The sequence below is a fragment of the Rutidosis leptorrhynchoides genome, chromosome 8 (assembly GCF_046630445.1).
Source record: "Rutidosis leptorrhynchoides isolate AG116_Rl617_1_P2 chromosome 8, CSIRO_AGI_Rlap_v1, whole genome shotgun sequence".
NCBI lineage: Eukaryota > Viridiplantae > Streptophyta > Magnoliopsida > Asterales > Asteraceae > Rutidosis > Rutidosis leptorrhynchoides.
Window position 1 is genome coordinate 95,360,838 of NC_092340.1, and position 144,179 is coordinate 95,505,016.

At 35.6% G+C, this 144,179-nt stretch overlaps 3 protein-coding genes across 3 annotated transcripts; 1 reads left to right on the top strand and 2 right to left on the bottom strand.

Annotated features, from left to right (window-relative positions):
- Positions 1-248: 248 nt before the first annotated feature.
- On the bottom strand, positions 249-43,892 carry LOC139863637 (uncharacterized). The gene is made up of 8 exons (XM_071852249.1): positions 43,803-43,892; positions 12,364-13,529; positions 11,871-12,186; positions 2,877-3,005; positions 1,254-1,286; positions 1,120-1,175; positions 935-1,028; positions 249-275 (listed from the first exon to the last, which is right to left on the bottom strand). The coding sequence occupies exons 1-8, from the start codon at positions 43,890-43,892 to the stop codon at positions 249-251; spliced, it is 1,911 nt and encodes a 636-aa protein (XP_071708350.1).
- Positions 43,893-49,054: 5,162 nt separating this feature from the next.
- On the bottom strand, positions 49,055-95,831 carry LOC139863638 (chaperone protein ClpB3, chloroplastic-like). The gene is made up of 7 exons (XM_071852250.1): positions 95,699-95,831; positions 83,773-83,968; positions 83,608-83,662; positions 83,375-83,525; positions 73,027-73,038; positions 56,285-56,596; positions 49,055-50,559 (listed from the first exon to the last, which is right to left on the bottom strand). Exons 1-7 carry the CDS (start codon positions 95,829-95,831, stop codon positions 49,055-49,057), a joined length of 2,364 nt encoding a protein of 787 aa, XP_071708351.1.
- A 15,811-nt stretch (positions 95,832-111,642) lies between these two features.
- Positions 111,643-112,365, top strand: LOC139863639 (uncharacterized). The gene has a single exon (XM_071852251.1). It carries the CDS (start codon positions 111,643-111,645, stop codon positions 112,363-112,365), a length of 723 nt encoding a protein of 240 aa, XP_071708352.1.
- Positions 112,366-144,179: the final 31,814 nt, after the last annotated feature.

Sequence of the window (144,179 nt, forward strand, 5' to 3'; positions counted from 1 at the left end):
TATTTGATAATTTTCTGATGCTAACAAACAAATAAATTACAATTACATGTAAAAATATGTCATATAACACATTCAATACATATCCTTAATGAAAAGTTTCCATGACACCAAATTACCAAAATTTCAAAAACAACACAAAATGGCTAAACAACTTACATATATGTTCGACTTGACCAAAGCTAGCAAGGCGACGACAAAAGCTCACTGTTATTAGAAACATCTCAAAAGCTCAATTCATCAATACTTAACTAAGAGCTCTCCAAATCTCCATGGAACTATAACAATATACAACATTTTAAGTTACCTGAATAAATTTCCTCAATAATGTGAAATTTGGTAGCCCAAATAAAATGACTAAAGTTACATGAATTAGAATTAGAATTAGAATTATAAAGAAAGACAATATATGCAATGAAAGTCACAAAACACATTGGTATCTTAATATTAGTATCACGAACCACCTAATATATGCAATGAAAATGAAAACAGTTGGACAATTTATTGTTTATGTTCCCAAATTTCACCTTACTCATAAATAAAAAACTGCATGATAGAAGACTTTATTGTGATGTTAATTGTCAAATACACTACATACAGGGTGAAGATAAAATAAAATAGATTTTAAGTTTCATTTCAAAGTGAGGAAATTTATTTAAACTCATTATGACCAAAACCTTTTCAATCAAACCTACTTATTCGATCCACATGGTAAAAAAAGAAATAACAAAAACATACTCATATTAATATGAAAAAACCCATATAAAGAAGTTTATTAATCCACGTGCCTACAATAAGACATCTTTTGATCCAGTTAACATGCTCATGTACCCATTTTGCCCAGTTTCAACGTAACCCGAACCAAAGATTCATATGAAAATAATTCAAAATTACCACCTTTAGACACTATAAAAAGCACATAAGCCGAAAGACATACCTTGAGACCCATAATGATTAGCTCCATTTGGCCCATTTTTAACATATTCATTTCAAGTTCCGCCACTCCGTGGCTTCTTAGGTATTGGCATATACTGATTATGTACAAAAATGTTAACCACATGAGAAGACATACCTTGAGACCCATACTGATCCAAATTAACGATGCCCATTTTAACCCATTACCAATCCGACACCCCTTCCAAGTTCCAGCTCCATGACCTATATATTCCAACACTACTCTAAAGCTAAAGCACAAAAAGTCATTAAACAAATAATTAAATAGCAGCTAATTGTGTATGAACATAACTAAGCTTTACTTGCCCATATTGCCTCTGAATCCATGAAGCTACCTGCATAAGTAAATGATGTAAATCAATTAATTGGAATATGAAAGAGTTAAGTTTGTTTCAAGACAGTATTATTCAAATTTTAAGTTGAATATGAATATAACGTACAATACCTATGTCAAGTCCATAGTTTTCAGAACACCATAAAGCTTTTTAACGACATGCGTTTAAATTAGAGTTTATAATCCTCACATAACCATCAAGGGAATTATAAGCAATAATAGATAAACAAAACCTCAAAACAGTATCTTCTTAAGTTGAGAACATGATCTATATTTACCATTATGCACGTAACTTTCTTTAAGAAATTAATAAAAAAAGGTACCTCACCGAGAACAAATTAAAGCCAAAACTCCATAACTCAGGTTCAATACCTCCACATAAACTAACAAAAAGCTACCTATATACCCACAAATGAAGAACAAAAAGCCACCTAAAAGAACACGTATTGTGTTACTCTGTACCTTTTTATATTTATAGCATCCATATAAAGATTCAACAAAGTAGTGTCATTAATTTACTCCATTTAAACTGAATAATACAGAAACTAATAATCTCCAACTTTATCATTATAAGAGTTGAAGCTCAATGATAGAAAAACTTCACAATTGCTTCATTTTTTCATTTAGATACACCGACAGAATAACTTCACAATTGCTTTATTTATTTATTTATTTATTTATTTATTTATTTATTATTATTATTATTATTATTATTATTATTATTATTATTATTATTATTATTATTATTATTATTATTATTATTATTATTACTATTATTATTATTATAGAAATACACATGTCCCTTTACCTTGTTGGAAAAAGATAAGACTTCTCTTCCTGCATCAAAGCTTATGTCGATTGGTTATCAAAAAAGCATGGGTGATACTAATACAATATAACCTTATAATTAGCCTAAAAAATAAATTCCTCTTTGAGCTTACTTATCTTGTATAGCATGTGAAATCAAAATTGGCACACTACATTTTTTAAAAGAAAATAGGATAAAAGAGATGTTATCGATGCCTATATAGTTAAAACTTTTGCCATACACATCAACATTAACACTAATGACCCATTTGAAGAAAAATGGGTCAAAATTGGCACCTTTAGCTAACACTACAAATATGCTAAAATAAATATTTAGATATTCATAGTAAACTCATAAGTCTATAAGCTTTTAGATATGATTACGATTGATTCATTGTATTAATGTATAACTAATTATCATGTAGCCTTCTTACAAAAATGCTAATTAGACAAAATTAGAACAAATCAATAATGTTCCTCACCTTAGTCACACAATCAGTGTTTCAAAAGTTTCCTTTTCTTTTGGTTCTTCCACCGATAATAAATGGTTGTCCATGCTAGTGCATATCAAACTCCTACCCATGGCATCATGATCGTTGGAAATGAAAAGTTGACAACCATAAGTTAGTAACAGGATGATAGCTTATTTAAATGTAATATGTTACAAATATTGAATGAGTGAAGCAATAATAGGTTAGACAATAAATAATGATACTGAGTAATATATTGTGAGTCTCACCTTGTGATCTATGCTTCCCTTTCAATTATCCTGAAGCCCAGAAACCACATATGGAAGAATTCTCTTCACAACATCAGTGTCAATAACATCAAAGGAGCCCAAAACCTCTATAACAGCAAATGTACAAAAACTTATCACAGGTCTTGAAGGTTGAAGCTTCTTGGTAAGTAAGGCCTACATAGATAATTGTTAGTTTATTACAATAAAAAAACGTGACAGGTACACATATGTTCATTCGTAACAGATACGTTAAAAAGACTTACATAGTTGCATAAAGCTTCTAAAACCCCCATATCATGCAAACATTGTTGCACGATTACCTCAATGTTAAAACTAACTTAACATACCTTTGATTGTTGATGTTAATATCAAATCTATAAAAAGTATCAACAATATTATCGTCAAATCTAAACAAAAGTTGAAACCGTTTAACCTTTTAGGACACTATATAATGAATAACTGTTATAATCCGTGTTTAATTGTGTTGATATGAGCATTACCTTAGACGAATATACTAATGCAGTCAATGAAAAATGATGTGCGTCAATCCGTAAATTAACAGATGAAATTGAGAAAGAAGAAATTGAAGAAAAAATGGAGAAAACAGAAAACACGTACCTGGTAGATGGTTATGGAGAGACAATCTTGATTCTTGATATCAATTTAGATGGTAGAAAATATCACTTAAAAAAGGCGGTGTAAAGCTTTGATAGGTTAAGCGTGAGAGCTGAGTACAAATAAAAAAGTTAAAGAAAGAGATTATATACCTTGAATTTGGAATGATGAAGATCAAAGAAGATAATCGTGATGAAGAAGATGAAAGAAGCTGCTGGCAGGTTAAATGGTTGCCAGGGGTTTTAGGTTTTAGGGTTAGAATGTGTTTTTTAAGTGGATTTTGTTCCGTAATTTATTGAAAGACATTTTTTATTCAGTATTTTTATATATCTAAATAAATTAATTAATAATTATAAAAATTTATTAGGATTTATGACATCATTTAGGTGTCTTAGATTTTTTTGTTTTTTTTTTTAAATTTTTTTAAGGCATGAAAAGACATATTAATGACATCATCATTTTAGAATTTTAATAGAATCTATAAATAGATAGATTAAGATAAGGTTTACAAAATGATTAACAAAATATGTTAGTCGACACTCCCCAACCCCAATTGGCCGATTGTAGTTTTTAGGGGATTCCAAATCTATTTTTGGTATTTATTTTCTAGGTATATATATTTGTATTTATCATTAAACCTAAAAAAAATTAATATTAATAATTATATTGAATGAGTGGTTTTCTTTTAGTTGTGTGGCTTCGGGGATGTCTACCGTAAAGGTGCATGAGTGGTGCTTTGGTTTGTTACGGGTGGTTGGCTCTTTGCTTGTGCAACAACTTCCACCCGGCATACCTTTCGTGTTCTGTTTACAAGGTCCCTTGGCTTTATTTATTGAGGCAACACCAAACGTCGATTAAGTGGCGTCTTGACTGCCGCTTAGAGCCTAAATTGATTTTCAGGCAGGCTTTTAAACCCATGAAAATTTGATTCTACCATTTTCATGGCGTCTCAATTTTTATGTATTTATTTATTTATTTATTTATTATTTTATTTTACTTTTTTTTTTAAAGGCCGGGGGTCCACTCGGAAGCAATCTCTTTATCCGCCGAATAAAGAGAGGGATGACTTTCTCTACTTTTCTGGGTGGAGAAATGACTTGTTTTTATTCTCAGATAAAGGAAAGATTGTCTACATCTCACCTCCCCCATACACCACTCAAGTGGTATTGGGTACTGTTGTTGTTGTTGTAATTATATTGAATGAGTCGGCAGACCCATGGGGTTAATTTCCAAATTTTTAGCAAATTTTTTATGTATTCCATTTAATTGTTACTATCCCTAAATCTTTTTCATTTATCACAAACCTAAAAAAAATACAAAATCTCTCTTGCTCTCCTGTTGTGATTTCCAGTCGACAAAAAAAAAATCCCAAACTCTCTAAAGCCATCAACTTCCATCATCTTCATCATTCCTTACCCTCTTTCAAAACAAATTGGATATCTGGAGTCCTCGCGACGCGTTCTACGTTTCTCCTATTCTCTTTTCTTGATTTGAGGTAGCTAATTAAGCCCTATCTTTTTCAATTCTTTTTAATTATATGATAATATGATTGTATGTTTAGTATTAGTGCCTTAAATAAATTGTGGAGCGGTTTGAATAATTAAAAGATGTTAAAAAGTGTATTTTTCATATTTTTATTAGCGGGACAGCTGCTATATCTGCGTTTTTGAGAACAGTGTAACATTTTCTTGATGAAAATTTGTAGCTCATCGTGTTCCTCTCGATGAGTAGTGCAATTTTCATTTAAGATTCGTGTTAAACGGATTAATAGAACGATATGATTAATTGAAATTTATATAAATTATGTATATATATTATATATAAAAATAATAACATCAGCTATAACCTCAAAAAACGTGAGTGATCTGGGCTGATTTAACAAGTTAATCGTGTCAGGATCGATGATGCACATCAAAAATTTATAAAGTTCGTTAAAAACGGATGAACGGTTAAGAAGTTATGGTTAAAACAAGTTTTGAAATAAAAATATTAATAAATACGAATTTGACCAGGTTAGACCTTGGGTTGCATGCCTGATCTGGGACAATTAAGTTAACCATGTTGTCGTGTTCGTCAAGTTAATTAAAAAAATATAAGGATCGTTGAAAATCGGCGTGCAGTTTGCACGTTAAGGGTTTTTAAAATACGTAAAAATTAAACTTATAAATAAAAAATTATTAATTGAAACTTTGGATAAATAAATTGTATTAGTATTCAATAATACTTTAGATAGAAATTTTTTATTATTATTTAATACTTAAAGTATTAATTATTTTTTTAATGATTTATATTAAGAGATAATAACTAATATAACTAAATTTATTATGTTTATTAATTTATTATTAAATTTATAAATACTAGATTATGAATTAATATTTAAATAATAAATACTTATAATAAAATTTTAATTATTAATTAATTAATTAAAATGTATGGTAAGAATTAAATCATTAATTTCTTATGACATAATTTAAGTATTAAAATACTTATGACATAGTGATTAAAATAAAAGAACTTATGTTATATGGAGTAATTAATATTTAATTATTAATTTAAAAATACTTATAGTAAAAAAAATATTTAATTATTAATTAAATACTTATGTTATACGTGATTATATCATTTAAATTGTTATAACTTAATTAAATTTATTTAATTTAATTAAACTTATAATATAACTGATATTATATCAAATAATGTTATAATAAGTAATATAATATTAGGAAAATGCTAATGACAACCCTAAGGGTTGTCATTAAAGAACTTTTACATGTATGTTTTGATTGTACAATATGCAAACTCTCTAGCCAACGGAAGCATATAATCAATCATCACCTGAGAATAAAACATGCGAGTAAGTGTCAACATAAGAATGTTGGTGAGTTACAGGTATAATATAACAAATTGAATATTGTTAGACCACAAGATTTAATATTGAGAAATGTTTTAAAATAATTATTCCATTTTTCGTGAGCACTTGGCAACCCAATTTAACTCATTTTATCTACCCTTATATGGACCATACACTGAACGGATGTATCTTCTACGAAGTACTAGACATTCCCTTGAAACTAGCGCAACTAGCAAGGAATGGGGTGGTTAAGCCCGATATATCTATCAATAAAATTCGCGCCTACCGGTGTAGATACCAGTAGTTACAAGTTAAGGTATATTTTCGTTCAACTTACAATGAATAATTTATAATTTTGATTACTTGTGTCTAACATGTAAAAATGAAAAACATGTACTCTCATCCCAAAAAGATTTAAAACATTAGAAAATGGTGAGATTATAACTCACCTTAGAATGCACTAATGAACAACAAGCACACGAATAATAAAGATCAAGAATGATCTAGACTCCAAGCTAAATGACAAAGTAGGTCAGAATATATCTGACTTAGGTCGGGGCATAACATTATAGTCTTAGTGTTTGAAGTGGATTTGAAATTGTGTGACAAAAGATTTGAATAAGTTAAAGTTGTACATATACCTTCTATTTATAGTAACATTCTATCTTAGGAAAGTTTTTATTTTTAGTAAGTTACCATTTATAATAAGTTTCTATTTTCAGAAAGTTTCTATTTTTAGAAAGTTTCTATTTATGAAAAGTTTCCATTTTAAGAAAATTTATATTTTTAGAAGGTTTCTTTATTTAGAAAGTTTTCTTATTTAAAAATCAAGTTAAGTCAAATGAAAGTTAAACAAGAAAGTCAACCTAAAGTCAACTAAAAGTCAACTATAGTCAACTTAAGTCAACTTTGGTATTTAATTTATACTTAATATTAAGGAAAATGCTAATGACAACCCTTAGGGTTGTCATTAAGAAATTTTTTAATGCAAAAATAGTTGTACATTTGCAAGTTAGTGTGTAGTTTTTTCCATGGAAAGAGTGGTTATTTGAATTGTACAATCAAAACATACATGTAAAAGTTCTTTAATGACAACCCTTAGGGTTGTCATTAGCATTTTCCTGCATTCAAATTTCATACATTTTAATATTATGGTTGTTGGTTGACATTTTGTGTCAACGTTTATTACATTTGGTTTGTCTTTAAAACTTACAAATGTTTGGATTTCCTTTTTGGGTAATCTCTTTTCAATAAATGAATGCAATGGTTATTTAAAAATATTCGTATAAAGATATTGATCAATGATGTGGGACCTAGTAAACGTTGGTCGTTAAGTGTAATTTGACGGGACGTTTCACGCAACATCATTCGACACACTACGTGATTTTCTCATGTCTAAGCTAGCAAATGAGTTTGCTATGAAAGACTTGGGCGCACTTAGTTTCTTCCTTGGTATATCTGTTGCTCAAAGCAAAAATGGTATTTTTCTAAATCAATTCGCATATGCTCGTGATATAATTAACCATGCAGGTATGGCGTCAAGCATTTCGGCTGCCAGGCCCGTTGACACTAACGGGAAGCAAAGTAGCTCGATGGGAGCCTCATATCACGATCTCACCTTTTACAGAAGTTTTGTCGAAGCTCTTCAATATCTAACATTTACACGACCCGATAACTCATATGCAGTACAATAGATTTGTCTACATATGCAAGCCCTACAAGAGTCTCACATGCTCGATTATTATAAGATACATACAAGACACTATATCTCCCAGATTATTTATTTCCAAGTCGGATTCCACTTCTCTCGTATTATACGGATGCTGAATGGCCCGGGTGTCCCGACACTCGTCGATCCACTTCAGGTACTGTGTTTATTTGGGTGATAATTTAACATCCTGGTCCTCTAAAAGACAACCGGCAGTTTCTAAATCAAGTGTCGAAGCCGAATACCGTGAGGTGTCAAACGTAGTTGCGGAATTATGTTCGTTACGAGACCTTCTTGTCGCTTTCTTGACTGATCACGAAAGCCATTCTTGTGTTTTGTGACAACGTCAGTGCTATATGTTTGTCCAGAAATCCAGTTCAATATCAACGGACAAAGCACTTTGAACTCGACATAAATTTTGTTCGCGAGAAAGTTTCAAAAGGGCAAGTACGTATACTTCACGTCCCAATAAGATACCAGATAGCAGACATATTCACAAAAGGATTGCCCCAAGTACTCTTTGATGAATTTCGTTACATACTACATTCGGCAACCGAAAGCTTCAACTACGGGGGAGTAATAGTTAACGATGTTATATGTTCCATGTTTAGATTATATCATTTCCTAGTTTAGTGTAAATCTCTTGTATATCACATCTATATTATAAGGAAGTTTGTTAGGTATATTAAAGTTAGCGTGTATATCTATACATTATTATAAAGCGTGTGACTCAAATCTTAAGTGTCATTTTCTTAATTAAACTGTATTAAATAATTCAATAAACCTAAAAAATTTACACGTGGGTTATTATGGAAATAATAGGTGCAATCAAAAAAGTTAAATATTTGTTTACATATAAATGATACGGAATAGTTATCATCGTTGCTATAGCAAAATAAAAGGTTGACCAAGAAATTAATCATATACTGTACAAATATATGTTCCGTGCGTACTTATTGAGATATTATCATCATTCATATTTTATAAATCATAATTTAATCATATAAGCATATATCATCCATTTGTATTGTTATGAGATTTCTTTACAGTCGTATCTCACAGTATTACCCTAGCCTTAATTGAATATCAATACAAAAATAACAAAATTATCATCTTTTCAAGGCAAGTTTTTTTGATATAAAACTCGGGCACACATGTCACTGCCATATTAAATTTGACACATGTCACAACTATATTAAATTCGTCATATGTCACTTTCTTCTATATTTATGACATACTTCACTATATTATTTTTCTTATGATATTTTTTCATATAAAGTATAACAATAAAATATAAAATAATACTCTCTCCGTCTCATATTTATAGTTCAAAGAAAAAAAAAACAATTTAAGGATATTTATAATTCAAAGAAAAAAACACACAGTTTAAGGAAATATCATAAAAGTACTGTACTTTTTGTTTACATTCCAGTTTTACGCCTACTTTTTCTTTCTCTGTAAATTCTATACATATACATTAAGGTCATAATAAAACTTTACCTTATTATTCTTATCTATTAATTTGAAACATCCGAAAATAGAATTCTTGACTATCAATATGAGACGGAGTGAGTAATTATAAATCGAAAAAGGATCAAATGGGCTCATAAAACTTGTGCATATATGCCACATCCTTCTATATTGATGCCACATGTTATTGATTATACAACAACAACAACAATACCCAATCCAACGAAAGTGGGGTATGGGGGAGGTGAGTGTAGACAATCATTCCTCGTACCCTATATTAGAAGGAAGTCACTACTCCACCCGCGGGTATAGAACCCGCGCCTAGATAAGGTCGTCCCTCCCTCTACTCTAGCGCAAAAGAGATTGCTTCCTAAAGGACCTCCGGCCCGAAGAGCTCATAAGAACGAAATAGAGAGGGCAAATGATACGTACCTGTACGAGTAATGAGCGCCTAGCAAGAAGCAACCATACACAGTAACCATAAAGGGGACACATATAGCAGTAATGCACAACAGTAGGGCAAAGAGCATAAATAAAATAGTGCACATAACCATTTAATTTCAGGTAGACATACAGACAAACAAAATATATACATATACATATACATATACATATACATATACATATATATATATATATATATATATATATATATATATATATATACCCACCCACACAGACACACACATCGATATATATATACCACACGAAAGCATGAAAAAAAAAAAAAACTCGTGCTTAAACATAAATACATATAGATACATTCGTAGATATATATACCTAGGTACAGATACAAGACAGACAAACATACATACACCAATACATGCACTTAGATACATAGATACATATATAGATACAAACATATACATCGGTACATATATATAGCCTAAAAACATATACATAGATACAAAGGCATATAAACCATGTAGAGGGGTATAAATAGTGTGGTTATTGAATATCTGGTTATAGTTATATATGTAGTTGTATAATAAAAGTAACTAACACAATGAAAAAAAAAAAAAAAAAAAAAAACCTACTCAATAATTCTAATTCTACTCCTCCACAGGCTCCTATCAGAAGTCATGTCCTCTGTCAGTAGGAGCTCTTTCATGTCAAGCTTCAATCTATCCTCCATCCTACGTCTAGGTCTACCCCTTCTCCTTACGCCGCCAACGGCGAGGGTCTCGACTCTCCTAACTGGGGCCAAAAGTGGGCGCCTCCTAACATGCCCAAACCATCTAAGTCGTCCTTCCCTAGGTTTGTTGATGATGTTCCCAACTTCCAATTTCTCCCTAAAAACTCCATTTGGTATCATATCTAGCATGGTCTTACCACACGTCCATCTAAGCATCCTCATTTCTACCACCTCCATCCTCCTCTCTTGGGCCTTCGTCATTGGCCAACACTCTGATCCGTACAACATGGCTGGTCTAATTGCCACCTTAAAGAATTTACCTTTCAGTTTAAGTGGGACCTTCTTGTCGCACAACACCCCTTTCGCAGCCCTCCACTTCAACCATCCTACTCGTATACGATGCGTCACATCCTCATCTATCCTTCCCGAAATGTGAAGCATCGAGCCCAAATATCTAAAGGACTCTTGCGGGGGTAGAATCTGATCCCCAATTCTGATATCCACTATATCGTCGTGTTCCTCTTCGCCCCCCTTGAAATCGCATCTAAGGTACTCCGATTTAAGTCTGCTAATCCGTAGGCCATTTGATTCTAAGGCGATCCTCCATTGCTTTAGCCTCCTGTTAAGCTCATCCTGAGAATCCGAAACTAATACAATATCGTCGGCGAAAATCAGGCACCATGGGATGTTGTCTTGTATCCTATGAGTCAACTCGTCTAGGATAAAAGTTAAAAGATAAGGGCTAAGGGCAGATCCCTGACGTAAACCAACCTCTATCGGGAAAAACTCTGTGTTTCCTACCGTCGTACGTACACGAGTCTTCGCCCCCTCGTACATATCTCTAATAGATCTTATATATCTACTTGGGACTCCCCTAGCATTAAGAGTCTTCCAAATCAGCTCACGCGGGACACAGTCATAAGCTTTTTCCAAGTCTAAGAACGCCATGTGTAGGTTCTTTTGCTTTTCCCTATACTTCTCCATAAGGCTTCTAACTATGTGAATCGCTTCCATCGACGAGCGTCCTGGCATGAAGCCGAATTGGTTCTCTGAAACCTTTGTCTCGCGTCTGAGCCTCGTCTCGATCACTCTTTCCCAAAGCTTCATAGTATGACTGAGTAACTTTATGCCTCTATAGTTACTACATAATTGCGCATCTCCCTTGTTCTTGTAAATGGGAATAACCTCACTGAGTCTCCATTCCATAGGCATATTTGCGCTTCTAAACGTCGTGTTGAAAAGGTTTGTCAACCATCTAACCCCGTCACCTCCTAGGCACTTCCACGCCTCAATCGGAATTTGGTCTGGTCCTACTGCTTTGTTTCTCCCCATCTTTCGTAGGGCCAATCTAACTTCCTCCTGATTAATCCTCGTGCAGAAACAGTTATTTTGAAACTCCTGAACCTCGTGGGGTTCACCGTTCTGCTCTGGTCTTCCCCTACCGAAAAGGGATGCAAAATATTCTTCCCATCTTTTCCTAATAAGGTCTTCTCTCACTATACTTTGCCCTGCTACATCCTTGATATATTTGATGTTACCTAAGTCCCTCCTTCCTCGTTCCCTAGCTTTGGCTATCCTATATATGTCATTAGCTCCCTCTTTAGAGTCTAGTTTTCTATATAAGTCTTCATATGCTTTGTCTTTTGCAATTGCTACGGCCTTCTTAGCTTCTCTTTTAGCTTCTTTATATCTTTCTTCTACCCTAGTTCTCTCTTCAGGTGTCCCTTCTCCAAGAGTAATGAGCTCCCTAAACCTCGTCTGCTTTAACGCGACTTTCGATTGGACATCGTCACTAAGCCACCACGACTCTCTTCTACTCTTATGGGCTCTCGATGTCCCTATAGCCACTCCTAAGGTCTCTTTTGCCACATCTCTGATAGTGGACACCATGCGATTCCATATCTGGTCTGCGTCCGTAGGGGCAACGTAATCCTCTTCTACACTCAATCTATTAACAACAATCGCTCTAAAAGTCTCCGCATTCGCTCCATAGAGGTTCTTCCAAAGGATTCTAGGTTGTACAGCCCTAGCCCTCCTGCCAACTCTTCCCCTAGTGACTAGGTCCATGACCAGCAATCTGTGCTGGGAGGAGCACGTCAAAGCTGGAAGGACCTTACAGTCCCTACATGTCCTAAGTTCCCCTTTACGAAGAAGCAAAAAGTCAATCTGGGTGCTGCGACCCCCGCTATGGAATGTGGCTAACTGAGCATCCCTCTTCTTGAAGAAAGAGTTTACTACCACCAACTCGTGGGCAATGGCAAACTCAAGAATTGAGCGCCCCTCTTCATTTCTAGGACCAAACCCAAAGCCACCATGGGCTCCCTCATAACCTTCTGCCTCCACTCCTATATGTCCATTCAGATCACCACCTATAATCAGTCGATGGTCAGCTGGGCACCCCCTCACCACCTCATCTAACGATTCCCAAAAACTCTTCTTTTCCGCATCACCTAAACCCGCATGAGGTGCGTATGCACTAATGACCGTGAAAGTCTCCTCCTTATTAATTAAACTAACCGACATAATCCTATCGCTAAACCTGCCCACGTCAACAACGTTATCTTTATGTAGTTTTCCTAAAAAGATACCTACCCCGTTCCGTGCTATCCTAGAACCCGAGTACCACAACTTATAGTCCTGAATCTCTATCGCCTCTTCACCCTTCCATCTAGTCTCTTGAACACACACTATGTCTACCTTACTCTTAAGAAAGGTATCAACGAGCTCAATCCTCTTACCAGTCAAGGTTCCTATATTCCAACTACCCACTCTAATCCTACCAACGGTGGCTACCCTACAACCTCCTCTAACCCCTCTAGGCCTACCCGCCCCTAAAACAGGAGAACATGACCTCAAGTGACCATAACTATGCGAAGGATCTATATTACTTTGTGCACTAAAAAGATGACCAAGTACAAGCTAAACAATATGAATAAGATAAATTCGTATAAATTGTAAATTATAATATTTAGAACTAAAAAAGGATATATAAATGTAAGTTATACTATAATATAAATTACAACTAGGCGGTATATCAATAAAAGAATAATATATAATCCAATATAGTCAAATAGGAGAGAAAGAAAGGAAAAAAAAAATATATATATATATATATATATGTATATATAAGAAGAATTTATACCCAATGGAAAATACTTAATAAATTTATAAAAAAATCTATTAGATGGAAACTTAATATACTATAGCTACAAAAATATTACTCGTAATACGGGGAAAGCACAGGTTGTAAAGGCGTAAAAAAAGGACAAACAGCATAAAAGTTTAAGTTAAATATAAATTGTACAGTAAGGTTGGCTACAGAAAAGTTAGGTTATGGAGAAGAGAAATTTAAGGGTCAGAGAAAACAAACACAGCCTTATGAGGATGAAGGAGTTCCGGCAGCAGCGGCTCCCGACGGCAAAGAGGTAGCAGCAAACAGCGACTTAGCTAGGTTTATGGATCGCGAGGACTTTTGTTACAGGCTCCGTTATATTACCTGCGAGAAAAAAAAAAGACCGGGAACTATTCCGGCGACCTGAGAGGCGGCGCGTGGTGGCGCGTTGCGAGAGGTTTGCCGGCGAAAGTTATACTCTCAGGTTCGGAAAATTGCTGCGATTTTGATGGTGCCGGTGACGGCTTCTAATTTGATCCAAGCTAAGAGCAATTTAAGTTTAAATGTAATAGGTGGTTATTTGCTTTTTGGGGTGGAGCAAGACAGAGAGAAAGAGATGTTATTGATTATGTTTCTTCTATTTTTTATAATATGGTATACTAATAAAAATAAAAAATAATATAAAAAATAAACTAAAAAAGCATTAGACGGGCTCATAAATCTTGCACATCTCTGCCACATCTTACCATAATACTGTTATAATTCAGTAGGCTTATAACTACCTTTAGTGGTTTGATTCTTGATGTTATAATTCAGTAGGCTTATAACTACCTTTAGTGGTTTGATTCTTGATGTTATAATTCAGTAGGCTTATAACTACCTTTAGTGATTTGATTCTTGATTTAGAATACTAATAATGAAGTGTAAGAACAAAGATGATAATGGAGAGAAAGAAAGAAACACTTTGTAAGTGTGAGAAATGGTGCAAGTTTAATGCTTGCATTCATGAGTATTTATAGCCTAAAATCTCAATATAAAAATACATACTTTGTGTACCAAAATTGACTATATGTATACACCAAAATTGACTATCCATATCTATATTATTATTATTATTATAACACTCCCCCTTGGATAGCAATTTTATTTTGTTGAAGATCAACTATAAATTACTGCCTCGTTAAAAACCTTGCTAAAGAAAACCCAGTGGGAAAAAACTTTAGCTAAGGGAAAAAGAGTGCAGCATGGAGTTGACTCCCCCTCAAGTAGACATCGCTTCAGCTGTTACATCTTTTGAACATGTCTCATGCCAATGTTATGAACGTGTGTTCTGAAAATAGCAGTTGGAAGTGCTTTCGTGAAAAGATCAGCAGAGTTTTTGCTAGATTGCACATATCTCATTTCAATCTGGTTGTCCTTAATGAGATTTTGAGTGTATGAGAAGAATCTAGGTGGTATGTGTTTTGTTCGGTCACTTTTGATATACCCTTCTTTCATCTGTGCTATGCAAGCTGCATTATCTTCATAGATAGTTGTTGGACTTTTATCGCGTTCTAGTCCACAAGAATCAGTAATGAGTTGTGTCATTGATCTCAACCAAAAACATTCTCGAGTAGCTTCATGTAATGCAATCACTTCGGCATGATTTGACGATGTAGCAACAAGTGTTTGTTTTTGAGAACGCCATGATATTGCAGTACCTCCATTTAGGAATACATATCCAGTTTGAGATTTAGCTTTATGTGGATCAGATAAATAACCTGCATCTGCATAACCAACCAAATCTTGTTTTGATTCGTTAGAATAAAATAATCCTAAATCAGTAGTTCCTCGAAGGTATCGAAATATGTGTTTGATCCCATTCCAGTGTCTTTTGGTAGGAGCAGAGCTGAACCTTGCCAACAAATTAACTGCAAAAGAAATGTCAGGTCTTGTACAATTTGTAAGATACATAAGAGCTCCAATTGCACTAAGATATGGTACTTCTGGTCCAAGAATGTCTTCTTGATCTTCACATGGACGAAATGGATCAGCTTCAACATTGAGTGATCTAACAACCATAGGAGTACTTAATGGTTTTGCCTTGTCCATATTGAAACGTTTCAAAATCTTTTCAGTATATGTTGTTTGATGTACAAGTAAACCATTAGGCATATGCTCAATTTGTAAACCAAGGCAATACTTGGTTTTTCCGAGATCTTTCATTTCAAATTCTTTCTTTAGAAGTTGAATGGCTTCATAGATCTCTTTATTTGTACCTATGATGTTAAGATCATCAACATAAACAGCTATGATCACATATCCGGATGTTGTTTTCTTAATGAAAACACAAGGGCAAGTAAGGTTATTTGTATACCCTTTGCTTATCAAGTAATCACTTAATCGGTTATACCACATACGTCCCGATTGTTTTAACCCATATAAAGATCTTTGTAATTTAATCGAATACATTTCTTTGGGTTTTGCATTTGATGCTTCTGGTACCTTAAATCCTTCAGGTAACTTCATATATATATCACTATCAAGTGATCCATATAGATAAGCAGTCACAACATCCATGAGATGCATTTCTAAATTTTTAGAAACTGCCAGACTGATTAAGTACCTAAAAGTAATTGCATCCATAACAGGAGAATAAGTTTCTTCATAATCAATTCCCGGTCTTTGAGAAAAACCTTGAGCTACAAGTCTAGCTTTATACCTTGTAACTTCATTTTTCTCATTTCTTTTTCGGACAAAAATCCATCTGTATCCTACAGGTTTCACATCTTTAGGAGTGAGAATGATGGATCCGAAAACTTTTCTTTTATTGAGTGATTCTAATTCAGCTCGTATTGCTTCTTTCCATTGAGCCCAATCATGTCTATTTTGACATTCAACCATAGATGTTGGTTCTGGATCATCATCATTATTCATGATGTCATATGCAACATTAAATGAAAATTTCTCATCAAGATTTTTCATTTCATTTCGGTTCCATAATATTTTTGAATATGCATAATTGATTGCAATTTCTGTATTGACATCATCAATCTCCTCTGCAGTAGGAGTACTGATTTGTGGTTCTTCTTGAACACTTTCTTTTACTTCATTATCAGCTGATTTTCTTTTTCGAGGATTTTTATCCTTTGAACCGATTAGTCTTCCACGTTTCTGACGTGGCAAAGATTCATGAGTGACGTTATTGCCAGCTTTTGGAATTTCAATTCGAGCTGGAGTATTTACTGCTGGTATATATGATTTTGTCACCGTTTTTGTATCTGTAAATGCATCAGGCAATTGATTTGCAAGTTCTTGTATATGCATTATCTTTTGAACTTCTGTCTCGCATTCTTTTGTGCGAGGATCAAGATACTTTAATTGAGGTTCACACCATGAAACATCATTTTCTTTATTTTTCATTTCTCCCCCTAATCTAGGGAACAATGTTTCATTAAAATGACAATCAGCAAAACGTGCTGTAAAAACGTCACCTGTCATAGGTTCAATATACCTTAATATTGAAGATGTTTCATATCCAACATATATTCCCAACCTCCTTTGAGGACCCATTTTTGTACGTTGTGGTGTCGCAATTGGAACATACACTGCACAACCAAATGTTCTAAGATGGGAAATATTTGGCTCTTGACCAAAAGCAAGTTGTAGGGGGGAATATTTATGACTTGCACTTGGTCTGATGCGAATCAATGCAGCAGCATGTAAAATTGCATGACCCCATATAGATACAGGGAGTTTTGTTCTCATTATCAATGGTCTAGCGATTAACTGTAAACGTTTAATCAATGACTCGGCTAAACCATTTTGTGTATGCACATGAGCAACAGAATGTTCAACAACAATTCCTATAGACATGCAATAGTCATTAAATGCTTGAGATGTAAATTCACCAGCATTATCAAGTCTCACCCTTTTAATGGTGTAATCAGGAAAATGAGCTCTCAATTTAATAATTTGGGCAAGAAATTTTGCAAATGCCACATTACGGCTTGATAACAGACAAACATGAGACCATCTGCTAGATGCGTCTATTAGAACCATGAAATATCTAAATGGTCCACATGGTGGATGAATTGGTCCACATATATCACCTTGAATTCTTTCAAGAAACATTGGTGATTCTTTCTCAACCTTAAGTGGTGAGGGTCTAGTTATCAATTTTCCAAGAGAGCAAGATGTACATGGAACCATTGTATCATGATGGATTTTTCTATCCTTTAGTGGATGTCCATGAGTACATTCAATAATCCTTTTCATCATTGTTGATCCTGGATGGCCTAATCTGTTATGCCATAAACTGAATACACCAGGATCAATATATTTTTCGTTAACTACCATATGTATTTCTGGTACATTTATATGTGTATAATGTAATCCAGAACTAAGTCTTGGCAGTTTTTCAACCACATGACTCTTGTCAGTGATACTTAAATATTTCTCATTTTCTGTTGTCACTGACTGATAATCATACCCGTTAAGGTATATGTCGGAGAAACTCAATAAATTTCTGCTTGACTTGGGAGAAAATAAGGCATCATTTATTAAAAATTTTGTACCATTTGGTAGTATGAAATTTGCCTTTCCTATCCCTTTTATCAAGTTAGCAGGTCCTGATATTGTATGTATAGTTCCTTCCGTTGGTTTTAGATCAATAAAATATTTCTCGGATTTAAGTATAGTGTGTGTAGTTCCACTGTCTGCTATACAGAGATCTCCACCACTTGATTGATGTTGTATTCCAGCAAAATTCATATTGAACTTCATATATAAGAAATAAATAGTGAGTACATTAATATTACACAATATTTTAAACGCAAATAGATAGTACTGAAACATTTAGCAAACATAATGACAAAGACAGACGATATTAAATCGTTTATTTTTCAAAAGACACACAACTTAAACATTCAAGAAATCTTCATATAAATCAGATGGTTTCTCAGTGACTGTTGGATCAATATTATCCACAAAATTTACTTCCTTTTCTTTACCTTTCAGCGAATCCTGATACATCTTAACAAGATGTTTAGATGTTCGGCAAGTATTAGTCCAGTGGCCCATTCTACCACATCTGTAGCAAGATTCTTAAGAATTTTTAGAAGAATTTTCTTCAACATCTTGTTTAATGGGCTTGTTTTGTGGTTGATATTTATATTTTCGTGGATTACTATTTCTTTGACCACCACGGCCACGACCACGACCACGTCCACGCCCATTACCATTACCATAAGGATGGTTTCTACCATAGTTATGGCTTTTGGCATGATGATGGTGATGGTTATTATAACCACGACCTTGCCCGCGTCCTTGTCCCTGTTTATAATTATTTGCAGTATTTGCTTCAGGGATTGCAAGTGTACCAGTAGGACGGGATTGCTGATTTTTCATTAATAGCTCATCATTTTGCTCTGCAACTAAGAGATATGAATTAAGTTCAGGATATGTTTTGAACTTTAGCATTCTCAAATTTCTTTGCACTGTGATGTTTGCAGCATTCATTGTGGAGAAAGTTTTCTCCATCATGTCTGCATCACTAATTTCATGTCCACAGAATTTAAGTTGTGAACATGTATTATACAGAGCTGAGCTGTATTCATTTACTTTCTTAAAGTCTTGGAACCTTAATGTTCTCCATTGTTCCATTGCAGCTGGAAGTAAAATTTCTCTTTGATTATTGAATCTGCTTTTGAGACCTTCCCATAAAACATGGGGATCTTCTACAGTCACATAATTATTTTGTAAGCATTCATCAATATGTTGATGAATAAAGCAACATGCCGTAGCTTGTTCTTTTTCAGAACAAGTGTTGTTTTCATTTATGGTTTCAAGAATGCCCATTGATTTAAGATGCATTTTTACTTTTATAACCCATGGCATGTAGTTGTTTCCAGTTGATTCTAAAGGAGTAAATTTAAGCTTTTCCAGATTCGACATTTTCTATTATCAAAAATTAAAACAAACATCATGATAAATTAGAGTCAATTTATATTCATAAGTATATAAACATTAAACATAAATTTAATATAACATAAATGATAAGTAGGTGACAGTGTCGACCATGTGTAAGCAATCATAAATAAATGTTATATAACAAAAATATAAATATTAGTAAACATAAATGAAAATTTGGCGACAGTGTCGACCATATATTTTTTCAGGTGGTATAACCGACCTATATCATTCTGGTGGTATAACCGACCATATATCATTCTGGTGGTATAACCGACCATATATCATTTTGGTGGTATAACCGACCATATATCATTTTGGTGGCAGAGCCAACCATATTTAGTATTAAGATTATCGTGCTGATAACGTGTTATAATTCAGTAGGCTTATAACTACCTTTAGTGGTTTGATTCTTGATGTTATAATTCAGTAGGCTTATAACTACCTTTAGTGGTTTGATTCTTGATGTTATAATTCAGTAGGCTTATAACTACCTTTAGTGATTTGATTCTTGATTTAGAATACTAATAATGAAGTGTAAGAACAAAGATGATAATGGAGAGAAAGAAAGAAACACTTTGTAAGTGTGAGAAATGGTGCAAGTTTAATGCTTGCATTCATGAGTATTTATAGCCTAAAATCTCAATATAAAAATACATACTTTGTGTACCAAAATTGACTATATGTATACACCAAAATTGACTATCCATATCTATATTATTATTATTATTATAACAAATACTATATTAAATTTTCACACATCAACTATTTTTAATATTTTATTCTACCGCCGTACAACCTTATAAAAATAGTTGATGTATAAATCATTCCCGTGAGATATTCGATACAACACAGAGAATTCATTATCTGTTAAACCATTTACTTGGGTAATTTTATGAACACAAAATAAAAACAAAAACTTAACTTTAATTATATATTCAAGGGTTAAAGTCATAAATTGGCTATATACTTATTCAAATGTCCCGATGACGTCTATATATCCATTTACGTCCACCTGTCGTCTACAAATTTTCAAAAAATATACTAATATAAACAATTTATCTTTTTTAACCTTCAACCCAAATGGTTGATGACATGTCATCTTACTGGTCATGCCACATTGATTCTTCATCTTCATCATTCGGATATCAAATTCTAATTGCTACAGTTCGTGAGGTATTGTTCATCATCAACAAAATTCAAGTTCTTATTCAATGATTTACAACACTTTCTGTGAATGAAAACATGATTAATACCATCATCCTAAACATCGAAGATCATCAGAAATCATCTACAACCACAAATTAATTGAAATTCAATCTGAGTTCATTTTTATCCAAAAACATCAAAATTTGAGGAGTTTGAAGCAACTTTCTCAATCACATATGGAATTGAGATATGTTTCTGAATTATTATCAGTCCATTTGACTTCGTGATACATCAAATCCTGTTAAAAATCATCTTAACTTCTGGATCGTCAAGTCAAACGCTTGGAGCTTTTTGGTCAACGAATCGATTGAGAGAAATCAATGAGTTTCAGTTGTTAAAAATGTTCATCGAGCATTCCTTGAAGGATTTGCAACAACTTTTATTTAGATTTTGTGAACTGAAAACATCATAATCAAATCATTCGATTTGGCGTTCATATAAACATTCACGCATTTGTTCATCGTTAAATCTTCAATTTATGAAAAAATTAAGCCGTTTGTACCTGTGGTTTGTTTACATTATCTTGACAACACCTAAACTTTTTATTTTGCATAGTTGATACCTATGCTTTGATTAACTTTCGTGATTGATACCTGAACCTAACTTCCGTTAAGTTTTGATGGTTAACCCCTCACATGTGCCACATGTGCCACACATGTGAGGGCATATTCGTCCATTTAATTGAAAAAAAAAGTTTAGGTACATTGTTAATCCATTGCTATTCTTTCAAGTAAATAGAAATATCAATATCAATATTTAAACATCAGACTAAAATCAACATTTATATTCTTTAGAAAGAACATAATCTATCCATTAACTCCACCTCTTGAGTATATTACCCTTTCGTCCAATTATTCCTAAGCATCAGATTGACCAAACACGAAATTATCCGCTCTAAAACTCATGTTTCTAAGCCCCTTCAATACAATGGATCTGGAACCAAATTGACCATACGATCCAGATCTAATACTATCCATTCTACCCGGTTTAAGATCCAAGATCCATTAAAACAGATGCGGGAACGTAACGTTCACAAGATGCTTCATCATAATAAATATTGATTCTTTCAAGTTTTAAATCAGATTCCGGTGATGTAACCAGATGAATCGATTAGTGTTCGTCGCAGATTACTTCCCATAATTTGGATCCGATTTGGTTTTCTCATTGGCCTCCTTGAATGTGTAAATCTCTCATTTTTTATTAAGGGGAAAAATGAGAGATTTCGACATAAAATATGACGACAAATAAGAGAGATTAAGTGAAATGCGAAATACATTGAACGAGGATAAGCAGTAAAGATGAGCAATTGAGAGAGAATCACAGATTTTTTTTATTTTTTTTTTATGTCAAAAGAATTGTGTTGTAGATTTCAAGTAGCTTCCATGCGTCAGTTTTCATGAGAATTAATTAAAGCAATACTAAATTAATGAAATGGACGAATTTGCCCTCACATGTATGGCACATGTGAGGGGTTAACCATCAAAACTTAACGGAAGTTAGGTTGAGGTATCAATCACGAAAGTCAATCAAAGCATAGGTATCAACTATGCAAAATAAAAAGTTTAGGTGCTGTCAAGATAATGTAAACAAACCATAGGTACCAACGGCGTAACTTTTTCTCAATTTATTGATGTTTTGATGGATGTTGCTTCACAAATGTTGTTAATCGGAAGTATTGAAACACATAGCAATAATTTTTGAATATTAATTTCATCATTTATGATTTTTTGCTGAAATCGGACATCATGTTCATACGCTCAGGAAGAACAAATAAATAAAATAAATAAGAAAAATGCCCACATATTTGATTCAACCGGTAGTACCGGTTACTTGTCACCTTTTGTTAACATTGGTACACTTTTTAAAAGTTTGTAGACGACATTCGGACGCAAATGGATATATATATATATAGGCGACATCGGAACGTTCGAGTAAATATATAGTCAATTTATAGCTTTAACAGTATATTCAATTTATGATTTCAATAACGACACCCATTAGTGTTGTCATTAACGTAAATAAAATGTTGTATATAACAGTTATGTATTGACTTTAATGTGACAATTTTTAAATTATAAAATAATTTTATACACGTTAATAACAACTCTAAATCTGCGGTTGGAAAAATGATACTCCATCCGTCCCACCACAAGTATCTACATTTTCATTTTGGGATGTCATATTTCAAGTGTCCACTTTTAATGATACCGCAACCCGCAGGCGCACCGCAAATGTATGCGGACAATCACTATTGTGCGTATGCGTGTTCTTGTGTGCGGTATGGGGCGTGCGAATGCCTTTGTTCCCGGTATGGCGGTTGCTTAGCTGTCAAGTAAATATCTTTTCCATAATTACATTCGTGATTTGGGGGAGTCAGTTATGGATAAGATTAACGTGATCTGGGACGGTTCTAGAATTAGAGTTTGCCTATAAATACAAACCCCAATCATCATTTACCGGACACAGCACATTACGTAACCATCACATACGATACACATTACGTAAAACAGCATCATTCAGCATCTTTTCAAGGTTAACAGGTTAGTCTTTTGTAAGCTAGTACCTACGACCTTATTTGGGGCCTCTTGATCGACGACCGTTATCGGAGGTGGACTTAATCACTTGGCCACCCCGCCGACATCATCATGTCGGCCAGGGTTATTCACGGTAGCCGGACCGGAGAGCCACGTTCTAAGATCCTTAAACCCCTCTTTACGTATTGAGCAGGCATATTAAACCCCACGGTTAAAATATGCATGATCAAGTGGTGCTTTCATTGAGAGTCGAACTAATTCAAGACTGTTTAATTGCTTTTTCTTTTAAGGTTTTGAATTGTATGACTCGTTATTTACAAAAATTTTGAATTTTTTCTTTAACAGTATCATGACTTCCGAGGAATCATCGGAACATACCCAAACAGATGTTCAGAACGCACCGTCTGGTAGTCAACAGACACCGGTTATGACTACGGGGGCCGCTATTCAGGCGGGGTACACGATGTACCCTCCACCTATATCCGGCGAACCCTTTCAGAGGTACAAGCCGATATATTCAGACGGGGTTACACCGCCAAGAGCAATGTCACCAGTCACAACCACGCGGCTGGACTTTTCGTCAGTGGATCCAAGGGTCATCTTTGCAGGCACTAGCGGTGGAACAACGGGGCCGCATGTGGTTTGCTGCGGCCAGGTACCTATTTACAGTACCACTGTTTCAATACCTCTGCATACGCAGAGCATTCAGCAGAATTCGTCATTTACACCGTTGCAACCTTGGCAACCACCACGCCCAGTTTCACAATTTTTAACTCCTGCGGATGCGCAGGCGTTACTTAATAGTTGGGGATTTGGTGTCATCCCAGATGCAAACTCTCATTGGGCGCCGATAACAGCGCAACAGCAAAGCACAGCGCATACAATTGGGCTTTTAAGTGTGTATCCTCAAGTTTCGCAGATATCTGCGCCACAGGTTTCGCTTCCTTTACAGCCACCTGTGTACTCTGCGTCTTCAAGTTATCCCTCTTTTCCAACGCAGCAGCCTTGGTTATATCCGCAGAGGCAGGGTCAACCTTGGCAAAATGTTCAAGGGCAGGCAAATCTTGCAAGTCAATTCATGCAGGCCGCACCTCCTGATATGGTTCACTTATTTTCACAACCTGAATTTGTTCAGGACATGATGAAGCGTTTCTTTGCAAACTTGAAAGGGGATCCTGTTAAACCACCCTTCGAGCTACCGACTACCTTTGACAAGTTTCCTCCGCATATATCCGCATACCCGTTTCCATCAGCACCAAAGATACCTAGCACGTTGGGTACTTACAATGGCCTGACCGATCCAGATGATTTTTACAGCGTTTCGAAGGCGCAATGCGCACTCAAGGCTAGGTGGATCCGGTTGCGTGCCAGATATTTCCTATGACACTACAGGGTATTGCTCGTGAGTGGTTTAATAAGTTGCCGGCGGGTAGTATTGCCGGGTTTATGGATCTGCGGACAAAGTTTTTGCTACAATATCAGAATCAGAGACCACGCAAGCGCACTCACATTGAATGCCATGACATCGTGCAGAAGTCCAAGGAATCTTTGGGCGAATTTCTCACAAGGTATACTAATGAGTGCCTGCGTATACCAGATCTCAAACCAGAGCAACAGATTTCCGGACTCATACATGGTATAAACTCAGAACGTCATCCAACACTGGTAAGGCGTCTGCGCCATACAGTCCCAACAACTTATGCTGAGGCGCTTAATGAATGCCACGACTATATGCGGAGTGGCGAAGATAATGACATCCCAACAGCTAGCTCACGTAACGAGAGGAAGGACGTTGATGATCGTTCGCGCGATCAAAATCGTGGTAACAACTCTCGCGGAAGGTATCCTAGCGGTGGTCCTATCAGGAATGATAAAGGGAAATCAAGTGGCAATTATCGAAACAATAATCAGCGCGTCATCAATAATCAGAACTATGCGCTGCTCAAAAGTTTGTCTAAAACGCCCAAGGAAATTTTGGCAACGGAGCCAGTATGCGCGACCTTCGCGGTTCTAACTCCTCTTACAGAATTTGGCAAGCGGGACAAAACAAAGTATTGTGAATTTCATGACGATTATGATCACGACACCAATCGGTGTAAAAACTTGATGGAACGGGTTCTGGAAGCGCTTCGCGCGGGCAAATTGGATCATCTAAAACCACCTAAAAAGGACAAGGGAAAGGCCGCAGAAGAGGCTTCGAAGTCTAAGACTTTCGCGTGGCAGAAAGTTGACAAAGCGAAAAATGCCGACTTAACCATTAACATGGTTGACGCAGAGAAAATCAGCCAGCGGAGAAAGTACAACGATCACCAGGATTGGGAGCTTCTCTCGATCACTTTCCCTCCTGTAATGTCAATTGATTCTATTAATGAGCCCATTATCATCAAGTGTGGCATCCCCGATTGTGGAATCCAGGTTAAGCGCATGCATGTTGACACTGGCAGCGGTGTCGATATTATGTATGAGCATTGTTATCGTTTCCTTCCGGCAGAAGTCAAAGCGCAGTTACGCCAGCCTGATATTATGCTATCAGGGTTTTCCGGAGAAAACTCGTGGCCGCTAGGCCGAATAGAATTAATGATAGAGCTTGCGGATGACGGGAACCCGCAGATGATCAGGCGTGAATTGGTCGATTTTTATGTGGTTCGTTCAACTTCACGATATAACGCACTGCTAGGGAGAAACTTCATACGGCGTTTCAACATCATCCCATCGGTAGTGCATGGTTTGATTAAGTTTCCCACAGTAGGAGGCGTTGCCACAGTTGCGTCACATCAAGCAACCGAGCTGTGTGGCTCTGTCGCGTCTGTAAGCGCTCCTAGCGTAGGAGAGCAACTTGCAAACTGTGCAGTAATAGCAAACCGCTTGCATCCGGATAAGCGAATTAAAATCGGCGCAGGCTTGTCAGCCGAAACGAAGGGCAATTTGCATGGAATACTGTCAGCTAACGCAGATATTTTCGCATGGCCCGAGTCAGACATGACAGGGGTTCCGTGGGATATTGCGGAACATAAGTTAAACGTTAATCCATCATTGACACCCGTTAGGCAAAAGAAGCAGCATATGGCCCTAGACCGCAGTGATTGGTTGTGCGCAGAGGTGGACAACCTTGTCAAAGCAAACATTCTGCGGGAAGTGCGTTATCAGACGTGGGTTGCAAATCCTGTGTTGGTAAAAAAGGCTGACGGTAACTGGCGAATGTGCGTTGATTTCAAGGACATTAATAAGGCATGTCCTAAGGACAACTACCCTCTCCCGGAGATAGACTGGAAGGTAGAATCACTATCGGGATTTAGGTACAAGTGTTTTCTGGACGCATACAAGGGTTATCACCAAATCTTAATGGCTGCGAAAGATGAGGACAAGTTTTTAAAATGTCCCGTTCTTATTGATTAAAAACGTTCCATATTAATTGATTTCGTTGCGAGGTTTTGACCTCTATATGAGACGTTTTTCAAAGACTGCATTCATTTTAAAACAAACCATAACCTTTATTTCATCAATAAAGGTTTAAAAAGCTTTACGTAGATTATCAAATAATGATAATCTAAAATATCCTGTTTACACACGACCATTACATAATGGTTTACAATACAAATATGTTACAACAAAATAAGTTTCTTGAATGCAGTTTTTACACAATATCATACAAGCATGGACTCCAAATCTCGTCCTTATTTAAGTATGCGATAGCGGAAGCTCTTAATAATCACCTGAAAATAAACATGCTTAAAACGTCAACAAAAATGTTGGTGAGTTATAGGTTTAACCTATATATATCAAATCATAATAATAGACCACAAGATTTCATATTTCAATACACACCCCATACATAGAGATAAAAATCATTCATATGGTGAACACCTGGTAACCGACATTAACAAGATGCATATATAAGAATATCCCCATCATTCCGGGACACCCTTCGGATATGATATAAATTTCGAAGTACTAAAGCATCCGGTACTTTGGATGGGGTTTGTTAGGCCCAATAGATCTATCTTTAGGATTCGCGTCAATTAGGGTGTCTGTTCCCTAATTCTTAGATTACCAGACTTAATAAAAAGGGGCATATTCGATTTCGATAATTCAACCATAGAATGTAGTTTCACGTACTTGTGTCTATTTTGTAAATCATTTATAAAACCTGCATGTATTCTCATCCCAAAAATATTAGATTTTAAAAGTGGGACTAAAACTCACTTTCACAGATTTTTACTTCGTCGGGAAGTAAGACTTGGCCACTGGTTGATTCACGAACCTATAACAATATATACATATATATCAAAGTATGTTCAAAATATATTTACAACACTTTTAATATATTTTGATGTTTTAAGTTTATTAAGTCAGCTGTCCTCGTTAGTAACCTACAACTAGTTGTCCACAGTTAGATGTACAGAAATAAATCGATAAATATTATCTTGAATCAATCCACGACCCAGTGTATACGTATCTCAGTATTGATCACAACTCAAACTATATATATTTTGGAATCAACCTCAACCCTGTATAGCTAACTCCAACATTCACATATAGAGTGTCTATGGTTGTTCCGAAATATATATAGATGTGTCGACATGATAGGTCGAAACATTGTATACGTGTCTATGGTATCTCAAGATTACATAATATACAATACAAGTTGATTAAGTTATGGTTGGAATAGATTTGTTACAAATTTTCACGTAGCTAAAATGAGAAAAATTATCCAATCTTGTTTTACCCATAACTTCTTCATTTTAAATCCGTTTTGAGTGAATCAAATTGCTATGATTTCATATTGAACTCTATTTTATGAATCTAAACAGAAAAAGTATAGGTTTATAGTCGGAAAAATAAGTTACAAGTCGTTTTTGTAAAGGTAGTCATTTCAGTCGAAAGAACGACGTCTAGATGACCATTTTAGAAAACATACTTCCACTTTGAGTTTAACCACAATTTTTGGATATAGTTTCATGTTCATAATAAAAATCATTTTCTCAGAATAACAACTTTTAAATCAAAGTTTATCATAGTTTTTAATTAACTAACCCAAAACAGCCCGCGGTGTTACTACGACGGCGTAAATCCGGTTTTACGGTGTTTTTCGTGTCTCCAGGTTTTAAATCATTAAGTTAGCGTATCATATAGATATAGAACATGTGTTTAGTTGATTTTAAAAGTCAAGTTAGAAGGATTAACTTTTGTTTGTGAACAAGTTTAAAATTAACTAAACTATGTTCTAGTGATTACAAGTTTAAACCTTCGAATAAGATAGCTTTATATATATGAATTGAATGATGTTATGAACATCATTACTACCTTAAGTTCCTTGGATAAACCTACTGGAAAAGTGAAAAATGGATCTAGCTTCAACGGATCCTTGGATGGCTCGAAGTTCTTGAAGCAGAATCATGACACGAAAACAAGTTCAAGTAAGATCATCACTTGAAATAAGATTGTTATAGTTATAGAAATTGAACCAAAGTTTGAATATGATTATTACCTTGTATTAGAATGATAACCTACTGTAAGAAACAAAGATTTCTTGAGGTTGGATGATCACCTTACAAGATTGGAAGTGAGCTAGCAAACTTGAAAGTATTCTTGATTTTATGTAACTAGAACTTGTAGAATATATGAAGAACACTTAGAACTTGAAGATAGAACTTGAGAGAGATCAATTAGATGAAGAAAATTGAAGAATGAAAGTGTTTGTAGGTGTTTTTGGTCGTTGGTGTATGGATTAGATATAAAGGATATGTAATTTTATTTTCATGTAAATAAGTCATGAATGATTACTCATATTTTTGTAATTTTATGAGATATTTCATGCTAGTTGCCAAATGATGGTTCTCACATGTGTTAGGTGACTCACATGGGCTGCTAAGAGCTGATCATTGGAGTGTATATACCAATAGTACATACATCTAAAAGCTGTGTATTGTACGAGTACGAATACGGGTGCATACGAGTAGAATTGTTGATGAAACTGAACGAGGATGTAATTGTAAGCATTTTTGTTAAGTAGAAGTATTTTGATAAGTGTATTGAAGTCTTTCAAAAGTGTATAAATACATATTAAAACACTACATGTATATACATTTTAACTGAGTCGTTAAGTCATCGTTAGTTGTTACATGTAAGTGTTGTTTTGAAACCTTTAGGTTAACGATCTTGTTAAATGTTGTTAACCCAATGTTTATAATATCAAATGAGATTTTAAATTATTATATTATCATGATATTATCATGTATGAATATCTCTTAATATGATATATATACATTAAATGTCTTTACAACGATAATCGTTACATATATGTCTCGTTTAAAAATCATTAAGTTAGTAGTCTTGTTTTTACATATGTAGTTCATTGTTAATATACTTAATGATATGTTTACTTATCATAGTATCATGTTAACTATATATATATATCCATATATATGTCATCATATAGTTTTTACAAGTTTTAACGTTCGTGAATCACCGGTCAACTTGGGTGGTCAATTGTCTATATGAAACATATTTCAATTAATCAAGTCTTAACAAGTTTGATTTCTTAACATGTTGGAAACATTTAATCATGTAAATATCAATCTCAATTAATATAAATAAACATGGAAAAGTTCGGGTCACTACAGTACCTACCCGTTAAATAAATTTCGTCCCGAAATTTTAAGCTGTTGAAGGTGTTGACGAATCTTCTGGAAATAGATGCGGGTATTTCTTCTTCATCTGATCTTCACGCTCCCAGGTGAACTCGGGTCCTCTACGAGCATTCCATCGAACCTTAACAATTGGTATCTTCTTTTGCTTAAGTCTTTTAACCTCACGATCCATTATTTCGACGGGTTCTTCGATGAATTGGAGTTTTTCGTTGATTTGGATTTCATCTAACGGAATAGTGAGATCTTCTTTAGCAAAACATTTCTTCAAATTCGAGACGTGGAAAGTGTTATGTACAGCCGCGAGTTGTTGAGGTAACTCAAGTCGGTTAGCTACTGGTCTGACACGATCAATAATCTTGAATGGTCCAATATACCTTGGATTTAATTTCCCTCGTTTACCAAATCGAACAACGCCTTTCCAAGGTGCAACTTTAAGCATGACCATCTCTCCAATTTCAAATTCTATATCTTTTCTTTTAATGTCAGCGTAGCTCTTTTGTCGACTTTGGGCGGTTTTCAACCGTTGTTGAATTTGGATGATCTTCTCGGTAGTTTCTTGTATAATCTCCGGACCCGTAATCTGTCTATCCCCCACTTCACTCCAACAAATCGGAGACCTGCACTTTCTACCATAAAGTGCTTCAAATGGCGCCATCTCAATGCTTGAATGGTTGCTGTTGTTGTAGGAAAATTCTGCTAACGTTAGATGTCGATCCCAACTGTTTCCGAAATCAGTAACACATGCTCGTAGCATGTCTTCAAGCGTTTGTATCGTCCTTTCGCTCTGCCCATCAGTTTGTGGATGATAGGCAGTACTCATGTCTAGACGAGTTCCTAATGCTTGCTGTAATGTCTGCCAGAATCTTGAAATAAATCTGCCATCCCTATCAGAGATAATAGAGATTGGTATTCCATGTCTGGAGACGACTTCCTTCAAATACAGTCGTGCTAACTTCTCCATCTTGTCATCTTCTCTTATTGGCAGGAAATGTGCTGATTTGGTGAGACGATCAACTATTACCCAAATAGTATCAAAACCACTTGCAGTCCTTGGCAATTTAGTGATGAAATCCATGGTAATGTTTTCCCATTTCCATTCTGGGATTTCAGGTTGTTGAAGTAGACCTGATGGTTTCTGATGCTCAGCTTTGACCTTAGAACACGTCAAACATTCTCCTACGTATTTAGCAACATCGGCTTTCATACCCGGCCACCAAAAATATTTCTTGAGATCCTTGTACATCTTCCCCGTTCCAGGATGTATTGAGTATCTGGTTTTATGAGCTTCTCTAAGTACCATTTCTCTCACATCTCCAAATTTTGGTACCCAAATCCTTTCAGCCCTATACCGGATTCCGTCTTCCCGAATATTAAGATGCTGCTCCGATCCTTTGGGTATTTCATCCTTTAAATTTCTTTCTTTTAAAACTCCTTGTTGCGCCTCCTTTATTTTAGTAGTAAGGTTATTATGAATCATTATATTCATAGATTTTACTCGAATGGGTTCTCTGTCCTTCCTGCTCAAGGCATCGGCTACCACATTTGCCTTCCCCGGGTGGTAACGAATCTCAAAGTTGTAATCATTCAACAATTCAATCCACCTACGCTGCCTCATATTCAGTTGTTTCTGATTAAATATGTGTTGAAGACTTTTGTGGTCGGTATATATAATACTTTTGACCCCATATAAGTAGTGCCTCCAAGTCTTTAATGCAAAAACAATCGCGCCTAATTCCAAATCATGCGTCGTATAATTTTGTTCGTGAATCTTCAATTGTCTAGACGCATAAGCAATCACCTTCGTTCGTTGCATTAATACACAACCGAGACCTTGCTTTGATGCGTCACAATAAATCACAAAATCATCATTCCCTTCAGGCAATGACAATATAGGTGCCGTAGTTAGCTTTTTCTTCAATAACTGAAACGCTTTCTCTTGTTCATCATTCCATTCAAATTTCTTCCCTTTATGCGTTAATGCAGTCAAGGGTTTTGCTATTCTGGAAAAGTCTTGGATGAACCTTCTGTAGTAACCAGCTAGTCCTAAAAACTGGCGTATGTGTTTCGGAGTTTTCGGGGTTTCCCACTTTTCAACAGTTTCTATCTTTGCCGGATCCACCTTAATACCTTCTTTGTTCACTATGTGACCGAGGAATTGAACTTCTTCCAACCAAAATGCACACTTTGAAAACTTAGCGTACAATTCTTCCTTCCTTAATACTTCTAACACCTTTCTCAAATGTTCACCGTGTTCTTGGTCATTCTTTGAGTAAATAAGTATGTCATCAATGAAAACAATGACAAACTTGTCAAGGTATGGTCCACACACTTGGTTCATAAGGTCCATGAACACAGCTGGTGCATTAGTTAAACCAAACGGCATGACCATAAACTCGTAATGACCGTAACGTGTTCTGAAAGCAGTCTTTGGAATATCATCTTCTTTCACCCGCATTTGATGATACCCGGAACGTAAGTCAATCTTTGAATAAACAGACGAGCCTTGTAGTTGATCAAATAAGTCGTCGATTCTCGGTAGTGGGTAGCGGTTCTTGATGGTAAGTTTGTTTAACTCTCGGTAGTCGATACACAACCTGAATGTACCATCTTTCTTCTTGACAAACAAAACAGGAGCTCCCCACGGTGATGTGCTTGGTCGAATGAAACCACGCTCTAAAAGTTCTTGTAATTGGCTTTGCAGTTCTTTCATCTCGCTGGGTGCGAGTCTGTAAGGAGCACGAGCTATTGGTGCAGCTCCTGGTACAAGATCTATTTGAAATTCAACAGATCGATGTGGGGGTAATCCCGGTAATTCTTTCGGAAATACATCGGGAAATTCTTTTGCGACGGGAACATCATTGATGCTCTTTTCTTCAGTTTGTACTTTCTCAACGTGTGCTAGAATAGCATAGCAACCTTTTCTTATTATTTTTTGTGCCTTCAAATTACTAATAAGATGTAGCTTCGTGTTGCCCTTTTCTCCGTACACCATTAAGGGTTTTCCTTTTTCTCGTACAATGCGAATTGCATTTTTGTAACAAACGATCTCTGCTTTCACTTCTTTCAACCAGTCCATACCGATTATCACATCAAAACTCCCTAACTCTACTGGTATCAAGTCAATCTTAAATGTTTCGCTAACCAGTTTAATTTCTCGATTCTGACATATATTATCTGCTGAAATTAATTTACCATTTGCTAATTCGAGTAAAAATTTACTATCCAAAGGCGTCAATGGACAACTTAATTTAGCACAAAAATCTCTACTCATATAGCTTCTATCCGCACCCGAATCAAATAAAACGTAAGCAGATTTATTGTCAATAAGAAACGTACCCGTTACAAGCTCCGGGTCTTCCTGTGCCTCTGCCGCATTAATATTGAAAACTCTTCCGCGGCCTTGTCCATTAATGTTCTCCTAGTTCGGGCAATTTCTAATAATGTGGCCCGGTTTTCCACATTTATAACAAACTACATTGGCATAACTTGCTCTGACACTACTTGCTCCACCATTACTCGTTCTGACACCATTTGTTCCTTTCGCTCTATTAACCCCTGGTCCGTAGACCTCACACTTCGCCGCGCTATGACCATTTCTTTTACACTTATTGCAAAATTTGGTGCAGAACCCCGAGTGATACTTTTCACACCTTTGGCATAGCTGCTTCTGATTGTTGTTGTTGTTGTTGCGGTTATTATTGTTGTTGGGATGATTGTTGTAGTTGCTGCTGTTGTTGTTGTTGTTGGGCCGTTTGTTGTAGTTGCGATTGATGTTGCGATTGTTGGGATAATTGTTGCGATTATTGTTGTAATTGCTGTTGTTGTTATATTGGTGATTCTTATCACCGTTTTCCTCCCACTTTCTTTTGACTTGCTTCACATTGGCCTCTTCAGCAGTCTGTTCTTTAATTCTTTCTTCAATCTGGTTCACTAGTTTGTGAGCCATTCTACATGCCTGTTGTATGGAGGCGGGCTCGTGTGAACTTATATCTTCTTGGATTCTTTCCGGTAATCCTTTCACAAACGCGTCGATCTTCTCTTCCTCATCTTCGAACGCTCCCGGACACAATAGGCACAATTCTGTGAATCGTCTTTCATACGTGGTAATATCAAATCCTTGGGTTTGTAACCTTCTAAGTTCTGTCTTGAGCTTATTGACCTCGGTTCTGGGACGGTACTTCTCGTTCATCAAGTGCTTGAATGCTGACCACGGTATTGCGTACGCATCGTCTTGTCCCACTTGCTCTAGATAGGTATTCCACCATGTTAACGCAGAACCTGTGAAGGTATGCATAGCGTACTTCACTTTGTCCTCTTCAGTACACTTACTTATGGCAAACACCGATTCGACCTTCTCGGTCCACCGTTTCAATCCGATCGGTCCTTCGGTTCCATCAAATTCCAAAAGTTTGCAGGCAGTGAATTCTTTGTAGGTGCATCCTACACGATTTCCTGTACTGCTAGATCCAAGGTTATTATTGGTATGTAGCGCAGCCTGTACTGCGGCTATGTTTGAAGCTAGAAAAGTACGGAATTCCTCTTCATTCATATTCACGGTGTGTCGAGTAGTCGGTGCCATTTCCTTCAAAATAGTTAAATGGAACAAGTTAATCATACAGAATATTAAGAGTAGTTAATAGTATTTCGTAGCATAATATGAACTCATTTATAAAAGCTTTTTCTTCATATTAGCGTTTTATAAGTTTAAATTCGGGTAGTACCTACCCGTTAAGTTCATACTTAGTAGCTAATATACAATTCAACTACTACAATTCTATATGAAAAACTGATTATAATAATATTTCGCGTTCAAATTTTACACAATATTTTACAAACTTACAATACCGCTTATTTTACATATAGCATGAAATATAGCACACAATAAATTTGATTCAAGATGGTTGTGAAGATAATTCTAGCTAGTACACAAGTCGTTCAGCAAAGGCAATAAAGACACGTAATTCATACGTCCAGAAACAAGTCATGCATTCTGGTTTTACTAGGATTACTTCCCATCCTTGGTCTTGTGGAACATAACCGTTATGGCCGTTGATAAGACAACGTGTTGTAACGTCGTCAAAGGGACGAGGGTTACGTAATGTCCAACAGTCCCGTAACAATCTAAAAACCTCATTTCTTACCCCAATTACCAACTCCGTCACTTGTGGGAATGTTTTGTTTAATAGTTGTAGCCCGATGTTCTTGTTCTCACTTTGGTGAGAAGCGAACATTACTAATCCGTAAGCATAACATGCTTCTTTATGTTGCATGTTAGCCGCTTTTTCTAAATCACGAAGTCCAATATTCGGATATATTGAGTCAAAATAATTTCTTAACCCATTGCGTAAAATAGCATTTGGGTTCCCCGCAATATATGCGTCAAAGTAAACACATCGTAACTTATGGATTTCCCAATGTGATATCCCCCATATTTTGAACGAAAGCCTTTTATAAACCAATGCATTCTTGGAACGTTCTTCGAATGTCTTACAAACTGATCTCGCCTTAAATAGTTGTGCCGAAGAATTCTGACCGACTCTAGACAAGATTTCATCAATCATGTCTCCGGGTAGGTCTCTTAAAATATTGGGTTGTCTATCCATTTTGTATTTTTATACTGTAAAATAGACAAGAGTTAGATTCATAAAAAAGAATACTTATTAATACAAGCAATTTTTACATATATCATAAAGCATAAGCACACTATATTACATATATTACACCACACGAATACAACTATCTTATTCCGACTCACTTGTTTCTTCTTCTTCGGTTTTGGTTCGTTTTACCAAGTTTCTAGGGATATATGATGTTCCCCTAATACGAGCCGTCGTTTTCCACATTGGTTTAGAAAAACCTGGTGGTTTAGAGGTTCCCGGGTCATTGTTACAACTTAAGGACTTCGGGGGTTGACGATACATATAAAGTTCATCGAGGTTGGAATTAGATTTCTCTATTTTTATGCCCTTTCCCTTATTATTTTCTTTTGCCTTTTTAAATTCAGTTGGGGTAATTTCTATAACATCATCGGAATTCTCGTCGGAATCCGATTCATCGGAGAATTGGTAATCCTCCCAATATTTTGCTTCCTTGGCGGAAACACCATTGACCATAATTAACCTTGGTCGGTTGGTTGAGGATTTTCTTTTACTTAACCGTTTTATTATTTCCCCCACCGGTTCTATTTCTTCATCCGGTTCCGATTCTTCTTCCGGTTCCGACTCTTCTTCCGGTTCCTCTTCGGGAACTTGTGAATCAGTCCACGAATCATTCCAATTTACATTTGACTCTTCATTAGTATTAGGTGAGTCAATGGGACTTGTTCTAGAGGTAGACATCTATCACATAATATCAAACGCGTTAAGAGATTAATATATCACATAATATTCACATGTTAAAAATATATAGTTTCCAACAAAATTTGTTAAGCAATCATTTTTCAAGTAAACACGGCCGAAGTCCAGACTCACTAATGCATCCTAACAAACTCGATAAGACACACTAATGCAAAATTCTGGTTCTCTAAGACCAACGCTCGGATACCAACTGAAATGTCCCGTTCTTATTGATTAAAAACGTTCCATATTAATTGATTTCGTTGCGAGGTTTTGACCTCTATATGAGACGTTTTTCAAAGACTGCATTCATTTTAAAATAAACCATAACCTTTATTTCATCAATAAAGGTTTAAAAAGCTTTACGTAGATTATCAAATAATGATAATCTAAAATATCCTGTTTACACACGACCATTACATAATGGTTTACAATACAAATATGTTACAACAAAATAAGTTTCTTGAATGCAGTTTTTACACAATATCATACAAGCATGGACTCCAAATCTCGTCCTTATTTAAGTATGCGATAGCGGAAGCTCTTAATAATCACCTGAGAATAAACATGCTTAAAACGTCAACAAAAATGTTGGTGAGTTATAGGTTTAACCTATATATATCAAATCATAATAATAGACCACAAGATTTCATATTTCAATACACACCCCATACATAGAGATAAAAATCATTCATATGGTGAACACCTGGTAACCGACATTAACAAGATGCATATATAAGAATATCCCCATCATTCCGGGACACCCTTCGGATATGATATAAATTTCGAAGTACTAAAGCATCCGGTACTTTGGATGGGGTTTGTTAGGCCCAATAGATCTATCTTTAGGATTCGCGTCAATTAGGGTGTCTGTTCCCTAATTCTTAGATTACCAGACTTAATAAAAAGGGGCATATTCGATTTCGATAATTCAACCATAGAATGTAGTTTCACGTACTTGTGTCTATTTTGTAAATCATTTATAAAACCTGCATGTATTCTCATCCCAAAAATATTAGATTTTAAAAGTGGGACTAAAACTCACTTTCACAGATTTTTACTTCGTTGGGAAGTAAGACTTGGCCACTGGTTGATTCACGAACCTATAACAATATATACATATATATCAAAGTATGTTCAAAATATATTTACAACACTTTTAATATATTTTGATGTTTTAAGTTTATTAAGTCAGCTGTCCTCGTTAGTAACCTACAACTAGTTGTCCACAGTTAGATGTACAGAAATAAATCGATAAATATTATCTTGAATCAATCCACGACCCAGTGTATACGTATCTCAGTATTGATCACAACTCAAACTATATATATTTTGGAATCAACCTCAACCCTGTATAGCTAACTCCAACATTCACATATAGAGTGTCTATGGTTGTTCCGAAATATATATAGATGTGTCGACATGATAGGTCGAAACATTGTATACGTGTCTATGGTATCTCAAGATTACATAATATACAATACAAGTTGATTAAGTTATGGTTGGAATAGATTTGTTACAAATTTTCACGTAGCTAAAATGAGAAAAATTATCCAATCTTGTTTTACCCATAACTTCTTCATTTTAAATCCGTTTTGAGTGAATCAAATTGCTATGATTTCATATTGAACTCTATTTTATGAATCTAAACAGAAAAAGTATAGGTTTATAGTCGGAAAAATAAGTTACAAGTCGTTTTTGTAAAGGTAGTCATTTCAGTCGAAAGAACGACGTCTAGATGACCATTTTAGAAAACATACTTCCACTTTGAGTTTAACCATAATTTTTGGATATAGTTTCATTTTCATAATAAAAATCATTTTCTCATAATAACAACTTTTAAATCAAAGTTTATCATAGTTTTTAATTAACTAACCCAAAACAGCCCGCGGTGTTACTACGACGGCGTAAATCCGGTTTTACGGTGTTTTTCGTGTCTCCATGTTTTAAATCATTAAGTTAGCATATCATATAGATATAGAACATGTGTTTAGTTGATTTTAAAAGTTAAGTTAGAAGGATTAACTTTTGTTTGCGAACAAGTTTAGAATTAACTAAACTATGTTCTAGTGATTACAAGTTTAAACCTTCGAATAAGATAGCTTTATATGTATGAATTGAATGATGTTATGAACATCATTACTACCTTAAGTTCCTTGGATAAACCTACTAGAAAAGTGAAAAATGGATCTAGCTTCAACGGATCCTTGGATGGCTCGAAGTTCTTGAAGCAGAATCATGACACGAAAACAAGTTCAAGTAAGATCATCACTTGAAATAAGATTGTTATAGTTATAGAAATTGAACCAAAGTTTGAATATGATTATTACCTTGTATTAGAATGATAACCTACTGTAAGAAACAAAGATTTCTTGAGGTTGGATGATCACCTTACAAGATTGGAAGTGAGCTAGCAAACTTGAAAGTATTCTTGATTTTATGTAACTAGAACTTGTAGAATATATGAAGAACACTTAGAACTTGAAGATAGAACTTGAGAGAGATCAATTAGATGAAGAAAATTGAAGAATGAAAGTGTTTGTAGGTGTTTTTGGTCGTTGGTGTATGGATTAGATATAAAGGATATGTAATTTTATTTTCATGTAAATAAGTCATGAATGATTACTCATATTTTTGTAATTTTATGAGATATTTCATGCTAGTTGCCAAATGATGGTTCCCACATGTGTTAGGTGACTCACATGGGCTGCTAAGAGCTGATCATTGGAGTGTATATACCAATAGTACATACATCTAAAAGCTGTGTATTGTACGAGTACGAATACGGGTGCATACGAGTAGAATTGTTGATGAAACTGAACGAGGATGTAATTGTAAGCATTTTTGTTAAGTAGAAGTATTTTGATAAGTGTATTGAAGTCTTTCAAAAGTGTATAAATACATATTAAAACACTACATGTATATACATTTTAACTGAGTCGTTAAGTCATCGTTAGTCGTTACATGTAAGTGTTGTTTTGAAACCTTTAGGTTAACGATCTTGTTAAATGTTGTTAACCCAATGTTTATAATATCAAATGAGATTTTAAATTATTATATTATCATGATATTATCATGTATGAATATCTCTTAATATGATATATATACATTAAATGTCTTTACAACGATAATCGTTACATATATGTCTCGTTTAAAAATCATTAAGTTAGTAGTCTTGTTTTTACATATGTAGTTCATTGTTAATATACTTAATGATATGTTTACTTATCATAGTATCATGTTAACTATATATATATATCCATATATATATCATCATATATTTTTTACAAGTTTTAACGTTCGTGAATCACCGGTCAACTTGGGTGGTCAATTGTCTATATGAAACATATTTCAATTAATCAAGTCTTAACAAGTTTGATTGCTTAACATGTTGGAAACATTTAATCATGTAAATATCAATCTCAATTAATATATATAAACATGGAAAAGTTCGGGTCACTACACTTTTCATACGCCGCAGGGGATTTATTGTTACACGAAGATGCCTTTCGGTTTAAAGAATGCTGGCGCGACCTATCAGCGTGTAATTGACGCAGCATTCAAGCACCAAATCGGTAGAAATCTTGAAGCGTACGTCGACGACTTGGTAATTAAAAGTAACACCGAGGAAGACATGCTCGCGGACATCCTGGAAACGTTTGCATCTCTGCGCAGGATCAACATGAAGCTTAACCCGCTAAAATGTAGTTTTGGGGAAGAGGAAGGCAAGTTTTTAGGTCATGTAGTGACAGCGCGGGGTATCAAGGCCAATCCCAAAAAGATTGAAGCCATTGATAATTTGCCATCTCCGAAGACAAAGAAAGATGTGCAGAGTCTAACGGGGAAGCTTGCGGCTATCACACGGTTTCTGTCGAAAGCCGCAGAACGAAAGTTGCCATTCTTCAATACTTTGAAAAATTGTTTGAAGAAAAAAGACTTCGTATGGACTCAGGAAGCGGAATCAGCCTTTCAGGAGATGAAAAAGGTGCTTGCAGAATTACCAACACTTACTGCGCCAGTATCAGGAGAAACGCTAACGCTGTACCTCGCGGCATCGAAGGAAGCTGTCAGCTCAGTCATCATCGCGGATCGCGAAAAGGTAATCCATTAATTAACATGCTTTATTTATATCGCAGAAATTTAACGACTGAGGTTTTTCTCAGACGCAAATGCCGGTCTACTTCGTAAGCAAGACGCTTACATCAAGCGAAGTAAACTACTCACCAATAGAAAAGCTTGTATATGCGCTGGTCCATACGGCGCGGCGTTTGCGCCGATATTTTCAAGCACATCCAATCGTGGTTCTAACTGATCAACCAATCAAACAGGTTGGTAAACACCTACTTTGCGGCAATGACCGGGGTTACCGCATTGACTAACGCAATCATTTTTCTTTCAGGTGTTATACAAGCCTGAGATTTCTGGCCGAATGGCTAAGTGGGCAGTTGAATTAGGTGAACATGAAATAAATTTCTCTTCGCGCAGTGCGGTTAAGGGTCAAATACTTGCTGATTACCTAGCAGAATTACCTGCGGATGTCGAGGCGTCAGCAGAACATCAGGATCCACCTGCACCAACATTGTCACCATGGGAATTGTACACCGATGGTGCGTGCAGCTCATCTGGTGCAGGTGCGGGTATAATTTTAACAGGCCCAGATGGCGAAGAGCATACATACGCACTGCGGTTTAATTTTGCTGTTACGAACAATGAAGCGGAGTATGAGGATCTGTTAGCAGGTATGCGCATTGCGCATAGGTTAAATGTTAAAATTTTGCACGCATATGTGGATTCAAAGCTAGTATGCAGTCAGGTCAGCGGAGATTTCGAAGCGCATGACATAGCCATGCAGCAATATCTATCACTTGTTCACAACCTCGCTGACCAATTTGAAGCTTTTCAAATCTCCCACGTAATGCGTGGGCAAAATAAGAAGGCGGATGCGCTAAGCAAACTGGCTGCCTTGGCTTTTGATCATATGGGGAAGAAAGTTCTAATAGAAGAACTCAATGCGAAATCCATTGTTATGATGCCTTTAGTGGCACCAGTTGAGGAATCAAGCTCAACATGGATGACGCCCATTGTGGCTTTTCTGCGGGATGGCACATCTCCTGCGGATTCCGCTGATGCAAAGAAAGTCCGCGTTAAGGCACCGCTGTATGCCCTTAAGGGTGACGTCCTATATCGAAAGAATTATTTGGGACCGCACTTAAGGTGCATTGGCCCGAAAGAGGCAGAGGAAGTTGTACGCGAGGTGCATGAAGGTGCATGCGCACTCCATTCGGGGCACAGGTCCATTGTGTCAAAAATAATGCGGCTAGGATATTATTGGCCCACCATGTACGCGGATACTGCGCGCATAGTTAAGCAATGTGAATCATGCCAAATACATGCACCTATTAGCAGAGCACCTGCGCATCCGATGATACCAGTCTCCTCACCGTGGCCATTCTGCAAATGGGCAATCGACATAGTCGGACCATTCCCAAAAGGCAGAGGTAATTTTATCATTTATTTTCTAAACATGTTACATCAGTACCTTACACACATTCTGCACACGCAGGAAACATCAAATTCTTGATTGTTGCAATCGACTATTTCACAAAGTGGGTCGAAGCGAGACCGCTGGTAGCAATCTCAGGAAAAAGGGTGCGAAATTTTGTATGGGAAGACATCGTCTGTCGATTTGGTATACCAAACGAAATTGTTAGTGATAACGGTACGCAGTTCGCGGGTGACCCTTTTCGCAGCTGGTGCGCAGAGCTTAATATTAAGCAAACTTTTACATCTGTTGCGCATCCGCAGGCGAATGGCCAGTGCGAAGTGACCAACCGGGATATAGTAGCTGGAATCAAAGCTAGGTTGGGTCATGGTCGCGTTGGTTGGGTGGATGAACTACCGAAGGTTTTATGGGCACATAGAACAACACCCAAAGCAAGCACTGGTGAGACCCCGTTCAGTTCGGTCTATGGATCAGAAGCTGTTGTACCCGCAGAAATTGGGGTACCAACATTCCGCATACAAAATTTTGATGAGCAAAATAACTCTGAAGCTTTGCGGGAAAATCTTAATTTGCTGGAAGAGCGCAGACTCTCTGCGGCTGTCAACGAAGCAAATAACAAGCAAAAAATTGCAAAGTACTATAATCAGCGTGTGCGTTCGCGCTCTTACAAGTGCGGTGACTTGGTTTGGCGTCAGAACGACGCAAGTCATGCGGAGGATACTGGGAAACTGGGCCCCCGTTGGGAAGGTCCATACAGGGTAGCGAAGGCAAACAATACCGGGGCGTACCATCTCGAGACATTAGATGGAAAACCTGTGAAACGCACTTGGCATGCGACGTTATTGAAAAAATGTTATATGTAGCTAGGTGGACCTGATCACTCCAGTTTATTGTAGCACATTATTTTTTCTATGTAATTTCCGTCCGTTTGGATGTATCGCGGTTGTAATTGTGATTAATGCCAATTAAATATTTACTCGCGCATACTTTTGTTGTTTAAATCTTTTTTGTATGCGGTTCCTGCCTACTTAAGGGGTGTCCTCTAGCCCCCGTGCGGCAGAAGCCTGTTTGGTTACAAGGCTAGACGCTAACGGCAGGCAAAGGGAATTGGTTTTCCCCTAGCCAAGCGCCACGCAGACTAGATGGCTGCAAAGTCGACTTAAAAAATTACAAGCATTGGTTTGCTTGTGTGTAATTACTCTCGCATTGGTTTGCTTGAGGAACTCTTAAGCATAAAGACATTGGCTTGTTTTTAGTTGCGTTGCTTACCATACAGCTACCGTACACCTCTAGTACATGATAAAGCAAAAACGCAGTAGCTTCTGAGTCTAAATTGTTAAAGGTAAATTGTTAAAGTATTGGTTTATTTTACGCAGTACCATCCGCATACGTATTAATTTTGGTTAACTATGCGCATGGGCATGCGGTTCACCTTTTGTTTTGATTCGCGATATATAAACAAATAAACACACTACGCATGCATAACAGAAATATGTATACATCAAATTTTGTTACACAAATGGTAATTGTTTTAAACGCCTACCCATCACGGGACCTATGGCTCAAAAATTGTATTTACAATTGCCTGCCTAAGCACAGGACTTACGGCGCAAACTATTACAACAAACTAAAACTCCTCCTTGAGGAACCCATCAATCGACATATTAGGGTCCGTGGAAAACGCATTAATTAGGGGGATCGGGATGGCAGTGATGGCTTCTTCCGCTTCCATGAGCACCGCAGCCGTACCCTCCTTCAATTTTTTCTGCACGACGTCGGGGTACGGCGGTGTGATTCCGCAGGCTTGGATCACCTCTAGCACTGCCTTGTTGATTTTGTGGTCTTTAACCGCGTCAACATAGGCGTTAAACTTGTCGGACACAGGCTCGGAATCCATTACTTTCTGCGCAATGGTGGGAAGAGCGGTGCGGAGTTTTGTCAAGTCCGCCTCCGCTAGCTCGCGACCTGTAACTGCGTCATCCTTTTCCATCGTCACCCTTTCCAGCTCCACCCGCAGACGCTCCGCCTCCCCCTTGGACTGGTCAACCGCACCAACCAGCTCGCGGTTTTTCTTTCTCTCTTCAATCAGTGCAGTTTTGGTTTCTGCCGTGGTTAACTCCACCGGCTTGCGCGCTTCTTCTGCGGCGTCCCTGTCTTTCTTCACCTGATCAACCCCCGCTTGCAGCAGCCCTAGCTCTGTTTCTTTCCGCACGGCCACTTGATACAAGTTAGTGGAACGGCGGGCTTGATCCGCAACCATGCCAAAAAAGACGAGGCCGTTTTGGACAAAGGCGTTGAGCGCCTGATTAAAAGGCAGTGCGGCTAGTTGATTGCGGAACTCAGTAGGGAAGATTTGTTGGAGGAAGGCTGATTGCTCTGCGGCGTTTTCCGCAGATGACTGGGTGAGCTGCGCCAGGTTCGCCAATCGAAAGCTACCGTGTGGCGGGGTTGGTGTAGACTCGGAGTCCAGGTGTATCGTCTTGTCCTTTGATCGGCGGTACCTTCGAGGTCCGGATTGACCCGCGGTGGGGTGCGATGAGTCTCTTCAGCATGCCCTGCGTATTCATAAATGATTAAATAAATGCAAACTTAAATGTGCGGTATGCGCGTAAGCAGAACTCTTACCAGATGATGGGGGAGGTAGATCCGCAGAACGGGGATCGATGGGAACGAAGTTGTCGTTCCGCTTGTCCTCCCTCTGTTTGGGAGTGAGTTTCTTCTTCTTTTGTTGGGATTGGGAGGCTTCGGCGGCCTTGCGCTTATTGCCGGAGGTGGCAGGTGTATTCTCGCCAGTCTTCTCCTGCTCTAACGGCTGGTTCACATTCTGTTTGCGGAAGGCGATGCCCGCAATCTCCTCCGCAGTCAGTACTCTCTTCATCTTCATCTCTGCAAACATGCACGCATGCGTTAGAACACATAAATAGCAAACTGTTAGTACGTGATTATACTATTCCTACCATTTCCATCCGGTCCGACTATGGCTGGACGCACATCCTCCCATGGCCAGTGTGCGGATATCTTCCCTAGCCGCAACATCACGTTCCCGTATGACCGGTGCACCAGCTGTGCGTTAGCGCACTCCGCTAACAGCTTTGTTTCCTCGTCATCAAGGACTGGGGTTTTGTTCACATCCTTTTCCACCTTCTCGCACCATATAAGCGTTTGCGGAAAAGCGGTACCAACTACAGTGGCCAATGAAAAAGAAAGTTTCTTTCCAGTTACCCGCATTCGACTTTGGGGTTTTGGTGAAATTTTGTCGGGCGAAGAAGGTGAACCAGGATTTGTGGTGATTGGCTAGGCGGTATAGATGACAGAAAACTTTAACCAACGGTACCCTGTCGATTGCGGCGCACCACATTTCAAACAGAACTATTTTGCCTATGGCGTACGGGTGTAGTTGCCCTAATCCCACTCTGAAGTGATCTAATACGCCTAAGAAGAAGTCAGAGGGAGGAACCCTAAAGTTACCATGCTTGAACGCATGTTCATAGATGGCCACTTTCTTCTCCGGTGGCTCGTGAGCACGCTGATGGGGTAGGGGTGGCACCGGATTGTACTTGGCTAAGGGAGGATACTGTTTCACTAAGTAATCTATGTGCTTCTGCTCTATAACAGACTCTACGCTATCTACATACGTTACGTTAGCTTTAGTCATTTTCTAGGAGTAATCGGATGAATACTAACCTTTAAATGGTGGCCGGAATGTTCGATTTTTGATCGGAATTCAAATTGGCAGCGTAACGAGGAAGCTTGAAGCAGGAAAGTGGAAATGAGCTGAAAAATGGGGTATTTATAGGGAAGATTGGATGGAGTGGTGTGATCGTGGCTGTACACGTGTTACGCAATCGACGGCCAGCACTTTATTTATGCGCGTGGATGCCAGTTGGGTATGATTACATGTACGCGCGTGGTTGGCACGCGCCTGACACACTGCCACTTTATGTCATGTCCGCCGAATGGGCTTCTGCGATTGTGACAGGCATTTAATGGCATCGAGGCGCACGCGGAATATTAAATGCTAGCCGTTTTCTTGTTTTTTCTTTCGCTTAATAGTTTGATATCATACGCCTCGCGCCATATAACATCAAACTGGGGGGACATAATGATACCGCAACCCGCAGCCGCACCGCAAATGTATGCGGACAATCACTATTGTGCGTATGCGTGTTCTTGTGTGCGGTATGCCGCGTGCGAATGCCTTTGTTCCCAGTACGGCGGTTGCTTAGCTGTCAAGTAAATATCTTTTCCATAATTATATCCGTGATTTGGGGGAGTCAGTTATGGATAAGATTAACGTGATCTGGGACGGTTCTAGAATTAGGGTTTGCCTATAAATACAAACCCTAATCATCATTTACCGGACACAGCACATTACGTAACCATCACATACGATACACATTACGTAAAACAGCATCATTCAGCATCTTTTCAAGGTTAACAGGTTAGTCTTTTGTAAGCTAGTACCTACGACCTTATTTGGGGCCTCTTGATCGACGGCCGTTATCGGAGGTGGACTTAATCACTTGGCCACCCCGCCGACATCATCATGTCGGCCAGGGTTATTCACGGTAGCCGGACCGGAGAGCCACGTTCTAAGATCCTTAAACCCCTCTTTACGTATTGAGCAGACATATTAAACCCCACGGTTAAAATATGCATGATCAACTTTGTGTTTCAACCAATGAGAAGAGGTTATTCTGGAGAGAGAAGATTTCTGATTGGTTGAGAATGGAGTTAGTGAGATTTCTTAAAAACTGTGTGCAAAAAGTAAATGAACACTTGTAGTGGGACGGAGTTAGTATAATTTATAACAGGTGTGTACCGTTTGGTCCACAACTACCCAACTTTATTCACATTCGTACTTTTTGTAATTAACCCGCCAATTTCTCGAGCCAACACACCTAAAAGATCATTGGTTTTGGACTTTTTTCAATCCCCTCACACCAATTCATTAACTAAGAACATTACCTTCTAATCAACCCTTTCTTCTGTAACATCCCTATTTTTTTTCTTCATCTGAGAAAAAAGAGCCTCGAGTAATTTAAAAAGGTTTGTAAATTGTAAATTTATGTTTGCATCTCATCTTTTTCAATATATTTTAATTTTATATTCATATACATGCATCATTGTTCATATAAAGGCATCATTGATCATACAACAACCTTAACTACCGTTTAAAGATCTTCCATCAATTGTTATTTTCTATTTCTTGTGTTTCAACTATTTGTTTCTGATTCCTGTTTTCATCTGAGATCGATTTACCGTTTACGTTTCACTATTATCTCTACCTCACACCTTGTAACCAATACTCTCACGCACACATGTAATCTTGACTACTTGTTGATTATCTTACTGCTTCTAATCTGTTTTCATACTGCATATTCATAATCATCATCATCTTCATACTACTGGACATTCATATAGATATACATACATGAAAACGAGGGTAGGGGCGTTGGTGGGAGCTTTTGAAACGGTCATCTCTCGTCAAGAAGATACTACGACGTATTCTGGTTGATGAGCTTCGTTTTCTCAGGAAGTTGACTTGTAATGTAAGTATATATATGAGGGTTCGATTTGTAACATGGGAGATTTTTAAGGTCGGTTTGGAATAGAAGAAAGGTTAATGGATTAATGAAAAGAACCAACAAAGTTTGTGTTTCGGCTTTTACATGATATAATCTTGATTACAACGATATATGTTTAGATTTCTAGCAAATTTAAGGCTTACATACAGGGGAAACCAGTCCCACACACAAAAAAACAAGAAAAAAAACTCTTTAATCCTGCAAATCGGACACCGAGCTGAAAATTATCACTGCAAGTGAATAAAAGCAACAATGACAGATGCATTCAGTTAACATATTATGTCCCTTCAATAACGTCTATAACAAGGTCAATATATAAAGAACAAGATCTTAGATGGCTATGGACGTGACAAAACATTAGCTCAAAACTGCGTCTTAGATCACATGGCAATGAATCATAATTTCGTGTCCTTCCCTCTTCATCCGAGTCATCCACCATTATGTAAGTATATGTACATTCATGAAGTTGCACTACTCCTTTTGTATAGATATAAATATATGTATTACGGAGTACTAATTAATATCAATAAAATTCCATTTTCTTAAAAAGTAACTTAGTTGAGCTTTTTTGCTACTGATGTATCATATATATACATGTTTATAATTAGTTTTCTCAAATGATTGATTTTTCATTTAAGTATATATGTTTAGTTTATGTTTATAATTGTAATTTTTTGGTACTGGTATTTCATTTAAGTATATATGGTTATATTGCAATGTTTTAGTACTGATGTATCATGTATATATTTTAATTTTATTGATGTATTATGTTTATAATTAGTTTTTTTAGATGATTGATCTTTTTTGATACTAATGTAATTAATTAGATTACCATTTCATAGTGTAAATTTTGCTAGAGATGTATCAATAAAATTGCCTTTTGATTTTGAATTTGTCAACTATTATTAACATGTTAAGATACTTCAATTTGTGAATGATTGTTTACTTGCATAGATTGAGAAATATGTGTTATATGATATTAGCAATGATGTAATTATGGATGAATTTTATCGTATGAAATCTCGTAAACAAAAGTTAAAACTTAATTTTAGTATTGATTGGATTGAATATATGATATTTTTGTAGAGGTGTTAATATTTGTGGAAATATTATCATTTTGTATGATAGGTTGTTGTAATGAAAATAGTAAAAAATATGAACAACCTTATATTTTACGAGTATTATCCATTTCCAGACCCGACCCGACAAGATTTAACCCGACCCGATTTAACCAAGACATTCAATATTTGTGCAAGTAAGTTATCGAATAAGTTTTTTGGGACCCCATTGGACTTTCATCCTAGAATCGCCACTGGCTATGATGCAATCAATTTCAGTAGATCATCATAGCTTCCGCATCAAAACAGTTAATAGATTGTTATGTAGTCAGCTTGAAACTTTGATCTGTTCTTGCTTAATAAATCAAAACAAAATATGTAACTATGATGATGGTAATATGTGATCAATATTTAAGAGTTATAATTTAAGTGTCACAAAATATGATATCATATTGGTAACTGTACAAAATATGAATTTTTTGCATGCTCTATGTGTGGTTTCATAACTACAAAGTTTGTGACAAGACTTGTTGACCCTCAGATGCATCACCAAATAACGAGTCTACTTTCTTAAAGACTAACTTTGGTTGCGGGAGCTGGCCATTTGAAAATACCGTGACTTCAGTGTCCACTAATATGGTGTCTTCATCCTCGAAATCTCCTCTTATTATACCCTTTGCAAGCTCATTTCCAACGTGTTGCTGAATCACCCGTTTCACCGGTCTTGCACCATAGTTTGGATCGTACTCAAGACTTCCTAGAACCTCAACTGCAGCTTCACTTACATTAATCTTTATCTTCCGATCTACTATCCTATCTTGTACATGTTCCAACTGTAATCGAACTATACTGTTAATTTGTGAGCGGTCAAGGGGCTGGAAAACTATATACTCGTCGACCCGGTTCATGAACTCGGGACGAAAGATTGACCTTGCTGCATCCATGACCTTTTGTTTTATGGTCTTGTAAGCTTGTTCTTTTGGCGCCGAGGAGTCTTTAGTGTCTAGTATGTCCTGCGAACCCACGTTTGAGGTCATGATGATGACCGTGTTGGTAAATCTGACTTTACGACCATGTGAGTCAGTCAACATTCCATTATCCAGGATTTGTAGAAAGAGATTAAACACGTCAGCATGAGCTTTTTCAATCTCATCAAACAGGATAACATCATACGGCCTCTTGCATATGGTCTCGGTCAACTGCCCTCCTTCCTCATACCCTACATATCCAGGTGGCGTCCCTATCAATCTAGAAACATTGTGCTTCTCCATATATTCACTCATGTCAATCCGTACAAGAGCTTCCTCGGTGTTGAACAAGCAATAAGCAAGTGCTTTTGCTAGTTCAGTTTTTCCAACCCCCGTAGGTCCCATAAACATTAAACTAGCTATTGGACGATGAGGATCGGATAGGTCGGCTCTGGACCTATGGATTGCATTGGCTACAGCCGTGACCGCTGAATCCTGACCCACTAACCGTTTATGCAGTTCGTCATCTATACTTAAAATCTTCTCCCTATCGGATTGTTTAAGCTTTGTAAGTGGAATGCCCGTCCGTTCACTTACTATCTCAGCTATGTCGTTACCTGTAACTTCTTTCCAAATCATCAGCTTCGCTGACCTCATACTACACTCCAACAATGCCTTTTTAGCAGTGTCAAGTTGACGTAGCAAATTCAAATTCCCGTTTTCTAGCTTAGCTAGACGGTTGTGATCATCCTCACGTTTAGCTTGCTCAATCTCCATATGGACTTGGTGAATCTGCACATAGAGAGCAGTTAGTCTCGATACATACAATGAAAAAAGATATGATAAAAGTAAGATATAATCAATGGTACTCACTTCTTCCCGCAAGAGCTCCAACTCCGCATTGAACCTATCTTTTGAAGATTTATCTGTATCATTGATAAGGAGTGACTCCCTCTCGCCCGATAGATCAATAGCTGAATGAATGATCTCACCAAAAGTTCCCATTTTCAGTTTCGCAGCTGCTTCATCCACCAAATCAATGGCTGAAATTACACCCACCCTTTATGAGATACTTAGAATGATACGTATGTTGTATCGGCTATTGATAACATTGGGGTTATCTTTGAACTTGTAGTTGTTAATGTATGTAGGCTTCGACAGAGGCTTACTTGGTGGTTAAGTTAGGGTTTGGCCAACCCTAATTTAAATGGGCCGGGCTTAGGTTAATTAGACTAGGGTTTGTCTTAATCCTTGTCTATAAATACTCTCTCATATGTACATGCTTTGTATCACCTCCAAATTAATAATAATACTCTCTAGTTCCAAAGTGGATGTAGGTTTCACCTAGAAACCGAACCACTATAATTCTCGTATTGTTTTTTATTTTGTGTTTATTATTCGGCTTGCTTATTTGTGATTGTTAATCGATTAGGGTTTCTACTTTGATAAAAGGCAGATTCTAGCCTTAACAACTGGTATCTAAAGCTCAGATTTAACCCTAGCCGTCACCAACAGCTGCTGTAGTTGCAATCAAGGTGCAGCCGCCTCTTTTTTCTCTGATTGCAGGTCTGATCGCAGCTGATCCAGGTCTGATCACAGCTGATTACAGGCCTGATCTAGGTCTAATCCAGGTTTAATTCTAGCCTTCTGCTGGATCAACCCTAGCCGCCGCCAAAATATCTATTGCTGCTGGTGGTTTTTTTCGTTTTTAATCCAGATAACAGGATCTAACAGCTGTTGCTGTTACAAAGATCATCACAGCTGCTATTCCTTAGATCTAAGCTAGATCAATGGCTGAAGAAGGGAGGATCAAAATCGACAAGTTTGATGGGCAAGATTTTGGGTGGTGGAAGATGCAGGTTGAAGATTTGTTACGTCAGAAGGATCTGATTGATGCCTTGAATGAGAATAAACCAGAAGGAATAAAAGACGACGAGTGGAAAACACTTGACAGGAAAGCCCTAGCAGTTGTCAGACTCACGTTGACAAAAAGTGTTGCCTTTAACATTGTGAACGAAACCACGACACATGGTTTGATGAAGACCTTAGCAAATATGTATGAGAAGCCGTCTGCTTCTAACAAGGTGTTTTTGATCAGACAGTTGGTAAACACCGAGTTGAAAGAATGTGCTTCAGTAACAAATCATGTTAATAACTTCAACAATATTATCTCTCAGTTACTGTCAGTTGATATCAAGTTCGATGACGAAGTCAAAGCTCTTCTATTATTATCTTCGTTACCTAAAAGCTGGTCAGGTTCAGTCACAACTATCAGTGGATCCACAGAGTCCTCAAAGCTAAAGTTTGAGAGCATTCGTGATTTTATTCTTGGGGAAGATATAAGAAGAAAGAGCTCAGGAGAACCATCAGGAAACTTGCTGAGCACAGAAGAGAGGGGTAGGAGAAAAGGCAGAAGTAACACCACCAGGGGCAGGTCAAAGTCAAGAAGGAGGAGTGTGTCGAGAACGAGAAATGATATTAAATGTTGAAATTGTCAGGAGACTAGGCACTTCCGAAACCAGTGCACTAAGCCAGTAACATCATCAAAGCCAAAGGAAATTAATGTTGCGGTTGCAACAGATGATTATGATAACGTCCTTGTTTGCTGCATTGAGAATACAATTGATGCGTGGGTTATGGATTCAGGAGCATCGTTTCATTCTACTCCAAGTCCACATTTGATGAAGAATCTACGAACAGGTAATCTTGGTAAAGTTTGCTTGGCTAATGATCATTGTCTTGACATTACAGGGATTGGAGACTTAGAGCTGAAGACCTCTTTGGGTACTAATTGGACCTTGGAAAATGTCCGAGTTATTCCTGGCCTAAAGAAGAAACTAATCTCTGTTGGACAGCTTAATGATCAAGGATATAGTGTGCTATTTGGTGAAGGTCAGTGGAAATTAATAAAGGGGAACTTAGTAATAGCCAAGGGTAAGAAGAGAGGCACTTTTTATATGGTAGAAGTTCCAGCTAACGAAGTAAATACAGTTTCCAATGATCGTAGCTTAACCAGTCAGTGGCACCAACGTTTAGGTCACATGAGTGACAAAGGAATGAAAATGCTAGTGTCTAATGGTAAAATTCCTGGTCTGAAGAGAGTTGAATCGGACTTTTGCGAGTCATGTGTTCTAGGAAAGAAGAAGAAGGTCACCTTTGCAAAAGCAGGTAGAACATTAAAGGCTCAGAAGTTGGAGCTAGTACACACGGATGTGTTCGGGCCTACTCCTGTTTCTTCATTGGGAGGAGCACGCTATTATGTTACTTTCATCGATGATTCAACACGCAAGGTATGGGTTTACTTTCTTAAAAATAAATCTGATGTATTTGAAGCTTTTAAGAAATGAAAATCTGCTGTTGAATTATCTTGTGATTTGAAGGTAAAATGCTTAAAGTCAGATAATGGAGGAGAATACATCAACACCGAATTCATTAACTATTGTGCTGATTATGGCATTCAAATGATCAAGACGGTTCCAGGTACTCCACAACAAAACGGAGTTGCAGAAAGAATGAATCGTACTTTAAATGAGAGAGCACGTAGCATGAGACTTAATTGTGGGCTACCAAAGACTCTATGGGCTGATGTAGTAAGCACTGCTGCTTATTTGATCAACCATTCTCCATCAGCTCCGCTTGATTTCAAAATACCCGAAGAAGAATGGAGAGGTAAAGCAATCAGTTATGAGCATCTAAAAATCTTTTGTGCAGTGCATGTGATATTAATAAAGATGGTGACAAACTAGATGCAAAAGCAAAGAAGTACGTGTTCATTGGTTATGGGGGAGATGACATGGGTTACATGTTATGGGATAACAAGGGAAAACATGTTATCAGAAGTAAACATGCCACCTTCAATGAAGCAGAATTGTACAAGGATTTCAACTCAACACCAAAAGAAAAAGAATCAGTTAAATTTGAGGTTGACACAGAGACAACAAGAGAGGATGAAAGGGAAACTCCAGAGTATGAAACTGAAGTTCCAGTGGGAGTTCCTAACAGTGAAAGCTCGGAATCTGATCACGAGCAGACTTCTGAAAGTGGGAGCTCGGATTCTGATGATGAGCAGCCCCGACCACAACCTGACCAGTCCAATTGGGTCAGGAGATCTACACGAGTCACAAGACAGCCAGAGAGGTTTAGTCCAACAGTTAACTATCTTCTTTTGATAGAAAATGGAGAACCAGAAAGTTATTCTGAGGCAATGAAGGTGAAAGATTCGTTCCAGTAGGAGCAGGCTATGAAAAGCGAGATGGAATCTTTATTGAAAAATCAAACTTGGAGGTTGACCAAGTTACCACCAGGAAAAAGAGTCTTACAGAATAAATGGGTTTTCAGAGTCAAAGATGAAGCAGATGGTTCTAAACGATACAAAGCAAGATTAGTTGTCAAAGGATTTCAACAAAAGAAAGGAGTCGACTATGCTGAAATCTTTTCTCCAGTAGTGAAGATGACGACTATCAGATTAGTTCCAAGTATGGTGGCAACCGAGAAGTTACACTTAGAACAGTTGGATGTTAAAACAACCTTTCTGCATGGCAACATTGAAGAAGACATTTATATGTCTCAACTAGAGGGGTTTTGTGTAAAAGGAAAGGAGAATCTTGTGTGTAATCAAAAGAGAAGCTTGTATGGTTTGAAACAAGCTCCCGGACAGTGGTACTTGAAATTTGATAATTTCATGGAGAAGACAGGATTCGTGAGAAGTTCTACAGATCATTGATGTTATTTGAAGAAGTTCAAGAGCTCCTATATTATATTGCTTCTTTATGTCGATGATATGTTAATTGCAGGTTCTGATATGGTTGAAATACGCAATTTGAAGAAGCAATTATCTAGAGAATTTGAAATGAAGGATCTCGGGCCAGCTAAGCAGATTCTCGGTATGAGTATATGCAGGAATAAAGATGGGTCAGTTTCTTTATCTCAAGAAAAGTATATTCACAAGGTTCTTGAAAAGTTCAGAATGAATGGTGAGTCTACAAAGCCAAGAAACACACCGTTGGGAAGTCATCTAAAGCTTTCTAAACATCAGTCTCCTAAAACTGAAGTAGAAAAAGCAGAAATGGCTAAGGTTCCTTATTCATCCGCCGTGGGTAGTCTAATGTATGCTATGGTGTGTACAAGACCTGATATAGCACATGCAGTTGGGATGGTTAGTCGCTTTATGTCAAGTCCGGGGAAAGAACATTGGGAAGCAGTGAAGTGGATACTGCGGTATTTAAAGGGTACTCCCAAAGTTGGGTTATGTTTCAAGGGCAGAGATACTACTCTTATGGGTTATTCTGATGCAGATCTGGGTAGATGCAATAATACCTTCAAAAGCACCACCGGGTATGTATTCACTATAGGAGGAACATCAGTGAGTTGGATGTCTAGGCTTCAAAAGAGCGTGGCTCTATCTACTACTGAAGCAGAATACATGGCCTTGACTGAAGCCAGTAAAGAACTAGTGTGGTTGAAAACATTCATGAAAGAACTGGGTAGCAAACCGACAGAATTTGTCTTATATTGTGATAATGAGAGCGCAATCAAGTTAGAAAAGAATCCAGTCTATCATGCTAAGACGAAGCACATTGGCATGAAGTATCACTTTATCAGAGAACGGATAAGTAATGGAACATTTAATCTGGAGAGCATTCCAGGTTCAAAGAATCCAGCAGATATGTTCACCAAACCAGTAACGCTGGATAAGTTGAAGCTGTGCATAGCTTCAACTGGCCTTCAGGAACATTGAAGAGAAGGCAGGAACTAGAGAGAGAAGAGATGAGCTGAGTCTTGCAAAGCAGAAGTACAAGAGTGCAGATCGATGTTGTTCGAAGCCTCCAAGTGGGAGATTGTTAATGTATGTAGGCTTCGGCAGAGGCTTACTTGGTGGTTAAGTTAGGGTTTGGCCAACCCTAATTTAAATGGGCCGGGCTTAGGTTAATTAGACAAGGGTTTGTCTTAATCCTTGTCTATAAATACTCTCTCATATGTACATGCTTTGTATCACCTCCAAATTAATAATAATACTCTCTAGTTCCAAAGTGGATGTAGGTTTCACCTAGAAACCGAACCACTATAATCCTCGTGTTGTTTTTTATTCTGTGTTTATTATTCGGCTTGCTTGTTTGTGATTGTTAATCGATTAGGGTTTCTACTTTGATAAAAGGCAGATTCTAGCCTTAACAGTAGTAAGGTTGTAAAAGTTGCTAGTCTGCCACGACCTAGTAGGGACTAATTGGCCAAGTTGGGAACTAGCCGGAGGGACATTGACCAATTTTCGATTGAATAACTACTATTAAATCCAACTTTTGACCAAATTTTAGTGATTTTGACCGAATAACTACACCTAATAAATCTAAACAACTTTGGCAGATTTTGACCCATTGACCGACGACTTAAACATAGTCAGGTTGGACTAATTATAACTCTCGACTAGTCACCTAAGGGCTTCTGGCCCATGCGGTATCAAGGAGGCTCATGAACCTTGAGGTTATGAGTTCGAGTCCCATCGTTATATTGATTGCTATATTGAGGTTGTGTAATGTCTTGCGTTCGAACCTCATGGGGTTTTCCCAGTTGTCCACATTACCTTCAAGGGTGCGGGTCCCGTGGTTTCCTCCCTCCCGACACGTGGCATGGATATGATCAGGTGGCTCTACTTCTGGTGAGCCCAGTCACTGACTCCCTAACCACTTTTCAATAAAATAAAATAAAAAAACTCGACTAGTCGGGGACTAATCTGCCGACTTTTACAACCCTGACTTGTAGTAAATGGAATACCTTTATCTGGTAAAAAACGTTCACTAATGTAGCGATCTGAAAGAATTGCAGCTCCAACAAGTGCACTATCAGAAATTCGAACTCCATGAAACAGTTCAAGTCCATCACACAGTCCACGAGGTATCACAACCGTCTCTTCTACGGTAGGTTGTTCAACTTTAACTTGTTGAAAGCGACGCTCCAATGCACGATCCATTTCAATATATTTATGGTACTCATCCCACGTTGTTGCACCAATGCATCGCAACTCTCCACGACCAAGCATCGGCTTCAAGAGATTGCCAGCATCCATTGCACAATTGTTGGTAGCTCCTGCAAACACAAGTCAGCGCTCATGATACATTGGAACACCCTTGATATATTTTTTTTTAAATACAGCGGAAGACCTGGTTATTTATATATATATATATATATATATATATATATATATATATATATATATATATATATATATATATATATATATATATATATATATATATATATATATATATATATATATATATATATATATATATATTATATAAACTCTACTTGATTATAATATACACGTTAATATTTAAAAGTCTGGGTGTTATATTAAATATTACAATAACTTTTAATATAAAGGACACGACATCAGAGTTTTTGGCTTTGTCAAACATATCTTCCAGCATCCCATCTTCACCCTGATAACTAGCATACGACAAATCCATAACCTGCAGGAAAGATGTGGGGGATTAGCACGAAGCTAAGTGAATGCAACTAACTACAGGCATAGCATACAGAAGTGTTATACTAATCATGCCACAAAATCTAACACACAAACATCACCCAAGTGCCGCGGCTCGGCCAAACCATTAACCACAAGCTGATCGGACTGGGGCTTACCAGAAGTTCCTCCACCACCGTATGTATATATATAATCCACACGTGACGGACGCGTCATTCACATATATATACACCACGATTGTCTAGGCCACCACATGAGGAACCCAACCCGCAGGTTGATCTCTCCTACCGAGGCCACCACACAATAGGGACGCACTGGGCTCCAGCAGACAAGCATCAACCAACATACAGTCATCACATCATTCTAACTAACTGTATCAGTAACTATAACTAACAAGCATGGCAATCATAATATAACATGCTACTCTATACTATATACTCCAGTTAGTCCCACTCACCGATACCGGCAGCACTCGGTAGTCTAATGTCACAGAGTCTTCTCCTCATCCATATCACCTGGTTACAAATACTGATTAAGTTAGTAATCGTATTCCAATACTAACTATATCACAATAACAGTATATATAAACTAACACTTAAGCACTTAACGATAAATCTGTCAATCGTACAAGTAACACTCTCACTCGCACATTTGAGAACACTCAACCGTGCGGTTGACAACTTACTCGTACGTTTGGTCTATGACTGAACGCCCATCAATGAATCCAATGATCCGTACGGTTCACCACATGAGTGACAAGTGACTCGTACGAGTCACATCTCAACTGTACATATTACCTTAACCAAAACAATAGTTCTCCATAACCACTCACTCGCACGGTTCATAACACGGTTGACCCCCCAACCGTACGAGTGAAGGCTCACTCGTGCAAGTGATGAAGAACAGTAATAGCAGCTGTTTAAACGGGTTTCAACTCAAAATGTACAACATAAATATCAATTCATACAGTAAGTTATCACATAACATCATATATTCACTATATGATAAGCCTACATCATAAACTCAATCAATAACTACACTAAACGACTACAAAACAAGACATACACTTAAAAACCCCTACTTCTGACCAAAATACAGTTTGATCTAGCTTCTTAAAACCTTATCATTGGATATTAAACTTCAAGACGATTCCAAAAATAGTTTATTCATCGAAAACGGAGTTACAGTTTGAAAGTTACAGCCTTTTCAAGTTTACCAAAAACTGACCAGTGCTCACTCGCTCGGACGAGACCTCACTCGTGCGAGTGAGTCCTCAACCACGTGGTTGAGCCTTAAACGCGTGGTCACTCGTACGAGTGACCTGTCAGAAGTGTAGGAGCTGTTAGAACATTCCAACTCGCTGATTTTTGTCATTTTTTCCCAAAAACTCGATTTTTGCAAGATCTAACACCAAAACCACTTCCAAAACATCATATAAACTATATAAAACATATTTCTAACAACAATTGAGCATAAGAAACACTTAAGATCAAGAATCAAGCACCAAATTCATAATTTTACTCAAGAACATAAAAACCCATTTAACCAAGGATTCAAGCAATGATTCAAGCAAACAAACCTAGTTAGATGATCACAAGGATGCTAGAAATCAGTCCCTCAAGCTTCTTAATCCAATCTATAACTTGAGTCAATTAGGGTTTTGTGATGAAGGAAGTTAGGTACGGGCTTCTTAACAAATTTGGGGAAAATGGACAAGAATTGTCCAGACCATGGCTATATGTGAGTTTAAAACCCATACCCCATATCACACGGGTATTTATCAGTTAACTGAATTCTTTCGTATGTCATTTGGTGACCCAAACGAAGTCCAATTTAAATAAACAAACATGTTCTGTGACCCTTGTCACAAACTGGTCCTATCCACAACATTAAATAATAATAAATATAAAATTAAAATAAAGACATATAATAACACCACACAACCTGAGGGCAAAATAGTAATCTAACAGCTAGGCCCGCTTCAAGGGTGTTACAAATCTACCCCCTTAAAGAGATTCCGTCCTCAGAATCTGCTAAGTCATAGCCAACCATCAATTGTTTAACAAGGGCCGTGCATGTCATCTTTTATCCTAGCGCTAAGCTAAGAGGATAACGATCAAACAATTCAACACTAGGTGCAATCAACATTCATTCAAATACAAGACAACCCAAAAGTATTATATAGACCCATCCTCAACTTAATTGACTTCCACAAAAAGTTTCACGTCAAACTGTCACTACACCCCACTTTCTGAAGATACCAACGATTATACACTGTCAATTTCATCGAATCAGACTGATCCATCAAATTTCGAGATCACCCATAAAGTAAATCCATCAAATCTCCCATTCAGTTTATTCTAAGTCATCTGTTTATTGTCAACGTGTCACATGAAGACACAACTCAGTTAAGCCCACAATTCTACATCACTAAATCCATAAAGGTCTTGGGTATTACAAACCACCACAACTGGCCATAACGTGACCTAAGTCAAAACATGTCCTACAGTCATACGCCTTACAAAGCTCTGTCCATTCTCGTAGGTCAAAAGCTAACTTATCGGTCTAAAGCCAAACACACCATCTGCTAATCTACTACCCAAGGATCAAGACCCGCTATGTGCCGATATGCAAACTTACTTACTTACACTACACGATATCCGAATCGTTCTTCAAATTATGTTCTAGAAAACAGTCTTTACCACGAGCTAAAGAAATTCAATGTTGACAACCTGCCGCTATCTAATAACTGAACAAGTCTAATTTCGTCTGAATTCCAACTTGATCTATCATTAATCTTACAAAATACCACGATAATTCTATCTCATATCTAGGTTTTACACACTAACTCTCGAGTCACTACTAATGACCCACTACATGATATTTGTCAATCATGATTTGAGGTTATCCCCGAATCACCTTCATCGAATTTCCTAAATCAACTCACTCTAAGACACTGAATAATGGCTATCATTTACCTTAGAATACACAAACTTAGCTAATATCATCACTACAACATAGCCAAATCAACTCGGATTACACTAAATTACTTAAACACCGTAATTTAATACCTGTTTCAATCCCAATATTCAAGAATTTCGTTGAAATTCGCTTATCTGGTTCAATATTCACCCAATTATTCAACGACTGAATCATGATTCTAGTCAACTCAATCATAATAGAAATGATTACTAACCCAATTTCAAATCAATTCAATCATTACATCACAAATCTTGAGTAAAGAATAATCGTCCACACATTCTAAAATTAATTATCCATGTATTAATTTCCTCAAGTAACATCAATACACATGCCCAACACTGCTACAGTTACATCAGAAAGATCTTCACTTGGTTAAAGTGCTACCAGAACACGCAATTAAATACCTAGTTCAAATTCGATATTTAAGGATTTCGTCATAAATCACTTATCTAGGTTGATACTTACCCAAAATTCATCACTTAAAGCATGGTTTCATTCATACCACCATTAGAAGAAACACTTACAAACGCAATATTAATCCAACATTAATCCTTCGAACATCGATTTCAAGTCAACGGTATTCACTAACACAAGCAATAAACATCCATCTAACAATTAAGTCCGTCAAATGACATTAATACACGTGTTGGACACCTAAAACTATCTCTGTATCATCTTAATTTTGCTTAGAACCTCATCAGAACTCAAAACTAAAGCTTATTCGATAATCAATAACCTAGGTCCAGACATTGTTCAACTAACATTACTATGTAGGAAAAGTCTACTCTCGGCCAACATTTAATCGAAAATCACATTCATCTTCAAACAACACCCGATCTAACACTCGTTACATCTCTTCCGACTCTCGAAACTACTGTATGATTTACTACAATGTATTTCCGGTGGCCAAACGTAATACATCATTCTAAATCATACTTTCATTTCGAGTATTTCGGAATAAGATCTTTATCGAGCTCATCAATACAACACAATATATCTTCTCAAGTCACTGGTAGTTATAAATCTCCACTATATCCCAAACCAATAGATTTTACAATCTAAGACTATCAAAACCGCAAAAGTCTTGAAAGAAAACACCTAACTCGGTTCTAGTTCGATCTTAATTCTACTAGGTCCTCTTTAGTAATCACATTAGTAACTCTGATCCAACATCATACCTACTTACTTTGTCTTATTTGCAAATACTATTATTGTCCATCCTCGACCTTAAATTCAAATCTTCAAAAGACAAAATATTCACAACGGTCACTATCGAACTACCAGATCAATGATTCTATCTTAACAGTAATATGATCAATGTTCTAATCACGTCTCCCGACCTAGTCAAGATTCATCATAATTCAGCTTGAACTGAATTTCTATTCCCGTTAAGGTCTTCTCTACTTCCAAGAAAGTCACTAAACGAACGTCTCACATACTGACATCTAATAAGTCATATCAATTCACAAAAAAATCAACAACTTCTCAGGACAACTCTAGAGGTCCTACTTAGCTAGTCAAATCCTGCAACAGTACATCCAGGCTAGTAATAATCCTCACATAACCACAAAACATAATTTTCCTATCTTCAGTCAAGACTACATGGAAAGCTCCTTTCAAACATACGTCTTGAAGGTCACCACCAACTCACATGAGTCTAAGGTAGGAAAAGTGAATCCTCAAGGTCTTACTACGATCACAAACATCTAAACCAAAAGTCTACATCATACATGACATGCAAACCACATACATACGACATTAACAAACAGGGTCTGGGTCCTCTTATTAGAAGACAAGAAAACTACTACTCTATCCCAATCCTTACGAGCCACTATGTGTGTCCTGTCAATCCATGGAAAGGAATTATATTTCACCTAAGTCCAACAAAACTAGTCCCGTCATTTACTGGTTCAGTCACGGTCGACAAACATGAAATCTACACTTCACATAGTTACACAATAGGTTTCGGGACCTTCACCAATCATCAAGGGGTCACTACCCTAATCAGTCTCTATGGGTCACTACACGTGTCCCAACAGTCAATGGTAAAGATATGATTTCTTATTCATCTAGGTTAATACTACAAATTATTCACCTCACTTCTTTCAGTCTAGGCCAACAATAGTCTCACGTATAGTATAACAGGCCATATAACAACAATTCACAAAAGCATGACACAATATTCCAAAGGTCATGTCTATAAAGTCTTATAGAATATGGCAGTCAGTCTAAGGGAATACAATCCCGATAGTGGTAGGATAGCTCCAGACACAATCGTCATAAATGTGTCCGTCAACTGTCATCTACTTCTATCTTACAAGTATAATCAATCAATCGCAACTTGAGACACTAATCGTCACAGATTATCATTACAACAAACACCAAATTCGACAAAGACATGAACACAATCTACTAGTACAATAATAACAATTACAGCAATGTAACAAGAATGTACCTTTATGAACAAGAAGACATCTTTTGTATCTATCAACACCTCGATCGCACCCGCACCCTTAACCCTCGTCAACTCTGCAACTGAATCCTCATCATTGAAGCCATGTCAACTAATACTCATCAAGTCCTTCATCCAAATCGGCATTAAACGCATCCACCGAAGTTCTGTCAGTACTGAGGGTCAACGGGGTACCAGCAGGGTGGAATCGATCTTTATACCTGTCTTAACACAACATCTCACACACAAAAGCTTAGTAGATATTCTGTTAGTTTTCGCCAACTAACTAGTCAATACCTACTTCACTCACTTAACCCACCCCCATGATATGTTTGACTCGACACACGGTTTGGGAACATGTCATTTTCGTGCACATGCTGTTAAACCTACGCTCTGATACCAACTTGGAACACCCCTGATATATTTTTTTAAATACAGCGGAAGATCTGGTTATTATATATATTATATAAAATCCACTTGATTATAATGTACACGTTAATATTTAAAAGTCTGGGTGTTATATTAAATATTACAATAACTTTTAATATAAAGGACACGACATCAGAGTTTTCGTCTTTGTCAAACATATCTTCCAGCATCCCATCTTCACCCTCATAACTAGCATACGACAAATCCATAACCTGCAGGGAAAATGTGGGGGATTAGCACGAAGTTAAGTGAGTGCAACTAACTACAGGCATAGCATACAGAAGTGTTATACTAATCATGTCACAAAATCTAACACACAAACATCACCCAAGTGCCATCTACAGAGACTCTGGTGGCTCGGCCAAACCATTAACCACCAGCTGATCGGACTGGGGCTTACCAGAAGTTCCTCCACCACCGTATGTATATATATAATCTACACGCGATAGATGCATCATTCACATATATATACACCACGATTTTCTAGGCCACCACATAGGTTGATCTCTCTTACCGAGACCACCACACAATAGGGATGCACTGGTCTCCAGCAGACAAGCATCAACCAACATGCAGTCATCACATCATTCTAACTAACTGTATCAGTAAGTATAACTAACAAGCATGGAAATCATAATATAACATACTACTCTATACTATATACTCCAGTTAGTCCCACTCACCGATACCGGCAGCATCGGTAGTCTGATGTCACCGAGTCTTCTCCTCGTCCATATCACCTGGTTACAAATACTGAATAAGTTAGTAATCGTATTCCAATACTAACTATATCACAATAACAGTATATATAAACTAACACTTAAGCACTTAACGATAAATCTGTCAACTGTACAAGTAACACTCTCACTCGCACGTTTGAGAACACTCAACCATGTGGTTGACAACTTACTCGTACGTTTGGTCTATGACTGAACGCCCATCAATGAATCCAATGATCCGTACGGTTCACCACACGAGTGACAAGTGACTCGTACGAGTCACATCTCAACCGTACGTATTACCTTAACTAAAACAATAGTTCTCCATAACCACTCACTTGCACAGTTCATAACACGGTTGACCCCCCAACCGTACGAGTGAAGGCTCACTCGTGCGAGTGATGAAGAACAGTAACAGCAGCTGTTTAAATGGGTTTCAACTCAAAATGTACAACATAAACATCAATTCATACAGTAAGTTATCACATAACATCATATATTCACTATATGATTGTAGTGACCGGGAAATTTTTGACTAATTTTAAACCAAACTCTCGATACGATTTAATATTCTTGACACGATAAGCAAAGTCTGTAATGTTGAGTCTCAAAATTTTTGAACTGTTTACATGAATGCATTTAACCTTTGACCATTCCCGACGATTCACGAACCATTATTTGTAAATAAATATGTATACATACAAATATAAATATAAATTGTTATAATATTATTATTACTAATATTATTATTATCATTAATAACATTAATCTTATTATAATTAGTATTATCATTAATGATATTATTGTTATCAATTTTCTAGTTATTATTATCGTTATTATTACATATTATTATTATTATCATAATAATAATAATACAATTTATTAATATTATCATTAATAATAACATTTCTAACATTTTTATTAATAATTATGATTATCATTGTGGTTAAGATTTTTATTAATTATTATTAATATATAATAATAATTATTAGTATTATCTTGATATTATTATTAATATTATTATTATTACTATTATTATTATTATTAAATTATTAACAGTATATTATGTATAAACTAGTAGTAATACAAATATATAAATACAGATACATATATACAGATATATATACTGGCATATACAGATATATTATATGAATCGGTATTATTGTATTAATAATATAATTATCAATTTAGATTAAATAAATAAGAATTACAATATCAACTACAATTACAGAATCAAAATCTGTTTCATATCTACATCTAATTGTATATGATCTTTGTTCCTGTCTGATCGAATCTTCTATCACCTTCATTTAATCGTACAACATCAATTGAATGTAAACAATCTGAATATATTTTATTCTTCTTCTCCTGACACAAAATGATTCTCTGTCGACCACCTTCTTCACTGCAAAACAATCAAGATCAAAATTGTTAGCTGTCAATAACAGTTAAAGCGTACGAATCCGTTGGCCATCACGTTCTACTTTCTATTTTTCTTCTTATTGATTCTTCTAGTCGACTGCTTCCAAGCTAGATAACAAAATCTGTTAGAAATAAATATCAAACGAGTGTACAAATTTGTTACATGTCTCTATCTGCTTTGTTTTTCTTTCCTGACTTCTTCTGCTGGAATATTATATCGACACACTCTTGAATATAAAACGATCGATCGTACCTTCGGGTTGGAGGACAATCATTAAAATGCACAATATATATATATATATATATATATATATATATATATATATATATATATATATATATATATATATATATATATATATATATATCCACTATTGAAATTGTAAAAATAAGAGGGAAATATTAATATACACATACAATAGGCATATATTACTTACACATATATTACTTACACATACCTCGGGTATCACCAAGTGCACCATTTCATTTCACCACCTTCGTTAAACCCATAACTATTTAAATTCGGTCTTTGCAACCATAACCGCCACCTTAAACAACCATTTAACCCACAACCATTATCACTTTGAAATCCACCACCACGTTACTATTTGTGAACGAATCTTTTGCTAATGTTTTACAACCACCCCATTCGATGTACATAATTACATACTGCTGCACCCTTGCTCCTGATTGGTTTTGTGTTTGAAACAATAATAATGTTAGAGGAGGAGTAGAATGATAAAGGATGATATAGAATGATGTTTATAGACACAGAAGAGATGGAATTGCGTTTTGTAGTCTATAAATCACGAGTTATTTAAGAAAGATGTTGCGTATATTTCTTGTTATTGATGGTCGACACTTATTCAAGTACCCTCCCCACTTAAGTAAGTAATGATATAGTATTGTTGCTATTATAACCATCCACGTTCTTTTCCTGTCTGCTCCCTTTTGTTCGAACCCCACCCACTTACTTGGGTTTTGTCAACATGGAAATATATAAAGAACATAACCTGTGCGTTATTACTTATGAGTACAATTAGATCAAGTTGGAAATTGGTGGCCGGCATTTATCAAGTCTTGGTACCCCACAAATATTACAAGCGTCAAGCCACAAATCGATGTGCCATGGTTGCTACTTTATTGTTGGTTGGCAATTATGACTCTTCCTCTACTTGAAACCCCACGTCACTTTTGTGATGTTTGAAACCAATATAAAATTGCATGAGAAGAAGCCACTTGCATTTTCCTGTTGAATTCCTTTTTCTTTCGAACCCCACTGATATGTCACGCTGTATCCATGAGAACATCTTTTAAATAATGGGATCCAACTTGATTCAATAAAGGCTATATGATGATGGAGGACCAAGAGTTGTATGTGTTGTTTTTCCACCGAAGCTGTATGGGATATATTTTTTTTTGCTACGTACTGATTTGGATCCCAATAACCCACAAACAATTTCTTTTTCTATCTCCTTTGGCTGACAAAATGAGTGGGTTCTAGTTTTATAGGTTTTCTTTCCTTCTTTTGCCGTTCAAAATCATGAGGCAAAGGGTATTCAAATACCTTTTCATTTGATCACATTGAAGCTACAGCCTTTTTCTTTTGTGTTGTTGCTGTCGAGGGAAACAAATGGAAAGAAGATATTATGGTATTAGCATTGGTAAAACAATAATAAAATATGGTTGTACTTGGTAGCATGCATGGTCACATTTCTATCCCTCTATCACACGTTTCATTTTAAATTCGCTAAAAGCATCTAGTAGCAGTGTGCAAGAGTTTGGTCACAGTTAAAGCTTTATTAAATTGGATATTGAATATTAAAGTATATGGCTTTATCAATCTCCAAGAAAAAGATTTCAAGGGAAACTAGTATGGCCAACCAATAAAATATAATGATGTTGGGATATGTTTTTATATATGATGATGATACGAAGTGGAATGGAGATGGGGCCGATCACTGTTTCGGTTGGTGAGGTTCTTTTAAATTTTGGTCGAGCTATACTAAGAATCCCACAAGTATTAGACTAAACTAATTATTCTTGGGCCATAATTTGATCATCATAAAGAATTGGGCCGAGGTCCATCTTAATTTTCCCGTTGGGCCGAGATTCAACCAAGTTGTTGGGCTGTGACTCAATATGCAAGCAGGCTGCGGCTATCGGGTTAAATAGAAATAAGGTAGGAGTTAAATTAGAAAAACAGAAGGTGGTTGGACGGTTTGGGATGTTGTCAAGTAATGAGAGGTCACAAGTTCGAGTCCTGCACGGTACATTTGTTTTTTTTGAAAAGCTTGGAGGGTAGTTTTCAATACTAAATCATTATTATTATTATTATTATTGTTATTATTAATATGTATTATAATTATTACTATTATTATTAGTTATCATTTATTATTATTACTATGATTATTATGTTTATTGTTATTATAAATTATTGTTATTATTGTTGAAAGTATCATTATTAAAATTTTCATAATACAAGTATTATTAAAACTACCATCATTTTTTTTTTCCTTTTATTATTATACCTAATTCTAAAATATCTTAAATTAAAATATTGACATTGATAACTGATCTTTTAAAAATAATATTAAGTTTTATTACATTATATAATATTATTTTAACACTTATTTTAAATGACACATAATATATATATCCTAAAATAGAGTGCCTTAATAAAGAAGATGATATTTAAACCTTAATTATATACCTAAAATATATAAAATAGTTATAATTAATAATATAGCATATGAACTATTAATAAAACAAGAATAATAATAAAATTTAACTTGATCGATTACGGTTATATGTTTTAATATATATCTATACAAATGGTATAGGTTCGTGAATCCAAGGCCAACCCTGCATTGTTCAATATAGTCATATGTATTTTTACTACAAAATACAGTAGGTGAGTTCATTTGATTCCCTTTTACTCTTTATATTTTTGGGACTGAGAATACATGCACTGTTTTTACAACTGCTTTATTAAATGCTTTTGAAATATATTTTGAACTGCAAATGCATGAAATGCCTTTATAAATGTTTGACTAGATAGACACAAACAAAACATTCCTCGAATGAATTATGTGGACGTGATAATTGCCACCATTGAATTATGTGGACGTGATAATTGCCACAATTGACATGAATATTTTTCCCCTGATTATTATTGCTTGGTAACCTAAGAATTAGGGAACATCACTAATTTTGAGAATTAGTGCACGCCTAATTGACGCGAATCTTAAAGGTAGCTACCGGGTTTAACACCCCCACCCAGAATGTTCACTAGACGGAAGGGCTAGTGGGCGTGGTGTTTAGTACTTCGAAGTTTATATATTTATACAGACGGGATGTTCTATTTTGGGGATATTATTATGCGCATTATATGTTAAGGTCGGTTACCAAGCCAAGTATTGAAAGCTATGAAAGAAAAGTGAATGTTATATATCGAGAAAATGATTTTATACACAGGTTATGTGTATGTTATTTTTGTGCACGAGATATGTGTACGGTTACTAAGATTTATGAAAGATGATTTCGTACACGAGAAATGTGTACTGTATTTAAAAGATATCGCATGTACATTACAGGCGGGTATAGGATTCGGGCCCATTTGTACCATGCAGGATTTAAATTTTGTGGTCTATCAAAATGATAAATTTTACTGTTTTATGATAAACTTATGAACTCACCAACCTTTTGGTTGACACTTTGAAGCATGTTTATTCTCAGGTATGAAAGAAACCTTCAGCTGTGCATTTACTCATTTTAGAGACATTACATGGAGTCGTTCAAGGCATATAGAGGTCTGTTCATCGCGATGGTACCATATGTTATTGTATTCGTTCTGAAGATTTTGGACGAGGTATGACATGTGGTATCAGAGCGGTGGTCTTAGCGAACCAAGTCTGCATTAGTGTGTCTAACAGGTAGTTGTTAGGATGCATTAGTGAAGTCTGGACTTCGACCTAGTAGTTGTTAGGTTATATTAATGAGTCTGGACTTAAACCTGGTCTGCATGTCAAAAGTTTTACATATCATTCCACGTAGAAAAATATCTATCTATCATTTTCAGTCTCGACGCGTCTTATTGCAATTATTGCATAGATGGTGTACAGACAAATTCATATCCCATCACATTAAACCTTGTCTGACACATCTCCTTAATTTCCTTCTTAATCTACAGAATCTTCTTTACTATATATAAGTATTAGGTATTCTATGTAATTAGAATATCATCCGATATCCGAAAATCATTTCACATCGAAAATCCTTTATCTAACCATGCGAGATGAATTCTGCAACCAGTTCAAGTTCCTCGGATTCCGATGTGGATTCCCACTCCAGCTCCGAAAGCAGCGTCACCAGAATGAATGAATCAATCAAATAACCATTCTCAATTCATCTGATGACTTTGTAGTCGACTTAACCAATGGAAACGAGAAGAAGACGATCCCTTCCATCAACCAAATTGCTCTCTTGGCGAAGAACCTGAAGCCCTTACCGGTGAACCTATTAGAAACACCATTTTCACCTTCATTTTCCAAATATCTCGCTATGATTATATACTATCTCAAATTCAAAACCTTATTCACTCGCTCGTTCCTACCGACAATCATCCCGGAGTAATAAGTCAATGAGCTTCGCACCCGAGTTGTAGCCTTGAAAAATATGGTACAAAATGTACCAGATTCGGCAACAATGCCGGCATCAACAGTACCACCAACAACAACATCCGCATCCCAAGCCTCAATTTCACAATCTGTTCCACGAACATCAACATCATACGCACCATAGATATCAAGGAGTACCACCAGCAATGAACGATGAAGTATTGATCCATAACTTCATTAATATTCTGCGAAGAATATGTGATTCCTAATAGTTTTATAGATTACTTATTCTAGCTCAAACCGAAAATCAAATGAGTCTAATATTATATTGACTCATTAAATCCATAATTACATCTGAAGAAAATATATATGTATATATATTTTCAAAAAGATTGTGATTAAAAATTCTTTCGTACAAACTGTTAATGGTGAAAATATTTTAACGGGTAGGTAATACCCAAGGAATATTTAGATTTCACATTAATAAGTTACACAGTACAATCTTCAATTCAGATTCAGCAGTCATTAACAACACTGCTCAAATTCACACATATACGTACCCGTTCACCAAAGAACAACTATTTTCATTCAAATTTAATTTCATATTCGGATTTTTACCGACCAAAATCCAAGTCAAGATTTAACAGAAGGCATCATTTTTAGATTCTTACATCTTTCGAAGCCATACTTTGAATTCAAAACTGTGCCAAATCCATTGGCGTGTTATTATCGAAAATAACTTTACTATACCTTTCCAAAATTAGCCAATTTTGTCACAGCTCCATCAAATCAACTTCGACTTTCATTCGGATTAGCCCTATTATAACTTTGATATATAAGTTTGCCTTTCATCATTGTTACCGAAGAACCCTTTATATCTCATCACATTAGCAGTAAACTTACCGGCAACTTCATTGATCTTTGACTTTTCGAAAAATCATTATATTTGTCGAAACCTCATCCTGTGTCGATCTGCATCTTGTGACGATAGTTGTCATACCAAAAGGTTTCAATCATTATTTTGAATTTCGCAGCGTTCTACATCAATAGTTATATGTATACATATAACATGTATCTTTTAGAATTATGATCTTCCATTCTGAAATTCTGAATAAGCACCTCAATTTGCGAAATCAATTCTCGGAGTATTAAAGGAACTGATAAAGCAGCAAAAACTATTGATGACTGTAACAGTCAAAAGTTCGATAATAAAAGAATGGTACGTTGGAAAAGCGCGGAAAACGATCGAAATCTTCTTTTCTCATTATGAATATCTTCAATATTCCTATGATATCGATATATCTTCGTTACTCATAAATAACCTTGACATTCCAGAAGGTATCTTTATATCGTCTTCATTCGTAATTATCTTCACCGTCATTCTATCCTTAGTACATCGTATCAAAAATTATTTTGATTTCTAAAATTCAGTGAAACCCTGAAGTGTTAAATTCTTGGATATTTAGAGTAATATTGGAATGGAAGCATGAATTAATGAAATATAATTGCACTTGATCAACGTGATTATATTGCAGTAAGTCATGCGAAAATTCTAATGGATTGTGATGATAGTAATGCTTGATCAACCTTACTATCACCACGAACCGTGTTACTTGACTTGTATTCATCATGAACCGTGTTACTTGACTTGTATTCATCATGAACCATGTTACTTGATTCGAATTCATCATGAAACTGAACTTTACCCAAGAAGGGCATTCATAAAATCATCTGCGTATCAACCTTGAAGAAAATCTCTAATCTTATCATTTTCTTCTTCGATGAAATATTCTTTGACGACAAAAATCTTTCTAATAAGAATCTGAGTTCAAAACCTGATACTTAAACATTCTCGATTTCAATTCCAACTATCACCACTCAAATTTCGGGACGAAATTTCTTTAACGGGTAGGTACTGTAGTGACCCGGAAATTTTCGACTAATTTTAAACCAAACTCTCGATACGATTTAATATTCTTGACACGATAAGCAAAGTCTGTAATGTTGAGTCTCAAAATTTTTGAACTGTTTACATGAATGCATTTAACCTTTGACCATTCCCGACGATTCACGAACCATTATTTGTAAATAAATATGTATACATACAAATATAAATACAAATTGTTATAATATTATTATTACTAATATTATTATTATCATTAATAACATTAATCTTATTATAATTAGTATTATCATTAATGATATTATTGTTATCAATTTTATAGTTATTATTATCGTTATTATTACATATTATTATTATTATTATCATAATAATAATAATACAATTTATTAATATTATCATTAATAATAACATTTCTAACATTTTTATTAATAATTATGATTATCATTGTGGTTAAGATTTTTATTAATTATTATTAATATATAATAATTATTATTAGTATTATCTTGATATTATTATTAATATTATTATTATTATTACTATTACTATTATTATTATTATTATTATTATTAAATTATTAACAGTATATTATGTATAAACTAGTAGTAATACAAATATATAAATACAGATACATATATACAGATATATATACTGGCATATATAGATATATTATATGAATCAGTATTATTGTATTAATAATATAATTATCAATTTAGATTAAATAAATAAGAATTACAATATCAACTACAATTACAGAATCAAAATCTGTTTCATATCTACATCTAATTGTATATGATCTTTGTTCCTGTCTGATCGAATCTTCTATCACCTTCATTTAATCGTACAACATCAATTGAATGTAAACAATCTGAATATATTTTATTCTTCTTCTCCTGACACAAAATGATTCTCTGTCGACCACCTTCTTCACTGCAAAACAATCAAGATCAAAATTGTTAGCTGTCAATAACAGTTAAAGCGTACGAATCCGTTGGCCATCACTTTCTACTTTCTATTTTTCTTCTTATTGATTCTTCTGGTCGACTGCTTCCAAGCTAGATAACAAAATCTGTTAGAAATAAATATCAAACGAGTATACGAATTTGTTACATGTCTCTATCTGCTTTGTTTTTCTTTCCTGACTTCTTCTGCTGAAATATTATATCGACACACTCTTGAATATAAAACGATCGATCGTACCTTCGGGTTGGAGGACAATCATTAAAATGCACAATATATATATATATATATATATATATATATATATATATATATATATATATATATATATATATATATATATATATATATATATATATATATATATATATATATATATCCACTATTGAAATTGTAAAAATAAGAGGGAAATATTAATATACACATACAATAGGCATATATTACTTACACATATATTACTTACACATACCTCGGGTATCACCAAGGGCACCATTTCATTTCACCACCTTCGTTAAACCCATAACTATTTAAATTCGGTCTTTGCAACCATAACCGCCACCTTAAACAACCATTTAACCCACAACCATTATCACTTTGAAATCCACCACCACGTTACTATTTGTGAACGAATCTTTTGCTAATGTTTTACAACCACCCCATTCGATGTACATGATTACATACTGCTGCACCCTTGCTCCTGATTTTTTGTGTGTTTGAAACAATAATAATGTTAGAGGAGGAGTAGAATGATAAAGGATGATATAGAATGATGTTTATAGACACAGAAGAGATGGAATTGAGTTTTGTAGTCTATAAATCACGAGTTATTTAAGAAAGATGCTGCGTATATTTCTTGTTATTGATGGTCGACACTTATTCAAGTACCCTCCCCACTTAAGTAAGTAATGATATAGTATTGTTGCTATTATAACCATCCACGTTCTTTTCCTGTCTGCTCCCTTTTGTTCGAACCCCACCCACTTACTTGGGTTTTGTCAACATGGAAATATATAAAGAACATAACCTGTGCGTTATTACTTATGAGTACAATTAGATCAAGTTGGAAATTGGTGGCCGGCATTTACCAAGTCTTGGTACCCCACGAATATTACAAGCGTCAAGCCACAAATCGATGTGCCATGGTTGCTACTTTATTGTTGGTTGGCAATTATAACTCTTCCTCTACTTGAAACCCCACGTCACTTTTGTGATGTTTGAAACCAATATAAAATTGCATGAGGAGAAGCCACTTGCATTTTCCTGTTGAATTCATTTTTCTTTTGAACCCCACTGATATGTCACGCTGTATCCATGAGAACATCTTTTAAATAAAGGGATCCAACTTGATTCAATAAAGGCTATATGATGATGGAGGACCAAGAGTTGTATGTGTTGTTTTTCCACCGAAGCTGTATGGGATATTTTTTTTTTGCTACGTACTGATTTGGATCCCAATAACCCACAAACAATTTCTTTTTCTATCTCCTTTGGCTGACAAAATGAGTGGGTTCTAGTTTTATAGGTTTTCTTTCCTTCTTTTGCCGTTCAAAATCATGAGGCAAAGGGTATTCAAATACCTTTTCATTTGATCACACTGAAGCTACAGCCTTTTTCTTTTGTGTTGTTGCTGTCGAGGGAAACAAATGGAAAGAAGATATTATGGTATTAGCATGGGTAAAACAATAATAAAATATGGTTGTACTTGGTAGCATGCATGGTCACGTTTCTATCCCTCTATCACACGTTTCATTTTAAATTCGCTAAAAGCATCTAGTAGCAGTGTGCAAGATGAAATGTCCCGTTCTTATTGATTAAAAACGTTCCATATTAATTGATTTCGTTGCGAGGTTTTGACCTCTATATGAGACGTTTTTCAAAGACTGCATTCATTTTAAAACAAACCATAACCTTTATTTCATCAATAAAGGTTTAAAAAGCTTTACGTAGATTATCAAACAATGATAATCTAAAATATCCTGTTTACACACGACCATTACATAATGGTTTACAATACAAATATGTTACAACAAAATAAGTTTCTTGAATGCAGTTTTTACACAATATCATACAAGCATGGACTCCAAATCTCGTCCTTATTTAAGTATGTGACAGCGGAAGCTCTTAATAATCACCTGAGAATAAACATGCTTAAAACGTCAACAAAAATGTTGGTGAGTTATAGGTTTAACCTATATATATCAAATCATAATAATAGACCACAAGATTTCATATTTCAATACACATCCCATACATAGAGATAAAAATCATTCATATGGTGAACACCTGGTAACCGACATTAACAAGATGCATATATAAGAATATCCCCATCATTCCGGGACACCCTTCGGATATGATATAAATTTCGAAGTACTAATGCATCCGGTACTTTGGATGGGGTTTGTTAGGCCCAATAGATCTATCTTTAGGATTCGCGTCAATTAGGGTGTCTGTTCCCTAATTCTTAGATTACCAGACTTAATAAAAAGGGGCATATTCGATTTCGATAATTCAACCATAGAATGTAGTTTCACGTACTTGTGTCTATTTTGTAAATCATTTATAAAACCTGCATGTATTCTCATCCCAAAAATATTAGATTTTAAAAGTGGGACTATAACTCACTTTCACAGATTTTTACTTCGTCGGGAAGTAAGACTTGGCCACTGGTTGATTCACGAACCTATAACAATATATACATATATATCAAAGTATGTTCAAAATATATTTACAACACTTTTAATATATTTTGATGTTTTAAGTTTCTTAAGTCAGCTGTCCTCGTTAGTAACCTACAACTAGTTGTCCACAGTTAGATGTACAGAAATAAATCAATAAATATTATCTTGAATCAATCCATGACCCAGTGTATACGTATCTCAGTATTGATCACAACTCAAACTATATATATTTTGGAATCAACCTCAGCCCTGTATAGCTAACTCTAACATTCACATATAGAGTGTCTATGGTTGTTCCGAAATATATATAGATGTGTCGACATGATAGGTCGAAACATTGTATACGTGTCTATGGTATCTCAAGATTACATAATATACAATACAAGTTGATTAAGTTATGGTTGGAATAGATTTGTTACCAATTTTCACGTAGCTAAAATGAGAAAAATTATCCAATCTTGTTTTACTCATAACTTCTTCATTTTAAATCCGTTTTGAGTGAATCAAATTGCTATGGTTTCATATTGAACTCTATTTTATGAATCTAAACAGAAAAAGTATAGGTTTATAGTCGGAAAAATAAGTTACAAGTCGTTTTTGTAAAGGTAGTCATTTCAGTCGAAAGAACGACGTCTAGATGACCATTTTAGAAAACATACTTCCACTTTGAGTTTAACCATAATTTTTGGATATAGTTTTATGTTCATAATAAAAATCATTTTCTCAGAATAACAACTTTTAAATCAAAGTTTATCATAGTTTTTAATTAACTAACCCAAAACAGCCCGCGGTGTTACTACGACGGCGTAAATCCGGTTTTACGGTGTTTTTCGTGTTTTCAGGTTTTAAATCCTTAAGTTAGCATATCATATAGATATAGAACATGTGTTTAGTTGATTTTAAAAGTCAAGTTAGAAGGATTAACTTTTGTTTGCGAACAAGTTTAGAATTAACTAAACTATGTTCTAGTGATTACAAGTTTAAACCTTCGAATAAGATAGCTTTATACGTATGAATTGAATGATGTTATGAACATCATTACTACCTTAATTTCCTTGGATAAACCTACTGGAAAAGAGAAAAATAGATCTAGCTTCAACGGATCCTTGGATGGCTCGAAGTTCTTGAAGCAGAATCATGACACGAAAACAAGTTCAAGTAAGATCATCACTTGAAATAAGATTGTTATAGTTATAGAAATTGAATCAAAGTTTGAATATGATTATTACCTTGTATTAGAATGATAACCTACTGTAAGAAACAAAGATTTCTTGAGGTTGGATGATCACCTTACAAGATTGGAAGTGAGCTAGCAAACTTGAAAGTATTCTTGATTTTATGTAACTAGAACTTGTAGAATATATGAAGAATACTTAGAACTTGAAGATAGAACTTGAGAGAGATCAATTAGATGAAGAAAATTGAAGAATGAAAGTGTTTGTAGGTGTTTTTGGTCGTTGGTGTATGGATTAGATATAAAGGATATGTAATTTTGTTTTCATGTAAATAAGTCATGAATGATTACTCATATTTTTGTAATTTTATGAGATATTTCATGCTAGTTGCCAAATGATGGTTCCCACATGTGTTAGGTGACTCACATGGGCTGCTAAGAGCTGATCATTGGAGTGTATATACCAATAGTACATACATCTAAAAGCTGTGTATTGTACGAGTACGAATACGGGTGCATACGAGTAGAATTGTTGATGAAACTGAACGAGGATGTAATTGTAAGCATTTTTGTTAAGTAGAAGTATTTTTATAAGTGTATTGAAGTCTTTCAAAAGTGTATAAATACATATTAAAACACTACATGTATATACATTTTAACTGAGTCGTTAAGTCATCGTTAGTCGTTACATGTAAGTGTTGTTTTAAACCTTTAGGTTAACGGTCTTGTTAAATGTTGTTAACCCAATGTTTATAATATCAAATGAGATTTTAAATTATTATATTATCATGATATTATCATGTATGAATATCTCTTAATATGATATATATACATTAAATGTCTTTACAACGATAATCGTTACATATATGTCTCGTTTAAAAATCATTAAGTTAGTAGTCTTGTTTTTACATATGTAGTTCATTGTTAATATACTTAATGATATGTTTACTTATCATAGTATCATGTTAACTATATATATATCCATATATATGTCATCATATAGTTTTTACAAGTTTTAACGTTCGTGAATCACCGGTCAACTTGGGTGGTCAATTGTCTATATGAAACATATTTCAATTAATCAAGTCTTAACAAGTTTGATTGCTTAACATGTTGGAAACATTTAATCATGTAAATATCAATCTCAATTAATATATATAAACATGGAAAAGTTCGGGTCACTACACAAGAGTTTGGTCACAGTTAAAGCTTTATTAAATTGGATATTGAATATTAAAGTATATGGCTTTATCAATCTCCAAGAAAAAGATTTCAAGGGAAACTAGTATGGCCAACCAATAAAATATAATGATGTTGGGATATAGTGAAGACCCGTCCTTATCCACCTGGACGAAGTCATCAACATTTGGTCCCATTGCGATGATCGACTCCAAGTAATGTCCTTAAATTGAGCAAATGCACAGCGGAAGACTTAATTCGTACCTGAGAATAAACATGCTTAAAAGTGTCAACCAAAATGTTGGTGAGTTCATAGGTTTATCATAACAATCATTTCAATATGTTAATAGACCACAAGATTTCCATTTACATAAACAATTTAAATAAAATATTCTAAGTGGTTGAGCACTTGGTAACCATACTTAACATTTAATCAACGTCGCATATTTCCTTTATTATGAAATATCACTACACCGTACCAAGTGTAGTCACCAAAACGAAGTACTGTGCAACCGTTGAATACTGGTCGTCCAGTCCGGTTGGGGTTGTCAGGCCCGATAGATCTATCAACAGGATTCGCGTTTACAATACCCATGTAAATAGTAGTTACCAAGCTACAGGGAAGTATGCCAGTGGTACAACTCAACGTAGAATGTATTTTAAGTACTTGTATCTATTTCGTAAACTTTTATAAAAGCAGCGCATGTATTCTCAGCCCAAAAATGTATATTGCAAAAGCAATTAAAAAGGGAGCAAATGAAACTCACTTTTGCCTTGAAGGTATTTAATTCGACTTGGTCTCCGATAGATATCACGAACCTAACCATATATATAATATATCAACATATTTTCTTTTTAAGTAATCGTTACATATATATATACTTTTAATACTTTTAATATTTTCTTAGTCCGTAGTTAGCAGTCCGATGTTAGTGGTCCACAATTAATTGCTTAAATAAAATAAATAAAGACCCCATCGTATTCGTATTGATCAGAATTAATCTCGACCCATGGTACCATGTTGTCAAATGACGTGTTGCGTACATAAAGTACCGTGTTGTCCAATGACGTGTTGCGTACAATCATGAGGTCTTATGATTAATCTTCTCGTGTTGTTTACGGGTGGTCCTGAAATATATAAAATCAAATCATAAGTAATTATATATAAAATATCATATTAATTAGAAAAGATATGATTAATTTACTTTTTCTCCAAATATTTTCGTAGCTAAACTAGCTTCGGATACCCAATCTTGTTTTAGTCGTAGTTTCTTCATTACAACTCCGTTTTTGTTGGTTCAACTTGCCACTTCCTTGGATCGAGTCAAATTTTAAGAATATGAACTTAAAATACCTTAGTTTGTGTTCGAAATCATAGGTTATAGGTCAAACTTTGGTGAAACTGATGAAAGTGATCATTTTCCATCATAAAAACAACATTTAATGATCATTTTTCTAAAAATACTTACACTTTGAGTTAAATCATGAAATTTTTATGTGTTAACATACTCATAATAAATATCATTTTTCCAGAACATGAACTTCCAATTCAAAGTTCAAGATGGTTTTTAATTATCCAACCCAAAACAGCCCCCGGTTGCACTCCGACGACGTAGATTCAGTTTTTAAGATGTTCTTTGTAAAACCAAGTTATATCTTGTTAGGTTAGCATATCATTATGATATATTACAGGTCTTGAAGTGTTTTAAAAGTCAAGTTAGAAGGATCTATTTAGTTTGCGAACAAGTTTGAAATCATTCAAACTATGTTCTTGTTGTTAAAATTTTATACCACAAAATAAGATAGCTATATGAATATGAATTGAATAAGATTATGAACAAGGTTACTACCTCAAGTTACTTGGACAAAGTTACTGCAAAAGATAATAAATAATCTTGGAATCAAAGAGTGGTGGAGTTAGATCAAAAGGTTGGAAGTAAACTTCTTCAAATGGGTGGTTATTTTGATATGTTCTTGAAAGAATTTTCTTATGGTGTTTAAGGCTTGTAATTGAAGCTAAATGATGGGGAAAATGCTTGGAGATGATCAAGTATAAAGTTAGGAGTATTTTGAGAGAGAAATGAGGGTGTAGGTATGAGAAAATGGAGTGAAGAAATGGTGTTCATTTATAAAAACGTTTTTAGTTTATAAAGAAAGAAAAGGATTCCTAATTTTGTTTTCTTACTAATAATTCATACTACTTGACAAATCCTAGTTACCTCATATCTAGGGCAGTAATAATGTTGATTAGAATGTTGATTTGATGTGTATATACCAATAGTAAATACGTATAGAAGCTGGGTATGATACGGGTACATATACCCTAGATATACGTATAGAAATCTTGAGGAAACGGAACGAGAATTCAAATATAGCTATCTTTTGTGAATATACTTATATTGTTTTATGTATTTAAGTCCTTAAAAAGTGATTAAATACATTATATATACGATACATGTATAAGCATTATAGATTATAAGTATATATATCAAAGAATGTTACGTATAGTTATCGTTTTGAAAACTTAAGTTAGTAGTTTCAAAATATACTTATAACTCATTGTCATTAGTACACAATGAGATGTTAAACCATCCTTAAATCATGTTAAATATATATAAATACATATATATACATAAACGTATAATTATCGTATGTTATATAGTTCGTGATATCATCGGTCATATTGGACGGTCAAACGTTGTGTAAAACTCTTTTCAAAAACACAAGTCTCAAAAATTTGGATTGCTTATCATGTTGGTATGGTTTAATTTATGTAAATATTAATCTCATAAGTATAATTTGGTCGGAAAATTCCGGGTCATTACAGATATGTTTTTATATATGATGATGATACGAAGTGGAATGGAGATGGGGCCGATCACTGTTTCGGTTGGTGAGGTTCTTTTAAATTTTGGTCGAGCTATACTAAGAATCCCACAAGTATTAGACTAAACTAATTATTCTTGGGCCATAATTTGATCATCATAAAGAATTGGGCCGAGGTCCATCTTAATTTTCCCGTTGGGCCGAGATTCAACCAAGTTGTTGGGCTGTGACTCAATATGCAAGCAGGCTGCGGCTATCGGGTTAAATAGAAATAAGGTAGGAGTTAAATTAGAAAAACAGAAGGTGGTTGGACGGTTTGGGATGTTGTCAAGTAATGAGAGGTCACAAGTTCGAGTCCTGCACGGTACATTTGTTTTTTTTGAAAAGCTTGGAAGGTAGTTTTCAATACTAAATCATTATTATGATTATTATTATTGTTATTATTAATATGTATTATAATTATTACTATTATTATTAGTTATCATTTATTATTATTACTATGATTATTATGTTTATTGTTATTATAAATTATTGTTATTATTGTTGAAAGTATCATTATTAAAATTTTCATAATACAAGTATTATTAAAACTACCATCATTTTTTTTTCCTTTTATTATTATACCTAATTCTAAAATATCTTAAATTAAAATATTGACATTGATAACTGATCTTTTAAAAATAATATTAAGTTTTATTACATTATATAATATTATTTTAACACTTATTTTAAATGACACATAATATATATATCCTAAAATAGAGTGCCTTAATAAAGAAGATGATATTTAAACCTTAATTATATACCTAAAATATATAAAATAGTTATAATTAATAATATAGCATATGAACTATTAATAAAACAAGAATAATAATAAAATTTAACTTGATCGATTACGATTATATGTTTTAATATATATCTATACAAATGGTATAGGTTCGTGAATCCAAGGCCAACCCTGCATTGTTCAATATAGTCATATGTATTTTTACTACAAAATACAGTAGGTGAGTTCATTTGATTCCCTTTTACTCTTTATATTTTTGGGACTGAGAATACATTTACTGTTTTTACAACTGCTTTATTAAATGCTTTTGAAATATATTTTGAACTGCAAATGCATGAAATGCCTTTATAAATGTTTGACGAGATAGACACAAACAAAACATTCCTCGAATGAATTATGTGGACGTGATAATTGCCACCATTGAATTATGTGGACGTGATAATTGCCACAATTGATATGAATATTTTTTCCCTGATTATTATTGCTTGGTAACCTAAGAATTAGGGAACATCACTAATTTTGAGAATTAGTGCACGCCTAATTGACGTGAATCTTAAAGGTAGCTACCGGGTTTAACACCCCCACCCAGAATGTTCACTAGACGGAAGGGCTAGTGGGCGTGGTGTTTAGTACTTCGAAGTTTATATATTTATACAGACGAGATGTTCTGTTTTGGGGATATTATTATGCGCATTATATGTTAAGATCGGTTACCAAGCCAAGTATTGAAAGCTATGAAAGAAAAGTGAATGTTATATATCGAGAGAATGATTTTATACACAGGTTATGTGTATGTTATTTTTGTGCACGAGATATGTGTACGGTTACTAAGATTTATGAAAGATGATTTCGTACACGAGAAATGTGTACTGTATTTAAAAGATATCGCATGTACATAACAGGTGGGTATAGGATTCGGGCCCATTTGTACCATGCAGGATTTAAATTTTGTGGTCTATCAAAATGATAAATTTTACTGTTTTATGATAAACTTATGAACTCACCAACCTTTTGGTTGACACTTTGAAGCATGTTTATTCTAAGGTATGAAAGAAACCTTCCGCTGTGCATTTACTCATTTTAGAGACATTACATGGAGTCGTTCAAGGCATATAGAGGTCCGTTCATCGCGATGGTACCATATGTTATTGTATTCGTTCGGAAGATTTTGGACGGGGTATGACAATGATAAGCCTACATCATAAACTCAATCAATAACGACACTAAACGAGTACAAAACAAGACATACACTTAAAAACCCCTACTTCTGACCAAAATACAGTTTGATCTAGCTTCTTAAAACCTTATCATTGGATACGAAACTTCAAGACAATTTCAACGATAGTTTATTCATCGAAAACGGAGTTACAGTTTGAAAGTTACAGCCTTTTCAAGTTTACCAAAAACTGACCAGTGCTCACTCGCTCGGACGAGACCTCACTCGTGCGAGTGAGTCCTCAACCATGTGGTTGAGCCTTAAACGCGTGGTCACTCATACGTGTGACCTGTCAGAAGTGTGGGAGATTTTAGAACATTCCAGCTCGCTGATTTTTGCCATTTTGACCCAAAAACTCGATTTTTGCAAAATCTAACACCAAAACCACTTCCAAAACATCATATAAACTATATAAAACATATTTCTAACAACAATTGAGCATAACAAACACTTAAGATCAAGAATCAAGCACCAAATTCATAATTTTACTCAAGAACATAAAAACCCATTTAACCAAGGATTTAAGCAATGATTCAAGCAAGCAAACCTGGTTAGATGATCACAAGGATGCTAGAAATCAGTCCCTCAAGCTTCTTAATCCAATCTATAACTTGAATCAATTAGGGTTTTGTGATGAAGGAAGTTAGGTACGGGCTTAACAAATTTGGGGAAAATGGACAAGAATTGTCCAGACCATGGCTATATGTGGGTTTAAAATCCATACCCCATATCACACGGGTATTTATCAGTTAACTGAATTCTTTCGTATGTCATTTGGTGACCCAAACGAAGTCCAATTTAAATAAACAAACCTGTTCTGTGACCCTTGTCACAAACTAGTCCTATCCACAACATTAAATAATAATAACTATAAAATTAAAATAAAGGCATATAATAACACCACACAACCTGAGGGCAAAATAGTAATCTAACAGCTAGGCCCGCTTCAAGGGTGTTACATACATGATCATGCATTAGAAATTATAGATACTATATCTCAACTAAAAAAAAAATTTATTCAGGTTTTAAAAATACCTGCCCCGACAATAGTATGGATCTCATCAAAAAAAAGAATAATCTGTCCATCTGATTCTACAACCTCCTTCAACACTTTTTTAAATCGTTTTTCAAATTTTCCATGATATTCTGTTCCAGCAATAAGCGCCCCCATGTCAAGGGATATCAACTGTGATGTAAATAGAAGTCAGTTAATGTACACGACTATTAACAGATAGATTATTGATGGTCTAGACTATAGTACTATATACCTTTCGATTTATTAGATCTCGAGGCACATCACCTTTTACTATTCTCTGAGCAATCCTGCTCAATAGGGAAACGGAATTTAGATGAATTAGCAATAGAGAAATATTTACACACGCGATTTTCATGTATAATGTAAGATCCAAAGAAAATAAAATTTGGTGGCTAACCCTTCAGCAATAGCAGTCTTTCCAACACCTGGTTCACCAATGAGCATGGGGTTGTTCTTATTTTTCATGGAGAGAATCTGAATGCATCTATGAATTTCACGATCTCTTCCAATAACAGGGTCAAACTTCCCTTTTCTTGCCATAGCAGTCATATCTTTACCAAACTTCTCCAGTGATGCATATTCCCTCACTAGATCTGAAGTTCAAAATATAACAAGAAGAAGCACATGATTATCATTTGATCTATATTACCATTACCATTTTGTGATTAAAAGAGAAACACATAATCTAAATATAAATAATAAATAATAAAACTAGTGAAATGACCCGTGGAATCACGGGTTTGTTTAAACGATACAGTTTAATGATATGTTTTAGGTATTAAGTGAACGTAAATGTTAAAGTCATTTAGTTTAATGACCCGTGGAATCACGGAGTCCGACTAAGAAACTCATCAGCTGAACATTTCATCAAACACCTATAATGCATATTAAACAATCCACATCCAATCATAAGAGATAATATTGGTTGTTATTTTATTTTGAAAATGTAAATTAAAACATAAATTTAGAATTGGTTTCCATCTACCTAGCTTTTATACCTTTTCGTACTCAATTCAAAATAATTAATTAAAATAATTTAAAGTTATTTAATTTTAATAATTAAAATAATTATTAATAAGATTTGATAATAATAATTAATTAATAAAATTTAATTTTAATTCAAAATTATTTATATTAATGACATCACCCACCATGCTTAGATTTTTTTCTTTTGTTTTTTGATTTTTTAATAAAGAAATTTGCTTAATAATGACATCATCATTATAGGATTTTAATAGAAATTATAGATAAATTACAAACTATAAAATGGCAACGACTTTAAATATAATAATAATAATAATAACAACTAGAAAAGTGGCCCACGATGCCGCGGTGCCTTTCGGATTATATAATCATAGTTAACGTAGCGTTATGTATTTACGGAAATAAAAACGCTTTGCTACGGGTGTTTTTGGATACATGTCGTTAGTACCTAGTATACCTAATGGCATATGCATTTTTAACGTCAGGAAGATTGTGTAAAAAATGGAAACATCACCATCGATATGATGTGGGTAGTTTGGGTTGTTTATTATAAGTGTATGTATATGCATTGAAGATAGCCCGATGTGTTTAACGTTTTTTGAGAAGTGTTCGTTTCGCGTATAGTTAGTCCCGTTGGGTTCGTTAGATTTTTTCGAGTTGAACGGTGGTCTCGAAAAAATTTAACTCACACCGATTGAGAAGATATGGCCCTTTGTAAATTCGGGTGGAATTAGTTTCTTTTATTAAAATTATGTATTTACACTTTCTACCCCTGGAAAAGTGTAAACTTGAGGGACCGTTGTGTAAATTGAGCCGAAGTTGAGGGGTCGATTGCAGTGTGAACGCAAACTTAAAACGACAATCCAAAATAACTGAAACGACAAAAATTCGTGTGTGTTTTAGTATATAACTAGCCATTAAGAGCCCGTGCGTTGCACGGCGGGCTCTAATAAGACTAACTATTAAATCAAAACGAACTTATCAACATTATCAAAGCCTCATTAATATAAGACATCATACTTGATAATAAAACAAACAATGTTTTTCATTCAACCAATGCATTTAAGTTTTAGTAATGATTGTGCTAAACATTAATATAGATAGAAAGCACGTTCATTAAAGTTTGAAAGACGATGAGGGTTATATGCATTACGATGTTTCGAATCTTTAAAAAAAAAAAGATAGTTTGAGCAATTTGCCATCAAATCAAATGTTTGCGAGAAGAATTAATGTTATAGTAATACACCTTTTATTGAAATTGGAGACCCGTCTGTTTTTAACTTGTTGAGTTTCAAAGAAGATAGCCCGTGCCAAAAACCCTCATCCACATAACTCTGAAACGGTGCGAATTGTAAAGAAAAAGCGTACACTAATAGAGTCTGCATGTAGTTGTAAATCAAACACAATATGAGCCAAACAATATGTTAAGGATCAAAAATCTATACCTTATTAGGACTGACCCTTACTCTTATTGATGATCATGGCGTGTAATAGTTTGATTGGAAACTGTTTGCGGCTGAAAACGAAGGGTAGTCATTGTCTTATGAATGATGGTCATTCGTGGTATGTGAACTTTTTCGCCTATTCGTGCGTCTATAATAATATCAGCTTCAACTAACTTGGAATACGGCTGAGCATAAAAATGCCGATAAGAAACCGTAGTAGAAGACGTTGGATGACCAACTGAAAACGACCCAATATATCAATAGTCGGAAGTCAACATTACAATTGCAAAAAAAAAAATAACGCAAGCAGTTACTTGACTAAATGTTCAAAAGCTATTTAGATGTGCTTTACACAAAACTTGGTTTTAGATGATTACATAATAGTATAAAAAATCACACACACACATCTAGACAATAACTTGTACCCGCTGAAAGTCATATAAATGACATCATGCTACCCAATGATTATTTGATTTATTTTCGATACATGTAATCACCCATTTGGACCCGTCACCTACCGCACATTTTTCCAGATCTAAAACAGAGTTATATAGGTTATGTAATGTACCTTTTCCAGCAGATAGATTGTTTAATAATTCAAGCAATCTTTCATGGTTCTTTGCCAATATAACTTGAATTTCTCAAGGCTTATTAGGATTAGCCACAAAGATCTGCAAGTAAAAAATTATTATAAGACCAAAAAAAAAACAAAAAAAAAAACTATTCTTTAAGTGGAATTTAAGAAATGAAATGCAAAATAACAGTTAACATGTGAGTTCTTCTAAGTTTTTATTTTTTTATTTGTTGATTCATAATTCAATTTGCAGTAACTTTAATTGACAATCAAATACCTTAAATATGTGGAATGCGGATATCTGAATATTTTTACTTGAATCCTGTCAGAAACGATAACAGACAGAGCCCGTAAACTTCTCAAAGATAACTACTAATGCAAAATATATGCAGTTCACTTAGAATGATACACTCGGAAAAGTAGCCAAAAAACCTAAAGCTAAAACGGATGAACATCAATATGACAATTAGACCTAACAATTGAAAAATAAGATATTGTAAATATGAAGCATCGTCAAGTTAGGGTACGAAAACTGAACATTACTACCGCCGCTACAACCACAACCCGCATTAGCAACATCATAATGATACACTCGGAAAAAAAACCCAAAATATTTAACAGATTACGTACCAACATGCAATTTTCGACGAAGAAACAACCATTCAGATGAACAGAATCTGGAATCTGACAACGAAAGTCGAAGAAAAAACCACAAAAGCTTTAACATGCTACATACCAACATCAGATTCAACAAATATAATCAAATCATAATATAGTAACGAATCTTAATCAAATCAGTGACACATGTTTGAAATCATTGAAGTATGCACATATATTGATTTCCTATTAAAAATCAAATTTCAGACACGTAAATTGACGAATATGTATAAACTAATACATATAGAAGATGAATAATACTGACCTACGCCCGTTTCCGATGGACCTTTGTAATAACTATTGCCACCAAAATGGCCGCCGAATCAGCCACCACCGTTGTGTCTGTCGGCTGAATCGGACACCGCTGCTGAACTAACTAAAACCAATTGTGTGGTGGTTCATTTATCATGTTATTCAACGTATAAAGATGCCTACTACAAAACATATGTTTACGCCATAGTAACCCGAATTCGAATCATAGCAGACCTGTTTCTACCACGTAACCCGAATTCGAATCATAGCAGACCTGTTACTAAATTTGTAAAATACCTAAATCATTCACGTAAAGCCACAAAATAGTAAGCAATATGGCTCAATGGCATAAACTACATACTTCCGGATATCAAAAGTTTAGGATGTCAATGAGTTAAAATTTGATATTGGACATGGTTATAAAAAATTTCAACTGTACATATTTTGTATCAAATTTAAAAGTGTTATAGCTTGAGACGTGTAAATCGAAGGGTGAAATCAAGGAGCATTAAAGGTTTAGATTCAGATCACAATCAAACAAATAATCAAAATAAAGTAGAAAAACAAATTAGATGTGTTTAAAAATAGATTCAATAACCCTAATAAAAAAAATCATTATTAACGAAAGTAAAAAACAGCGTATTTGTAAATAACAGAAAAAACAAAAATCGAACGAAGAACGAAGCCTACAACCACAAAATCGGAAAGAAGTCTTGAGCAATTTGAATTGGTACCTTTTTGCATAGCCTGAATTGAAGATCAGCATCCGATATTACTTGTTGGTCTCCATGGGTTGGATTTAATTTTGCAGCCAGAAGGGATGATTAGGGTTTCAAACGCCTTCTGAAACCCTAATTGTTACACAAATCGTTCGTTTGATGGATGGATTTGATGAGAATGAAGGAATTTATGAATGAATCTGAAAAAGGCGTAATTATGTGTGAGATAGTGATGCGATGAAAGGCTTGTTTGCAATTGATTGGGACATGTGATGTGTTTTTGTATTTTACCGGAAAAAAAAATTAAATTAAGGAAATTATGTGGTGTAGTACACGTGTAAGTTTGAAAGTAGGGAACATTAGCTTCTGACACATAGGATTTGTAATCACGCTTTATGTGATTGATGTAGGGGATAATAATAATAATATTAATAATATTAATAATGATAATAATGATAATGATAATGATAATGATAATGATAATGATAGCAGTAGCAGTAGCAGTAGCAGTACCAGTAGCAGAATAATAATAATAATAATAATAATAATAATAATAATAATAATAATAATAATAATAATAATAATAATAATAATATAAAACCATTGGCAATGCCTTTTTTTTCCGCCGAGAAAACATCTCATAACTCTCACAAGTTTGTTTTTAAACTATCCCCAGAAAGCTACAGATTTAATAAAAACAATGATCCAACCATTTCTTATCACAAATAATCTCCATGGATATGTTGATAGAACCATCTTATGTCCTTATACCAGTGAGCAAAACGGTTTAAAAGAAAGTAGTTCTTATAAGGAAACTTAAGGTTTCCTCTTAACACAAGACAAAGAGATAAGAGATTCTTACATCAGGGGAAAGATATTAAAAGTGGTAGCTAGATTGGTAAAAGATAGATTTTGACAACAGCACACTGAAGAGCTAAGACACAATTTTGACAAAGTGAATTACACACCATAAAACATAAGGTACGCTTTCCAAGTATACTGAACGAATCACAGCATATAACTTTCAAGTATACTGAACGAATCACAGCATATAACGATTTACCAAGTGAGGAAAGAGTTGCAAGATCATTCAATTCCCGAACACAAGGTCCTCGTTTTCTGAAGCCATTTCCAAATATCTTAAACATATGGTACAACTGCTTTTATTGCTCCAAAGATAACATCAGTTGGTACCTGCACAAAACAGAAACGTCAAAAATTGCTACTAACTATATACATTCGAACAACATTATTCCAAACAACAACAATTAAACAACTTATAACACAGTTTAAAGAAGTTAACTCCCGTTTCAAAATATAAGTAACCAAAAAATATATCCCCTACAGCCCATTTTGAGACCCATCAAGTCTAATTAACATAGACAAAGATCTTATGAGATTAAAAAAAAAAAAAGTAAGAAGCGGCTGGTGGTGATCCATTTATATAACACTTTCATACACAATATGTTAATTATTATTACATCAAAACAATGATTACAGGTATATCCTCACGTGCATTATCCTACTTTACATAAAGCATAAAAACGATTATAATCTCTAAGCATGAGCCTGTACAAAAGGACGAAACACATTTTAAACTCCAAAGAGTGATTAGACACAACCTTAATAGTGATGGATATGCAGCAGACAAGTAATCTACGTATGTTTTAAACAAAAGAAGTGTAAATAATTGTTTTAGAAGGAATAAAATAATTGTCGTTAAGAGCATGAAATCATATGATAATTAGCAAATCGTCACTTCATCTGAATCACTCTCACATAATCAATGTCACACACATTATCTCTCAAACATCAACATCAATACAAATTGTTAACGAAGTTGATTAATATGCACAATCGATACTAGATTTATAGCTTTGAATTGTAAAACTATTAGCTGGCCATCCAAGATCAATATCATGTTAACGAATATATCATTTACAATCGCACAAATCAATCATATAAAACCCTAATAGTTGGTTCAAACATGATATAAACAGATTATAGATATAGATACGCAAAATTATGGCTTACGGGTTGTAAACAGGGATATAGATATAGCCAAATAGTACTCTGCCTTCTTCAGCAAACCGTTGAAACGTCGGCAATTGATGACACCAAATCCCTTTTTTCCTAGTTGATGCGCCTGGGAATGGGTGTTGGGAGGTAAAAGACGGTACAGAATATTATTTATAGATTTTTGTTTAATGATTCTTCAGGATTCTAGATTCTAGGTCAAAAATATAGATATTTATATGACATGTACGTTTTTCACAAGATAAATTACGTGGATAGTCCATGTGGTTTATCTAATGTTCAAGCGTAGTCCCTAAACAATTTATTTTGAATTTGTAGTCCTTTAAATTGTAATTTTTTTGCGTTAATCGTTAATTTTTTTTAGTCAGTCATGTGCCCACATGAGGGTATTATTATCATTTTATCTTATTTTTAAATAAACCTAATTTATCTACAACAATTAAAGGCTTGCTACTTGACCGAAATTCTTCTAAACATTATGCTATAATCAATGGTCGAGTAACAAGGAAAGCTAGAATGGTGGTTGGCAATGATGCTGAGATACGCAAAACAATTATACAACATTTCAATAATCATGCTTGTGGTGGTCATTCCGGTGTTCGTGCAACGTTTCGAAAAGTGCACTCTTGTTTCTTTTGGAAAAAATTGTGTTCCTTTATCAAGCAATATATTCAGGAATGTGTTGCATGTCAACGATCTAAAGCCGGCTTGAGTATATATCCAAGTTTACTCCAGCCAATTCCAATTCCAGACGTATTTGGACCGATATTTTCTATGGATTTTAATGAAGGGCAATTACCTTTGTCGGCGGGTAAAACGGTTACTTTTGTGATGGCTTATCGTTTAAGTATGCACATTTTACACCGTTAGCTCAACCCTTTACAACCATTCATGTTTCTAAAGCATTTCTTGACACCATCTACCGTTTACATGGTACCAAAGATCGTTGTAAGTGATCGAGATAAAAAAAAATTTGAGCTTATTTTGGAAGGAACTGTTCAAATTACTCAAAGTTAGCCTTTATTTTTCAACGACTTATCATCCACAAACCAATGGTCAAACGGAAAGTATTAACAAGGGCTTAGAATGCTACCTACGTTTTATGACGTCTGATAAACCAAAAGATTGGACATAATCGTTGTCTCTTGCCGAATATTGGTATGATACCAATTTTCATCACTCGGCAAATACCACTCCATATGAGATTGTTTATTGCCAAAGTCCTCCCTCTCCAATCACGTATACTCATGGTGACAGTCGAGTTGATTCAGTTGATCGCACATTAACTGCACGTGAAAATGTTATCTCTGTTTTGAAGTTTCATCACAAGTGTGCTAAAAAAGAAGGAAGCTATTTGAAGATCGAAAGTGAACTGATCGAACTTTTAATGTTAATAATTGGGTGTTTGTCAAGTTACAACCTTATCGGCAAGTGGCATTAAGAGGGGGTAAACAAATAAGCTCTCACCAAAGTTTTATGGTCCGTTTTGTATCATCGCGCATGCAGAAGAAGTAGCTAACAAGTTGCAATTACCTAATACGTCACGTATTCGCTCAGTTTTTCATGTGTCCCGATTGAAACTGTATAAAGGGCAGACTACACAAAGTATGGGATGGTTACAACATGTGAAATTATGAATGATTGTCTTTTATCCTCTGTTCCACACAAAAATTTGGAACGAAAATTAATGAAGAAATAACATAGGTCTTTTTATGAACTCATTCAATGGCAAAATGGGAGTGTTGATAACGCTACTTGGGAACCAATTGATGACATTATCAAGCATTTTCCAGATTTTGACCTTTAAAATTAAACTAGAAAATACTAATGATGATTAACACACAAGTAGGAAACTATCCTAATCGTGGTACATTCCACGTGGAGCAGTTGAATTAAAACTGTAAACTAATAATTATCCTAATTAAAAGGAGGTTTTGAAATGATTTTGAATTTAAAACTAAAATAACACGAAAAGTAATAAAAGAGTTCAATGGAGGTAAAAGTATCCACTTAGATACAATTCCCTAGACTATGATTGTTTTTATTAAAAAGTTTAAGCTATGAATGGACTATATACTTATTTTTTTAACCTAATGTAGGTCATATATCCAAAATACTCTTAGTATAGGCTATAATCTTTAAAAAAGTGTACTCATGTAAACCATTATACTTTTTTTTACCTGCAACCAATATACTTTTCCAATATATATACATAGAACACTCGTATCAATGCGTTTTGGCCTATGGGTGGTTTCGGAACGAATTGAAGGAAAGTAAAAATGCAGGAGTGTTCTAAATCAAGTCATGATTCTTTCTGGAGATTCACAAATCCTAATTCAACATATCGAGCATGCATTTGAAGGCCAAAGGTTCGACATCAAAAGTCAACTGTTTCTTCTTCAATCAAATTCGTGATTTCTTTGTTGTTTCAAGTCTAATTGATAATTGTCGAGCATTAGGTGGATCAATTGGAGTACATTTCATGACAGAATAGAAGCCTGAAAGTAACTACATCATGAACTCAATTTTCAAGTTCATTCATGGTTTTCGGTTCCTGTTCATCAGATTCATCATCAATAGATGCTGTTTTGGCTGAAAATTTTCAACAATAATTGTTAATCGCTACCTAAGGAATGCATTCCAGTCGGTTTTCAGTAGAAATTTGATCATTTGATGATTTTTAGATTTGCAGGTTGTATTTTGGCTTCATGAAGATGAAGAACAAATTTGTACATTTCAATAACAAATTGCTGATGATAATTCGTACGCTGAAACAGATTGTTGATGTTAATTCGTACATATGAAAGTTGATTATGACCGTTATGTTTTGCAGGTGTTAGGGGAAGAAGAAGGTGAAGTTTTACAGGTTTATCAAGCAGCAGGTCATATTTGTTTACATTAGAACACATTTTGAAACTTTATGTACTACACTAGTATTATTTGGGTTATATAACATATAATGTGTTAAAAAAATAAGTATATAACCTATTTATAGCTTAAACCCTTTATTAAACCCATTATAACAATTAATAATGTGATGACACTGCAATTATCCGTCGATCATTACAGTTTCTTAAAAAGTATTTAACCTAGAATCTGTCACTATCTTAGATACAAGTTAATTCACCACAATAATAATCTAGGCTGGTTTCCTGCACCTAAATTATATTGTTAATATAAAAGTGTGACCTAATTAAGTTCTAGTGTCGTAAAACAAAGTTGGTTTCCCGCACGTAAATTAAACACACAATCAATTAACTTTAATAATTCGGTGTCCCTATTTACCCTCACAATTACTTCAGCAAAATAAAGTTCAAATCGCTAAACGTCTAGTTATAGTTTGGTGTCTCTTATATAATTCAACGATTACTAAATTAATGTGGCCACAAAAATCTAGTAAAGATCACTAATTGAATTAACTATCGTTAAACAATCAACAACCTAAGCAATAAAAACTAATCAATTTACATTCATAACAGTGGTTCTTCAATCAAACATAATCAAGAGATAAGCAATGAATCACCTAGGTTCAATAATCTATATGGACGCAAATTTTTAGGTACTTATCATGCAAAAAATAGATAAACACAAAGATAAACAATTCATAATCATTGTATTGATCAAAAGAGTAAAATAAATGTTACCTAATGATTACACGTTATCAAAATTGAATCCAAAGTGTTGGAATCCTAAGAAAAATGATAAAAACCTTTAAATTTTGACCTTTGCTACTCCAGAATTCGAAAATAAGTGATACCCCAAGTTAGGGATTAAATGGGATATTTATAGGAAACTAAAAACTTGCTCTCTACGTTAGAATCTCGCGTTTCGTGACCTTGATCTCGCATTTCGCTAGGTATTTGAAACTCAAAAGGTGAAACTGAAATGCGACAAAGTGACTAGAAGCTGAAATCTAAAAATGCTGATGACCTCGCGTTTGAATTATATATCTCGTGTTTCAGACCAAAATCTCGCATTTCAGTACATAATCTCGCGTTCCTGCGAGGTTACGAGGATATGAGATTTTTGTTTGAAATGTGAGATTTTTCAGCTTTGAACTTGGAACTTTTTCGCTTGTCGCTTGTCTTCGTCTCGATGTCTTTTACGTTAAAACCTTATCTAAAGTCATAACAAAGTCCCATAAACACTCTTTAAACATAAATCTTCATTTTCATCTCGTACAAAGTCAAAGTCTTTAAAAAAACATCCAAAGTAATCACGTAGAGAACCGATAACGGGAGTAAAAATATGTATAAATGAAGCATTATCAAATTTCCCTACACATGAACCTTGCTTGTCCTCAAGCAAGACTAATTTTTAACACATCAATAAGCAAGATCCAAGTCTTCAAATGCGTGTATATCAATTGTGAGATCATAAGAGCACTAAACGTACGCCATGACAATAGAACCAAGGTACAGAATTTTCATACTACGAAGACTAAGTTACCGCCTTCATTCTAGTTGTTACACTAGATACGTTTTCCGTGTTCAACCTCGCCGAGAATGAACAATATGTACATGAGACATCTACCGAAATAAATGAACTCGGAATAATAGCTACTAACTACAAAGTCAAAGCTATCGCTTATGCTCCAGGTGTTATGCTAGATAGACAACCGGATTTAACCTTACCGGGAATTGGGCCTACGGTTATAGTCTCATGGGACACTACTTCCCACGGAACCTAACATCATAATGATGTCGGTTAAAAATGATGTTGGTTAGGAAGATACTACATCGCGTCCAAATATCATCGGTGAGCTATGAGTTTGCACACCTCAGTCTGTTAAAGCCATATGTATGATGACCGCAATCAGACATAGATGCATTGATCTTTATGGAGATCATCCATCTGGGTAAAAGATGGTCGGGTGAAATCGCTATCCTTGTTAGGAGAAAGAGTGAAGATCTCCCTAGGGTTTGATCCGATACATAACCTGGTTTGGCTGTGCTTTACAACCTTCATTAAAAACGGATAACACGAGAACTTAATCTCGCGACCTAAAAAATTCCTATTAATTCCTAACAGCGTATAAAAGCATGCATTCTATTGGTTGCACGACCCTCGTGAAAAACCATTAGCAGAAAAGCCCGGGACCACTTGTACCCTTCGACAGCTTTTGCAAAAGATGCTTTTTTGTCCTATTACGTGTCACTAAGAGACAAATGCTTTTGACTATAAATAGATGTTCATTACACACACGATAGAATAACAACATATACTATTTATACACATCACACGTGCCAGACACGTGATCTTCTAAGCTGCTAAATAGATAGTGTTGCACTGGTATCGCACTGGTGAACAAGACAAAAGCACAAAATGACAAAATAACGTCTGAGCTCTACTATTGGTTGCACGATGTTAACATCGTACAACAACATGCGACGCTATTAGCTGCACGATGGCAACAACGTATAAAAGCATGCATTCTATTGGTTGCGCGACCCTCGTGGAAAACCATTAGTAGACAAGTCCGGGACCACTTGTACCCTCCGAAAGCTTTTGCAAAAGATGTTCTTTTTGTCCTATTACATGTCACTAAGAGACAAAGGCTCTTGACTATAAATAGATGTTCATTACACACACGATAGAATAACAGCATATACTCGAATTAAGTCACGAACCGAACTTGACCAAAATCTTACCAACCTTCAGGATGCGAAAACGTTACAGGTAACGTTCTTCGAACTATAAATCCTACAACTCTTCTCAACGAGCAATCATAACCGGCACACCCGAATGATGGTGGGTTACGTTTAACCACCTCACCTGAGATCTTCATCTTGCTTCAGGGTTATTCACGGTGATCTGGACCGAAGAGTTAAACACAAAAAACCCTTAAATCCCCCTTTACGTTTGATGACAAGCATGGACGAAACCTACCCCTATTCTATGCTTGATCAAATGGCACCATCCGTGGGACACTTAAGCTAGAAGGTTTGATTGATCTTTTATCTTTCGTGCCCGTCGCATTTACTTGTATTTTCTTGTACAGAGTCATGGTGGAACGCGGCTCGCAACCAAGGGAAGCGTAAATATGACAAATCATCACCGTCAAAAAGAAGCAAAATGTAAAGACGATCGGATAAACGAGTTAGAATCAAGCGTGATCTTTTTTCCCGCAATACGGGCAATTAATACCTTGTGTGCACCAATTGTGGTACAAGGACACTTGCCCAGATTCGGATATAGAATTAAGCGCTTGCACATGGACACTGGCAGTAGCGTGCACATCATGTACAAGCAATTCTTCAGGCAGCTGCCTGAAGTGATAAGGCGTACTGTTAAACCTACGGTTATGGCTCTTTCCATATTCTCTGGAGAGTCCGCATGCCCGATTGGGACATTGAGTCTGCAATTGGAACTGAGGGACGAGAAGGATGAGCTGAAAACGCGCACTGAAGATGTTGAGTTTACGTTGTACGTTCATGCTCCCGCTATAATGCGCTATTGGGAAGAACCTCACTTCAAAGATTCAGTGCCATCCCGCCGACAATTCATGGATTGGTTAAATTCCCAACGGAACTAGGAACAGCCACATCGAGTCAAAACCGTTGGATGCTCTATGTGCATCAGTCGTTATCGAGACTGGGGCGCCCCATGATGAAATGACACGTGTTGGTTAGTGATCCAAAAATAATATTTAAATGTTAAACACTTTGTTTCGATGATGACATCAAGTCTTATGTGCTTAAACAACGTAAAGTACAACACAAGTTCACAAACCTACACAATCTCTAGCAAACGACCATTACACAAAATAGATAAGTCAAAAGAGTCATTTGAAAAACACTGGAAGAGAACTCCTGGGTCCACGGTCGACTACAGGTCAGACTGTGGATGCCCTCTACCTTGGTTCTACGAAACAAGGTGCACGGCCGACTCCACGGTCAGCCGTGGGTCGGCCACAGTTTTCTCTGTCCGAAATTTTGATCAAAAAATGTTTGACTACTTCGGGGCATCTATAAATTACAAAACTTATTTAAACATACTTAGAATAGTTGCATCCATATCCAAATGAGTTTTGGTCACTAAAACACTAATCATGGTTAATCACACTTAATGACGTCTTAATGACACTTTTAGCTTGTGATTTACGTTAAACACAAAAGTATTGCTAAAAGTTCTTTTTCAAAGTCATCTTTTTAAATCTAAAATTAAAACAATGAAATGTTTAAGATGATCATTAAAGTCCCAATTAAAGAGATGCCCTCCACTTAATTAACCATTAAGCATTACTTACATGCTTAATAAGAGTTTAGTGTAAACTCCCAAAAGTCTTCATGTAAAAACAAATTGGTCTTATTTGGAAGGTTGCAAGTAACCAATGAATGTATATACTTGCAAAACTAATGTTGACAAAAGCCTTGAAGACTCGTGACTTGAAGTTTGGAAGCGTATGGTAGTCAAGGGATCAAAATTCTTTATTTTCCATAAAGGAGAATCAATGACACACCACTAGTACAATGAGATTTTCCTCTTTTATGCCAAGGTTAACTTCAAAGAATACATCCAAGATAAAAGGGGTAATGCAGGTCTTTTCATATGTTTTTGGCATCTAATTGCAGCCATCCAATAAGGAAAAATGAAAAAGTTAAAGATCTCAAATGGCTACAAATTCAGAAGTCAGAGGCCTGCACGGTCGACCCACGATCGACCGTGAGGTAAGCTGCAGTCAGCCGGGTTTGAATTTCTTTTGCCTATAAAAGCCAAATCTTGGAGCACTTGAAGACTCACCTCTTGCACTTACATTTCCATATATTTACTGATATCATTCAAATACTATTATAATTTATTTAGAGTGATTCAAGCAAGAGTGATTGTAAACTTAGTTGTGAGTTTACTTGTAAATTATCTTCTTAAAGGGATCTAGAAGATATGTGAGGTTTCATTTAGTGGAAGCATTAGGGTCTTGTGGTAAGAGAATTTGGTGATTGTGAATTCTTTAAAGGGACATAAGGGTTCATAAGTTGCGGCTTATCGAGGAGCTAGTGTTGTATCCGGACACTCCACCGAGTTTGGAGCATCGTAGTGAAACTAACTCTCAATTCGTTAGAATTGAGCAGTGGATTAAGGAAGATTAGCTAACATCTTCCCGAACCACTATAAATCTATGTGTTTTTTTTATCTTATTCCTTATCTTTGCATTTACTTTACTTGTGAACAAATTAATCAAATCACACTATAGTAATCTCAAGTTCTAAATCAAAAAAGTTTTAAAAATCGCAAACTTGACGGATGAAACAAAAAGTAAGTTGCGAGAATCCTCGTATCCAACTTGGATGTATTCTGTTGGCGTGACGCCGAAATGACAGGAGTTCCGCATGAAATTGCACAACATCGCCTAAAAGCGATTACAAACTTAACGCATGTTCGGCAAAAGAAATGACAAATGGCTCCGGAGAGAAGTGAGTGGTTACGCGACGAAGTAGACAAGTTGGTCAAGGCAAACATTTTGCGCAAAGTAAACTATCAAACTTGGGTCGCGAACCCAGTTCTAGTGCACAAGCAGACGGGTCGTGGTTGTGCATTGACTTCAAAGACATTAATTAGGCTTGCCTGAAGGATAACTATCCATTGCCTGAAATAGATTTGAAAGCTGAGTCCCTCGCCGGGTTCAAATATAAATGTTTCCTTGACGCCTATAAAGGCTATCACCAAATCCAGATGGTGCAAGAAGATGGAAGAGAAGACTGCTTTTTACACGGACTAAGGTATATATTGCTATACGAAAATGCCGTTCGGACTGAAAAATGATGGTACTACATACCAACGCACGATTGACGTTGCGTTTGCAAAGTAGATCGGGTGCAACCTGGAGGCTTACATCGACGACCTAGTGGTGGGTAGTGGTGGTGTGTGGTAATGGTGGGTGCTGAGTGTTCTTGGTGGTGTGTGATAATGGTGGGGGTGGTGGTTGTTGGTGGCGTGTGGTAATGGTAGGTGATGGTGGTGGTTAGTGGTGGGTGATGGTGGTGGTGGTTAGTGGTGTTAGGTGGTGGTGGTGGTTTTGACTTAGTGGTAATTAATATTTAAGTTATATATACATAGTACCAAAATTTAACAAAAACATCTTTTGGCTTGGTGGTAAACTAGTGGTAAGCCCTTGCGTTGCGTTGGATTTGTGAGTTATCGATAATTTGCATTTAGGTAGATGTTTTGTGAAAGTTTTAATATTTGGGTTTGTTAATGGTATGTATATTCACATGACAAACGTTGCTTCGTAAGTGCTTTCTGACAGTGATACAAAATATGAAAAGTTGATGAGTTCTACGGATGTTTTTCAGTTGTCAGTCAAAAGTTGCTTATCCTTTTTCTTATATATATATATATATATATATATATATATATATATATATATATATATATATATATATATATATAACTTAACATTTATAAAGTATAGAAGGGAGATGATGATGATGATGATGATGATGATGATGATGATGATGATGATGGCGATCACGATGGCAATGGCGATGTAGATGGCGATGGAGATGGCGATGATGTGTAGTTATTGAATAGTGAGAAGTTATGTGGTTGATTTATAATAAGTGACAAGTTTGTGTTTATTTGTAAAAAGTGACACATTTTGTGTTCATTTGTCAAAAGCGTAAAGTTTGTTTTAGTACCTGCGTTCATTTGTTAAAAACAATAACTTTTTCTGCTCTTTTGTAAAAATAAAGAAGTTTACTAATATGTATTCATTTGTGAAAACATTTGTGCTCTTTTGTAAAAACCTAAAAGTATACTATTTATAACATTTTATCTAGAAGATGGAGCAATAATAAAGCAGGAGCATCAGGAGGAGCAGCAAGAGCAGCAGGACCAGGAGGAGGAGGAGGAGCAGCAGCAGCAGCAATAGCAGTAGCAGCAGTAGGAGTAGCAGGAGTAGCATGAGTAGTAGTAGCAGCAGCAGTAGCAGCAGCAGCAGTAGCAGTGGCAGCAGTGTAGCAGCAGCAGGAGCAGCATCAGCAGCAGTAACAGAAGCAGTACCAACAGCAAGAGTAGCAGGAGTAGCAGTAGCGATAGCAGCAGTAGCAATAGCAGTAACACCAGGAGCAGCACTAATAGCAGCAGCAGGTGTAGTAGCAGCAGCTGTAGGTGCAGCAGCAGGCGCAACAGCAGCAGCAGCAATATAATAATAATAATAATAATAATAATAATAATAATAATAATAATAATAATAAAAGTGAGTGGGAAAAGACAAAATTAGTGGGGGGGTTGTGGGTACAATTTAAGAAGGTAGTAGTACAAGTTTCTAATGCTTGTGGTGGGTACTATTCTTGGGTTTTGGCTTTTAATAGGGTAAAGTGTGCATAAAAAATTGTACGTAGTGCATAAAGAGGTGTATGGTTTTACTATTCATGAGGGTATGCCTTTTAGATAAAGGGTGGATACATGGGGAATGTATGCAAGAGGTGATGAGTTCAAATCTTGCAGGAGCACTTTCATTCGTTCGACTCTTAATCGAGTTTTCGAACGAGTTGAGTCGAATACTAGATCTTTTAAACTCTCGTTAAATTAATCGAACAATATTTTTAGTTCGAACTCGACTCGAGTTCGAAATCGTTAAAGCTCGAACTTGATATAAACGAGTTAGATATCATTAAAGCTCGAACTCGGTATAAACGAGTTCGAAATCGAGTAGCTCGTTAAATATTCGGTTCGTTAACTGCTGTCGAGTTCGAAATCGTTAAAGCTCGAATCGGTATAAACAAGTTTGAAATCATTAAAGCTCGAACTCGGTATAAACGAATTCGAAATTGAGTAGCACGTTAAATATTCGGAATATTCGGATGGTTAACTGCCCTAGATACAAGTTCCTTAAACATTACAAATGCTGCTTCAAAGCTTCTTGCTATAAACGCATGTGATTCAGGTCTATGACCCAAGTAGTCCATAGAAACACAAAGCTCAAGTGAGCTTCGTATCCTTATCTGCCCCCCGCTACATGTAATGATTCCATATATTGGCTAGATGTAAATCTAGTGGGCGGCTTATAAGTTATGGTGTCCCTTCCTCCTTCTAGCTAGTTTTTGGGAGTGAGTTCTACACTTGAACTTATGGCTTAGTTAATAAAATGTAGTATGGGATGTGTTCATAGCTAATGTATGTTGATATGAGTTTAGTATGAAATAAGTCCATAACGATTTCATAAAAGAACCATTCATTAGTATCCCTGCTTTGAGAGCACAAATTATTGATAAATTTGATTGTACTCCATACAAAAATCATTTTCTTAGCTTTGAACTGTGGTTACAAAAATCATATGATTTATACTGGTTTGTGTCCTTAACAAAACCGTTGGGTCCACAACTTAATTCACATTCGTAGATTTGTAATTTCCTGCCAATTTCTCAAGCCAACAAACCTAGAAGATATACACTTTCTACAATCCCTTCTCACCAATTCATTCACTAATCTAAGAACATTACCTTATAATCAACTTTTTTCTGTTACCCTCCTCTTTTTTCTTCGACTGAGAAAAAAGAGCCTCAAGTAATTGAAAAAGGGTATGAAATTTAATGTTTACATCTCATCTTGTAAAAAAAAATAAAAAATTCAATAAAACATTTTTTTTTTTTGGCAAAAAACAGAATTTAAATTAATAAGATTTTTCACAAGAATGTGAAAAACCAAACAATACAACATATATCAACTGGACTTACATACACTATGTCCATATGACGAAACCAATATAAAGATCAAAAACATAAACTAGCAAGGGGGATTACAAATACTTTACACCCCATAACACTTTCCTACCCACTGAAACCAACACTCTTGTCTCTTACAACTTCTTTAAGTATTAAATTTCACACTCCAAGGATATCAATTCAAGTTAATTTTTAGCAACCTTAAGCTTATGCCATGTCTTTGAATCAGATTTGAGATGTCTGCATAGCTTCAATATCACAAACATAACCCATTAATCAAGCCGTTTTCTTCTCTTGATCGATGATTAGAAAAAAGTGTTGAATTAAAATATCCCAAAGCACAACATGGACCATCTCATATACTAAGCAACTTTGTAATATGAAACCAAATTTCCTTCTTTGCACCTTCATTGTGTGGCGCATAAACATTGAAGATAAGCACATCGATATTTGTAGGAAAGAATTGAACAAAGTGACAAGCTAATACTGACATTGAAAGGGATCATTTAACTTAAAGCAATCATCTCTCCATGTTGACACTAAACCACCCGATCTACCACATGACGAAACTTGAATACTAATCATAGAAAACACCCCTCCATACTTTTTAAGGATTCTAAGAGAAACATTTTCAACCAAAGTCTCTTGAATTGCTAGAAACTAGATATGATAATTCATAAAACAAAACGCCAACCCTACAGCCTTTATACTTGTTTCCTAGACCCCTAGAATTCCACGTCGCTATTTTCATTGCTTAGACTTGTTGGGTCTTTCACTACTATCAAACATCCCTTCTAAAGAGTTACCGAATTCTAGCATGACATTCTTTTTGGGGTTTAGAAGCTTACCAGTGACCTTAACAGGTTTGCGAGGAAAAAATGTGTTCTGATCCACCTCTGGTAAAGCATCGCCATCATCCTCGTCCTCTGATTGCTCTTCGATTACTGCTTGCACCTCTTCATTCAATTCTCTTGCTTTCAACTTCTTCCTTTTGTCCCCTTTTGAGGGACAACGATGTACATTAGCATTCCCTTCCTTACTGTTGAGAGGTTTTGATTTCAAAGCAATTTTCTTGTAAATAGCACATGAAGAACGAAAATCCAATGTAGGGCACTCGAGTAGGTCTTGTTTTTCGTGAGAATATCGTGCTGAATGAAAAAAGCTTGGAACGTTTGGAAATTTAACTTCAGCATCAGAAATTTTTTGGGCCGGCCCATGATCATTGGGCTTAATCTTTGTGCTATTTTCTTCACCCAATAAAGTGATTGGTGTGTCCACTAGGCTGGACCTAATAGGATTTGCAGATCTCAAATCTGGATGGTCAGCAGAATCGTGCACAGAACTTACACCCTTAAAGGTACTATCCAAATTTATTTTAAGGTTATTAGGCAACCTCTTTTCAAAAGCACTGGAATCAGTCATCCTAATTGGTACACTCCTTGACTTTTTCTTTAACACAGAATCTTTGTACTTTTCATAAACATCAAGATTCAAATTAGAGTTGGAAAGTGAGGCAATACTCCCTGGACACAAGCTGTTGCCCGTTGGAAAAGAAGACAATTCAAAATTTGAAAACAAGTCGACGTGTACACCACCAGAAGTCTGAATCGGCGTTATTGCTTCTTTTTCCGGCGAGTTCACACCCTCTTCACCTTCGTCTTCGTCTTCCATTGTTGGGTCATCGTTATCTTTCATATTGTTATTCTCAGGAGTCCGATTGACATAATCGCTAATGGCATTATTAATGGTTTCGATAAAATTATCGTGATCTTCAGCATCAATATGATCATTAGGATTGAAATCCTTATCCACTTCGTGTACCCATACACTTGATTTCTTTTTATCTTTTAATTCGGTGAGTAACACTTTATCAAGGTATGAAGCTTGATTGACTTCCATAAACACAAATCTCTGCTTGGGTTAAATCGTAAGATCTCTTTGAAACATATAACACTTCACCCAAATCACTTGCAACCGCTGCAACGTTATCCATACCTCCATAATCAATCGGAATCCCCCTAAATTCCACCCAAGTCACCCTTGAGAACTTGGCACATCTATCCTTCATAGGGATGACTTTTAAAAATTCAGCTTTATTATTACTATGAATGGGACCATGTCGAATGTTTTCAAAGCTTTCATCATTAGAGCATTTAACAATACAACCATATTTACCCCAAAGATAGCATTTGTCAATGGCAGCGTTACGAGATATTAACCACTCTGCAAGTTTCGGTTTTGAAAATTCAACCTTATCAATAATCAAAACCATCATATTCATGCCCTCACTAATTTCTTCATTTACTTGAAGCTGGATCATTTTATTATAACACTCCATATTCTGGTAATCATCATAATGGTATCTCTCATGTGTTGTATTTCTCCCCTGAGTAGATTGTCTTGCATAATTCCAGTTACCTTTTCTCATGTGTGGTGAACCTTTTTCAAACTTGGCAAAACCCAATCTTAACCGATTACCCTGGAGTACTTTCCCATTCATTTGATTGATTGCATCTTTTGCTTCACTGCCATTGGCAAATTTTATGAACGCATAGTTGCGTCCACTCCTCCACGCTATGTTTCGAATCCAACCATATCACCTGAAGGCTTCACTAATCACCATCGGCGTCGTTGTTCGGCTAATGTTTCCCAGAAACACCATAGATATGCCACTCTTCTGTTGACGTGTGTTTTCCTGGTCAGCATTACCTTCGTTGTATTATACCCATATAAAGGCATCATTGATCATACAACCACCTTAACTACCTTTTTAAGATTTTCCATCAATTGTTATGTTCTAATTCTTGTGTTTCAACTATTTGTTTCTGCTGATCAAGTTAACCGTAATGGTTAGACGTTAGTTGTTTTCATTTAAGATTGATTTACATTTCACGGTTATCTGTTAAACAATATATTGTGCTTCGCATACATTCGGTGTGGTTTCCAACTAAATGGTTAATACTCATGACATTAAGACCTCCCATTCATTGAAAAAGTTTCTAATAGATTCGTTAATGATTAACGCCAAAAAGTCTTTCCAAAAAGAGACATGTTTTGTTTGTTGTCAGGTTTATTGATTTCTTCTTGTTGTAATGGCTACACCAATTAAGAGGACCTCGGAAAATAGAAAAACGACAAGGACATCTGTATCTATATCAGGACCTGCATACATGGTTGCTGTTGGGGGTACTCCAAGAGATTCTAAACCCAAAACCATCATCTATCGTTATATCAGACCTCCAACTGGTTCATCACATGATTCGTGTAAAAATGGAACACGAATCATCGGAATTAAAAAGATCCACACGAAGTTTCAAATCAAGTAAAATGTCAGTCATCAAGGAGAAAATAGTTAAAACTAATGCCATTCCCGTAACGAAGATAATGAAACAAAGCTTAAAACGTCTCCGAATCCCAAAACCCGTGCAGCACCTGCCGAGCCAATTAAAGTCATCAATCGGGGTAACTCGTTACCATCTAAAGTCACAGTTTCAGAACATGGTTCTCCAACATACAAAGAAGCAACTAAAAACGAGCTTAAAATGGCCAAGGGTTACATGTACAGGAAATTGGTCACACCAACGAAGGACTAAAAAGGTTGGTTCGATTTGTACGTGAAGTATGTATGAGGGTTCGATTTGTAACATGGGGGATATATAAGGTTGGTTTGGAATGGAAGAAAGGTTAATGGATTAATGAAAAGTACCAACAAAGTTTGTGTTTCGGCTTTTAAATGATAATCTTGATTATAACGAAAATATCATAACATCTAAGGGTTACATATACAGAAAACCGGTCACACCAAAAAATATATAAAAAAGTCGGTTTAACATATTATGTTCCTTATAAAACTACACTCAGTATATACACTGAAAGGAGCATATCATTTTAGAAACATTCCTCTATACATCCCACTTCCGCTTTCAAGTTCAAGCCTGTGATACTCATCTTGCTAATAATATTAACTGCACATTCAAAGTGTCGATTCAGAAAACTCAACTCTCTAAAGTTGTAAACAATATTAGAACTTGGGGACTAAAAAGGACAATAAAAAGAGAATTTATACAGCTTACATACAGCATCCAGGCCAGGTAGGTTGGGCATAATCCACCTAACATTCTCTTCTGATTTTAGTGTTTCACATTCTAACTAGAGAAATCTCAATCTTACTCTTCAGGTGTTTCTTGTCAACCAAGTTGTACCCTTGATAGATAATTGTGATCATTGATTCCTGCTTACAACATTCTTGAAATTTGGCGTGTTTGTACTATATGTATATCCATCTGTATTTATATACTTTTCTTTTCATGGTTGGGTGGTCAATCCTTGTGAGTAAAAAAGTTAAAAGTTACTAACTTCGAATCCTGAATTCCGTGAACCAAACGAGGCCTAAGTTTTCCTTCTAAGAACTACTTTCTTCTAAACCGTTTTGCTCACTGGTATGAGGACCTAAGATGGTTCTATCAACATATCCATGCAATTTATTTGGGATAAGAAATGGTTGGGTCATTGTTTTTCTAAAGCTCGTAGTTTTTTGGGATAGTTTAAAAGCAAACTTGTGAAAGTTACGGGATGCTTTCTCGGCGGAAGAAAAAAGGCATTGCCATGGTTTTTTTTAATATTATTTTTCTTAAATTCGCTGCCATTTTATAGTCTGTAATTTATTTTTGGATTATGTGTTTCTCTTATAATCATAACGGTAATGGTAATATAGCTCATATGACAATCATGTGCTTCTTCTGGTTATATTTTGAACTTCAGATCTCATGAGGGAATATGTATCACTGAAGAAATTTGGTAAAGATATGACAGCTATGGCAATGAAAGGGAAGTTTGACCCTGTCATTGGAAAAGTTGGTGAAATTCGTAGATGCATTCAGATTCTCTCCATGAAAAATAAGAACACCCACATGCTCATTGATAAACCAGGTGTTGGAAAGACTGCAAATTGCTGAAGGGTTAACTACTAAATTAATTTGTTTTTTTTTCTTCTTTGGATCTACATTATATATGAAAATCGCGTATGTAAATTTCTTTATTGCTAATTCATTCAACTATCGTTTCCCTATTCGGCATGTTTGCTCAGAGAATAGTACAAGGTGAGGAACCTCGAAACCTAATTAATCAAAAGGTGCATACCATTAATTATCTATCCGTTAATAGTTGTGTACATTAACTGACTTCTATTTGCATCACAATTGATATCTCATGACATGAGGGCGCTTATTGCTGGAACAAAATATCATAGAAAATTTAAAGAATGATTAAAGCAGTGTTAAAGGAGGTTGTTGAATCAGATGGCAAATTATTCTTTTTGTTGATGACATCCATATGGTCGTAAACAAAATGAATAATCTGCCCATCTAATTCAGCAATCTCCTTTAGCATTGCTTTAAATTGTCCTTCAAATTTTTCACGGCATTTTATTCCATCAATAAAGCACCCCAAGGGATATCAATTTTGACGTGAATAGAAATCAGTTAATGTACACAACTATTAACGGATAGATAATTGATGGTCCAGACTTTTGTACTATGCACCTTTCGATTTATTAGATCTCGAGGTACATCACCTTTTACTATTCTCTGAGTAATCATGCTGAATAGAGAAACGATAGTTGGATGAATTAGCAATAGAGAAATTTACATATGCGATTTTCATGTATAATGTAGGATCTAAAAACAAATTAATTTGTTAGCTAACCCTTCAGCAATTACGGTCTTTCCAACACTTGGTTCACCAATAAGCATGGGGTTGTTCTTATTTTTCATGGAGAAAATTTAAATGTGTCTACGAATTTCACCATCTCTTTCAATGAAAGGGTCAAACTTTCCTTTCTTTGTCATAGCAGTCATATACATATTTCCTCACGAGATCTGAAGTTCAAAATATAATCAAAAGAAATATATGATTATCATTTGAGTTATATTATCATTAACATTACCATTTTACCATTGTGGTTATAAAAGGAACACATAATCCAAAAGTAAATAATAGAAAAAATTACAGACTATAAAATGGTAACGACTTTAAAAAAATAATAATAAAAAAAATCATTATCAATGCTTTTTTCTTCCACCGAGAAAACAATAATTCTCACAAGTTTGCTTTTAAACAATCCTAATAAAACTACGGGTTATAAATAAACAATGATCGAACTCATTTCTTATCACAAATAATCTGCATGGATATGTTGATAGAACAATCTTGTGTCCTCATACCAAAGCGCAAAACGGTTTAGAAGAAAGTAGTTCTTAGAAGGAAACTTAAGAATTCCTCTTAACACAATATAAAGAGATAATAGATTCTTACGTCGAGAGAAAGATATTAAAAGGGGTAACTAGATTGGTAAAGGATAGATTTTGACAACAGCCCACTAAAGAGCCAAGACACAATTTTGACAAAGTGAATTACCACACCATAAAACATATGCTTTTAACTATGCTGAACGAATAACATCATATAAGATTTACCAAGTGAGAAAAGAGCTGCAAGATAATTCAATTCATGAACACGAGGTTCTCGTTTTCTGAAGCCATTTCCAAATATCTTAAACATATGGTAGAGATGCTTTTATTCCTCCAAAGATAACATCTTGGTACCTACACAAAACAGAAAATTCAAAAATTGCTACTAACTATAAACATGCAAATAACATTATTCCAAACAACAATTAAACAACTTACAACACAGTTTAAAGAAGTTAACTCCTGTTTCAAAATAGAAGTAACTAAAAAATATATCCAACTACAGCCCATTTTAAGACCCATCAAGTCTAACTATCATAGACAAAGATCTTATAAGATAAAAAAAAAGTAAAAAACCGCTGGTTGGAATCAATTTATATAACACTTTCATACACAATATGGTAATTATTAATTACATCAAAACAATGATTACAAGTATATCCTGAGAAGCACAATGTGTGTTATCCTATTTTTACGCAAAGCATAAAAACGATTATAATCTCTAAGCATGATCCGAATGCAGTACAAAAGGACAAAACACATTTTAAACTCCAAAGAGTCATTAGACACAACGGTAATAGTGATGGATATGCAGCAGACAAGTAATCTACGTATGTTTTAAACAAAAAAAGTGTAAATGTATATTGGTGTTCCACCTCATGATGCTCATTATCTGGCTCCTACACCATTAGAAAACGTAGAAATAAATTTGTTATTTTCCATTTATAAATTGTGAACAATCAAGTACTTTTAGCAGTGAAAAGGATAGTCGTTAGGACCATGGAATAGATTGTTTAGACATCTCACTTTCTCAGCCCCCATCACTTATTGGCAATTTAATCAGTTTCCAAAATAGATAATCATATGATTGATTAGCAAATCTTCACCTCATCTGAATCACTCTAACATATCACTCTCACATAATAGAAGGTCAAATGTCTCACACATTATCTCTCAAACACCAACATCAAAATAAATTGTTAACGAAGTTGATTGATATGCACAATCGATACTAGATGTTTAACTTTATATTGTAAAACCATTTAGCTGGCCATTCAAAATCAATATCATTTTTAACAAATATATTATCTATTATCTATCTACATATACAATTTACCATGAGAGTTACTGTTGGGGTATAATGGACACTTTGCAATAATTTTGTTTAACTTACAACACAGATCCGGCGAAGAAAGGGATTCAAAACTGCACGGACGACCGAGAGATGGTTGATCACCGCAGACACTTTAGAACCAAGCCAAACCAGATCCATAATGGAGAAGAAAGAAAGCAATAAACGACGGTGGTTTGGAGCAGGCCGGAGACAGAAAAGAGAGACATAGTCGATTGGCGTCGTCTTGGTGGTACTACCGGCGCCATATGGTGGTCATGGTGGCGGCCGGAGGAAGGGAGAGAAATCAGATCTATGGTTTATGACCAATTGAGATGAAAATGAAAATGAAGAGGTACTGGTTAACGTTCTCTGATAGTCCGATGGTACACTAAAAAGGACCCACAAATGTTATCCAATCCAATTACCTATATATTAAAAGCAACCGGAGTGGGAGCTCGTCTCCCCTAAGCAGGGGCGGATCTATATGGGGCTGATTGGTAGCACGTGCCACCACTGAAAATTTAAGGAGATCGTCTAGTATTTTAGTGTTAAAAAAAAAAAAAAAAAAAAAAAAAAAAAAAAAAAAAGCTGAAGGTAATTCTTAAGCAATTCTTTAATGGAAGAAACTGGTGTTTGGTGTTTGGGTATTCAAGAGGAAGAAGACGCGATACATTGATTTTCGGGACACAAATTTTAAACTTGACCCTCTATTTTGTTTGAATATACAACATTTGACCCTATTTTTTTAAAACCGCCCCTATATTATATTTACATGTACATATTTAACCCTCTTTTTGATTTATTTTTAATGAATTCAAAGTTAAAACATGTTTTGGAATAGACTAAACGACGTAAATATGTTACAAACTTTTACTCCGTAATATTTTAGTCAATACAATATCAATATTTTATGAGAAGTTTATAAATATCAATATTTTAATATTAATATTAATATTAATATTAATATTATATCTAGAACTTAAGTTTTTTTTTTTTTAGAAAAACAAGTTGATAAAACATAGATTTATTATTTATATGATATGATATGAAAGGTTTTTTGTCTTTTATTTTCACTACTATTATTAGTAAAAGTTATTATATATTTTGATTGTTTTGGTTGTATCTTTTATATTAAGAAATAATAATTTGATAGTCACTACAATTTTAGTAATCTTTAAGGAAATTTTCTAACGACTAACAACTGCTTGACAGTTCGAACTATCATTAAGTTGAATAAAAGTGACGGTTATGAAATTATACTGGACTTTTATCTTTATATTATTATTTTGTTACATGTTTTATTATTATTATTATTATTATTATTATTATTATTATTATTATTATTATTATTATTATTATTATTATTATTATTATTATTATCATTATCATTATTAATTATAATTTATAATTATTATTAATTATTTTGTGCAACCATTGATTATTATTTCTAGATCCGCCAATGCCCCTAAGTCGCGTACCCCGTCGCCAGTCACCCCACTCCCCATCCTCGTTGCGAGTTTCAGTCGGGGTCTGGTCAGTCGCATAGGCGACGCGTTTTGGGTTCGGGGAATTAAAAAAAAAATCACATATAACGGCTATTTATTTAACCGTTGGCTTTTTTTATTTTTTTTTTCTTTTTAAATGTTATATATACACAACACATATACAAACACAAACATAAACACATATCATTTTACATCCATTTTACTCAACCTATACTCCCACAATCAAATTCAAATTCTATCATCAAAATAAAAATATTTCTTTAAAAAATGAGTAGTTCCGACAAAGAAAGTTTGGTTAACGCAATGATAAGTATATTTACTTATCGAAATAACGTGGTAATACGTAGAGAGGTCGAGGAACAAAATGAGGCTCAAAGCTCAAGACAAAACGTCGCTACATTCGTCGTGATCGTGTAGAAGCGCACAATCGTTTGATGAAAGATTATTTTGTTCAAGATCCGAAGTATCCCCCTGAATATTTCAAACGGCGTTATCGAATGTCACAAAGTCTTCTTGAAAAAATAATTGAAGGTATACTTTCTTACTCTACTCGTCCCGATGCACCAAAGTGGTTTACTTATTTTCAACAACGTCCCGATGCACGTGGTGTTCTCGGAGTATCTACTATTTTAAAAGTCACTTCTGCCATTCGTCAACTAGCATACGGTGATTCACCGAATCTATTTGACGAATATTTACAAATTTCAGAGAGAACATCACATGAGTCTTTGCAAAATTTTACAAGATGTATTATAGACTTGTATGGTAATGTATACATAGAGAACCGACCGAGGACGATATACGTCGGTTGTATCATAAACATGAAGAACTTCGCGGCTTTCCTGGAATGCTTGGAAGCATTGATTGTATGCATTGGGCTTGGAGAAAATGTCCAAATGCATGGAAAGGGCATTTCACCCGAGGCGATCACGGTTACCCGACAATCATGTTGGAAGCCGTTGCATCGTATGACAATTGGATTTGGCATGCATATTTTGGAATGGCCGGTTCGAACAATGACTTGAATGTCCTTAATGCATCTCCATTGTTTGATAGTTTACTAACTGACACGGCTCCTCAAGTTCCATACGAAATTGGGGACGTTGATTTTAATCGAGGCTACTATCTTGCCGATGGGATTTACCCTTCGTGGGCTTCTTTCATTAAGGGATTCTCAAGTGTTGTTGACACAAAAAGGAAATACTTTACAAAGAAACAATCTGCAGCTCGTAAAGACGTTGAGAGGACATTTGGAATTTTGCAAGGTCGTTGGGGTATTTTAAGACAACCAGCTAGGGCATATAGTGTAAACGCAATCAAAAGAATCATGTATGGTTGCATCATATTGCACAACATGATAATTGAAGACAATGGTTTTAACATCGCTGAAAATAAATCTTACTACTTGCCTGTCAACAACCTACAAGGATCAACTTGGTACGAAAGGTGTGATATATATGCCGAGAAGACAAAAGAGCTGAGTGACAAAGACGAGCATGAGTATCTTCGACATACTCTAGTTTCGCATCTATGGCATAATCGCGATGACCAAATAGTTAACGAATTGTAACTTTTTAACCGCGATAACGTATTGTTTTTTTAAATTTTTAGGAATTGTAATGTTTTTTTTAGGAATTGTAATGTTTAATTTTTATTTTAATGGAAGTTATTTCTATTTATGTTAATTTTTATAATTATATTCATTTATGTTATATTTAAAATCATAAAAATAATAATAAAAATATAAACTGACATGCCTAACTGACAGAGGTCACCACTCCCCACTTTTTTTGACTCAGCAAGTCAGGTCTGACATGCCAAGTGACCTCAGTCACCACTCCCAGTGCTCTAAGTGGGCCAAATGAATGACTTAAAAAAATTATTGAACTACAAGGCCCAACCAAAGGTTATTAGAGCACTGGGAGTTGTGACACTGGGCTCAGTGTTAAATCTTTGTGTTAAGCTTAACATTGAGATTTAACACTGAAGTCAAAATAGAGGAAACCGTTAAGTGTGAATTTTTGGGTTTAATCTTATTTTTTTATTGATTATTTAGTTTAATTATATATTAAAATATAAAGACCGGGTGTATCACCATAAGCTAATTGTCGTAGAGCGGCAGTTATTTTTAAGAATGTACTAATACTCAACTTGTCGAGCGCATCAATCCGTAAATGAAAATACCTAAAATATTCAGGTTGCGGATCTTTACAGTAGTTGAGAATATCTTTACAGTTGTCGAGCGCATCAATCCGTATAAAAACGTGACGCCATCCGAAACCTCCTTTTAAAATTATCGTCGAAGTATTTGCAACCTTCAACAAAATAGTCGGTAATAAGACGTAAATGTGCGGCTTCATGTTAACGGTCTATGTAACGACATTTGCTTGAACTTTCCGCCTCATTTTCACTTTCTAACGCCTCGTTGTCTATTATATCGAGCACTTGCATCAAATACTCTTCGTTGGACAATGATGTTGAAGATATTATTTTAAGAAATATTATTTGTATGAAAGAGAGGAGTTAATTTAGAGAAGTATTTGTTTGAAGAAATATTGTGTTGTGTTTATGTATAAAATGTATGTTGTATATATAGAAGAAGAAAATATTAAAAAAATAAATAAATAATACTTAATGAATTTATCCGCTGAATTACGGATATATTTTCAAACATCAACCCAAATCACAACGTTACCAGCCTAACGGTGAGCCCCAACGCCGGCCTTTAACGGCGGTTTGACGCCGGTGCCGTGTCGGGGATCCCACCGTCCCCACCGTTAAAATTTGATAAAGCCGAAAAATGCATCGACTCCTGGTGCTCTTAAACTTTATCCTCCGTAGCTTTCATGTTTCTTTTACCAAACTAGTTTTTTAGATCGCACTTTGTGATGCCCCGTACAAAACCATCGTGTACGAATCATCAACAACAGGATCATTACAAGGTTAAGTACTATATGTTGTAATAAAAGAAGTTGCATTCACGATAAAAAGGTGACGTCATAACCGACATCAAATGTTTTACACCAACAGTATGCTTCTACGAATAGCAAGCATGAATAAATGTATGTGACCCTTAGGTCGTTACAAAATATAGTTCAAATGTATTAAAGTTTGAATGCAGTTAAACAGTTCATGCGGTGATAACACTAGAGCAGCGGGTGTCTACGGCAAGACTAGCACGACAGCAGAAGCAAATAACCTTAAGCACCTGAGAAAAACATGCTTAAAAACATCAACACAAAGGTTGGTGAGCTATAGTTTAAGTACAACAGTATGTAAGGTAGGCCACGAGATTTCAGTGCTACAAAGAGCGTTTCAAAACAGTATGATAAAGTATATGTTAACCGTGGGCACCCGGTAACTAGACTTAACATTTATAACCCTCTGAAAGTACACTTGGCGAGTGCGTATGTTCACGAAGTATTAAACACCCGTTAAATGCTAGCGCGACTAGCCCGAGTGGGGATGTCAAACCCTATGGATCCATATCTAAGATTCGCGTTCACCGGTTCAAAAACCAATGACTAAACGTTACCGTGCTAAGGGGAAAGTTTATGCCGTTGTATAACCCACACACATATAAAGTTTAAGTACTCGTGCCTAGTATGTAAAACGTAAAAAGCGCATGTATTCTCAGTCCCAAAATAATTAAAGTAAAAAGGGATGCTATAACTCACAATGATAATGTAGTCGTAAAGTCGGTTCGGAAAAGGTGTGCAAGTAATCGGTCCGAAGGTCCTCAACCTAAGTCAAATAGTACTAAGTCAGTAAATCGTCTTAATAGGTTTAAAAGTATGTAAATAAGGTCTTAAGGGTCATCATCATTCATTATCAAACATAAGGCGTAAAGTAAGTTTCGTTTATGAAAGTAGTTTAAAACAAAGGCTGACTTCAGTCAGTCACCACGGCCTCTACCCTTACTGAATTAAGGTGAGACCAGTGTCCATGGCTCCGTATATGAGTCCTTTAAGTGTGGTAAAATTTGCAGAAGCAAACTCGTCTTCGTTTGACCGTGGCGACGGTCTAAGTGCGAGTAGGTCAGAAATTTCTGCACAACGTTAAAGGACATAGTGACGATCGGAGGGCCATAAATCCTAAAACGTAACTCGGATTAAGACGAGTCCTATATGAAAAGTTATCTACTAGAAAAGATATATCTGAAAATCAAGGTTACAGTAGCCCAGGTTTACTGGTCTGTTACAGAAACGGCAGAACAGTAGGCTGTAAACAGAAACAGAAAGATAAATGGGTTCCGGTGGGTTTGATGCTTGATGCTTATCACGGTTCTCATCCTTGATGCGTATAGCTTCAAGTGTACAACTCGTTGATGTGTTTACATCATCTTTACCATGGTTTGACCATCATAACCCAAGTGTAAGTCTAAGACATGAAGCACAACTCACTTAAGTGTTGCAAGTGTTTTGATGAACCAAAGTTACATCAAAGTCTTAGATTTAACACATACATGAAATGTAAAAGTAAAAACAAGTTACAAACTTGAAAGTAAACTAACTAATCAAGATCTTAAGATGTAGAACATAGTTCTTAGTTAGATCTTGAAGATCCAAGACTCAAAAGTCTAGATCTAACACAAGTGTACCAAGTTATAATTAAAAAGTTTCATTTATATGTTCTTGAACTTTAAAGTTAACTTTAAGTTCAAGATTAATGAGATCAAGGTTAACTAGTAACACTTGACCAATAAATACCAACAAACATGAATTTAAAGTGTATAATATGAAGAAATAAACTAAGTAAATAAGTAAAAGGTTCATGGTTTGTTCATACTTTAAAGATTCAAACCAAAGTTTGATCTTTAAGAAAGTAAACTTGAAGTTTACTTTATGAATCCCAAGTATGATTTTAATCAACACATGAACTTGCAATCTTTAAAGAAAGTATATGTAGAACATAGCTAGTAAGTTTATGTTCTTGTTGTTCTTGTAAAACAAGATAAAAGAAGAATCAAACTAGAAAGTTTATTCTTGTAACATGTAAGTAAGTAACAACAATTAACAAAGACAAGTAGTTAAACAATAATCAAGAACAAGTAATAAATAACAAATGATGATGATGGATGATTTATGGTTTCGGTTTTTACAAAGAAGGGAAGAGAGAAAAAGTCTTCAAGTTACTTACAAAAGCTAGAGAGAAAAGAGAGAAGAATGAAATGCAAGTTTGAGAGTGTTTGAAATTGTGAGAGAATGAGAATGAGAAGTAATACAAAAGTGAACAAAAAAACTCTCCTAACCCCTAATGAGGCCGACGGTTTGCAAGCTCACAAGGGGGAGGGTTTAGTTCTTTGGTTACTAGTGTGTTAAAGCTTCAAAAGTTGAATAAAGAATGGTTATGCATGGGGATTATGAGTGAACTAGATTCCAATTGATCAAAACAACTAGTTACATGTTCTAAGTAATACTTACAAGGAAGAGTGGGCCAACTAAGTCCACTAATAATGTAGGGTGGGCTTATAAGCCCAAAGTCATAAGTCCATAACACTAATAAAGCCCAAGTTCACTTAATTAACAAATAAACTCAATTAAAGCCCAAGTAACTAACTAATCACCATAGTTACTTAAAATGATTAATAAAACTAATCATGAATGCAAATAATATCTAAAAATATTATTCGTGAAAGTTCCGGGTGTCACAAAGACGTTTCGGGCAATTAAAGTCAAGTTCGGGCAATCATGGCAACATGTAAATGTAATAACATACATTCGTTTAATCACAAGTATTAATAATAATAATTATTAATAAATAAAAGTTGGAAAATCCAGGGTCGTTACATTACCCACCTGTTAAAGAAAATTTCATCCCGAAATTTAAGCTGAGGTAGATGGAGGAGTCGGGAAAAGGTGAGGATACTTTCGCATCATTTGATCCTCTCGTTCCCAAGTAAACTCAGGTCCTCGTTTGGCATTCTATCATACTCGGACGATCGGAATCTTGTTGCATTTCAAAGTTTTGATCTCACGATCCATAATCTCAACAGGTTCTTCCACAAAGTGGAGTTTGTCATCAATTGTAAGTTCCTCAAGTGGTATGATAAGTTCAGGTGCAGCAAGGCACTTCTTCAAGTTTGACACGTGGAAGGTAGGATGAACTGAGCTCAATTGTGCTGGTAGATCCAAACGGTAAGCAACGGGTCCAACATGTTCCAAGACTTCAAAAGGACCAATGTATCGTGGGTTTAACTTTCCACGTTTTCCAAAACAGATCACACCTTTCCAAGGTGCAACCTTCAACATTACACGATCACCAACGTTGAATTCAAAGTCTTTACGTTTAAGATCAGCATAGCTCTTTTGGCGATCACGGGCAGTCTTAAGTCTAGCTTGAATCTGAACAATCTTCTCCGTGGTTTTGTGGACTACCTCGGGTCCGGTGATTTGCTTTTCGCCTACTTCGGCCCAACAAATAGGAGATCGGCACTTGCGGCCATACAACGCTTCAAAAGGTGCAGCATTAATGCTCGAGTGATAACTGTTGTTGTACGAGAATTCGGCTAATGGCAAATGCCTTTCCCAGGCCTTTCCAAAATCTATAACACATGCACGCAACATGTCTTCCAAGGTCTGAATCGTTCGTTCACTTTGCCCGTCAGTCTGAGGGTGATAAGCAGTACTCATGTCAAGACGAGTTCCCATGGCTTCTTGCAAAGAACGCCAAAATCTAGAAGCAAAATGATGTGAGAAATCAGGTATATGAATTATTGTATAAAATAGTATGGAAAAACACCGGTTAAAGATTGCTACACAATAACGGGCAGTGTACCCGATCTTGTGGTAGTATAGTAAATGGTAAAATCCGTGTATCGTTCCAAGGATAGTATTTAAATCAAATTAGGATTAAAGATTAAATTGTGATCAACTAAGAAAATTACAAGTACAAGATATATTTCTGGTTTGCCCTTTTACGATAGGCGAATCAAGTGATAAATAAGATTAAAAAGACAATATTTTTGGTATTTTAAGTTTATGAAAACAGAAAGATAGTTTTGATATCAAATTAAAGAAATATGCTCATCTAGACTTTTTACCCTTAATGTTGAATGTTATTTAGGATTGAGATCGAATTGATTGGTTATGCACGAGAACTAATTAATTAGTTCACCAAGAGTAGTCTTGCGCAAACACTCAAACGGGATTACACAACGCAAGTGATGTTCTTGTCATCTAAGACCTCCTATTTGTAATCAATTAATTCAACTAGTTTGAAGACTTGAAGAATGATCAAGTCAATAGTATGTTGAACATGATCCACTCCTATATCAACTAAAGGTTTAACTTAGTTCATTCCCTTGGTCCGGTTAAAAGCTCAATTCACCCAACCCAAATAATTAACTAAGTGTTATAACAAGATCCCTATAAACGTCACTAGATAAGGCAAATCACTAACACATGCTAATTAATGGAATAAGGTAGTTGAAAGTGTGTATAACAGATTCTAAGGAATTGGTCATTCACCTAGATAATTACACATACTAATTAAGTTATTCCAAAGTATCTACAAGAGTCGTTCTTACATTCTTATATGAATTAACCATTTGAACTCAACTTATCCCTTTTGGTAAAAGACGGATAAACACATGTCACTTGGTATAAATCAATACATTAACTTAACAAGATGATGTTTCTTAATCAAATGAACATATCAATCAGTTGAATCGAAAGGATTAAACTTAACAAGAATGGTTTTTGTATTCAAACAACAAACTATCGTGCACAGTTACAATTAATCAATAGTAAACATTCAACATCTCGGTTATTTATCTAGATGAACATAAAATGGACTAGCCAACAATCATGCTTGAAAACTTAAACACAACAGTAACAAAGATAGAATTCATTGTAAATGCAAGATTAACCTTTTAGGAGTAATCTTGGATGAAGCTCTTGAATGATCTTCGATTCTTCAATGATTTTAGTGTTTAAATGCACTTTGATATGCCCTAGAACTGCTTTGAATCGTATGTTTTCGTCCTTGAGCAGAAAGGAAACTGGTACTCTTCAAATGAAACTGAAAATAGAATTAAATAAGCTGAATTGTTGGTGAAAAGTGATGTGCGCGGCGCGCACAATAAGGGTGCGCCAAGCTCACTCTCACCTACTTCACTTTATACTTTACAGCTCAACTACGCACGTTCAAATCTGCTTTTCTGTCAAAAGTGCGGGGCTAGGTGCGCTGAGCGCACTACTGTGCGCGGCGCGCACCATCAAATTGTGCGCTGAGCGCACTTTGGTTTTTACCAAGAAAATCCTCTGATCAAAATATTGCAATGTGCGCTGAGCGCACTATTTGTGGTGCGCTGAGCGCACTCTTCTGGTATTGGCTTTCTGGTCTCGTTTTCGATCTCTGAGCTGTTGTCATACATTATCTTCATATTTCTTCAAGTTTACAATGATTCTAGACTATATTACAATACTATGAGTTACAAACGGATTTACGATGTTTACATATGAAATAAACAACAATAAGACGTGATATTACGACTAAAGATATGACTAATTGGAGTAATATCAAAATCCCCCATACTTAACCCTTACTTGTCCTCAAGCAAGTCTTGTTCTAAACATTCATATACGAAACACAAACATAAATGAATCTCACGCATTTATTTAAAATACAATTTACACGAATCACACGACTCACGCCAAACACACACAAACTCACGCTATATGAAACCCATAAAACACAAATGGAAAACACACTCACACGATATAGTACACAAGTTTACACTATTGGAATACACACTCGTTTAGGTACACACACAATTTATGAAACACATGCACACATTTGGATTATTTAGGAGAGAAAAAGTTTGGATCCTTAGGGAAAATTGGATTTTTGAGAAAAACGTTTTAATATTTTGAAAATGTCAATGTTAGTTTTTAAACTAAACACGTTTTCCGGTTTTAACCTCAAATTCCGGTCGAGGGTAACTGAAAACCGAAGTCTCAGTCGGCGATTAGCAAGCTATCCGCCCCCATGATTGTAGTATCATGGAACTCTTAACCGAATGTCCAAAAAAATAGTTTTACACAATATAGTTCATAAAATAGCAATAGTTTTTAGAAGAAACTTATATCGTGTCCAAATATCATCGGTGAACCATGAGTTTGCACACCTCAATTTGTTATGGCATATGTATGTTGACCGTGGTCAAACATAGATGCGGTTGATCTTTACGGAGATCATCCATCTAGGGATTAGATTCATTAGTCTTAAAAGCTAATTTGCAATGTGCCCCCCCATTGTACGAGACAGATCCATCTCATGGTTAGGATAAGTCTGACCACCAAAAACCCTGTTTGATGCTGAGGTAAGGTGGATTTCCAGCCGATGATAGAGATGACTTTTCTAGTTTTTTCGTCAACCTACAGCTGTTCTGGACTACATCTTCTAACAAAAGTTAGCAAGTGTGTCATGATTCATCCTTTTCGTTCAGTGATTATTATTTCTTTTATTTCCAAGCAAAAAAAAAAAAAATACTTTCATCGTTTTATCTTTGCAAAAATTTGTGATAATAATTCGAAAAGATTAGTAACATCCCCCACACTTGGCTTTTTCGCTAATACTTTTAGTTCTAAAATTTAAAATTTTTCATAAAATGCGACAATAAGCCAAGTTGTATTGCATAACCGAGAGAATTACCCACTCCCCCACACTTAAGATTAAGTAAGGCCCTCATTACTTAAAATCAGAAACAAATTAAAAATTTACGAGGGCATTAGTGTGAAGAAGAGTTCGAAAAACCATGGCATAAAGCTGGAGATCGTGAAATGTAGGTGAGCGATGGCGCTGAACTTAATGCCAGCATAAGAACATCGTTCATTCCTTGATCCTTATCACAAATTCCCAATTGATAGTACTTCGCTAAACTTAATTCCAGCATCACTAAACCTTTACAATAAGAAATAAACACAAAACACACAAAATAGAATAGATAAAAGTAGTGTTTTTAAGACAACCACTACAAATGTCAAACGTACAACATAAATATCCTAATTATTACAAACCAATTGTCTTAAAAGAAACAAATCTGAAAAGAAAAAAAAATACCAAATGTTACCAAATATTACCAAATAGGGCGCATTTGCCCTCTAATTATCACCAAAGAAATTACCAAAAGGCCATCCGGAGTAGGTGCCTGAACCATCATTCCTAGGTCTTCCGTGCGGGTATTGCTCCTCAAATCGTCTTTGTGCATCCTGCATAGCCGCTTGTTCATCATATATCGGAGGACTCGGAATTCGGTTCGGCATGTGATAATAGGTCGGATGTTGGTAGGAAGTGGCATAATATTCTTGGGGGTTTTGCATATACATACCGACATTATGGCGAAGCCAATCGCCCCTGTAATTCCCCTACCTTCGGTCATACATTTCTGCCCTGTTATGCTCGCGCTGCTCTTCATGAAATTGGTTAAATTGTTGCCTTTGTTCCTCATATTGGTTATCCCTGTGTTGATAACCTACCCTCATATCATGAAAACCGGAAATCACTTCCTCCAATTCTTCTTCCCTCGACCTTTGTGTCCGCCTACGCCTTCACCTTTGAACTTGTGGTAACTCTTCTTCAGTTTCAGGTTCTTCCATGCGAACCTCTCCTTCCGCTTCATCTCTGCCAACACCGCTACCACCCGCTTCATGATCATGGGCACGTGGTGGTTCATCTACTCTCGGGATAAATGGAATAAGCCTTTGATGATTATTATAGCTCAAAAATTGTGCATTCAGATAATAAGTCTTGCTTAAAGGCTTCATTGTTGTACTATTTGGAATCAACCGAGAGAAATCGACACCAAAATGCCTGGCAATCTGTGTCATGTAATGCCCACCAACAATTTGATTCAACCCTCTATCTCCCCGCGAATTATCAAGATAATATGCCAAAGTGGATGGAATGTCGACACTACTTTGGTTGTAGATTTTGTGTACAAGAAAAACATCTTGACGTGTCACCTTATTTGTGCCATGTTTTCTTGCATTAAATGTACATGCAACAAGCCGATGAAGCATTCTTTTGTCTTTATCATTTATATCGGTGAACTTGCTTCGGCTAGAGGAGAATTGAGTGTCACTCATATCGTCCCAAAATGGGCGTGGATCATAGGAATCGTCATAATACTCGGCTGACCGTAAGTAGGCATTGAGTTGGGCATCATCTAGTTCGATATACAGATCAAATAATCGGGCAAACTCAATTTGACTAAGTGCCCAGTCCATCCCACCTAAACGAAACCTCATGAAGTTTCGAGTTGTCGGGTCCATAACGAGATCAAAACGTAAGGATGATATGAATTCTTTGCACAATTCCGGATAAATGACATCATTGAATCCCATAATCCTTTCCCATGCCCTGACTGTTATTAACCTGCCAGTTAAAAGCCGGTATTTAACCTCCAACATTCTCGACACTCTATCATATTCCCTTGCTTCAACCAATGGAGCCGGGTCAAAATACCAAGTGGCATCACATGTTTTGTTTGCTACCCAATTATATGCACTTGCGTAATCCGGATGATCCCGGACATAAGCTAACCAAACCCTTGGATCATTGTGATCCGGTGATCCTTCGGGGGAAGATTGTCGTTCATTTAGTGGAGAATTTTGTTCATCCGAAGAATCTTGTTCTTCTCGGTACCGGTGGGAAGGTTCTTCTTGTTGTTGACCTGTCCTTGATCTAAAGTTGTACTGCACACGTAAAACATACACCAAAACAAAAGAGGCGCATAGACAATAGTATGCATTAGTGTGAGTTCATTATAAATCAAGTATATGTTCAAAAATACATATAGCACATAATTATGTTAATCATTCATATGAACATTTTCTCAAAAGATTAACATAACTAGTCTAGCGTTTTAGAAACCAAATTTGAACATGAACCTCATATCATTCTCATCCCTCAACCTATCACATTATACCCAAAGTAATGGAAACTTAACAATTTTCAAGTATTTATAACAATTAAGAACTAAAATATGTTAGATTTCCAAAACATGTTATGCTCAAAATGTGATACATATTTATGAAGTACACAAATTATCTCAAACATTCACAAACACTTTGCTAGGAACCAAATCCAACCAAACTTAAAGTCAAAATTCGGATTTAATTTTTACATAAACCCTAGAATCATGAATATACCCTAAAAACACAATGTAATATGATTTAAAGTCATACAAAGCAATTATAACAACCTAAAGCATGTTAATGTTCATAACAATTAGCAATTCAAGAAAACCCACATAAATTTCTTAAACAATCCCAAAAATTAAGCATGAAATCGAAGTGTTGAAAAGAAAATTAAGTGGAATCACATGAACATATCCTAGGCATCTTGATTTAGGCTTTGATTTGAGAAGAAATGGTTCAAATTGGAAGGACTGAAACTAGGGTTTGAAGTGTTTTAGAGTGAAAGAGGGAATGAATCTGCAATTTTTTTTTTTGGTGAGGAGTGGGGAAAAAAAAAACGAGTGTGTGGTTGTAATGAGGAGATAAAATCGTGGGCCCCACAAAAATTTGAAGCTGATCCGCCCATTTTTTAAGAGTGCGCCAAGCGCACATTTTGGGTTCGCGGCGCGCACTTGTGATCTGAGTTTAAAAAAACTTCTGACCCATTTTTTGCAAAGTGCGCTGAGCGCACATCTTAAGGGTGCGCGGCGCGCACTATTGTTTTTCAGCTGTTTTCGCGTTTGGTCGGTACAGTGAGGTTGGTAACATATTGGTGAACGTAATGGCTTTCAATAAAAATTAAAAATCACTCAAAATCACGTAATTCACACAAAAACCTATTTTTAACATTTGTGAAGGTTTCAAAAACGAGTCGCTTCACCCGAATCTTCCCCCAAACTTAGGTAGCTTTTGAAATGTCCCGTTCTTATTGATTAAAAACGTTCCATATTAATTGATTTCGTTGCGAGGTTTTGACCTCTATATGAGACGTTTTTCAAAGACTGCATTCATTTTTAAAACAAACCATAACCTTTATTTCATAAATAAAGATTTAAAAAGCTTTACGTAGATTATCAAATAATGATAATCTAAAATATCCTGTTTACACACGACCATTACATAATGGTTTACAATACAAATATGTTACATCGAAATCAGTTTCTTGAATACAGTTTTTACACAATATCATACAAACATGGACTCTAAATCTTGTCCTTATTTTAGTATGCAATAGCGGAAGCTCTTAATATTCACCTGAGAATAAACATGCTTTAAACGTCAACAAAAATGTTGGTGAGTTATAGGTTTAACCTATATATATCAAATCGTAACAATAGACCACAAGATTTCATATTTCAATACGCATCCCATACATAGAGATAAAAATCATTCATATGGTGAACACCTGGTAACCGACAATAACAAGATGCATATATAAGAATATCCCCATCATTCCGGGACACCCTTCGGATATGATATAAATTTCAAAGTACTAAAGCATCCGGTACTTTGGATGGGGTTTGTTAGGCCCAATAGATCTATCTTTAGGATTCGCGTCAATTAGGGTGTCTGTTCCCTAATTCTTAGATTACCAGACTTAATAAAAAGGGGCATATTCGATTTCGATAATTCAACCATAGAATGTAATTTCACGTACTTGTGTCTATTTTGTAAATCATTTATAAAACCTGCATGTATTCTCATCCCAAAAATATTAGATTTTAAAAGTGGGACTATAACTCACTTTCACAGATTTTTACTTCGTCGGGAAGTAAGACTTGGCCACTGTTGATTCACGAACCTATAACAATATATACATATATATTAAAGTATGTTCAAAATATATTTACAACACTTTTAATATATTTTGATGTTTTAAGTTTATTAAGTCAGCTGTCCTCGTTAGTAACCTATAACTAGTTGTCCACAGTTAGATGTACAGAAATAAATCGATAAATATTATCTTGAATCAATCCACGACCCAGTGTATACGTATCTCAGTATTGATCACAAATCAAACTATATATATTTTGGAATCAACCTCAACCCTGTATAGCTAACTCCAACATTCACATATAGAGTGTCTATGGTTGTTCCGAAATATATATAGATGTGTCGATATGATAGGTCGAAACATTGTATACGTGTCTATGGTATCTCAAGATTACATAATATACAATACAAGTTGATTAAGTTATGGTTGGAATAGATTTGTTACCAATTTTCACGTAGCTAAAATGAGAAAAATTATCCAATCTTGTTTTACCCATAACTTCTTCATTTTAAATCCGTTTTGAGTGAATCAAATTGCTATGATTTCATATTGAACTCTATTTTATGAATCTAAAAAGAAAAAGTATAGGTTTATAGTCGGAAAAATAAGTTACAAGTCGTTTTTGTAAAGGTAGTCATTTCAGTCGAAAGAACGACGTCTAGATGACCATTTTAGAAAACATACTTCCACTTTGAGTTTAACCATAATTTTTGGATATAGTTTCATGTTCATAATAAAAATCATTTTCTCAGAATAACAACTTTTAAATCAAAGTTTATCATAGTTTTTAATTAACTAACCCAAAACAGCCCGCGGTGTTACTACGACGGCGTAAATCCGGTTTTACGGTGTTTTTCGTGTTTCCAGGTTTTAAATCATTAAGTTAGCATATCATATAGATATAGAACATGTGTTTAGTTGATTTTAAAAGTCAAGTTAGAAGGATTAACTTTTGTTTGCGAACAAGTTTAGAATTAACTAAACTATGTTCTAGTGATTACAAGTTTAAACCTTCGAATAAGATAGCTTTATATGTATGAATCGAATGATGTTATGAACATCATTACTACCTTAATTTCCTTGGATAAACCTACTGGAAAAGAGAAAAATGGATCTAGCTTCAATGGATCCTTGGATGGCTCGAAGTTCTTGAAGCAGAATCATGACACGAAAGCAAGTTCAAGTAAGATCATCACTTGAAATAAGATTGTTATAGTTATAGAAATTGAACCAAAGTTTGAATATGATTATTACCTTGTATTAGAATGATAACCTACTGTAAGAAACAAAGATTTCTTGAGGTTGGATGATCACCTTACAAGATTGGAAGTGAGCTAGCAAACTTGAAAGTATTCTTGATTTTATGAAACTAGAACTTTTGGAATTTATGAAGAACACTTAGAACTTGAAGATAGAACTTGAGAGAGATCAATTAGATGAAGAAAATTGAAGAATGAAAGTGTTTGTAGGTGTTTTTGGTCGTTGGTGTATGGATTAGATATAAAGGATATGTAATTTTGTTTTCATGTAAATAAGTCATGAATGATTACTCATATTTTTGTAATTTTATGAGATATTTCATGCTAGTTGCCAAATGATGGTTCCCACATGTGTTAGGTGACTCACATGGGCTGCTAAGAGCTGATCATTGGAGTGTATATACCAATAGTACATACATCTAAAAGCTGTGTATTGTACGAGTACGAATACGGGTGCATACGAGTAGAATTGTTGATGAAACTGAACGAGGATGTAATTGTAAGCATTTTTGTTAAGTAGAAGTATTTTGATAAGTGTATTGAAGTCTTTCAAAAGTGTATAAATACATATTAAAACACTACATGTATATACATTTTAACTGAGTCGTTAAGTCATCGTTAGTCGTTACATGTAAGTGTTGTTTTGAAACCTTTAGGTTAACGATCTTGTTAAATGTTGTTAACCCAATGTTTATAATATCAAATGAGATTTTAAATTATTATATTATCATGATATTATCATGTATGAATATCTCTTAATATGATATATATACATTAAATGTCTTTACAACGATAATCGTTACATATATGTCTCGTTTAAAAATCATTAAGTTAGTAGTCTTGTTTTTACATATGTAGTTCATTGTTAATATACTTTATGATATGTTTTCTTATCATAGTATCATGTTAACTATATATATATATCCATATATATGTCATCATATAGTTTTTACAAGTTTTAACGTTCGTGAATCACCGATCAACTTGGGTGGTCAATTGTCTATATGAAACATATTTCAATTAATCAAGTCTTAACAAGTTTGATTGCTTAACATGTTGGAAACATTTAATCATGTAAATATCAATCTCAATTAATATATATAAACATGGAAAAGTTCGGGTCACTACAGTACCTACCCGTTAAATAAATTTCGTCCCGAAATTTTAAGCTGTTGAAGGTGTTGATGAATCTTCTGGAAATAGATGCGGGTATTTCTTCTTCATCTGATCTTCACACTCCCAGGTGAACTCGGGTCCTCTACGAGCATTCCATCGAACCTTAACAATTGGTATCTTGTTTTGCTTAAGTCTTTTAACCTCACGATCCATTATTTCGACGGGTTCTTCGATGAATTGAAGTTTTTCGTTGATTTGGATTTCATCTAACGGAATAGTGAGATCTTCTTTAGCAAAACATTTCTTTAAATTCGAGACGTGGAAAGTGTTATGTACAGCCGCGAGTTGTTGAGGTAACTCTAGTCGGTAAGCTACTGGTCCGACACGATCAATAATCTTGAATGGTCCAATATACCTTGGATTTAATTTCCCTCGTTTACCAAATCGAACAACGCCTTTCCAAGGTGCAACTTTAAGCATGACCATCTCTCCAATTTCAAATTCTATATCTTTTCTTTTAATGTCAGCGTAGCTCTTTTGTCGACTTTGGGCGGTTTTCAACCGTTGTTGAATTTGGATGATCTTCTCGGTAGTTTCTTGTATAATCTCCGGACCCGTAATCTGTCTATCCCCCACTTCACTCCAACAAATCGGAGACCTGCACTTTCTACCATAAAGTGCTTCAAACGGCGCCATCTCAATGCTTGAATGGTAGCTGTTGTTGTAGGAAAATTCTGCTAACGGTAGATGTCGATCCCAACTGTTTCCGAAATCAATAACACATGCTCGTAGCATGTCTTCAAGCGTTTATATCGTCCTTTCACTCTGCCCATCAGTTTGTGGATGATAGGCAGTACTCATGTCTAGACGAGTTCCTAATGCTTGCTGTAATGTCTGCCAGAATCTTGAAATAAATCTGCCATCCCTATCAGAGATAATAGAGATTGGTATTCCATGTCTGGAGACGACTTCCTTCAAATACAGTCGTGCTAACTTCTCCATCTTGTCATCTTCTCTTATTGGTAGGAAGTGTGCTGATTTGGTGAGACGATCAACTATTACCCAAATAGTATCAAAACCACTTGCAGTCCTTGGCAATTTAGTGATGAAATCCATGGTAATGTTTTCCCATTTCCATTCCGGGATTTTGGGTTGTTGAAGTAGACCTGATGGTTTCTGATGCTCAGCTTTGACCTTAGAACACGTCAAACATTCTCCTACGTATTTAGCAACATCGGCTTTCATACCCGGCCACCAAAAATGTTTCTTGAGATCCTTGTACATCTTCCCCGTTCCAGGATGTATTGAGTATCTGGTTTTATGAGCTTCTCTAAGTACCATTTCTCTCATATCTCCAAATTTTGGTACCCAAATCCTTTCAGCCCTATACCGGGTTCCGTCTTCCCGAATATTAAGATGCTTCTCCGATCCTTTGAGTATTTCATCCTTTAAATTTCCCTCTTTTAAAACTCCTTGTTGCGCCTCCTTTATTTGAGTAGTAATGTTATTATGAATCATTATATTCATAGATTTTACTCGAATGGGTTCTCTGTCCTTCCTGCTCAAGGCATCGGCTACCACATTTGCCTTCCCCGGGTGGTAACGAATCTCAAAGTCGTAATCATTCAATAATTCAATCCACCTACGCTGCCTCATATTCAGTTGTTTCTGATTAAATATGTGTTGAAGACTTTTGTGGTCGGTATATATAATACTTTTGACCCCATATAAGTAGTGCCTCCAAGTCTTTAATGCAAAAACAACCGCGCCTAATTCCAAATCATGCGTCGTATAATTTTGTTCGTGAATCTTCAATTGTCTAGACGCATAAGCAATCACCTTCGTTCGTTGCATTAATACACAACCGAGACCTTGCTTTGATGCATCACAATAAATCACAAAATCATCATTCCCTTCAGGCAATGACAATATAGGTGCCGTAGTTAGCTTTTTCTTCAATAACTGAAACGCTTTCTCTTGTTCATCATTCCATTCAAATTTCTTCCCTTTATGTGTTAATGCAGTCAAGGGTTTTGCTATTCTGGAAAAGTCTTGGATGAACCTTCTGTAGTAACCAGCTAGTCCTAAAAACTGGCGTATGTGTTTCGGAGTTTTCGGAGTTTCCCACTTTTCAACAGTTTCTATCTTTGCCGGATCCTTCTTTGTTCACTATGTGACCGAGGAATTGAACTTCTTCCAACCAAAATGCACACTTTGAAAACTTAGCGTACAATTCTTCCTTCTTCAATACTTCTAACACCTTTCTCAAATGTTCACCGTGTTCTTGGTCATTCTTTGAGTAAATAAGTATGTCATCAATGAAAACAATGACAAACTTGTCAAGGTATGGTCCACACACTCGGTTCATAAGGTCCATGAACACAGCTGGTGCATTAGTTAAACCAAACGGCATGACCATAAACTCGTAATGACCGTAACGTGTTCTGAAAGCAGTCTTTGGAATATCATCTTCTTTCACCCGCATTTGATGATACCCGGAACGTAAGTCAATCTTTGAATAAACAGACGAGCCTTGTAGTTGATCAAATAAGTCGTCGATTCTCGGTAGTGGGTAGCGGTTCTTGATGATAAGTTTGTTCAACTCTCGGTAGTCGATACACAACCTGAATGTACCATCTTTCTTCTTGACAAACAAAACAGGAGCTCCCCACGGTGATGTGCTTGGTCGAATGAAACCACGCTCTAAAAGTTCTTGTAATTGGCTTTGCAGTTCTTTCATCTCGCTGGGTGCGAGTCTGTAAGGAGCACGAGCTATTGGTGCAGCTCCTGGTACAAGATCTATTTGAAATTCAACGGATCGATGTGGGGGTAATCCCGGTAATTCTTTCGGAAATACATCGGGAAATTCTTTTGCAATGGGAACATCATTGATGCTCTTTTCTTCAGTTTGTACTTTCTCGACGTGTGCTAGAACAGCATAGCAACCTTTTCTTATTAGTTTTTGTGCCTTCAAATTACTAATAAGATGTAGCTTCGTGTTGCCCTTTTCTCCGTACACCATTAAGGGTTTTCCTTTTTCTCGTATAATGCGAATTGCATTTTTGTAACAAACGATCTCCGCTTTCACTTCTTTCAACCAGTCCATACCGATTATCACATCAAAACTCCCTAACTCTACTGGTATCAAATCAATCTTAAATGTTTCGCTAACCAGTTTAATTTCTCGATTCCGACATATATTATCTGCTGAAATTAATTTACCATTTGCTAATTCGAGTAAAAATTTACTATCCAAAGGCGTCAATGGACAACTTAATTTAGCACAAAAATCTCTACTCATATAGCTTCTATCCGCACCCGAATCAAATAAAACGTAAGCAGATTTATTGTCAATAAGAAACGTACCCGTAACAAGCTCCGGGTCTTCCTGTGCCTCTACCGCATTAATATTGAAAACTCTTCCACGGCCTTGTCCATTCGTGTTCTCCTGGTTCGGGCAATTTCTAATAATGTGGCCTGGTTTTCCACATTTATAACAAACTACATTGGCATAACTTGCTCCGACACTACTTGCTCCGCCATTACTCGTTCCGACACCATTTGTTCCTTTCGTTCTATTAACCCCTGGTCCGTAGACCTCACACTTCACCGCGCTATGACCATTTCTTTTACACTTGTTGCAAAATTTGGTGCAGAACCCCGAGTGATTCTTTTCACACCTTTGGCATAGCTGCTTCTGATTGTTGTTGTTGTTGCGGTTATTATTATTGTTGGGATGATTGTTGTAGTTGCTGTTGTTGTTGTTGTTGTTGTTGTTGGGCCGTTTGTTGTAGTTGCGATTGATGTTGCGATTGTTGGGATAATTGTTGCGATTATTGTTGTAATTGCTGTTGTTGTTGTATTGGTGATTCTTATCACCGTTTTCCTCCCACTTTCTTTTGACTTGCTTCACATTGGCCTCTTCAGCAGTCTGTTCTTTAATTCTTTCTTCAATCTGGTTCACTAGTTTGTGAGCCATTCTACATGCCTGTTGTATGGAGGCGGGCTCGTGTGAACTTATATCTTCTTGGATTCTTTCCGGTAATCCTATCACAAACGCGTCGATCTTCTCTTCCTCATCTTCGAATGCTCCCGGACACAATAGGCACAATTCTGTGAATCGTCTTTCGTACGTGGTAATATCAAATCCTTGGGTTCGTAACCCTCTAAGTTCTGTCTTGAGCTTATTGACCTCGGTTCTGGGACGGTACTTCTCGTTCATCAAGTGCTTGAATGCTGACCACGGTAGTGCGTACGCATCATCTTGTCCCACTTGCTCTAGATAGGTATTCCACCATGTTAACGCAGAACCTGTGAAGGTATGCGTAGCGTACTTCACTTTGTCCTCTTCAGTACACTTACTTATGGCAAACACCGATTCAACCTTCTCGGTCCACTGTTTCAATCCGATCGGTCCTTCGGTTCCATCAAATTCCAAAGGTTTGCAGGCAGTGAATTCTTTGTAGGTGCATCCTACACGATTTCCTGTACTGCTAGATCCAAGGTTATTGTTGGTATGTAGCGCAGCCTGTACTGTGGCTATGTTTGAAGCTAGAAAAGTACGGAATTCCTCTTCATTCATATTCACGGTGTGTCGAGTAGTCGGTGCCATTTCCTTCAAAATAGTTAAATGGAACAAGTTAATCATACAGAATATTAAGAGTAGTTAATAGTATTTCGTAGCATAATATGAACTCATTTATAAAAGCTTTTTCTTCATATTAGCGTTTTATAAGTTTAAATTCGGGTAGTACCTACCCGTTAAGTTCATACTTAGTAGCTAATATACAATTCAACTACTACAATTCTATATGAAAAACTGATTGTAATAATATTTCGCGTTCAAACTTTTATACAATATTTTACAAACTTACAATACCGCTTATTTTACATAAAGCATGAAATATAGCACACAATAACTTTGATACAAGATAGTTGTGAAGACAATTCTAGCTAGTACACAAGTCGTTCGGCAAAGGCAATAAAGACACGTAATTCATACGTCCAGAAACAAGTCATGCATTCTGGTTTTACTAGGACTACTTCCCATCCTTGGTCTTGTGCAACATAACCGTTATGGCCGTTGATAAGACAGCGTGTTGTAACGTCATCAAAGGGACGAGGGTTACGTAATGTCCAACAGTCCCGTAATAATCTAAAAACCTCATTTCTTACCCCAATTACCGACTCCGTCACTTGTGGAAACGTTTTGTTTAATAGTTGTAGCCCGATGTTCTTGTTCTCACTTTGGTGAGAAGCGAACATTACTAATCCGTAAGCATAACATGCTTCTTTATGTTGCATGTTAGCCGCTTTTTCTAAATCACGAAGTCCAATATTCGGATATATTGAGTCAAAATAATTTCTTAACCCGTTGCGTAAAATAGCATTTGGGTTCCCCGCAATATATGCGTCAAAGTAAACACATCGTAACTTATGGGTTTCCCAATGTAATATCCCCCATCTTTCAAACGAAAGTCTCTTATAAACCAAGACATTCTTGGAACGTTCTTCGAATGTCTTACAAACTGATCTCGCCTTAAATAGTTGTGCCGAAGAATTCTGGCCGACTCTAGACAAGATTTCATCAATCATGTCTCCGGGTAGGTCTCTTAAAATATTGGGTTGTCTATCCATTTTGTGTTTTTAAACTGTAAAATAGACAAGAGTTAGTTTCATAAAAAAATACTTATTAATACAAGCAATTTTTACATATATCATAAAGCATAAGAATACTATATTGCATATATTACACCACACGAATACAACTATCTTATTCCGACTCGCTCGTTTCTTCTTCTTCGGTTTTGGTTCGTTTTGCCAAGTTTCTAGGGATATATGATGTTCCCCTAATATGAGCCGTCGTTGTCCACATTGGTTTAGAAAAACCTGGTGGTTTAGAGGTTCCCGGGTCATTGTTACAACTTAAGGACTTCGGGGGTTGACGATACATATAAAGTTCATCGGGGTTGGAATTAGATTTCTCTATTTTTATGCCCTTTCCCTTATTATTTTCTTTTGCCTTTTTAAATTCAGTTGGGGTAATTTCTATAACATCATCGGAATTCTCGTCGGAATCCGATTCATCGGAGAATTGGTAATCCTCCCAATATTTTGCTTCCTTGGCGGAAACACCATTGACCATAATTAACTTTGGTCGGTTGGTTGAGGATTTTCTTTTACTTAACCGTTTTATTATTTCCCCCACCGGTTCTATTTCTTCATCCGGTTCCGATTCTTCTTCCGGTTCCGATTCTTCTTCCGGTTCCGACTCTTCTTCCGGTTCCTCTTCGGGAACTTGTGAATCAGTCCACAAATCATTCCAATTTACATTTGACTCTTCATTATTATTAGGTGAGTCAATGGGACTTGTTCTGGAGGTAGACATCTATCACATAATATCAAACACGTTAAGAGATTAATATATCACATAATATTCATATGTTAAAAATATATAGTTTCCAACAAAAATGTTAAGCAATCATTTTTAAAGAAAACACGGTCGAAGTCCAGACTCACTAATGCATCCTAACAAACTCGATAAGACACACTAATGCAAATTTTCTGGTTCTCTAAGACCAACGCTCTGATACCAACTGAAATGTCCCGTTCTTATTGATTAAAAACGTTCCATATTAATTGATTTCGTTGCGAGGTTTTGACCTCTATATGAGACGTTTTTCAAAGACTGCATTCATTTTTAAAACAAACCATAACCTTTATTTCATAAATAAAGATTTAAAAAGCTTTACGTAGATTATCAAATAATGATAATCTAAAATATCCTGTTTACACACGACCATTACATAATGGTTTACAATACAAATATGTTACATCGAAATCAGTTTCTTGAATGCAGTTTTTACACAATATCATACAAACATGGACTCTAAATCTTGTCCTTATTTTAGTATGCAACAGCGGAAGCTCTTAATATTCACCTGAGAATAAACATGCTTTAAACGTCAACAAAAATGTTGGTGAGTTATAGGTTTAACCTATATATATCAAATCGTAACAATAGACCACAAGATTTCATATTTCAATACACATCCCATACATAGAGATAAAAATCATTCATATGGTGAACACCTGGTAACCGACAATAACAAGATGCATATATAAGAATATCCCCATCATTCCGGGACACCCTTCGGATATGATATAAATTTCGAAGTACTAAAGCATCCGGTACTTTGGATGGGGTTTGTTAGGCCCAATAGATCTATCTTTAGGATTCGCGTCAATTAGGGTGTCTGTTCCCTAATTCTTAGATTACCAGACTTAATAAAAAGGGGCATATTCGATTTCGATAATTCAACCATAGAATGTAATTTCACGTACTTGTGTCTATTTTGTAAATCATTTATAAAACCTGCATGTATTCTCATCCCAAAAATATTAGATTTTAAAAGTGGGACTATAACTCACTTTCACAGATTTTTACTTCGTCGGGAAGTAAGACTTGGCCACTGTTGATTCACGAACCTATAACAATATATACATATATATTAAAGTATGTTCAAAATATATTTACAACACTTTTAATATATTTTGATGTTTTAAGTTTATTAAGTCAGCTGTCCTCGTTAGTAACCTATAACTAGTTGTCCACAGTTAGATGTACAGAAATAAATCGATAAATATTATCTTGAATCAATCCACGACCCAGTGTATACGTATCTCAGTATTGATCACAACTCAAACTATATATATTTTGGAATCAACCTCAACCCTGTATAGCTAACTCCAACATTCACATATAGAGTGTCTATGGTTGTTCCGAAATATATATAGATGTGTCGATATGATAGGTCGAAACATTGTATACGTGTCTATGGTATCTCAAGATTACATAATATACAATACAAGTTGATTAAGTTATGGTTGGAATAGATTTGTTACCAATTTTCACGTAGCTAAAATGAGAAAAATTATCCAATCTTGTTTTACCCATAACTTCTTCATTTTAAATCCGTTTTGAGTGAATCAAATTGCTATGATTTCATATTGAACTCTATTTTATGAATCTAAAAAGAAAAAGTATAGGTTTATAGTCGGAAAAATAAGTTACAAGTCGTTTTTGTAAAGGTAGTCATTTCAGTCGAAAGAACGACGTCTAGATGACCATTTTAGAAAACATACTTCCACTTTGAGTTTAACCATAATTTTTGGATATAGTTTCATGTTCATAATAAAAATCATTTTCTCAGAATAACAACTTTTAAATCAAAGTTTATCATAGTTTTTAATTAACTAACCCAAAACAGCCCGCGGTGTTACTACGACGGCGTAAATCCGGTTTTACGGTGTTTTTCGTGTTTCCAGGTTTTAAATCATTAAGTTAGCATATCATATAGATATAGAACATGTGTTTAGTTGATTTTAAAAGTCAAGTTAGAAGGATTAACTTTTGTTTGCGAACAAGTTTAGAATTAACTAAACTATGTTCTAGTGATTACAAGTTTAAACCTTCGAATAAGATAGCTTTATATGTATGAATCGAATGATGTTATGAACATCATTACTACCTTAATTTCCTTGAATAAACCTACTGGAAAAGAGAAAAATGGATCTAGCTTCAATGGATCCTTGGATGGCTCGAAGTTCTTGAAGCAGAATCATGACACGAAAGCAAGTTCAAGTAAGATCATCACTTGAAATAAGATTGTTATAGTTATAGAAATTGAACCAAAGTTTGAATATGATTATTACCTTGTATTAGAATGATAACCTACTGTAAGAAACAAAGATTTCTTGAGGTTGGATGATCACCTTACAAGATTGGAAGTGAGCTAGCAAACTTGAAAGTATTCTTGATTTTATGAAACTAGAACTTTTGGAATTTATGAAGAACACTTAGAACTTGAAGATAGAACTTGAGAGAGATCAATTAGATGAAGAAAATTGAAGAATGAAAGTGTTTGTAGGTGTTTTTGGTCGTTGGTGTATGGATTAGATATAAAGGATATGTAATTTTGTTTTCATGTAAATAAGTCATGAATGATTACTCATATTTTTGTAATTTTATGAGATATTTCATGCTAGTTGCCAAATGATGGTTCCCACATGTGTTAGGTGACTCACATGGGCTGCTAAGAGCTGATCATTGGAGTGTATATACCAATAGTACATACATCTAAAAGCTGTGTATTGTACGAGTACGAATACGGGTGCATACGAGTAGAATTGTTGATGAAACTGAACGAGGATGTAATTGTAAGCATTTTTGTTAAGTAGAAGTATTTTGATAAGTGTATTGAAGTCTTTCAAAAGTGTATAAATACATATTAAAACACTACATGTATATACATTTTAACTGAGTCGTTAAGTCATCGTTAGTCGTTACATGTAAGTGTTGTTTTGAAACCTTTAGGTTAACGATCTTGTTAAATGTTGTTAACCCAATGTTTATAATATCAAATGAGATTTTAAATTATTATATTATCATGATATTATCATGTATGAATATCTCTTAATATGATATATATACATTAAATGTCTTTACAACGATAATCGTTACATATATGTCTCGTTTAAAAATCATTAAGTTAGTAGTCTTGTTTTTACATATGTAGTTCATTGTTAATATACTTTATGATATGTTTTCTTATCATAGTATCATGTTAACTATATATATATATCCATATATATGTCATCATATAGTTTTTACAAGTTTTAACGTTCGTGAATCACCGATCAACTTGGGTGGTCAATTGTCTATATGAAACATATTTCAATTAATCAAGTCTTAACAAGTTTGATTGCTTAACATGTTGGAAACATTTAATCATGTAAATATCAATCTCAATTAATATATATAAACATAGAAAAGTTCGGGTCACTACAGCTTTGGGGTTGAAAATGAGTTTTACCTCATCTTCAATGTTCATTGGTCCGTCAACATATAGTTTAACCCTGTGTCCGTTTACCTTAAATGTGTCACCCTTCGCATTTCGTAATTCTACCGTTCCATACGGAAAAACCTTGTTAACAACAAATGGTCCCATCCATCGGGACTTGAGTTTTCCAGGGAAAAGTTTAAATCGTGAGTTAAATAACAAAACACGATCACCTTCTTTAAAATCTTTCGGATTCTTAAGACGGGTATCGTGCCAAACTTTGGTCTTTTCCTTGTATATGAGCGAGTTTTCATAGGCGTTATGTCTCAACTCATCCAACTCATTAAGTTGGTTCAAACGAAGGTTTCCCGCTTCTTCAAGATCAAGGTTACATGTCTTAAGAGCCCAATGTGATTTATGCTCGATCTCCAAAGGGAGATGACATGCTTTCCCATAGACTAGACGGTAAGGTGTGGTTCCAATAGGAGTTTTGTAGGTGGTTCTAAATGCCCACAAAGCATCGTCAAGCTTTGTTGACCACACCCTGGGATTGGATCCAACCGTTTTCTCAAGGATCCTTTTTAGTGCCCGATTCGTATTTTCAACTTGCCCACTTGTTTGTGGGTGATAAGATGTATAAATTTTATGGGTTATCCCATATCGTTTTAACACCTTTTCCAATTGAGTGTTGCAAAAATGGGTACCACGATCACTAATTAAAGCCTTCGGGGTACCGAACCGGGCAAAAAGCTCTTTAAGAAAAGTTACAACTACTCGTGCATCGTGTGTGGGGAGGGCCCTTGCCTCTGCCCATTTTGAGAAGTAGTCAACTGCAACGAGTATGTATTGGCTGGAATGAGATTTTGGGAATGGTCCCATGAAATCAATGCCCCAAATATCGAAAACCTCACAAACTTGGATTATGTTTTGAGGCATTTCATCTCTTTGACTGATCTTTCCTGCCCTTTGGCAAGAATCGCATGATTTACATATACGGTGGGCATCTTTAAAGATGGTAGGCCAATAAAAACCGGCCTCGTAGACTTTTCTCCCCGTGATTTGGGGTCCGAAATGTCCACCAGTGGGACCAAGATGACATTGGAGAAGAATTTGATTGCATTCTTCCCCGGAGACACATCGACGGATTATCCCATCGGGACACTGTTTGAAGAGATACGGGTTTTCCCAAAAATAGTACTTTAAGTCACTGAAAAATTTCTTTCGTTTTTGATGTGACATACCGGTTTCTAGGAATCCACCCGCAAGATAGTTGGCTATGTCAACCAACCAAGGATCATCAATTTTCATGAGATTTTCGTCTGGAAAGTTATCTTGGATAACAGTCTCATGGAGAACCTCAAGATTCGGGTTCTCAAGGCGAGAAAGATGATCGGCAGCTAGGTTTTCAGCCCCCTTTTTATCTTTAATATCAATGTAGAAATCTTGCAGAAGTAAGACCCAACGTATTAACCGGGGTTTAGCATCTTGCTTAGTGAGCAAGTACTTTAATGCTGAATGGTCTGTATAGACAACCGTCTTTGCTAGTACCAAATAAGATCGAAATTTATCAAACGAAAAGACAATTGCCAGGAGTTCCTTCTCGGTGGTAGTGTAATTAAGTTGGGCTCCTTGCAAGGTCTTACTAGCATAATAAATGGGCTGAAAATGTTTTTCAATTCTCTGCCCCAAGACGGCACCAATAGCAAAGTCACTAGCGTCACACATAAGTTCGAATGGAATTGACCAATTCGGCGATATAAGAATGGGTGATTGCGTGAGTTTTGCTTTAAGGAGGTTAAAGGCGTTAAGACATTCATCCGTAAAGACAAATGGAGCGTCTTTTTCAAGAAGTTTGTTCATTGGGGTTGCAATTTTAGAAAAATCTTTAATGAACCGACGGTAGAAACCGGCGTGCCCCAGAAAACTTCTTACACCTTTTACATTTGACGATGGTGGTAATTTGGCTATGACTTCCACTTTAGCTCTGTCCACCTCTAGTCCCGCAGAGGAAATTTTATGACCTAAAACAATGCCCTCTCTTACCATAAAATGGCATTTTTCCCAGTTAAGAACAAGATTAGATTCTTCACACCGAATCAACATACGCTCAAGATTATGAAGACATGAGTCAAAAGAATCATCGAAGACTGAAAAGTCATCCATGAATACTTCCATAAAGTCTTCAATCATATCATGAAAAATAGCTACCATACACCTTTGGAAGGTGGCAGGAGCATTGCATAAGCCAAAGGGCATACGTCGATAGGAGAAAGTACCATAAGGGCATGTAAAGGTGGTTTTCTCTTGGTCCTCGGGTGCTATAGGGATTTGGAAATATCCCGAGAAACCATCAAGAAAACAATAAAAGTTCTTTCCTGCCAACCTTTCCAACATTTGATCAATGTAAGGAAGAGGAAAATGGTCTTTTCGGGTAGCATCATTTAATTTTCTGTAATCAATGCATACCCTCCAACCCGTGATAGTCCTGGTGGAAATTAATTGGTCATCTTCATTGGTGATAACGGTCATGCCACCCTTTTTGGGTACACATTGGACCGGACTCACCCAAGGACTATCCGAAATTAGATAAATAAGACCCGCATCTAGGAGTTTGACAATCTCCTTTTTAACAACTTCTTGCATATTAGGGTTCAGTCGCCTTTGTCTTTGTACACATGGTTTATAGTTATCTTCCATTAATATCTTATGTGTGCAATAAGAGGGACTTATACCCTTGATGTCATGAATTTTCCATGCTAGAGCTGGTTTATGGGCTTTTAACATGGAAACAAGTTTAGACTTCTCACTTACAGAGAGTTCGGATGAAATGATAACCGGGAGAGTAGAATCCTCTTGAAGGTAAGCATATTCCAAGTGACTTGGAAGTGGCTTCAGTTCTAAAACGAGAGGTTCTTCAATCGATGTTTTACATCGGTACTCATTTTTTAAATCCAACTTTCTGTATTCTTCATCATTTGGCTCATAACCGTTAGCCATCAAAGCGGTCAACATCTCCACTTCTTCCACCATGTTCTCTTCATCACCTTCCGCAAAAATGCATTCTCCTGAACCTTGCAATTCTGGAAATTCCTGCAACAACTCTGAATATGTGTCTATGGTTTGCAAATAATAACATTGATCATCAGTAGACTCAGGGTATTGCAGGGCATGGTCAACGGAAAAGGTGACCTTAATATCCTCAATGCTAAGGGTCAATTTCTGCCCATGAACATCTATCATAGCTCTAGCGGTATTGAGGAAAGGTTGACCCAATATAAGAGGCATACGTGTGTCCTCCTCCATGTCCAAAATTACAAAATCGGCCGGAAATACTAGGGTACCCACTTTTACTAACATATTCTCTAAAATTCCACGAGGGAATTTAACAGAGCGGTCCGCTAGTTGAATTGCCATTCAGGTTGGTTTTAGTACCCCGGGATCTAGCTTAACATATAATGAATAAGGCATTAAATTTATGCTAGCCCCTAAATCCGCTAATGCTTTAATGCATTCGAAATCTCCCAGGAGACATGGTATGGTAAAACTTCCAGGATCTGCTAACTTTTTTGGTATTTTGTTCATCAAGATTGCTGAACAATTAGCATTCATGGTGACTGATGAAAGTTCCTCCATTTTCTTCCGATTAGTAAGTAAGTCTTTTAAGAACTTAGCATACTTGGGCATACCTGAGATTACATCAATGAAAGGCATATTTATGTTAATTTGTTTAAACATATCTAGGAATTTTGACCTTTCGGCCTCTAGCCTTTCTTGTTGTTGCTTTCTTGGGTATGGGAGCAGTGGTTGATATGGTTTCACTACGGGTTTCTCCCGTTCTTCCTTTTCAACCACTTGTTCCGGCTCCTTAACCGGTTCATCATCTTTGTTCAACGGGACACTGAAATCAGAATTTTTGGGCATTCTTGGAGCATCGTATGCTAAACCACTCCGTGTGGTAATAACATTGGCGTGCTCATTTCGGGGGTTCTTATTGGTATCGCCCGGTAAACTTCCTGGTTTTCTCTCACTAAGTAAACTAGCTAACCCACTCATTTGCTTCTCCAAGTTCTGTATTGAGGCTTGTTGGTTTCTGAACTGGTGTTCGTCTTTCTCGTTTGTTTGGTTTATGTTTGTAACAAGCTGGGTTTGTGATGCAATCAACTTTTCCAACATACTCTCCAAATTTGACTTTTTCTTTTCCTGTTGGGGTTTTTGATAAAAACCCGGAGTTTGTTGTTGGTACCCACTACTTGACCCTTGTTGGTAATTGAAATTTTGACCTTGAGGGTTGTAGGGGTTGTTGAAGTTCCGGTTAAACTGGGCTCTTCCTTGAAATTGATTATTATTTCTTTGGCTTATGAAAGCAACTTCTTCTTTTTGAGCCATAGTTAAACCGGCATCACAATCTTTTCCTAAATGGAGTCCACCACAGTATTCACAACCTACTTTCATACTATGAATTTCCTTGGTGATTTTGTCCATGTTTCGAGCAACACCGTCTATTTTCACACTTAGGGAACTAAGGTCATCATAAGCACCGGCGCTCTGGACTTGAGCATTACGAGTAATTGGTCGTTCTTGATGCCATTCATGAGAATAATCGGCTAGCTTCTCGATTATCTCATAAGCCTCTTGCTCGGTTTTGTCCATGAGTGAACCTTCGGACGCTTGATCAATGGAAATTCGGGTTGCAACATCACAACCCTTGTAAAAGATTTGGACTTTTTGGAAGGTATCCAAACCATGGTTTGGACATCCTCTTAGCATTTTAGAAAATCGATTCCATGCTTCGTACAAGGTTTCCATCGGCTTTTGACAGAATTGGGTAATTTCGTGTTGGAGTCTCGCGGACTTAGAAGCTGGAAAATATTTCTTAAGAAATTTTTCCAACATACCATCCCAAGTTTCTATCGTAGCCTTGGCCAAATAATCTAACCAACTTCGTGCTTCCCCATGGAGTGTCCATGGGAAAAGTCTTAAAAATATGGTCTGGTCAGTGTCTGGTTTAAGTTTGAAAAGAAGACATATCTCTTGAAAGAGACGAATATGTTCGTTTGCATCTTCATTCGGACCACCACCAAAATGACACCTGTTATTAATCATTTGGAGAATAGGTCCTTTTATTTCAAAATTTACCTCACCAGTGGGCGGAGTAATGGCACTACCTTGTCCGGTTCGGGTTGCCTTCATCTTGGCCGCCATTGATTGTCTTGGTACCACCGGTCTTGCTTCTCCTTCCATTTCAAATTTTGGAGGAGGAACGAGATCACCAAATTCAGAATATCTCGGCTTGGTTTTACTTGATTCTGTATCAAAAGTTTCCTGTTTTGATGAAGATTCAAAAAGTTCAAGTACTTCTTTCGGGATCCTACCAAGCTTTTTATCAGGTTCTGTAAGCGGTGTAAGTAATGGAGAATCTGAACTTCGGGTATGTGGCATATGCAACCTAAAATCTGTCAATCACACAACTAACAAAACTATTAAATGCATCGATTCTATAAGTCTAAAATTCAAAAACTATTAATAATTTAAAATAATTAAGAAACTACTTAATCACAAAATAGTCAATAATTCTATTTTGACACAAAACTGTCCCCGGCAGCGGCGCCAAAAACTTGATGTGAGAAATCAGGTATATGAATTATTGTATAAAATAGTATGGAAAAACACCAGTTAAAGATTGCTACACACTAACGGGCAGTGTACCCGATCTTGTGGTAGTATAGTAAATGGTAAAATCCGTGTATCTTTCCAAGGACATTATTTAAATCAAATTAGGATTAAAGATTAAATTGTGATCAACTAAGAAAATTACAAGTACAAGATATATTTCTGGTTTGCCCTTTTACGATAGGCAAATCAAGTGATAAATAAGATTAAAAAGACAATATTTTTGGTATTTTAAGTTTATGAAAACAGAAAGATAGTTTTGATATCAAATTAAAGAAATATGCTCATCTAGACTTTTTACCCTTAATGTTGAATGTTATTTAGGATTGAGATCGAATTGATTGGTTATGCACGAGAACTAATTAATTGGTTCACCAAGAGTAGTCTTGCGCAAACACTCAAACGGGATTACACGACGCAAGTGATGTTCTTGTCATCTAAGACCTCCTATTTGTAATCAATTAATTCAACTAGTTTGAAGACTTGAAGAATGATCAAGTCAATAGTATGTTGAACATGATCCACTCCTATATCAACTAAAGGTTTAACTTAGTTCATTCCCTTGGTCCGGTTAAAAGCTCAATTCACCCAACCCAAATAATTAACTAAGTGTTATAACAAGATCCCTATAAACGTCACTAGATAAGGCAAATCACTAACACATGCTAATTAAGGGAATAAGGTAGTTGAAAGTGTGTATAACAGATTCTAAGGAATTGGTCATTCACCTAGATAATTACACATACTAATTAAGTTATTCCAAAGTATCTACAAGAGTCGTTCTTACATTCTTATATGAATTAACCATTTGAACTCAACTTATCCCTTTTGGTAAAAGACGGATAAACACATGTCACTAGGTGTAAATCAATACATTAACTTAACAAGATGATGTTTCTTAATCAAATGAACATATCAATCAGTTGAATCGAAAGGATTAAACTTAACAAGAATGGTTCTTGTATTCAAACAACAAACTATCGTGCACAGTTACAATCAATCAATAGTAAACATACAACATCTCGGTTATTTATCTAGATGAACATAAAATGGACTAGCCAACAATCATGCTTGAAAACTTAAACACAACAGTAACAAAGATAGAATTCATTGTAAATGCAAGATTAACCTTTTAGGAGTAATCTTGGATGAAGCTCTTGAATGATCTTCGATTCTTCAATGATTTTAGTGTTTAAATGCACTTTGATATGCCCTAGAACTGCTTTGAATCGTATGTTTTCATCCTTGAGCAGAAAGGAAACTGGTACTCTTCAAATGAAACTGGAAATGGAATTAAATAAGCTGAATTGTTGGTGAAAAGTACTGTGCGCGGCGCGCACAGTAAGGGTGCGCCAAGCGCACTCTCACCTACTTCACTTTATACTTTACTGCTCGACTACGCACGTTCAAATCTGCTTTTCTGTCAAAAGTGCGCGGCTGGGTGCGCTGAGCTCACTACTGTGCGCGGCACGCACCATCAAATTGTGCGCTGAGCACACTTTGGTTTTTGCCTAGAAAATCCTCTGATCAAAATATTGCAATGTGCGCTGAGTGCACTATTTGTGGTGCGCTGAGCGCACTCTTCTGGTATTGGCTTTCTGGTCTCGTTTTCGATCTCTGAGCTATTGTCATACATTATCTTCATATTTCTTCAAGTTTACAATGATTCTAGACTATATTACAATACTATGAGTTACAAACGGATTTACGATGTTTACATATGAAATAAACAACAATAGGACGTGATATTACGATTAAAG

Coding starts and splice junctions, on each gene's coding strand:
- LOC139863638 (XM_071852250.1), bottom strand. CDS start 95,831: ATGAAGATCTCAGGTGAGGTGGTTAAACGTAACCCACCATCATTCGGG. Junction 83,526..83,607: donor GAGATCTAATAAATCGAAAG/GTATATAGTACT, acceptor TTTACATCACAG/TTGATATCCCTTGACATGGG. Junction 50,560..56,284: donor ACGTTTTTTACCAGATAAAG/GTATTCCATTTA, acceptor GTGTAATTTCAG/CCATTGATTTGGTGGATGAA.
- LOC139863637 (XM_071852249.1), bottom strand. CDS start 43,892: ATGGAAAAGGATGACGCAGTTACAGGTCGCGAGCTAGCGGAGGCGGAC. Junction 12,187..12,363: donor GTCGCGTTAAAGCAGACGAG/GTTTAGGGAGCT, acceptor TGACATATATAG/GATAGCCAAAGCTAGGGAAC. Junction 3,006..11,870: donor AGTGCCTAGGAGGTGACGGG/GTTAGATGGTTG, acceptor TTATCTATGTAG/GCCTTACTTACCAAGAAGCT.
- LOC139863639 (XM_071852251.1), top strand. CDS start 111,643: ATGCTTGGAAGCATTGATTGTATGCATTGGGCTTGGAGAAAATGTCCA.